Source organism: Uranotaenia lowii, chromosome 3, assembly GCF_029784155.1.
Source record: "Uranotaenia lowii strain MFRU-FL chromosome 3, ASM2978415v1, whole genome shotgun sequence".
NCBI classification, from domain to species: Eukaryota; Metazoa; Arthropoda; class Insecta; order Diptera; family Culicidae; genus Uranotaenia; species Uranotaenia lowii.
In genome coordinates, this window is record NC_073693.1 from 337,571,844 (window position 1) to 337,696,620 (window position 124,777).

The 124,777-nt window shown below is 38.3% G+C and overlaps 8 protein-coding genes across 17 annotated transcripts; 3 read left to right on the forward strand and 5 right to left on the reverse strand.

The window, feature by feature from the left end:
- Positions 1-2,156: 2,156 nt before the first annotated feature.
- On the reverse strand, positions 2,157-24,579 carry LOC129758091 (pro-resilin). 2 transcript variants are annotated; one of them, XM_055755535.1, is made up of 5 exons: positions 24,414-24,579; positions 24,076-24,189; positions 20,672-21,931; positions 19,405-19,547; positions 2,157-2,701 (listed from the first exon to the last, which is right to left on the reverse strand). In XM_055755535.1, the coding sequence occupies exons 2-5, from the start codon at positions 24,153-24,155 to the stop codon at positions 2,670-2,672; spliced, it is 1,515 nt and encodes a 504-aa protein (XP_055611510.1). In that variant the 5' UTR covers positions 24,156-24,189; positions 24,414-24,579; the 3' UTR covers positions 2,157-2,669. The 2 variants fall into 2 exon arrangements, with proteins under 2 accessions (XP_055611510.1, XP_055611509.1); XM_055755534.1 differs by lacking the exon at positions 2,157-2,701 and adding an exon at positions 18,337-19,118.
- Positions 24,580-33,706: 9,127 nt separating this feature from the next.
- LOC129758631 (neurofibromin) lies at positions 33,707-52,947 on the reverse strand. 6 transcript variants are annotated; one of them, XM_055756170.1, is made up of 11 exons: positions 52,791-52,947; positions 52,203-52,346; positions 51,968-52,139; positions 44,976-51,905; positions 44,666-44,913; positions 43,003-43,698; positions 40,500-40,595; positions 39,692-39,894; positions 39,433-39,619; positions 35,472-35,637; positions 33,707-34,583 (listed from the first exon to the last, which is right to left on the reverse strand). In XM_055756170.1, the coding sequence occupies exons 1-11, from the start codon at positions 52,848-52,850 to the stop codon at positions 34,456-34,458; spliced, it is 9,030 nt and encodes a 3,009-aa protein (XP_055612145.1). In that variant the 5' UTR covers positions 52,851-52,947; the 3' UTR covers positions 33,707-34,455. The 6 variants fall into 6 exon arrangements, with proteins under 6 accessions (XP_055612145.1, XP_055612144.1, XP_055612143.1 ...); XM_055756169.1 differs by having other exon boundaries at positions 33,707-34,571; positions 51,968-52,154; XM_055756168.1 differs by having other exon boundaries at positions 51,968-52,154.
- Positions 52,948-54,395: 1,448 nt separating this feature from the next.
- Positions 54,396-82,540, forward strand: LOC129755170 (serine protease inhibitor 88Ea-like). 2 transcript variants are annotated; one of them, XM_055751532.1, is made up of 4 exons: positions 54,396-54,552; positions 80,911-81,525; positions 81,592-81,706; positions 81,776-82,540. In XM_055751532.1, exons 2-4 carry the CDS (start codon positions 80,911-80,913, stop codon positions 82,300-82,302), a joined length of 1,257 nt encoding a protein of 418 aa, XP_055607507.1. In that variant the 5' UTR covers positions 54,396-54,552; the 3' UTR covers positions 82,303-82,540. The 2 variants fall into 2 exon arrangements, with proteins under 2 accessions (XP_055607507.1, XP_055607506.1); XM_055751531.1 differs by lacking the exon at positions 54,396-54,552 and adding an exon at positions 54,992-55,103.
- Positions 82,541-85,721: 3,181 nt separating this feature from the next.
- On the reverse strand, positions 85,722-109,222 carry LOC129755867 (dipeptidyl peptidase 9). Its single transcript, XM_055752555.1, has 7 exons — positions 107,270-109,222; positions 88,894-89,548; positions 88,627-88,821; positions 88,247-88,561; positions 87,955-88,177; positions 87,698-87,890; positions 85,722-86,978 (listed from the first exon to the last, which is right to left on the reverse strand). Exons 1-7 carry the CDS (start codon positions 108,439-108,441, stop codon positions 86,774-86,776), a joined length of 2,958 nt encoding a protein of 985 aa, XP_055608530.1. The 5' UTR covers positions 108,442-109,222; the 3' UTR covers positions 85,722-86,773.
- Positions 109,223-110,266: 1,044 nt separating this feature from the next.
- LOC129756853 (acylphosphatase-2) lies at positions 110,267-112,900 on the forward strand. Its single transcript, XM_055753884.1, has 4 exons — positions 110,267-110,554; positions 110,620-110,636; positions 110,697-110,806; positions 112,194-112,900. Exons 1-4 carry the CDS (start codon positions 110,308-110,310, stop codon positions 112,306-112,308), a joined length of 489 nt encoding a protein of 162 aa, XP_055609859.1. The 5' UTR covers positions 110,267-110,307; the 3' UTR covers positions 112,309-112,900.
- LOC129756852 (2-oxoisovalerate dehydrogenase subunit alpha, mitochondrial) lies at positions 112,878-114,941 on the reverse strand. The gene is made up of 2 exons (XM_055753882.1): positions 114,629-114,941; positions 112,878-114,561 (listed from the first exon to the last, which is right to left on the reverse strand). The coding sequence occupies exons 1-2, from the start codon at positions 114,692-114,694 to the stop codon at positions 113,320-113,322; spliced, it is 1,308 nt and encodes a 435-aa protein (XP_055609857.1). The 5' UTR covers positions 114,695-114,941; the 3' UTR covers positions 112,878-113,319.
- Positions 114,942-119,065: 4,124 nt separating this feature from the next.
- Positions 119,066-120,412, forward strand: LOC129758353 (transcription initiation factor TFIID subunit 12). Of its 3 annotated transcripts, none has more exons than XM_055755859.1 (4): positions 119,066-119,231; positions 119,471-119,812; positions 119,873-120,065; positions 120,134-120,412. In XM_055755859.1, the coding sequence occupies exons 2-4, from the start codon at positions 119,606-119,608 to the stop codon at positions 120,259-120,261; spliced, it is 528 nt and encodes a 175-aa protein (XP_055611834.1). In that variant the 5' UTR covers positions 119,066-119,231; positions 119,471-119,605; the 3' UTR covers positions 120,262-120,412. The 3 variants fall into 3 exon arrangements, with proteins under 3 accessions (XP_055611834.1, XP_055611836.1, XP_055611835.1); XM_055755861.1 differs by having other exon boundaries at positions 119,068-119,226; positions 119,637-119,812; positions 120,134-120,411; XM_055755860.1 differs by having other exon boundaries at positions 119,070-119,231; positions 119,639-119,812; positions 120,134-120,411.
- Positions 120,382-121,068, reverse strand: LOC129758354 (peptidyl-prolyl cis-trans isomerase FKBP2). The gene is made up of 2 exons (XM_055755862.1): positions 120,800-121,068; positions 120,382-120,730 (listed from the first exon to the last, which is right to left on the reverse strand). Exons 1-2 carry the CDS (start codon positions 120,971-120,973, stop codon positions 120,473-120,475), a joined length of 432 nt encoding a protein of 143 aa, XP_055611837.1. The 5' UTR covers positions 120,974-121,068; the 3' UTR covers positions 120,382-120,472.
- Between the last annotated feature and the right edge of the window lie 3,709 nt (positions 121,069-124,777).

Genomic DNA, 124,777 nt, shown 5'->3' on the forward strand with positions numbered 1-124,777 from the left:
TTCGAAATTATAGCGACTGGTATCAAAGGCAAAAAACGAATTTCTAAAACATATCCGAAATTACAATCGTGGTATCTTGGTTTCAAATATTCTAAAACGACCTAGTTTTGAAGAGACGTACAAGTATTGATAATCTTGTTTTAAAAACGAATTTCTAAAACATATCCGAAATCATGGTGTATGGTATCTTTTTTAACGACCGACCTTTGAAGAGACGTACCATATTTGCTGACACAAAAGAAGTCGGCTGATGGTCAACAGTGGAGATCTTTTAATAGGATAAACTATAGAATTTCTTCGAAATTATAGCGACTGGTATCAAAGACAAAAAACGAATTTCTAAAACATATCCGAAATTACAATCGTGGTATCTTCGTTTCAAATATTCTAAAACGACCTAGTTTTGAAGAGACGTACAAATATTGATAATCTTGTTTTCAAAAACGAATTTCTAAAACATATCCGAAATCATGGTGTATGGTATCTTTTTTAACGACCGACCTTTGAAGAGACGTACCATATTTGCTGACACAAAAGAAGTCGGCTGATGGTCAACAGTGGAGATCTTTTAATAGGATAAACTATAGAATTTCTTCGAAATTATAGCGACTGGTATCAAAGACAAAAAACGAATTTCTAAAACATATCCGAAATTACAATCGTGGTATCTTGGTTTCAAATATTCTAAAACGACCTAGTTTTGAAGAGACGTACAAATATTGATTATCTTGTTCAAAAAACGAATTTCTTAAACATATCCGAAATCATGGTGTATGGTATCTTTTTTAACGACCGACCTTTGAAGAGACGTACCATTTTTGCTGACACAAAAGAAGTCGGCTGATGGTCAACAGTGGAGATCTTTTAATAGGATAAACTATAGAATTTCTTCGAAATTATAGCGACTGGTATCAAAGACAAAAAACGAATTTCTAAAACATATCCGAAATTACTATAGTGGTATCTAGGTTTCAAATATTCTAAAACGACCTAGTTTTGAAGAGACGTACAAATATTGATACTGTTGTTTTAAAAAACGAATTTCTAAAACATATCCGAAATTACAATCGTGGTATGTAGGTTTCAAATATTCTAAAACGACCTAGTTTTGAAGAGACGTACAAATATTGATAATCTTGTTTTAAAAAACGAATTTCTAAAACATATCCGAAATCATGGTGTATGGTATATTTTTTAACGACCGACCTTTGAAGAGACGTACCATATTTGCTGACACAAAAGAAGTCGGCTGATGGTCAACAGTGGAGATCTTTTAATAGGATAAACTATAGAATTTCTTCGAAATTATAGCGACTGGTATCAAAGACAAAAAACGAATTTCTAAAACATATCCGAAATTACAATCGTGGTATCTTGGTTTCAAATATTCTAAAACGACCTAGTTTTGAAGAGACGTACAAATATTGATACTGTTGTTTTAAAAAACGAATTTCTAAAACATATCCGAAATTACAATCGTGGTATCTTGGTTGCAAATATTCTAAAACGACCTAGTTTTGAAGAGACGTACAAATATTGATAATCTTGTTTTCAAAAACGAATTTCTAAAACATATCCGAAATCATGGTGTATGGTATCTTTTTTAACGACCGACCTTTGAAGAGACGTACCATATTTGCTGACACAAAAGAAGTCGGCTGATGGTCAACAGTGGAGGTCTTTTAATAGGATAAACTATAGAATTTCTTCGAAATTATAGCGACTGGTATCAAAGGCAAAAAACGAATTTCTAAAACATATCCGAAATTACAATCGTGGTATCTTGGTTTCAAATATTCTAAAACGACCTAGTTTTGAAGAGACGTACAAGTATTGATAATCTTGTTTTAAAAAACGAATTTCTAAAACATATCCGAAATTACAATCGTGGTATCTTGGTTGCAAATATTCTAAAACGACCTAGTTTTTAAGAGACGTACAAATATTGATAATCTTGTTTTCAAAAACGAATTTCTAAAACATATCCGAAATTACAATTGTGGTATCTTGGTTGCAAATATTCTAAAACGACCTAGTTTTGAAGAGACGTACAAATATTGATAATCTTGTTCAAAAACGAATTTCTAAAACATATCCGAAATTACAATCATGGTATCTTGGTTGCAAATATTCTAAAACGACCTAGTTTTGAAGAGACGTACAAATATTGATAATCTTGTTTAAAAAACGAATTTCTAAAACATATCCGAAATTACAATCGTGGTATCTTGGTTGCTAATATTCTAAAACGACCTAGTTTTGAAGAGACGTACAACTGTTGTACGACTTGTCTTAAACATATCTGTATCTATTGCAGACCGAAGCAAAGCAGAACGATTCTGTTTACCTGATTGAACACGTGCTAGCGTTGTGTATTACTTTTTGATATTTCCTTAACATATTCCGAGTCTTCGACGTTGGTTAGACTTTCATCCGAGACGAGTTGAAGAAGCACTTCTTGTGAATAATTTGTCTTCTTCATTTTGATAGCTGGACTTCCAATTTTGATGTGTAGCATAGCAGCGTTAAATACTTTTCCATTGAGTAGAAAGCTCAACTTTACACTTCGTCACAATTGCCACTCTAGGTTGTCCTGTATCCGGGATGCGTGAAAGTAAATGTGATTATTTTAGCGTCGTTTACCATTTTAGCACCATTTGTGACACATTTTACCCTGCCGGTGCACAGTTCGGGACCACAGCTGCAATGACGAAAAAAACAATATTAACAATCTTGCGATGTGGGATACTTGTAAAATAATCACTTTTTTCGCTGAGTAAATTCTTGTCAAGCTAAGTTTTTTCAACGCGGAGACAGATTTAAAAATGGCTGACACTTTTCTATTTCAATCAAGATTTTTTTATATTGATGTGAAAATTTTACATTATTTCTGTGAAATTTAACTGGTTTCAGGCTATTACCTCACAACAACTGAATTATGTTCTTGAATAACGTGTTCTGACAGACTAGTATTGGATGGCAATTTCCACGATGGCGACCGGCAGCCATTTTTGCAATCGATTGCCGGCTGAGCTGTTCCACTTTCATAGAAAATCTTTAGGATGCCATGCTTTTCTGATTGTTGGGCCAATCAGAATAATTCACTTGTTCAAATGATGGCGTTCATGTTCACTTCTATCGCGACTATTTTTCGATTGATTGGCTAACTTTCCTACGGCCAATAAATGTTCCGGCACCTCTAGCTGAACTGTCAAACTTTTTATATAACATGCGTTTTTCCCATCCACAATCACTGAACTGATGCTACCAGAGTCGTTGCTCTCACTAGGGCGATGTTTTACACTGCACTGTCTGTTGCCGAATGATGCTGAATACGAACACCAACAGACTATTTAAGGCGGCGATGAGTAGCCATTCAGCAGCCATTTCACCTACCGGCAATTGTTGTACCGGTAGGTAAACCGAACAGATACAAACGAACTGCTGAAGCCGGTTTGGCTTTACCTAACAAATGTTCTAGATGCAGGCATACAAATCATACACATATGGATACCTGATCACGAAACTTACTGCTACAAGGCAACGGAAGATAATTTTTTTTAACAAAACTCAGAAAAAAATTCCGGGAGGACTGAAATTTCAATTATAAGCACTGACTTTTTCGTAAATGATTCACTTTCAAAAGAGCCGATCGATTCCCTGCTCCTACGTGCATGAGTATTGGTGAAACAACCGGACTACTAGTCCGCATTTTCTTAACGAAAGATGAGTGACGTGTGCTGTCACAAATTGCTTTTTCTTTTCGCGCCAATTTTTCTTCTGACGTTTGAGGCCGTTTGAATTAAATATTTATTTATAGCGTGGTTGTTTATTAGCAGCGGCAATGTCGGTTTGTATTCACGTACAGTTCTTCCCTTTATTCCAGTTGCAGCTCGGCACTGAGCCAGTGTAATATAGTTTAAATTCATGAAAATGCATAGATTGTCAGCCATTTTAGCGGGTAAAACATATTTTACCAGACGTTTAGTTTCGAGATTTTGTATTTTTTTTATTCCTCCATCGGAATTTATTGTGTTTTCTTTTTTGAGAGCTGGAATTTATCTCGAAGGATCACTCCATTTGGAGGTATCTATGTGATTCGACTAGGCTTTTTAGACTGATTTATACATAAAAAATATAATTGTAAACAATCGATAATTCAAGCTCCCAAAATATGTAATTAAACGATAATGTAGTAGTTTTCTCAGCTATATTTACCTTTTTTGCACAATTACTTTCGACAATTGGATCATTCCCACATTCCTTTTTCAATGCTTCAACTTGGACTTTGTTAGCTGTTCACTGTTATAAAAGTGTACGTATTGTTTGCTTATTGCACTCGATAGGCTTACCATAGTTTTATTCAATTCGCTCGTTTACTTTTTCTTCTTCAAGGTGGCTAGCATATTTTCACTTATTATTTCATGATTTTCCCCGATGATTGAAACGATAGTTTTCTTTGGTTTTCTTTGATTTTAGGTCGAATACACACAACACCAATGCTTGTTATTTCCCACGTTCCACTATACACAAAGTTTCTCATGATTCTATACATTCAATAACTATTTCAAAGTTTCACCTTATTTTGATTAACTCAAATTTTTACCTTTTTGGGTACCAAATTAGTATAAAATGTTTACAATAAATCGAATTGATGTATCTATCCATTTCCCGTCTTAATGATACGTCGCTTCTGAACGCTGAATCTTAATCAAGAAGTAATTTCGAATTTGCGTTTTACTTCCCATGTCTGAATCCGATTTTCTTAATATTCAATGCTAAATCTCGGAACTTCCAATCCGAATATGCATTTTGAAAATTCTCAAATCCATATCAATATTCGAAAACATATCAGCAGCAACATGTGAAAAGGGTATAAAAGACAAAGTAAACAAAACCGGTTTTCAGTGGATTCAAATAGCCCAATATAAGCTCTACTTAATACAAAAACCGTTTTTAGTTTTTCAGTTTTCGTAAGATTTATAATGCAGTTTGAGTAAAGGATCTAAAAAATTTAGAGCCATAAAATGACATTATTCTCACACAGATTGTTTTATACACCCTTTACTCCACAACAAAGCAAACGGTCTAGATGCAAAACATTAAAAGGGGAAGAATGCGGAAAGCTATTCACTCACTCCTATAGCGAGAACCATAAGCCTTTGTCAAAAAATAGGGGAAATTTTATCTCCATCTCACTCACACATATGAGACATACAGTATAAAGCGAAGGGTGTATAAAACATTTAGACGAATTTCATACTCCAGCTAGGGTCTATAAACAATTGCGGGCTATTTTTCCATGATAACACCGTCGTATCGATAAAAACATATTTAAAATGATCCTACGCACCGTTTTGACCATAAAGACTTGGGAGATTCCTCGTGAATTTTAATAAGCGATTTAAAAAAGATTGCAAAATTTTCAAACGCGTTTTTCTCGAAACGTCATGAATGAACATAGACCCTTTTCACGTGTTGCTGCTGATATGTATAAATGGATCTAGCTTAAATTTCAATTATGAATCTCAATTCGAATTCGATATCTAATTTTCCGACTCAAAATTCCTTTGCGATTAAGGGTATATATGACCCGAACTGTACTTTTTCGAAGCGTTATCTCAAGAACGGTTAATGCTAGATACATTAAATTTTCCTGACTTTTCCTTAAACGAGGAGCTCTACAATTTCTCATTTTTAGATTTTTGAATAGGGTTACAAGAGTCACCCAGCGAAAAAAGGACACAAAAGGGCCATAAACACCCGGAATATTGTTTTGGTTGTAAAATCAAAACTACTGAACCGATTTTCATAAACTATACAATTTCGCATCAAAGATAACTCATTTTGTTGAAGTTGTATTGAAAAACTCTTGATTGATATGAATTCAGATAGATTCGAGAACTCATACTGGAATAATAAAAGTGCTTGGTTTTACAGACCACAACTGGTTATTTAAAAAGATCATAAACAAATTGTCAATAAATTTATTACTATAATTTCATGAGAATCCTGGCAGTTTGATTGAAAAAGTCGTTAATTTACATTCAATTTCAACCGATAGTAAAAAATTAATAGTAATAAGTCTGATAGGGTGACCAATTCTAGTATTAAATAATAGAATTTCAACATATTGCGGACCGAATCTGATGTATGTCGACTTTTACTTCACGCCTTTTGTTACCCTGAGCACAACTACTCTGAAATATTCAATTTAATTTTTAAATATTATTTTAAGAAATCAAATACGATACTTCAATTAACTCAAGAATTTGAAATATGCACATTCTATCCATTTTATGTTGAAATACGGCTCAGCGAATTTCTGAAATCTCTTGTTTCATGTTTTCGCGGTTCTTAATGTGATAAAGATATCACGAAAATATAAACTTAAGTTAGTTTCCATTGGTTAATTTCAGATTTTTATAAAATAAATAATTTATCAGCCCTAATATGTGTTGTGAGCCTACTTGGTTGAATAATTCTACTGAATCAAAGCAATCGAAAGATTCCCTTCTATTCAACCACGGTAAAAGTGAAGTTCAGATAACGGTATTTCGATAGCAACTTACTATCTTCATCATCTTCAATCGAAAACGCTCACTGAAGATAGTAAGTTGCCATTGAAATACCGGTATCTGAACTTCTGTTTTACCGTGGTTGAATTGAAGGGAATCTTTCGATTGCTTTGATTCTATTTATCAGCCCAGATTTATAAATATAGGCTATTAACTAAAGAAACAATGGTTTTCAAGAAGAAACTTAATGATTTTTCATTTTTTTTTTCTTATATTTTCATTCATGGCATATGACATCGGAAACCAAAAACTTTTATTACTTTAAATGATTCTTTAAATAAACCAAAGTTTAGCTGACATAGAAAAAATCATTATTTCAACCCGGATGGTCACGATCTTTGTTCAATAACGCCATCTTTTTCGACCATTTTATCTTTCGGCTCAATTTTCAGACACCAAAAAAATTATAATATTTTTTTCCTAATAGATAGTGAACATATAGACGATTCTAAAATGGTATAATTTATGAAAATCGTTTCAGAGCTTTGAAGATACAGCCAAAATAGTAATCCGGGTCTATATGACTCTAACCGGCTAATTGTCCTTTTTTCATCCTGTTCATTCTAAAATAATTAAAGCTAGTAGGGAAAATCGAAGACTTGAAAATAAACATTTGAGTGTTTATGAGGTATTACAAAAATAATTTTTCGCTTGGGTGGCAGTATAGTTTCTACTAGGGCAGTGCTTAAAATAATCAAATCGAAAAGTCAGAGTAGAAAACTGGGCTTAACAAAATTTGATTAATACCACACATTTAAAGAATAAAAACACCAATCAAGCAAGAGCTCAAATTGAAGATGCCCTATAAACATTCAAATGGCTTAACATGTGGTTCAAAACCAGTTGTGATTTATTTGACAAGTAAAATTTTAGATATTCACCAAGAGTACTGGAAAAGTTTTACACATTATAAAGCCATTTGGCATCGGAAAAAACATATTCTTATTTCGCTAACTGTAGCATTTAAGTTTTCAAATGCCATAAAGATTGTAAAACTACTATAATCGAAACAAAAAGCATAAAATGGTCGCTTGTTTTTTTTTTTAAATTTTTAAACATACATTCATTGACACCCCAGTATACAGTAGGACTTCCAGTTCTGAATCTGAAAACTAATATTCGAGTTCAGAATCTTAATTTAGAATTATAGTTCGGAATCGCATAATGAATGTTTATTTAAAATTTGAAATCTGAATTTTTAATCAGAATACTGAATTCGCCAATCGATATCCGAATCTGAAGCTAGCTAACATTTAAATCTGAACTGTGAATCAGTAATCTTTATTTTTTTTTTTGTTTTATAGTCGTTTTACGATCTCTAAGGCATTCGCGACTTTCAAAAACATCGTTGAATAGTACCACTAAGTGTTTTGCTTGTTAAAATATGAATGATTGAAAATCATCACAATTTTCTTCTACAGTTTGTTTTGAATTGTTAAACGGATAAATCAAGCATAAGTTTACTTTTTTTAGACGTAGATATTGGCGTTGAGGGCCAAACATATGAAAAAAGGGTGCGAAATAAGAATAGCACCACTTGTGTTTTCAACAAAAACAAGATTATTTCTTAAAATTTACTGTGTAAAAGTGAATATTAATGCTTCCACGAATTATTTGAATAGAAAACTACATTTTAAAGAGTTTTCTAGAATTCCAAAGGTTTTAACAAGCAAAACACATAGAGGTACTGTTCTTATTTCGGTCACTGTATGCCTGAATGCTGAAATGGATTGGATTCTGGTCCTTGGCACTGAAAGTGAACGTAGAGGTTCGTTTTTTTTTTTTTTTTAATTTTCGTTATGAATTTTGAATTCGATGTTTTGAACCTTGAATCAATATTTGAAAACTCGATGAATTTATTTTTTAATTTGTGTAAGAAAAAAAATCAGAAGAGCATATTAAAATCGTTATTTAAACTTATTTCGACGAGATATTTATATTTGATTCAGTATTAGTTTCGATATAACATTTGTTGTTTAGGTTTTTTCAGAAACAGAATTTTATCTACTTTTGATAAAACAATTTTAACGATTAACCCAAAGGTAAGCCTTAAACCGAGGTTTAATAGATTGGACCTGAGTCGGGATTTTATTCGTTTTTTCCCGTCTCATGTCCAATCATTGTTCCTTAGACGCGATACTCTATCGTTTTGATATTGCTGGCAGGAATTTGTGTGGTTGCGGCCAAGGTTATCATGACATCGAGCATATTGTATGGTCGTGCGAGGTCCATCTTGTCGCTAGAACGAATTTTATAGAATCCCTTAGGGCCCGAGGAAAACCACCCTATGTTCTAATCTTCGTCTATAATTCTTTTTATTTTCATATTTCCCTATCTATTTGCTTTTCTATTCTAATAAAAAGTGATGAACTAGATTTAAGCACACAATTGTAAACAAACAAAACGAGTTTGGCTCCTAGAAGCCTAAAGGTATCAGCCGTTTCAAAAAAAGAATTTACAAAAAAAAGCAATTTTATCAAACGCACTTTTGAGAGCTAATTGATTATAACCTAAATGAATGAAAATAATAATTTTTAAGACATGGTTTCATTTATATCGTCAATCTGTATAGGTATAGTATACTTTATTGGACTGAAGTATGAGTCGAAAGAAAAAGGCTGGGGAGTACTGTTATTTTTCTCTGTTTTGATCTGCCTGCTTTATCGGATTTTGGAAGCCTTTAATTTCTAGTCTTCCTTCTTAAATACCAATAGGTAATCCTATTCTTATTCATTCTAATTTCAATGCATCAGGTAAACCTTTTCCGATCAGAAGAGCTCAAACCTACATATCTATTCAGTTATAGCTTTGATATGAGATTTGTTTTTTTATGTTTTTTGTCGCGTGGATTATTAAAATCAATGTTAGAGAGTTCTAGTTACTAGTAAAAGTTACCAGCACTTGTAACGAAACTATGAAATAGTAAAATTTAACAATATACACTGTATCAAAAAATTGTCCGTACAGCACGTACCTTGAAATCCAAACAATCAAAAAGTGCACTTTTTCAGTCAATAAAAATACTACAATTACATCATTCGCTGCAGAAAATAGTCCTTTTTGTAGATCAGTATTAAAAATGTTTATGAATTAAACCTTAAAAATAATCCAATTCATTTTGTACAGAAAGTCCCAAAAACGACGTCAAAAAATTGTCCGTACACCGAGGCCTTTGTCAAATATTAGTCAAGTAATCAGTGATGTGTCAGTCTGTCAAACGCAGAAACGTGAATTGAATCTCAGCAAAGACAATTTCCAGTGGTCTGAGTGATAAATACGGTAAAATGAACTTTATTTAGCATAAATCAGTAGATTTCAACAATTTATGGATTAAATTAACAGGAAAATGTCTGCTCCTCACAAAAAAAAAAAAATACACGTTGACATCCGGAAACTGATTGTTGACCTGAAGAATGACGGTAAAAGCTTGTAAGAAATTTATTAATTTACTTGTCTACGAATTACGCATAGAATAGTAAAACGGTCATGATCGTCGGTTTAGTATGTCCTTCAGAACTTTAAGAACACTAACTCCCTGGAGACTAATCGTATAAGCTGATGGTTGGTTTGATCGTATTTTTGGGTCAGAACCAAACAATCATATTTAAATTCCTGTAGACGCGTAATATGACTGATAAATCTATTTATTTTTCTCCGTGAATTAATGTCATGCTTCCGGTGCCATTTGCGCTGAAAGCATACCACACCATTACATGGCCAACACCATGCTTAACTGTCGGTCACAAATTTTTCGGATCCAATTCAGTATTTGGATTACGCCATACTCTTACATGTCCGTCAGACCCAAAAATATTAATTTAGCTTTCGTCAGTGAATATGACGTTCTGCCAGAACTCTTCCGGTTCCAGGACATACTTTTGAACGTATTCCAGCCGCTTTTTCTTATTTTTAGCAGATATAAACGGCTTCTTCAGAGCAACACGACCTCGGTATTTTTTCTCATGCAGTATGTTCCGTACCGTTTGAGGATTAACCTGTATGTTTTCAAAATTCTTCAGGCTGTCTGCTAGATTCGGGGCACTGATTTTAGGAATCTGACTGATTTTCCTGACAATGATGCGATGGTGACGATCCATAAGCTTCAGTTTGCGGCTTCTTCCTGGAGTAGTCTCCAGGGAGTAAGTCTTCTTAAAGTTCTGAAGGACATACTGAACCGACGAACGTGGCCGTTTTACTATACCTGCAATTTCGGACAAGCTTTTATCGTCATTCTTCAGGTCAGCAATCAGTTTCCGGATGCCAACGAATATTTTTTTGTAAGCAGCAGACATTTTCTTATAAATTTTTGTGGATTTAATTAAGGGAAAATGTTAGCTTTTCACAAAAAAAAACCCGTTGATATCCGGAAACACGAAAATCTACTGATTTATGCTAGATAAAGTTCATTTTATCGTATTTTTCGCTCAGACCACTGGAAATTGTCTTTGCTGAGATTCAACTCACGTTTCTGCGTTTGACAGACTGACATATAACTGTTTACTTGACTAATATTTGACAAAGGCCTCAGTGTACGGACAATTTTTTGACGTTGTTTTTGGGACTTTCTATACAAAATGAATTTTATCATTTTTAAGGTTTAATCCATAAACATTTTTAATACTGATCTACAAACAGGACTAGTTTCTGCAGCGAATGATGTAATTGTAGTATTTTTATTGACTGAAAAAGTGCACTTTTTGATTGTTTGGATTTCAAGGCACGTGCTGTACGGACAATTTTTTGATACAGTGTAACATCCCACATCGAACCGGTCGCTTGCATTTTGTTGGTTTCCTAGATGAGAGTGTTCTAACAATTACAGAATTTTTATCATTACCATTCTTGAATAAGTTTTCCAACAAGGTCAGGTAACATCTATTAGATTTTTTAACTTTGATTGTGATCTGCTCACAGGTACAATTAGTTTGTATCGGCTGTAGTTTTACAGGTATAATTTTCGAAACAAAATACCTATGCGATCAATAATTTTACCTATCATTGAGCGCAACAGTGAGGTTGTAGCATTTTCTGTTGTTTGTTTTATTTATATTATAGTTGTTTTTGTACTGAAAGTTGTATCGGCATTTTTCTCTGTCTCAATCTAACTCGCCCAGCAAGTGTGCGTAAGAAATGTCAAAAAACAACTCTAAACGGCTTAAGGTGCCCGATGTGTCCCACCTAAAGGTGCCCATATGGCTCCAGTCATTTAGTTAAAGTGAGAACATTTGATTACATTAATTATATCAAAAAATCAAAACTTAGATGGAGAGAACGTGCTACTAGACTGAATCGATTTGAGGTCATTTTGGAATTTCTCAACCCGTCGTAAAGACTTCGTTTAGGTTCAAAACCCATCAATGATTTTTTGCAGAATTTTTATGTAACTTTTGCATGAATAATTTTCAACTTTATATTTTTATGGGAAAATTGAATATTTTGTTCTGAAAAATCAACATCATTTTTATTCCATTTTGGATCAAATGACATTTTCCGTCGAACAACTTTGTCGAAGACCGTAGCTCCGTATCATATTAGGCAATACAGTTATAAGGTGAATAGGGGTACGTCTTTTGGCATTGAAAAACAATCGATTCAACTGACATCATTGCTTGTGCCTAACGTAGTAGTCGTCTTCCTGGCCAGCCTTCCGGTGAAAATTGGCTTTAAATTTATGAATTGGCACAAAAGCCACAGTTACACAGAGGAATAAAAAATGATGTTGATTTTTCGGAACACAATATTCCACTTCTCCATACAAACATAAAAGTTTGAATTCACTCATGTAAACGTTAAGTACTTAAAAATTCTGCAAAAAAAAAATCATGCATACGATTTGAATCAAAACTAATCTTTTCAGACCCCAGGGTTTGAAAATTGAAAAAAGACCCCAAATCGGCTCGGTCTAACGTGCTAAACATTTGTCAAATGAAAATCTTCTTGTTCCCGGTCACTTTTGAAAAAGAAGTACATAGTGGATTTTAATGCTTTGAAAAATGACCTACAAAACATACTCATATGTCATATCATGTAAATATCACAATCTACCTGTAGAGTTAGATATTTGACGAATGCCTATGTGGCCATCAGTGTATATTCCGCTTTGATTTCTTCGCGGCCCTTAATATGTTAACCCTCATCCGCATTAGAGTGTCATTTTGACACTATTGCAAGTTTGAAGGCTTGTAACTTTTTTCAGAAGCTTTAAAAAACAAAAATTTCTTCGGGTACCCTAAATGAATTCAAAAGTTCTTTAATGTTGCATCTTTACTTTATTTATGGACGAACCCTGGAAGCCTGGACATAAAAACTCCATTTTCCCACTTAGAGTGTCATTTTGACACCGCATCTTTTTGTGTGATGTCATTCATGAAAATACAGCCGTAATCTACTATCGATCGGATACAAGTTTTAAAGATGGTTATCATGGATGAAGGATGCGCTCCCCAATATTGCCCAGAAATGCTTCATAGAAAGTTCAAATATGGGGTAACTCGTTTCTTGATTTCTTGAATGTGGCAGGACCATGACATGTTTCTTGTGAAATGCATGCCGAGAAGTTTCAAGGATCTGACGTATTGTACTGTGCTTCTTTCAATACGAATTTCAGGTGGCAGTTCATTCTGGTTTCTCGAAATAAGTAGGCATTTACACTTTGCAGGAGATAACTCCAAACCCAAACCTTCAATTTGGACAGCAAAAGAATCAACAGCTGTTTGCAGTCTTCCACAGCTTTGATTGAGTGATGATCCTCGGACAGCTAGCGTTGTATCATCAGCGTAATTAATTTTGATTACTCCAGCAGGAACAGATTGTATTGCGCGGCTAATCACAACGTTAAAACATATTGGGCTGAGTGAGGAGCCTTGAGGCAAACCATTCCATGTTGTTCGAGAGATGGTTTGAGAATCAGTACAAGCATGAAGAATTCTTTCCTCAAACAGAAAGAAAATGCTACTCACAATGCATTCTGACAAGGTCATGGCTCTAAGTTCACTTATAAGAATATCGATTTCCACATTGTCATAGGCACTTTTTATGTCTAAGCTGCACAAGACAATATGTTCCATTTTCGTCAAAGCATCGGAAGCATTGTTGACCAATGGTAGAAGGGCATTCATCGTTCCACGACCCTTTCTAAAACCATTGATTTGGTCTGGGAATAACAAATTGCTTTCTATTATAATCCTCAAGTCTATCTTTTACAATCAATTCGTAGATTTTGCGAAAACACGACGCTAGTGCAATCGGACGATTGTTATTAACCGAATTAGGTTGTTGTCCAGACTTGGGAATAGCTACTATTTTGAAGGTTTTCCAAATAGTAGGAATACAACCAGTGTTGAAAATATAATTGTATATTAAAAGAAGTTGACGCTCAGCTATTACAGGTAAATTCGCAATTACGGAATATGGAATACCATCTACGCCAGGACTAGAATCCTTCCCAGTCTTCGAAACTGCTTTCATGTCATTTAACGAGATACGAGTTGTTGATGGATCGCAACATACACAGCTTTGAAATACCGGGGTTAGTTTCCTAGCTGTTGCAGGCGCTAATTTCTCCATAAGTTGATTAATGAGATTTTCGGGTATGCACTGATTACTGTTCGAACTACTGCGACCAGTAAATCTCTTGGCCGTTCTCCAAAGCGTGGTTAAAGTAGTGGCGCTGTCACAGGAATCACAAAACGTTTTCCAACTTTTAGACTTTTTTCCTTTACCATAGTTCTAAAATCACGTTCAGCTTTTGCATACATTTCATACGCTTCAGCTGAAAGCACACGTTTCCATATACGAAAGGCATTTTCCTCACACGTTTTGCCCCTGACAGCTCATCGTCCCAGTAAAGCTGTGGGATTCTGTTCTCCAGCAGAGGTCTGCTTTCAGGTGTAGATTGAAGAAGAGCTCGCCAGATTTTGTCGAAAAAAATGTCAAACGATGGTGGTGTTGGCATATCGATCATCGCGGATTCAACAAATTCGGCAAAATTCTCCCAATTGTTTTTCGTATGTTGATTCCCGTATGCGATTCTGATGATCCTGTTGCGTTCCATTGGACCACCATTGGGATGATCGCTTCCGTTTGGATCGTCTAAAACTTGCCAGTCAAAGCACAAACTAAGATCTGATGAAACAAGCGTGATATCGATAGCGCCCCACGACCTGTTAACATCATACCTAGTTGGCTGACCGTTGTTAAGAACCACTAGATTTGCTGCTTCAATTGCCTGGTACAACCGATGTCCACGTGTATTCTCGCTTTCACCTCCCCAGAGGTGATGCTTGGCGTTGAAATCTCCTCCGATGATACAGGGTTTTGGGACCGATAGCAAAAACTGTTCCAGATGCTCCGCCGAAACATCAGATTGAGGGTGAATGTAAATGGATACAACAGTTAAAATTCCTATGCTACTCCGAAGCTGGTATGCAACGTGTTGCAATGTTCTACGTGGTGAGAGTTCATAAGCGATTGGTCGGAAATCAGATCGAATTGCAAGTGCAACGCCCATAGCATTTCGTGTGTAATCTTTACGGAAAATGGAATAGTGTGGAAGATTGAAGTGTAAGGAGCGATCGAGGTGTGTTTCGCTGAGTAATATGATGTTACTCTCGTGGGTGTTAATCAAATTTACTGACGTTTATCGTTGACTAATTAAACCTCTGCAGTTCCATTGTAGACATCGAAGCTGTGTGGTGTTTTGTGCATTGCTCTATGTGAGAGTTATCATAAATGCAATTCACCCAAGTAGTTGCGTATTTTTCCGTTTAAAATACCCCAATTTGTGGAAGAACCTTATCCTGAATGTTTGCGATTTGTTCCAAATCTGCTTCGTCAATTTCCATAGCCTTCAAAACGATCTCGATGACCTCTTCAGATTTGATGTTTGATTGGATCGATTCGCAAACCCCTTCCGAAATATTTACCTCGAGTTAGGGAAGCTCCTCGTCCGAATCAATTCCCAGGCGACGTTTACTCGGCGGTCCATTGACGTGTTGAGTGGTTTGGCAGGAAATATCAATCGTTGATTTAGGTTGTGATGTGAGGGGTGTAGGTGAGTTGGAATATTCAACATTTTGAATGTTATTTATTGTTGTTGTAGTAGTTGTTGTTTGTATAAGTTTCATTGTAATTGATTAGATATAAAAAGAGTTATGACGATTTTAGCTTGGAGTGTCAAATTGACACTCCTAGTGCTGATTAGGGTAATAAAATCTAATGCGGAAGAGGGTTAAGAAGCAAAATTTAGGAACATGTTTAAGATTTTAGATGCTCCAACTGAAATTTCAGGTGTTGGTCGTAGCTTTACATTTTAAATTCATTTTTATTTACCGTCTTTTAGTCATTATTGCTCTTTCTAATACTTTTATAGCACCTTTATTCTTAACATTCCCATGGAATTTGTCTTTCAACTAACGCATCAGTATCATTTTTTTATGAAACTACTCATTTTTAGAGTACTATCGAATCTTCGGATGGCTTTCTCTTCCGAATTTTCATTTATTTTTCAAGTTAAAACCGAAGAGGCATTCAAAGTTATTTTTTTTTTTTCAAACATGATCACAAAAAGACCGTTTGAGATCTGAATTGCTCGCTTTTTCATTCTACGTATAGGTTTCGATTGTCTTTGTCCGTTATTGTTGACCGTATCTGTCACCTGTCTTTGATAACATTATGTTTTCGGAAATCAAGAAGAAATATCAAATGGTTTATCGTTTAAAGATGGCCAGTTCAATTTAACGAGATTTTGATCGTTGTTTTTAACAGCCTAATAAATTTTGTCCTTATTCTGGAATATCCTTGCGAAATAAGTTTGAGGAGCCTTGATTTGACTAATCTTTTGTTTTTATCTTGCAACGTTCTTATTTTTCATCAAGGGGATTTAGATTTTCTTGAAAAAAAAAATGGTTGTTCTTAAGCCTAGTCACACCAGGCAACTTGCGCTACGATTTTTGTTTTGAGACGAACTTTGTTGTCTATTGTTGTTGTTGGAAACATGAGAGTCTCAGTGTCTCCCGAAAAAAATAGGAGACATTGAGACCAACTATCTCCTAGTGTGGACTAGCCTTTACGTTTTCTATAGGATTAAATATAGCGTTTCTTATTTGTGAAACCATCTATGAGTAATGCAGCTTTCTATTCATCCTTTTTCATATCTTATTGTCAACAGCAATCCATGAAAACCACATTAAATCAAGAGATTGCATTCATGTATGTTTCTTATTTTCCGTTTGGGGTTTATGGCTTTGCTTAAAAATGTCGTTAGCAGCTAAATTGGCACTGACTGACAATCATGAAGTGTCTAAATAACATTAATTTTATTGTTGATTTGCAATGAATATTACTATTACTTTTAATATAACGTTGATTAGCAGTTTGATACTTATACACTACCAACAAATGAAGTCGGATATTTAACTACCTTTTTTGGAGAAAAGTCAGGTAAAATAACTTTGTTAATATTTTCCGACAAATCACCACTCAGTGGTATTTTTACTTAAAACTAGGTATTTCAATTTGTCTAGTTATCGTTTCATAATTCACACGCCTTTTCCGGAAGAGATTTTCATTTACTAAGCTATTTCGTATGTTAAATTCATTATTTTCCAATTGCAAATTAAAAACGACGTGATTGTTATTTGGAAGTCTATTGAATTGAATCATCATTCCCAATTAAATTGATTAAATTAATATGTTTTCCGATCTCGCATTATCTTATAAGCCTTACGTGTCACACATGTTTATATGGCAGTCAAACCTATAAACGATCTCAACTACCTATTCTAAGTTTATATTTTTCAGTACCTATTTCGATTTTTTTTACCAGCTCTTTGCTTGCATAAATTTTAGTCTGCTGGTTAAGTGATAACCAGATCCTTGAAGATCAACTCTCAGATCAAATTGGGTTACTTATTGCATAATGAATGTTTTCCATTTGATAAATTAGGATAAGCTTTCTCAGTTAGGTTCGTTCAACCAGAACGTTATTCTTCAAATATTTTCATTGTGTTTGTGCGTTCGAAAAGAATTTCGTAATGTTTTTTCTGAGCATATATATTCTAACGCTTATATTGAATCTCGAATCAAAGCGTCGTTTTTTTTCGTCATGAATTTAGGACCATTAGGTTTTGTGATCAGCATTTTTCTTTTCAATTCCCGTCGATCAGTCTGCATGTCAATATCAGAAAATTTTCTGATATGATTATCCCGTTGATGTCTGTTACAAGTCATTAATCTCAGAACCTTTATTCTTCACTTACTTATCTTTCATCAACACTTTTCAGGTAATAACACCTTATTTTGGATTGCATGCGCCATTACTTTAACGTACATATTTTGCTATAGATTACAGAAGATAATCCCTCAGTTGAATGAGAATGTCAAATGATTTCCTTTTGATAATTGTGTTATCAATGATCAACAGGAAGGAAATACTAAAACCTTTTCCGGAAACGGCTTTCATGATTGAATGCCTTTTGTTTCGAAATGAATAAGTAATTGCCGCGAACCTATATCAACCGTCGTTGGTTTTGTTTACTGTTTTCCTATTTTTCAAGTTCTCATCAGAGTTATGGGTGCCAAATTCACTAGTTCGTTTTTTTTAGTTTTCTTTTTCGATAGTATCTGTTATCAGTACAAAAGCATATTCTTTGGTGGTTATTTTTATTCGAATTGAACACTTTGTTTTTTTTTTACACAAGACGATAAACGTAAGACAATTTCAGGGGCGTTCTCTTTTGAAAAGATAGTACACTCTTACTTAATGCTATGAGAAACCAACTGGATCGCTAGTGGAATAGTAAACATCCAAAGTTATTCTTTATTGGGGTGCAAGATAATTTATTTTATGTTGTTTTTACGCAATCTTTTAATTTTTTTGTTGACACCTAATGCTAGTAAGTATTACATTTTCGAATAAACTGTATTTTTTGTTCACTGTATTTCAAGACTCATAATTCTGCATTATTATGGTACAACTTGATAAAACTGGATAAGAACTGTAGAGTAAAGCACTACCATTTATGGATGCAATACCGTTAAGAATTTAAAATAAAATAAACAAAATAATGGAAAGAAGTAACTTAAAGACTACGATTTTGACTGGTGTGGACAACTAATCCGAGATACCGTTGTTGGGTAAGTTTTGTTTGCTCTCGTTTGCTTATTTTTGCAGATCCAGCATGGTACTGAATGCAGTTTTGTAGTTTATCTTTTGCACCGGCGAGATCTTTGCAATAACTTTGCTGCTCCTAGCGGAAGCTGATAGTAGACGTTTTTCCTTCCGATCTGATGATTTGTCTCACTTGAGAAAACCGTTTCTGTTATATTTGTCTGTTGTGTGATCCAATTTGGCTGCATAATATGTTTTCTGTTAAGTTGATGTTTTCTTTTTTTTTGCGTTTTTAATCATACATCACTTTTTTTGTTTGATAGATTGTTTTTTTTTTGTGTTTTGTTTATCATCTCTTGCTTTGTCTTAGTAATAACCACCATGCGCGTACTGATCAGTTTTTGCATAGCCTTGTGAATAGGCTTGTGCGTCTATAAGGATAATTTGAAATAGGAAGAATATAGGTTATGTCAGTGTTTTTTCCATTTGCTTATACCTTAACAGGAAAATAAATAATAATATATTCTAACTAATAAGGAACTCGAATAAAACAGTGTACTTAGTACATTTTGCCATTTTTCTTGTTTTCTTTTGGCTTTGGTTTTTTTGTTTGTATACTTTGTTGTTTGGCTTCAAGAACATAACTTAAATATTGTAAAAAATAGAAAAGAAACGAAAACAACATATCAAAGATAGTAAATTATGATCGGTACTTACCATAACCTGCGTACGCTGTTCGTTCATCGTATTGCTGGGTAGGGTATGCTTCCGTCGTAGCGGTGTAATCAGCGGTGGTACCATAAGATTGACTGTAATCTTGGGTATACCCCGTCTGATACCTGCTGTCATAGGTACCCGTGCTGAAACGAAAAAGAAAATCGAATGAAATGTAGTAAACGATATTATTTTTCAAACTGGTGGAAGAATATACTTCGCCTTGTATGAGCGAGGAAGAATAAGGATCGATTATGAACTACCATCAAGACGCCATTCACCGCCCAGTTAAGCGGTTTTTCAACTTCAAACATGTGTAATAAAAAAACGATGGCAGATTTTTATTCGCTTTCTTTTCCAATACATCCCAAAACTGCTCTTCTTCAAATAAAAAATTTAGTGGAATGCGAAAAATGTACGCTTTTCAAAATAATTAACTAAACTTTGGGGTGTTCAACTGGCCCTATTACCGCCCACTCGACTTTTTCGGGTATCGATAATGTTTTCTCAAGGAAAAACTATCTAAACAACACGGAAACTGTTCATTTTAGTATTTTCTATACAACGAGCTGTCAAAACCATATTTTGGCTCTTTAGAGAATACATTTTGTGAATTTTTTTCTGCAAATTTAGTACAAATTTTAACAAAGTGCGTTGACTGACAAAATGATGATTCCCGGCAAACAACCTCAAGTAACCGGTTACTTTCAGCGATAAAACATTATTTTCTAACATAATCAAACTAAATGCTTCTTACAAATTACACATTTGACACAATACATGCGTTAAAAACAAAGAAATTGTGCGTGACCGGTCATTAGGAACCCACACTTTTTTTATACACCAATTACCGCCCATCACTAAACGCTTCAAAACACAACAACTATTGAAAAAATCGAAAATTTTTTGATGCAAATCTATTCTACAAAAATAAAACTATCGTTTCAAGTCAATTTTAGGTCCAATAGGTACTATCTAGTAAACAAAAACCTTTTTTGCCCTAGGAGTACAGTAATGGTTAGTTCGCTAACAGGCGTCGAATTCAATAATTTGACCGGAAACGAAAAACCAAATATTTTATTTCTCGCTATAGTTAGCATAATTAAGTGATGTTTTTTCAGTGAAATTTTCGAACAATGATGCCAACACAGAACACAGGTCTTATATTTGGAGAAAACATCCCAGTTTTTTCAAAATACACACAAAAGGGTGATTTTGGGCGGTAAATGGTGTCTGGGCGGTGAATGGCGTCTTGATGGTACTATGTTACCTGTAGTCGTAATGACTGGCGTCGTATTCTGTGCCGGTGGCGTAGCCGGTTGCTGGTACTGCTGCTGCGGCGTAGCCTGTCTGACCGTAGCCATTGGTTGCGTAACCGGCTTGTGGTGCAGCAGCAGTAGCACCATAGGCTGTCGCAGCAGCCGCACCTTGTGCGCCATACTGATCCATTCCGGTAGCAGCTTGGTGGCTGTGATCCGGATAACCGCCATGTACGCCCATAGACGGTGGGGCACCATACGAAGGAACAGGCGCAGGTGCACCATGGTGTGGAGGCATACTTTTCGGTGGGAAGGACCGACTCGGAGGCCCTGAATCATACCGACCTCGTTTAGGTCCAGGGGGTCCACCGGGCATTCCACCCCGTTTAATTGGTGTAACCGTAGTTGTGTTGGATGGCTGACGGGTATCGAACTGTTGCCGAGGTGGGCCTTGATTGTAACCACCGGAAGGAGGATACGCTGACATGTGTCCACCGTACGATGGTGGAGGACCACTGTTATATCCGCCTCCATAGGGTTGTCCATATCCACTTGGACCCCCTCCTCCGTGTCCTCCGTGTCCACCGTAACCTCCTCGCCCACGACCACCCATACCGCGTGGTGGCCTTGGACCATCGTATCTGTCGTAACCCCCATATCCACCTCGACCACGGCTAGATCCACGAGGAGGATAACCTCCGCGACTTCCACGAGGTGGTCCATCGTATCGCCGGGAATGATATGATCCACCGGTCGACTGAATTGATGAATCGTGTGAATCTCTTGAGTGGGAGTGAGAATGAGATAAGCTACTAGAATCTGCCGTCTTAATCGGCTGTGGGGGGGTCGTTCTTCCAGATTCTGAACCGGGTACTGATGCAGATGACGATTTAGGAGCAGACGAGGATGCAGCAGAGTTCGAAGTGGAAGTAGGAGTGCTACCACTTGTACTTGCTGCAGCTGGTTTTGTCGTAGTAGTGTCCGCTGATTTAAGATCTCCTGAGGTACCGTTTTCTGTTGTTGATGAAGCTGGTGGTCCTGAGCCATTGCTGACGGATGATCCGTAGCTGCTGCGTGGTGGTCCACTACCCATCGGTGGTCTACTGCTGTACGGACCACCACCGCGAGACATTGGCGGTCCTCGTGGAGGGCCTCCTAAACCTCGGGGAGGTCCTCGAAGCAACCCTCGTCCTCGCATCATTGGAGGGCTTCCAAATCCACCGGGACGTCCCATTCCGAATCCTCCTGGACCACCCCGTCCACCACGGCCGCTGTAACAAGAAAAGGAAACTTCATGGTTCCGTGTTTCTATTCAACTTCGTATAATTTCTTCAGCTTGACAATAAATATGTTAACTAAATAAATATCAGTTACTAGCTGATTTTACCCGGCCTTGCTCGGGTTCACAAAAGATACTAATCAAAATGAGTCGTTTGATTTTTCGAAATATTGGAAGCTTTATATTCATCATTTTAAGAAATTGGGCCTATGTTTGGCCACGTAAGTTTTGTAAGTCTTTTAAAAGTTTTTATTGAGATCATTCACTGTATTTATCGATTTCATTTTTTTAGAAGAAGCTTATAGTTTTAAGGATTATGAATTGAATTTCAAAATAATTTCCTTCTTCTCTATCACAAAAAACTTTAATCTCTTTTGGAGACTATCCCACTTTTCAAGATGGATGATCTCCCTGTACAATGGTATATTTAAGTTTTATTTAATTAAAAAATTCTAAAAACACTTCCGAGCCTTGTTGAACCATGTTTAAGACTCATTTGGCATGTTTTCAATTGTATGTTTGCTTTTTTCGCTTTTTTAATTTAACACTGTTTTCATAAATGTTGAAAGTTGCACTAAAAGTTTCTTGGAGTTATCGAAAAGAAATTATCTCTGAACCGAAATAACCATTTAAATGTTATGGAAATGGTCTTATTTGAGTTCCATAAATTATTTTGAAGAGTGATCAATGTTAAAATTCTTTGAAACCATTTGTTTGAACTCGCAGTACACAACGGTTTTTTTTCAAAATTGGATGGTAGAATTGAACATATTGATGACCAAACATAAATCAAAAAGTATAAATAAATTGACCAATGAAATAGGACTGTATAAAACTAAAAACCTCAGATTGTATATCTAATCAATTTTCTAATCACCCATTTAGATTCCCCAGCGGCTATCAAAGCGTTGAAATTGCAGCCTTCAACATATATGTAACTCTGAATCTAATGATTTTTTCTTTCTCTATAAGGAATCCTAAAAATTTGAAAATGGTTGGTTGAAAGCTGGAGTTTATGAAAATCGGTTCATTAGTTTTTCAGCATTCAGTCCAAATAGTTTTTCAGCTGAAGAAGCCAATTCACTGTTGACTGTTCAGTCCAGGTGTTTTGAACAGTAGAAGAAAAAAACACCCGCCAAAATTTTACCTTTCAAATCTTTGATGCTCAGCAAGCTTTGATTTGCTTTCCAGTTCACGTGAACTCTTGATGGTCGTTTCTAATGCCCGGCCCATGGTGATGGTGAAAACAACCCCGCCAAAGGGAAAAAATTGGTTCTGAAAAATGGGTGCCATGACTTTTGGTTTGTGGGAAAAAAAACGAAAGTTCTATGGGAGGGTCCCTTTTCTCAGGTGGGAGGGGCTCGAAACTATTACTAAAACCTTCCCATGGTCCAAACACATAACTGTACCAAATTTCAGGCTGATCGGTTAAGCGGTGTGGATTTGTATAAGGTGCATACAAACATATATAGTCCAACTCATCTTTATATATTAGATTATGAGGTGAAACCCCATGATGCAAAATAATGCATTTACATATTATAATTATCCTACTTTTTCCATCAAACAAGTCGTTCAAGGTAAGGTGAGCAGTCAAAACCGCAATTCTTTAAACCCTCCCAATGTATAAAAAGATATTTTTCGTTCAATGTTCACAAATGTTTTTTTTCTTTTCTATCATAAGAGATATAAAAAATTTTGTTTAAAGATACTATTATCCATTGTTGTTAAACTGCTGCATCAACGAATTTCCTGACTTTACTAACGTTATTAAACATGGTTCTTCTTGATTTTTCTGAAAATTTTTTTCGGGGTTCAATTTTGATCAAGAAATTATTTGGACCTGTCCAGGTACGGACGCTACTGCACTGCCTGAAAGCTTTGATTTAAGTTGTATCACCCCTCGAAAGGATTCATTTCAAAACTCCATTCATGCCTTGCGGATGGCAGCTCTCTCGCTCTCTTTAAATTTCGTTTCCGAGGGAGGAACCTTTCCACAAAAATGCATATGGGTGGTGTGGTTTGGTGGTGGTGTGGTTTGGTGGTGGTGTGGTTTGGTGGTGGTGTGGTTTGGTGGTGGTGTGGTTTGGTGGTGGTGTATGAGTGAAGGTGAGGCGGATAGAAATGAACACTTACCGGCCACGTTCTCCGAAGCTGCTTCTCGGTGGACCACCGCGTCCGCCGCGGAATCCACCTCTAGGAGGTCCCATATCCATATTGATTTATGATTTTTTTTGCTGTAGGTGGAACCTAAAAACAAAAATTGCAAGTTTATAACTTTTAATTCAATAAAAATTAAACTTCAAGACATATGCCATCTTCGGCAGATCTGAAGCATCAATGCGTCAACTTGTACGGTTTTATTTACAGCGCTAGAACACCAGTGAGAAAAATCCAAAATGTCGGCAACTGATTCCGAAATAAAACGCCGAATGAAAATTTCCAGAAAATACCGTAAAAAGGACACAACTTACCTGAAATTCACTTCCGGCTGCTTTACCGGACGGTTGTACACCGAACAATTACACTTAAGTAAACTAAAAATTCCAGATGCTAGATAAAAATGGAACAATTTGTTGGAACCAAACGCTCCGACGAACAGCGGCGATCAGACTTGGGTGAATTTTCCTTATGACATTTGTGCGCAGCCGGGACGTACGAGGAAGCAAAATGGCTACCTAGCTCCAGGTCGATTTAAAAGCTTTAAAAGTGCTAGAGCGAGATGTGCACAGCTTTGGATGGTTTGGATTTCAAGCTAGACGAGCGAGAGAGGCTAGTGGCTCGAGTTCATTTCAGGTAAACCCGCCTCGCATGAATCTTGCACGACTATAGCAATATAGCAAAATGAGCCAAATTTACTCAACAATAGACCAGTTCAAGATTGTTTGGTTGTTTTTTTTTATACGGAAATGAAAAAATGTAAATGCTTTCATATATAAATATATATTAAATAGAATGAGATGTTTCTTTAGAAAAATCGATTTAGGAGTGAACGAATGTTTATGGTTTGAGTTAAGAATGGAAAAGTAATTATAAAGAAGAAACCAATGAAAATATTTAATATTTTTTCAACAGACCCAGGCGACCAGCCGCCATTTTTATACACGATTTACTGAAAAAGTACTCTGAAAATTTCGTGATGTGGAATGGGCCAATAAATTATATTAGGAAAATTTGTGACAGCAATCTATAATTCTTTGGATATTTTTATACTATAAGTTTTTATGTCAAACTAGAAGTTCATTCGAATTTTGGGATACAATATGATGAATATTTTTTCATTAAGAAATATGAAATATTTAATACCCGATATTCTATACCTCAACAATAAATTTTATTCATTTGTTATAAAAATAAAAATGTTCTTTTTAAATCATATAAATATATTTATAATTTATGGAACACCCTGTGTGTGGCTGGTAAATGGTGGATAATGTGCAACACGAGACCCCATAGTGGTTGTGGTACCTCGGATATAAGAAATAAGTTATTTCACTCTGTTAGCACTAAACCATCTTACAGCAGACGCTCTTCTACACCCCACATTCTTCGCTTCTAGAACCACGGTGTATTCATCTTGTCAACTCGTGTACACAGTTAAGTATAAACCAATAACCAAGTTCATCAATGTAGATGTGGCCGGTATCACATCCCCTCTTTTCTATAAGATTGTAGAACTATAACTTTCCAATAAATAATTCTATGACTCAAAGTTGTTCACAAGAACTGTCATTAGTAGTTTCCGGAAACTAGCTAATATGATTGAATAAAACATCATCTTTTGAAACATTAAATCCGTTCATCAAGTTCTGTATGATCTATTCTTTGCACTACCATTTCAAGCGTTCATCCGTATACGTAAACATTGAACTTAATGAGAGTTACTAAGCAAACACTAGGACACCATGTCCTCCATAGAAAAGTTTCGATTAGTTAGGGGCCTTTTGATACGGCCTTGCATTTGTCCTAACTACAAAACGTCAAACATTTACCTGGCATCGCGGATTCAGTTATCTCTAATTTCCGCCATAGTTCTCATCTTCTTTTCTTTCTCTCTTTATTTTACTTTTTTTTTTTTTTTTACTTTTCAATAAGGTTGTTGAGAACCATTTTATACCGCAGCGGAGCGTCATCTGCTCAAACAAACACTATACTTAAAATTGCAGAAATAACAAAAAAACAGATTTTGTTTACCTTTTTCAATTTGCTAAAACAACGTTTAAAACAAATACAAAACAGTTCTGCGGTTTTCTAGAAACTCTCCTATTAATAGCTTTAAATTGATATTTTTATTTTTTTTTTTATATATATGTAACAAGTAACGACCTTCACTAACTTAATATTTTCCAATTTTTTATTATGATATTAACTTAGCAACTAAGTCATTATATTCTTTGACTGATTACCAATCATGAAACCATTTTATAAATAGCCTTAAAAATCTCACAAACCATGAGAATACCTTCATGAAGATGTTGAATGAAGAATACTTTATTTCTTAAACATCAATACAATATTAATTTTCCTATAATCATTTCATAGACTTCTTCCACAGCAGATTTTTTTTTTTTTTTTTAAGATCTAATAAATTATTTGATTAATATAGAACTAAAACATTAATGATATAAATACTCCCCATCTCTGTGCTAACGATCTTATTTTTTTTCAAAGCGATGTTATATCAACTATTGTTGAAACAACTGAAGATCAAATAATCTGTCAATTCGGTTAGATCTGAAAACCGTGTTTACCTTAATTCAAACTCCATCTCGCAAAGGCAAATTTGTTCCTTGGAATTCTTCAGATTAGGATAAGATAAATTTCCACGCTTTTTACGAAATATGATTTACATGAACAATAATTTGTAAGCTCCAAATAAACACTTTTAACTCTTCGAATCGCGGATCAACGCTGCAGAACGTGTATCGAAACATTGGAATGTTTCGAATTAGACCTTAATCTGAACTCCAACACTACCTTCGAACTCCATAAGATCTTCTTATCAAATTAGATCATTTCAGTGTACTTTCCGCATCGATATTTGAAGATTTCATAAATATAACGAAATCAAGCAACCGACCTGTTTGCGATTGCTTCCATTTCTTTTTCAAAACAGAAATCAATTGTTCTTAATAAATTTCTTGATGCATGCATGCATACGAAAGTACACAATTTTTTGAAATACTTCTAGTTTTACATGAAGATTCAACTCTTCAAATCAGTCGTTGAAAGATATTTCCAAGTGCCAATTTAACGGTGCAGAGGTCCAACGTGACTATTGTCCTACCTTCCAAAACACTTCACTAAGCAAACAAACACACAAGAAATTCCATTGAAACCTGATATTGACCTGAAGGAATCCTCATCATTGCCCATAAGGCTATCGCATATTTCAAATGTCAATACTTACGATACACTGGCCAAATATCTATTAAAGCTTGCAAATTTCTTAACGATGCACGCGTTCAATATATTTTTTTTTTCCAATCACTATGATGTCAGCTCAAAGTTGTGTGCTCAGAGATACAAACTTGATGAATATTATTATTATTATTTTAATTTTTTCAATAGTATGAACGTTTGCATTACTGTATTAATTCTAAAATATTCATCCACGAACTCCATCACAAGTTTAAGTTTGTTATCTTATTATTTTTCCAAGTTTATACCATTTCGCTCAAGTTAAAATAGAACTTTGAGAAATGCTTTACACATTCGTTCAACTTGAAGCAATGTTTATTAAATACATTTTTATTTTACTTCAGCATATGCGTATTCGCATGTACCACAACGTATTATAATTTTCAACCATAACATGGTCCGTGTTTCTACGCAACACATAAATATAGCGATTCCTTGAAGAACCCGTGCCTGACAGAAAAGCACATTTAACTCAACCATTAGAATGGTCCGTATTTCTTTGAAATACATTAAGCGGTTTTAAACCCGTGTAGCAAACTACACCTTCAACTCAACCAAATAGGTCCGTGTTTAATATATAACACATTTAGCGGTTCCTTTAAGAACCCGTGCCTGACAGAACAGCACATTCATCCCGACCACAGTGTGGTCCGTGTTTCACTAATGAACACATTAAGCGGACTCCTATGGTCCCGTGCCTGACAAAACAGCACATTCATCCCGACCGATTAGGCCCGTGTTGGTTCTGCATTCGATACTCAGTCATAAAGACCCGTGCCAAGCACATTAAAATCAACCTTCAATAAGGTCCACGTTCATCAACATATACCAACACATTTATAGATTAAGCCAAAGCTATCCATAGCTTCCAATTTCCAGTCACATTGACCCGTGCCAAGCACATTCAAATAAACCTTCAGTAAGGTCAATTTTCTCTACATATTCCAATGCCTGTAATGATCGATTAATAACTTTCATGTGTTTGAAAATTCTAATTTATGAACTTATGCCTTTTCAAATTATAAAATGGAAACCACACTTTTACTGCAGACATTTTTTCTTGCCATTTTTGTTTACGAAACCTAGATTGGTTGATAGTGAACGTTAATAAGTTGTTAAATGCATAAGGATTAAAATTTAGAAATAATCAATTAAACTCCTTTTAATACCTTCGATATTTGAGTCTGTTTTCATTCGATCAATCAACATTCAAGCACATATAAATAATGTATTTATATTTTATTTTGTTTATTTGTAGAGGTCATTTGTCCTCTACACACGTAGTCACTGTAATTTTTTTTTTTTAAATTTAAAACTATGTATCTCTAATTGATTTCAGGTGTACATGATCAACTAAGGTATGTTTATGATTGTGATGCTAGAAATTCGCCTGGCTATAATGCATTTCTACTGAATAAAAGCCAGTTTACTAAAAAATATTGACAAAATCTAATTCTTTTAGCAAGAATGCTTTAGTCATTATGATCTTAATAGCACCTCTATACCGGCATTTACCAAACAGTCCCAGTTCCTCTACAGCACTATCAATCTGTCGCTCATAAAAGCCAATACTGATCCACTATCGTGGAAAGTAATAAAACCGCTGAAACTATATTCCGCAGGCATATGAAAACCTTCATGTCATCTACAGGCCTTCTCCTTCTTTTTCACCGCTTTTTCTTTCAAATTCTTCCGATCGTAATTTTATTGAGTAACGATAGCACTCTCAATTATCTCTTGTGTGATAAATACATGAACCGTAGAAAGTGTTCATTTTTCTTAACAATATTTTTGTTGTTGTTGTTAAATTTCGAATTATAATTTGAAGGTTAAAATCGCACATCAAATTAAATTTGATTTTGTGGAGAGTTGGACCATATTGGTCTTAGCCGTCCCATTGCGGACAAGCAAAGAAAGAAAAAAAATTGATTTGCATCTCAGAAGAATACATTTTTCTGAACAGCTACGTGGTAACAACATAATCTTCTTTACCTTAAATTTGGATCCCATCCTCGTCGCCAGTTTGTGGTACCTCGGATATAAGAAATAAGTTATTTCACTCTGTTAGCACTAAACCATCTTACAGCAGACGCTCTTCTACACCCCACATTCTTCGCTTCTAGAACCACGGTGTATTCATCTTGTCAACTCGTGTACACAGTTAAGTATAAACCAATAACCAAGTTCATCAATGTAGATGTGGCCGGTATCACAGTGGTCATATCACCTCTTATTCACAACTCCTATCTCTACCTCCCCGCGGTGCCGGCTGGGGTGCGAGTAACCTAAGCGGAGATCGAGTACCCAACCCCGGTGGATGCTTTGGTCGCATGCAGACTGAGAAGGTGGCCGCACGCGTCTGTTCCCCAGGTCAGGGGCGGCGTGCAACAACAACCGAGCGTCTGTTCTCCAGGTCAGGGGCGGCTCAAGCAGCGTCTGTCTCGCAGCGAGCGGCTGAATCTATGAAATGCGGCTCCCGCCAGCTAAGGCCAAGATGGCAGCCCCATCGCGGGATAGGGACTTTAGGCTAACAACCTACTGTTCCCGACTTGAAATTGTTACGGAATCCGAAAGAAATGACCGACCTGGAACTTTGGCAACGACTTTTAGCATGAAAACACGGACACGAATTGGAACTTGGAACGTTTTAACCCTTGCCCAACAAGGCAAACTGGAACAACTTGCTAGAGAGGCTAGCCGCCTCAAGCTTGAAATTCTGGGACTGAGCGAAGTCCGTTGGCCTAATACTGGAGAACACAAGACACAATCCGGGCAAGTCCTGCTTTACTCTGGCATACGAGGAGAACACGCTACTCGGGAACGAGGAGTTGGTTTCCTGTTAAGCCCGCAGGCCTACGCGGCCCTCATTAGATGGGAACCAATAAACGAAAGAATAATCGTAGCCAGATTCAGAACACGGGTTAGAAACCTTACAATGGTCCAGTGTTATGCGCCAACTGACGTTGCCGACTTGCAGGAGAAAGAGCAGTTTTACAGTCAACTGAACAGCGTGGTAGAGAAAATTCCGAAGGGTGACATTCAAATCCATTTGGGCGACTTCAACGCAAAGATTGGCTCCGACAATCAGGACCTTGAGCGCATCATGGGGCGCCATGGTCTAGGACAGATGAGCGAAAACGGAGAGCTGTTTGTAGAATTTTGTGGCAACAACAACATGGTGATCGGTGGATCGCTCTTCCCCCATCGACCAGCACATAAGGTCACTTGGGTATCCCGAGATGGCCGAACAGAAAATCAAATTGACCACATCTGCATCAGCCGAAAATGGAGAAGGAGCCTTCTTGATGTCCGCAACAAACGAAGCGCAGACATTGCATCTGACCATCACCTCGTCCTTGGCGAAATACGACTGAGAGTTGCGCGTGTCCAACGGCGCGAGGAGAAAGTCGGGTGTCGATACGACGTCCGCCGGTTGGAGAATCCAGAGGTGAAAAGGGCATACGTTGAACAGCTAGAATCCCGAGCCTCGGAATTGCCAACAGACGGAACAGTCGAAGAACAGTGGTGTGGAATCAAGAATGCTTTTATCACGACGAGCCATGGTACTCTTGGTAAAGTGTGTGGAAGAAGAAGTGAATGGATGTCGGATGAAACTTGGAGGATGGTCGATGATCGGAGAAAGGCGAAAGTCGGAATTGAGCAGGCATGTACCGGGTCAGCCAAAGCAGCCGCCCGCTTACGATATGCGGAGCTGGAAAAGGCAGTTAAACGAGCTTGTAGACGAGACAAGAGAGCCTGGACAAACTCCCTAGCCGAAGAGGGAGAAAGAGCCGCCGCCAATGGAGATATCCGATTACTTTATGACATTTCTCGCCGCCTCAGTGGTGCAAGGACAAATGCAAGAATGCCGCTGAAAGACCGAGCAGGTCAGTTATTGACCGATCGAACAGATCAGCTCAAACGATGGACTGAGCACTTCGAACAACTCTTCCGAGTCACGAATAGCGATGGCCAACAGAATCCGCAGCTCGAAGCGCCAACAGTAAGTCGCATAAATGGCGTCAACTCGGAAGCGCCTTCGCTGGCTGAAATAGAAGCGGTAATCAAGAACATGAAATCCAACAAAGCACCTGGGATCGATTGCATCCCTGCTGAAATGCTGAAAGCCGACCCTGCCCTGTCAGCACAAATGTTGCACCGTCTCTTCGCCGACATCTGGGATACTGCAACATTCCCGGCCGACTGGATGCAGGGTATCCTCGTAAAGGTCCCGAAGAAAGGAGACCTGACAGAGTGCGGTAACTGGCGAGGCATAACGTTGATCTGTACAACCCTCAAAGTACTCTGCAAAGTGATCCTGAACAGGATCCAGGAGAAAATTGACGCTACACTCCGACGGCAACAAGCTGGATTCCGATCCGGAAGATCATGTGTGGACCACATCACAACGCTACGAATCATACTGGAACAAATCAACGAATTCCAGGACTCTCTTCTGCTGGTGTTCGTTGATTTCGAAAAAGCATTCGACCGACTTAACCATGAAAACATCTGGGCGGCTCTAAGGCGACGAGGGGTCCCAGAGAAACTAGTCCATCTCATCGAAGCACAATACGAGGCATTTTCATGCAAGGTCTTGCACGATGGTGTCTTGTCCGAACCAATCCCGGTAACTGCTGGAGTGAGACAAGGATGTATTTTATCACCGCTACTTTTTCTCATCGTAATGGATGAGATTCTGACTGGATCGATCGACTGTGCACCGAACCGAGGATTGCCGTGGAATCCTACAACAATGGAGCAACTGAACGACCTTGACCTGGCTGACGATATTGTTTTGCTCGCCCAAACACAACCGGATATGCAGAGCAAACTCGACGACCTCACCGAAAGTTCCAAGGCAGCAGGTCTCAAAGTCAATGTCGGAAAGACCAACCCCCTTATTCTGCGCCGCGCGTGAGGTGACGATAGTCGAGTCACCCTAGTCACCCGATTCCAGTAGTCGCTTCAGGTGAGAAACGTCTTATAGAATAAATTTTTGAGCTCTTATCCTAATCTAGTAGTCAGCTGGGCATGAACCTCTGTCACATCAGCTTCGAGAATAAGGTGACAAGACTCACGTGACTCCGACTCGACTCGACTATCGTCACCTCACGCGCGGCGCAGAATAAGGGGGCAAGTCTATGGAGATCAACACAGCAAATCCCTCCAGTTTCATGGTAGCTGGGCAACAAGTGGAGAAAGTGGAGTGCTTCCAGTATCTTGGTAGCCAGATAACGCCTGATGGTGGTACCAGGAAAGACATCGAAACCCGGATCAGAAAGGCCCGATTTGCGTTTGCGAGTCTCCGAAACATCTGGCGGTCACGCCAGATCTCTCTACGAACAAAAATCCGAATCTTCAACTCAAACGTCAAATCCGTATTGCTGTACGGGTGCGAAACTTGGTGCACATATGCGGTGACGACGCGAAAACTGCAAGTATTTGTAAACCGCTGCCTGCGGAATATCATCCGCGCTTGGTGGCCTGGCAACTGGATCTCGAATGAGGAACTACATCGCCGGTGTCATCAAAGGGCGCTAGAAATCGAGATTCGGGAACGTAAGTGGAGATGGATTGGGCACACACTGCGAAAAGATGAAAACGAGATTTGCAGAGAAGCGCTAGATTGGAATCCAGAAGGTCATCGAAGAAGAGGCAGACCCAGAAACTCGTGGCGGCGAAGCCTAGCCGCTGAAATCCGAACTGTCGACGAGAATCTTGACTGGGACCAGGTGAAGACGCTGGCTCCGGATCGTCAACAGTGGAGGTCTTTTACAACGGCCCTATGCACCGGTGGATCGGCGCGGGATCATTAAGTAAGTAAGTAAGAACACCCTGTGTCCTTCGAAGCTCAAGTTTAAAGAGAGCATGGGAGAAACCCAATGTGGTGGAAAGCGTTGAATTTCAAGTGAAGAAAAGTGTGTAAAAGATGTGTTAAAAATTTGAAGGAAAATATGGAGCTTCTCATGCTAGATGTGATTGATCACGACAGGTACGTTATATTATTTTAAATTTATTAATCAATCGACTTTTTAAAAGTGGTGTGATAGATTTTAATTATCTGGCAAAAACGACCTGAAACGAAGTAGAAGAAGCATTGAATCTGAGCTTTTGTTCTAAGCGTTTTTCAAAGCTTTCTTCAGGAAGAACATTCGTTATATCTATCCAACATACAGTAGTTCATAACTTGCGGTAGATTCCACTATAAAATTTTGAAGGGCTTTTAAAATATTCATTATTTCATTTAAAGCTCTAGTTTCCAAAAAAAATTTTCGCGAGTACTCCAACCTTTTTCAACTCAAGACTATTTCGGATCATATGTAAGTACGACTTTTACACTCAAAATATTTATTTCTCTTTGTATGTACTTTCCCTAGCCTATTTTCATAAACTTTCCTTTTGGCAACATAAATTTCGCTGAAAATTAAACCACAGAAGAATATTATTATTTCTGTAAATTATCTAAAAATGCATGATAACAATTTCAATAAAAAATTTTTTTGGCACCGGCTGACATTGTTAGATAAAATTTAACATAAACTGAAAATAGTTTAACATTCACTTCTCTCGTTACCAGTATTTTCTATGTACCGAATAATGCTAATTTGTTGGCTAAGCACGCACTCAATCCACCACTTGGTCTCTTCTTTTGTTCGATGAGTTTAGCCTTTCTAACTTCCGGTTTGATTAGCTAGCACAAAGCGCTTTTCTTGAAGCATGTAGTTTATATGTTATGATACATTAGAAATGAACATGCACCATTTAGATCCTTTTTATTCATGATTTAGTATCGTTAAAAGTACACATCTATTTGGTGATAGTTTTTTTTTCAGTAAACAACACGAACATATCTAAAGGATCACCTCGAACAGTGAATAGTATTAAAATTTGATAAATTTCTGCTGCGAAATTTGTGCTTATCTTAATTTGGCGGTTCTAAACCACCCAACAGCGCTGGATTACATACATTTCTGTGACTGATTAATACTTGTACCTTCAACAATTAGTACTCCTTCCTTTCACCATGCCACTGCTAAGCAGAAATTAGAAATGTTACCAGTGCATTGTCGAATTGCGTGCTCCAGAACGTGTTTAAATATTGTGGGTTGGGCTATCTATGAAACGATGCTTCGCGCTGCGCACCTTGCTGCACGAAGCCCGGCGCAAGGAACTTACACTACCGCTAAATCCATCGTGATCTAGAGATTCTGATGAAAAGGCTTCGTGTTAGACGTTATCAGATTTTCGGTAAGGATAAGTTACAGTTTGCAGAATAGATGAAGCACAAAATAATGTAAAATTTAAAAACCATTGCAAATTGAAATTAAAATAGGAGAGTAAAGAGAGAAAAAGAGAAGAATAGGTGAATTAGAGCATATTTGTTCTTTTAGGTTAGAAAAACAGTTTTTAACATGATATTGAAACTTTAAAGTACATGCTTCAAATTAAAACGAAAGTATTAACCTTTATTTAAACAATCACTTACTAAGCGTTATGAAATTTACATTTGTTATTATATAACTACGGTTAATTTTAGCTTATTTCCTGGCTAAATTATTAGGATCGATTTTGGAAACAACTCATAAACTTGTCATCTACAATCATTTTTCACAACATTTCATGAAACCTTTCTTTCGATGATGGCAACACACTTAGAAACGCAACATATCATGTAAATCCTTTTGTAGAGATTGTCATTAAGCGTAACAGTAATAAATAATACAATAGAAACATGCAACACAGTCGTGACATTTCTATCCTTTAAGCTTACATTTACTATATCATCTAGCATTGTTACGGTAGAATTTGATCCTGCGTTTATATTCAAAAGGCACAAGAGTAAGAGTCGTGGAATCTTTCAAACTAACACTGATTTCAAAACCTACAGTAATCGAAATAAATGGCTTGGAAGTGAAACCAAAATCACATTCATTAGTTCTTTCCGCGCAATAAATGGAAAACCGTGACACATTTGTAAAGCCAATCTGACTGAAGTGACCATTTACCACACGGAAAATAGTAATCGTTAACGTAACAAACGCTGGTATACACGACATGTCAGAGGAGATAAACACATAGAAGGTGAGATCGTTAGTTTGAGGAAGAACCTTTATCCGTTGGTGACCCGAGCGTCAGGCTACTCAGACTGGAGCTAAGATTGTAGGGTCGTGGCGACGGTGGCATCGGAGTGTTCTCCTCCACAGGAAGGCAAGTCTCCACCATCGCCTCCAGGCAATTGACGAAGAGTTCCGAGGATTCTACCATCATATTGTACTGTTGGTGAATAGAGAAAATTGTATGTTGTTAGTTTTTTTTAATTAAAGGGCATAAAGTACTGTTACTAACTGTTTAGTTACCTACGCTAAAAATCTAATCAAGTCAATAGTAATAGTTGGTGCTCGTTGAAAAAACTAACACGTTTCAGACCAGATTAGATCGAAAAACGAAGATCGAAGATCTTTGTAAAAACAAAAGACATCAATTTTAAGTGAAATGTTCACTAGGGCTAGGGCACGACCGTGAGGTTTTGCCACCATTTCTACCTCAAAACACCTACACAAAACTCTTTCTTCTACGGAACATCGCATTTGGCAGGATCGGCAATGTCGCGACCTATCGACGATTCTGTCTAGGCTGACTCTTGTTCTGAAAAAACCTTTCGTTAGGAGGTGGCCAGGAGATCTCCCTTCATGTCATCACCAAAAACACCGAGATGAGCATACCTTCCGCTATGTTTCGCTTGCCGACTCCGACGAAACGGTGCTGAATGCAGCTAATTCATTAGCGCAAGATCCGACTGTCATCCTGCCTGTATGTAGTGAAATCAGCTTTGTTATCCGGACCATATCAATTTTTTTTTGGAATGTACGTTCAGCGCTACTATTGCACAGAAGCAGTTCCTACGTCTTAGCCAGCCGAACTGTTTGTTTAAAAGTCCGCCTTTGCCCTAGATGAACCACTTGTTTGGATAGCCAATGCCGTATTGTGGCGAGCTGTCGGCAAGCTTCGTTTATGACGTTCGCTGTTGCACCTTACTTAATGTTCCCGCGCCGATCCTCCTGTGCATAGGGCCGTGATAAAAAATTTCCACTGTTGACGATCCGGAGCCAGCGTCTTCACTTGGTCCCAGTCAAGACTTCGACAGTTCGTATTTCGGCGGCTAGGCTTCGCCGCCACGAGTGAGATAGAGAGGCTGGGTCATTCGGCCGATGGACGTTAGGCCGAATGGGTGATCTGGCCGAATAGGTTATTCAGCCGAAGGCTGTTAGGCCGAAAAGACGCAAGGCCGAAATGATGTTCGGCCGAATGGTCACTAGGCCGAATGGTCATTAGGCCGATGAGATACAGTGAGCAAAATAAGAATAGCACCACTATGTGTTTTGCTTGTTAAAATATGAATATTTAAAAATCACCAAAATTTTCTTCTATAAGTTGTTTTGAATTGTTTAACGGATAAATCAAGCATAAGTTTACTTTTTTTGGACGTTGCAATTGGCGTTGAGGACCAAAACTATGGAAAAAGGGTGCGAAATAAGAATAGCACCACTTATGTTTTTTTAACAAAAACAAGATTATTTCTAAAAATTTACTGTGTAAAAGTGAATAATAATGCTTCTACGAATTATTTGAATAGATAACTGTATTTTGAGGAGTTTTCTAGAATTTCAAAGATTTTCAAAGGTTTTAAAAGGGGGTTTTAAGAAATGCTCCTCTACCGTTTAGGAATTTGATACTTCAGCTATAATACTTTATCAAACTGCTTTATTTCTTCATTATCATTCACAAGTATGATGCAAATTGACAAAACATAGATTTGATGCTGAATTTGAATAAAAAAAACAGGCTTCAAATTCAAAAATACTAATGTTTTTAAATAGTCAAACGCTATTTCTTTAGTTTCAAGTCATAGATGGCAGCACTATCTTGCAATTAAACCGAATTGATGCTTATTTTCGAATATCTCGGATTAATTCAAGTGTGCTGGATGATTTTGGTCAAAAAATAAGTACTTGGTACCGTGTGACCGCCTTGGAAATTCTAAGATCACAATATCAAAAAATAAGAATTTCATCAAGGACCCATAAAAGTGAATTTTTTGGACCGATAATCAGAATAACTTTGTACCTTCTGATGGAGCTTGATGAATCAGATAATTAGCAGTATTATTTGTATGAATCGGAAGTTGAGCTGAGCAGGAATTTTGGCGGTGTTATATTCTTGTGCTGGTGTTTTTTTTTCAAATCCGCCAAAGAGTTCTGCAGCGTGAACTCCAACAAAACTTTGTTGGAAAACTACCTCGAAATGATGAATATGGGCCTAAATAAACCAGAAAAATCAATTTTAAAACTTAATTTGATTTTAACGGCAAGATAGTGCTGCCATCTATGACTTGAAACTGGAAAAAGTGATGTTTATTGAAAAAAAAATCTAAGTTCATGAATTCCAACCTGTTTTTTTCTGATTTAAAATAAACCGAAAATGTTTGATTCTTCATTTCACGTCATTTTAATGAAGAAAGTAAGTAGTTTGGTAAAGAATTACAGCTCAAATATCAAATTCCTTAGTTCTAGAGGAGCATCTCTTAAAACCTCCTTTTAAAACCTTTGAAAATCTTTGGAGTTCTAGAAAACTCCTTAAAATGCAGTTATCTATTCAAATAATTCGTAGAAGCATTATTATTCACTTTTACATAGTAAATTTTTAGAAATAATCTTGTTTTTGTTAAAAAAACATAAGTGGTGCTATTCTTATTTCGCACCCTTTTTCCATAGTTTTGGTCCTCAACGCCAATTGCAACGTCCAAATAAAGTAAACTTATGCTTGATTTATCCGTGAAACCATTCAAAACAATTTATAGAAGAAATTTTGGTGATTTTCAAACATTCATATTTTAACAAGCAAAACACATAGTGGTGCTATTCTTATTTCGCTCACTGTATATCAACTCTTTTTGCATGTTGGGGCGAATGGTAGTTAGGCCAAATGGTCGTAAGGCCGAATGGTCATAAGGCTGAATGATCGTAATGAATGGTTGCTAGGTCAACAAGAAATCTTTAGCACTTGTCTGCATGTTAGGCCGATTGGCTGTTAGGCCGAATGGTCATTAGGCCGAATGGATGATATGCCGAATGGTCATAAGGCCGATCGTCGGCCTTACGAACATTAGGCCTAACGCCCGTTCGGCCTGATGACCATTCGGCCAAATAACCTTCGGCCTAATGTCCCAATCGGCCGAACATCCGTCACCCTTTAAACCCATTCGGTCTAGCGACCTTCGGTCTAACATCTTTCGGCCTTCGGCCGAATGTTTGAGCCCCGTTTCTGAATCTGCCTCTTCTTCGCTGTCCTTCTGGATTCCATTCAAGCGCCTCTCAGAACATCTTGTTCTCATCTTTTCGCAGCGTGTGCAAAATCCATCTCCCTTTACGTCCCCGAATCTTGATTTCTAGCGCCCATTGATGACACCGGCGATGTAGTTCCTCGTTTGAGATCCAGTTGCCAGGTCACCATGCGCGGATGATGTTCCGCAGGCAGCGGTTTACAGATACTTGAAGTATTCGCCTCGTTACTGTATTTGTGCACCAAGTTTCGCCCCCGTACAGCAATACGGATTTGACGTTAGAGTTAAAGAGTCGGATTTTCGTTCGGAGGGATATCTGACTTGAGCGCCAGATTCGCTGTTGCACCTACGGTCATCAAATGGCCTAGTGGTCGCTGGAAAGAAATTTTAAAAAGATATTCGAATCAAACATAAGATATTTTAGCATTCACTTGGAGCAAGTTTACTCGTGTTGGGAAAAGTTGTAGAAATGTTTACACTTGTAGCAAATTTTGCCATGCGATAATGTTTTCAAGATCTTTGACCGTTGATTTTTTTTGCATCACAGCATGCGAAAATAGAATATGGTAAAGTTTTCAAAATGTGCTACAAGTGTCAAAATTTCTACCACTTTTTCCCAACACGGGTGAACTTGTTCTTAGGCTACGTTTACTCTAACACAGGTAAAAAAAATACGCTTTCATACGCAAAACCCGCAAAAATTCGATGAATTAAGGATAACACAGTACCTTGGTGAATGGTCCAGCAAATCGCCACAGGCCACCGAATCCACAGCTCTGCAGGAAGTGCAACGGTTGTTGGGAAGCATCCTCGCTGGCCAGCATGTTTTGGATGATGCTTTGCACCGAGGCCAGCACGATTTGATCGTTGGATACCGAGAGCACATTGTTGACCTTTTGATCGAGCAGCGAATGACTGTAATAACGGTAAGGCTGGATCAGTATTCTGCACTTTTACTACCTACATATGTATTTTGCAAGGCCTTACATTACGGGGAAAACCTTCGGGAAAACGACGGAACCCTCCGCCAGGTATTGATACAGGACACGCGTTTCCGCCTCATCGGTGGTATATTTGACCAGTGTTGCCAGTACAGTGAGAACCAACGCTTGTGTAGATGAATCAGGAAGCACCTCCGGATCGAGAAGCACGTTAGATTCATTGGACACGGATGATCGTGAGCCTCGTTCCTGTTTACGTGCGTTTTTGTATTACATAAAAAAGATTTACAGAAAGAAAAAAAATAGGAAAAACATGATTACTGGTTAGAAGATTTTGCGAACAATCTTTACTGCTGGTTCTACATGTGACAAGACAGCAGCAGTGAATCTCTTTAACGACTGTCGATTGTGCTATCAGAGCTTAGAATACTACTGTTTTGTATAGTTTAGCTGTAATAAACGAATTGTGTTCATTGACTTCCGCCCAATACCACGGCACATGTACACTGAACACAACACATAACAGACAGGTGCAATGTTTTGCTTAATGTAGCTCTACAAAAGCGAGTGTGGCACATCAAAATCTGTGTAGTTTTGGTCAGTACAACCAAACCTAAAGTGATTGTGATAAAGCAGCTGGATAAAAGTTGTGTATCGAAAGAGCAAAGTACAAATCACAACATAAAGAAGAAACGCAACCTCGGTGTATAAGAATTCAAAGATTTGTGATAGTAGGTATACAATATTTTCTTCAGTGGTGAGAAACAACACAAAGCAACAGACTGAAACATTTGCAGGAAGGTTTTCCGATATCAATAGTAAAATAGATTTATAAGAAACGGGATGACTGATACCTTCTGTCGATCGGTAGACTTGCCCTGGCGTTCTCTTGGCGTCGGCACGGAGAAAGATCGTTGCGTTTTGAACAGCATACGGGCTGTCTTGGAACACTTGAGGTCGAAAACCGGATGGCAGATCACCGGATTTTGATTTTAACCATTAAAACAAAGGTGTGTACAGAGGGGTGGTTTAGCCAATTGTTAAGTGTTACAACAAACCAGTTGGCATAACAATAGAACGAATATCGAAAAAAAAAACCATTGGGAAACCAAAGCCAACACATAAAAACGGATAGCAGAGGAGCACAATATGTGGTGTGAGTCGGTGAGCGTAACATCCAAGATGAGGCCGGTGATTTCACGGCGGACATGTTCAGTTTGATGTGATTTTTAAGACCAATAACAAATGGCATATGCATGCAGTATCGAAAATTAAGGCAAAAAAATAATTATCCAAAGTCAGAAACAAAGAACAGTGATTTATTTATCGTTTTTTTTTTTAAATTCAATAGTTTGTTACAGTGTGATTAATTTTGATTGTATTTGTGAGGAAGAATATTTTGCAAACAATGCAGTAGTGAAAAAAAAGGAAAAAAATTGAATGATTTCGGTGGCAAGATATGATGGATTGGTAGGAGATGGTTGATCCAAATACACAAGCATCGTTTTGTTGGAATCAGGCGCAATGAAGGGGGAAAAAGAGAAGGGGTGACAGTTAGCATTCATATTCGAGTATTGGCATGAAAACAATGTGTATTATAAAGTTTCGAAAAAAAAGGATTTGATGCTCAAGACGAAACGACCAAAGGGTGATTTCTTTGAGTGAAGGTTTGTGAACCCCGTTAATGTAAAATAAGTAAGAATACAAAATTAGAATAATATGAACGGGCTCCTTTAGCTATTCTTAAAATAGTCATTGTTTTTATGTTTCTTTTATTCCTAAACATTATGACCTTTTCATATCATGCGGAACTTGTGGTCGAAGTTACTTTATGACTTGAGCCGCTGTACATCAGCTCAGAGGACTAGCGTTCTATCGACAGTACTATGGCAGTAGTCCAGCAAGCTACTAAATGAAATTCAAGAAAAGCTGAGAGCTACGTGAAATTCCGTTGAAAAATCACCTGGAATTCCAAAGTTGATCGATGAATGTTAAAAAAAAACTAACACAAACACTTATAACATCTCAATAGAGCTTAATGTTACCTCGATAAGATTTCAATAACTTAACACTAAGCGTACATCTTTCGAGAGTAAACCACCAACTTACAGAAAGAGTACTGTGTCGTGGCCGGGATTCGATCTCAGGGCCGTTGGCTCGGAAGAAATGACCGCTTACTCAATCACAAACTTAAGCAGTGAAAAATTCCGTAGAATAAAGTTTAAAGTCGCGAAAAAAATTTCAAATGGATTTTACGTATTTTTATGTAATGTATTAAAAAAGATAACCTTAAACGTAGAAAACGTAGAAACGAACTTTTTCAATTAAAAAAGCACACATTAAGTATTGCAAATAGAGAGAAAAACAAGATGAAACTAGCAAATTGTTTTAAAGTATCTTAACGTTTTTTTTATTTCAAGAAAATATTTTTTATTATTTTATTTAAAGAAAACATGAGAAGAGTCAGCCTTTTAACAGCTTCAAACATACAAGTGTTAGGGAGACTTCAAAAGCATTGTGAAGTGAAAATTGCGAGTAGAAACAGAAAATACTTTCTTTAGATAGTTTTTTTTAAAGAAAATTGTAACCCTTTGGATCTCGGCTGCCCAAGGAAAAGACCAACAGTGTGATAAATAACCGTAACCAAACATACAGAACGGAACAAACCTTACAGGTTTTCTTTGTGGCGATCTTCGTAGTTTTTCTTCAATTTGTACATTTTCGTCGTACAAAGAACAACCGAAACGTTTAAAAAGAGTAAATCAACATTAAAGAAAATGAGGAAAATACTCCAAACGATAGACGAGAAGATGTCGGAAACCTATACGAATGCCGTTTTCCTGCTGCCAATTCTATATTGAACCGCACACATTTGAAACCATTCTAAGAGGAAACAATTTACTAGTACGAGTTTATCGGGAAAACGACAGACGACAATAATTTGGCTTAGTCGAGGAATCGTAAAAAAACACACACACACCCAATAACGTAAAATGTAAAGAAGATAAACTTTTAAAGAGTTTTTCTAACGAAAGTGAGATTATGTTTGAAGAAGTGGAAGCCAAAAATGATTGAGAGTGGAACTCTTGCAGAACGAATTGTAACGCTTTGAAACGTAAAAACCAGTCTAAATTCAGAAGTAGTAGTTAGATTAGAAGAAGTAGGTAGTAGATGTAGAAAAGAAAATAGTTATGAAGAAGAAGTTGCGAGAAGAGAGAGAAGTTGTGAGTATTGATTCGCTGATGCATTCCAGAAGAATTTTGGGTTGCAGGGATGCTCAAGATCTGGTTTTGATGGGTGTTTAATTATTTTTGTTGTAGGGAGGGAGGTTTTTGGCTTTTCGCCGGTTATCCTTACTTTGATTGCCGCAATGTCTTGCAGGCATTCGACGACGGCTGTAAAATCGCTCGATTCTTCTTCTTGAGCAACATCTTCGATTGATTGGGCCGGGCTAGTGCTGTTAGTGGCACTACTATTAGCGGTATTGATCGTCAGCGTACTGTTATTGGTATTTGTGGAAGTCGTGGTGATACTGGTAGTAGTAGTGATCGTAAGGTTGGTGGTGATAGTTGCTGTATTGGTATTGGTTGTGATGATAGTACTAGCGATGATTGTATTGAGAGTATTGTTAACATTGGCGCTCGGCACGGCGGAAGGCGGGGCGGAATAGATGTGGCCCTGTTTAAGAGCCAACAGCTTGGCAATGTTGGGATTTGTTAGGACCATCTGGTGATTGACCGGTTCGGACGAGGAACGCCGATTGCGGAAATCGCTCCGTTGATACGCTCCTCCAGCTATCTGACCCGCCGTCGAGTTACCAGTGATAGCATTCCCGACACTAACGGTCGTATTACTGTTATTATTTGTGATAATTGTAGTAGTGGTGTTACTGTTCTGGTTGTTGGTATTGTTGTTATACGCGGAAGAAGTGTTAGATGTGGTATTTGAATTAGTACAAGCATGTAACACAAACGAGGAATGACCGATCATTCCCAGGTGCGGATTATGACTAAGGTCTAAACTTCGCCAGGATTTTCCTTTGATAGCCGGGTCCTAGATGAGGAAAACGTTGGGATGCATACAAAATGGGTCTTTGTAAATTACATCTTATATGGAAGATCGTACTATAGTAGATAACTAAAAGTATTATGTTTCGAAAAAAAGATGCGCTTGATTGGTTTCAAAGTTTTATTCTAGCGAGAAATTTAAGAAACCATTCCCGTTATCTGAGATCCTGGCTTCTATTGTAATAAAATTTAGTTGGTATATGCAGACCTATCCTCATTCTATCAACTTTCAAACCAACCACTGATAGCTTCGGAAAAGAATTTGTACAGAATGCTATAGAAATTTGTGATTCCAGGTACAGATCTGTACAGACATTGTTGTAAAAACGAAACTCAGATGGACAGATGTGGTAGTTCAAGAGATATATGATCGAAATGGGGGGAAAATATCAACCTAATCTAATCAAAGGATAGTACTAATGCAAACTCCCAATAGATAACGGTATATAGTTCAACAACGATCACATTTGAAATTTTTGTACGAAAAAAAATCGGAACAAAATCAATTTAACCATTAATTTAACAAATTATTCAAAAATAAGTATACAACAACACAGCTGGTGGTGGGAAACCGATCGATGAAATATGGAATGGAAAATAAGAACTGGATGATAGCTGATCGCCCAAAAAACAAACAACATTTTCTTTTCTACGGGTTTCCGAAAATAATGATTTCCATCACTAAATACAGAACGTCAAATTGGTTATAATATCTACACAAAAATATCGAATCAACATATCTGGTGATACAATATAGAGCTTGCTACTTCCAAAAACAATTCGAAGCCGACAAGCTTCGTAGCAAACAAGTTTCCAGGAGCCGCAGGAATTGCTTGTTTGAACTGTTATTACCATATGTGTGATCGCTGAGTTTAATCGATAGGTTTTAATGGACAACGGAAAACTGACATCTGGTTTGATTTACCTCTCATTTAGCAAACGCATGTACTTACCGGATGTGGTTGAACTTTGTGCGACTGCCGGGCAAATTGAATGGCCGATTGGTCCAGCATATCCCAGGACTTTTGGCGGCGCACGTTTTGACCACCAGAACCGGCCTGTCCAGCAGTAATAGCAGCAACAACCGATGGATCGCCGGTCGAACCCGGTTCCAAGATAACACCACTCTCAATGGGCCATCGGGGAAGAGTATGCTTTATATGGCAACGGGATCGAACTTCCTCCGAAAAGCAAACAAGGGCTGAAGACAAACACAAAACCGAATGAATACACAATTTCCTAATGCAACAATTCGTAACCAACCTGTTAAATAGGCTACACTGTCCGGTGTAACTTCAAATTTATCCCTGCGATGAGGTTTGGCTATTATTCCCAACAGCATGGTTAACACCCGAGATGTTCGGGAAACCGTCGTTGGCGTCGGATGTCGGAAGCCTTTGAGCAAATGACCGACCAGGGCGAAATGGAAATTCGATTTAAACGACAAACCTACAGCATGATCCAGCTGTTTGAAGTGCCATTCCAGCGGTTCTCGAGTTGCCATCATGACATCGGCAATGTTCTGTTTGTCGAAAAGTTGTTGCGAATTGAGTGTGTGCAAGTTTTGTTCCAGTAAAGCCAGTCCGGCTGCGTAGAGAGTCGATTCGTCCAGCTGCAGCACGCTAACTGCTACCCAAAACAGCGCTCTATGGATTGGAGATTCCGGCCGTAGCAATGGCTGTAACCTTGTTAGACACATGACCAAGGCTTCGAGCAGTATAATGTCATTGAACGATTCCAGGGCCTTCACAAGTATACGTAGTAGTTGTTTCACATCCTGATCAGTTATACTTTTCGAAATGCAGCCAAACACAATTAGGGCTCGTGGTTGCAATGCTGGATTGAAACAAAATGCGAAGCTTTTGGCCAAAGATGTCCAGGTTTGTAACCAATCGCAATCAGGAATGTCTCGCATGCATGCCTCCATTATTTCCAACAGTGCATCGGTTATAACTTCGAGAGACGGAAGAGCTAGGCGTTCGCGATCGGCCGGAGGTGTTTGGGAAACACGTTCATTGCCTAGCCATCGATCGTTGGGATGCCGGCAGGAAGAGCGGAAAGCAGTCACTGCAGCAGATTTAACCTTGCTTATACCGAAAAGTAGGTAAAACTTTGGCAAGGAGAATTCGTCCAGCGAGAGACGCAAAACACGTTGGGTTTCTTCCGAAAAGGACGGTTTTGTACAGGTACATAGTGAGTGAATTATATTTATGACTAGACCATGCGTTGAAGCTCGCATCGAAAGGGATCCGCTACAAACTAGGAAAGTAACCGTATGGAACAGGTAGGGCAGATGTCGCGCAACATCAAGACAGTTATTGAAGGACAACATAAGCAGATAACGTGCTAGTATGGCAATATCGTCCCACATCATGTGTTGTTCCAAATACTGAGTTGGCGAGTGGCACGTTTTGTCCATTACGCGACAGAGCCGTCCGATAACCTTCTTGGCCACAAGTTGAACATTTGCTGAAGCGAGCGCCACTGCAGTATCTGCCATAATTTCAACTTGTGGTGATCCTAATCCAGAACTTACAGACTTATGAATAAAGTTGTCCAGAACCATATCGATCAACTCTGGAATCTGCCCAATAGAACCCCAAATCTTAGCTTGAATCGATGGATACATCTCTTTCTGATCGATGGTTAAATTGATTAACTTCTCCAGGATCATGGCTACTTGTTTCTGTCGTTTTCCTTCATCGGAAGGCTTGCAAAAACGCACCAAATTGGCAAGCCATGGGGTCATGTACTCTAAACATAAATGTTTAAGCTCGATTGTGCTCCTCTGGAATCCTTGGATACATTCTTCCAAAAATTCCAACGTCAGGTGAGGTTCATTCGTCGCTAATGTTTCGCTAACCGATTTGATGAAGATAGTATTGTTCGAAGGAATACATAATCCTTGAGTTTCCAAAAGTTGACCTTCAATTTTAAGATCGAAAGTCGCTGTCAGTGCGCACAGTTGGTTATAGGCAGCCGTGCGTAGATTGGGATCGGAAGATCCAAGATTAAGCAGAGCCATGTTCAGTAACGTGCCCGGCACATCCTTAGGTCGTATTTTCTGATGTACCGTTACAGAGTCCGGTTGACTCAATTCCCAACGATTTCGGATGTGTATGATCGCCTGTACTATGTTGTCGCAATCATTGTGGATGAAACTTAACTGCGAACTTTCGTTAGCAATAGATAGCGTAAATTGGTTATCGTCAACCAAGCAAACTTCCTCAATTTCTGACGCATAGTACACGTCGTTCAGTAGCACAGAATGAGCCAATACTTTTGTCTTTTCAGCAGATGTAATTTGTAGCGCGGTGGGACCAACCTTGATAGCAACTTTTGTATCTTTATGACTTAGTTTTAGTGCGTTGCTGAATACTTTCAAATCTTCGTCTAATGACAGCGTCGCCCCTGGAAGTTTCTGGTTCTCTGGATCAATCACATCGTTCAACTTTGCCGGTGAATCGAGGAAAATCAGCTTCCTGCAGCCTTTCAATGGTGCCAGTATACGATCGTGAAATTTGGTGTACTCACGAACCCATGAGTTGCAGTTGTAAATATACACCGAATGAAGATTTTCGTAAGCAACTTCTGGCAACACATAGAACCATTTCTGTAAAAATTCCGTCCGGAATCGATTGTCGGAACAGGTGTGGGTAAAATCGATTACCACTTCGAATGGCGAATGACAAAAGGGCTTCAGTGTTAAAATGACATGATAAATCAGCAGATCTCCATTTGTTTCCCCGATCTTATAACGACGAGCGATGTAATAAAAAACAGGATTACCAGCTTTGCTCGTTCCTGCCTGGTAGAAAATGTTCATCGATTTCAGTGTTTTGAATTCTTCCTTTTCGTGCATCTGGTGCTTGACCATAATCTCTTCGAAATTTGTTGATGACATATCGATCGAACTCCAACGAGCGTAACTCGAAAATAGTAAATGGGAATCGACAGGTTTGTGCTCCGGAGGACCCAAGTAGGCCAGTAACGTGGCCATCTTATCAAATGGTCGTCGTCCAACGGCTTTATGATCGCGACTACTCGATAGGTAATCTCCAATTCGCTCCTGGTGCGACCACAATAACCGATGAAGCGCCAAAACATTGGCATCCGATATGAAACTCATGCTGTGAGAGGTCTGATCTACGGTTTCGCAGTCGGAAGCTATCTGTATGAAGAATCTTCTACCACCTTCAAAGTGTGAACGCAAAAAGTCGTTGAAACACAGCATGTGCTGTTCTTTCGAAAATTCCACATGATTTGCAATGTTTTGTAGAATTTTTGACATCAACATCAGACCGCGTTTGATTTGAGTGGGAACCTGTTTGCCAACGATGCCCAGTTCCTGTGGTGAAACAATAGCTGGGTTGATAAAACGCAGGAAAATAACAGTTCCTACGGCTCCGATGTTGTTCTGCAGTAAATTAGGGAAGCGCTTGCTAAGAACCTGGTACAAGCAGTGGCACATGGATCTTAACTGCGGTGGAAAACGATCAGCAGAGTTGACAATAGCGTCAAATACTTTCTGGGTTAGAGCAATCAGGTTCTTCCGGTTGACTTCGATGTCTTCGGTTGATTCTAAGCGCGCTGGATCGACTTCAAAGCTGGTCATCGGATCGTCCAGTAGTGGTCGGATTAACGGCTCTAGCAATCCTTGCAGATAACTGGCTCCGTATATTTTGAAACAGAAAGCCATAATCTTACTTCCAAGAGAATTGCCCCGAAACAAGGTCTGCATGCAGTCGGATACTTCAACTTCTCGATAGAACATATTCCACAGCAATGGGGAAAGCAAATGTTTGGCATCAAACAGTGTTACCAGTACCCGGGCTAATTCATCCATCTGCGAAGTTGTAACAACAGAAGCCAAGGCCATGGCTATTGGCAGCTCTCCCTTATCGCTGATCATGGTGACAAGTTGCACTAATTGTTCGAAGCGATCTGCCATTACCGATTCTGCAAGGGTGTCAAACTCTGTGCCTTGTTGAAGAATTTGTGTTAGTACTTCCATAAAAGCTGCTCGGGTTTGTAGATCGGGATTGTAACCCAAATCAATTGAATGCATTAGACCAGAATCAATATTGGCGCTGAGAAGATTCGACATTGCTTGAATTGTAGCATTCCGAAGTGCAGTCAGCTTTCCGGCCGCTACACGTGGACGTGGCGGAAGCAATGGAGGATTGTTGGTATCCTTATCCGCTTCTGAACCATCGACGCAATCGTTAAGAAGATTCATAAACAGAGTAAAATATTTAAGAAACAGTGCACTCTTTGCGTCCATTAGATCACCGCGATCTGATTCTTCTGGTTGCAACGGCAATCCGCGTAACAAAGCAGCCACAGCTTCCATACAGGCTTGATCCAAATCGCGTGTGATGAGCGTAACATCTCCCGAGCTAGGCGGAGCAATCTGATGCGATGTTCCCATCACCCAATCAGTGAGATACTCAACCAGCTTGTTGCGGAACTTCATTTCTTGGCGGAATGCCAAATCATCTCTTCTTTTCATCATGACCTCAACCAACTGACACAGTTTCGTTTTAATGTGGATTGCATGGACGGTCATGTCCAGATGACGAACGTATCGCACAATAGCGAGCATCAAATTTTCAATACTCGTAACCCCAAGGTGTTCAGCGTTTGCAGGTTGATCATTTTGATCTTTGCTTTGACGACCGTCTAGAACAGATTTCATGATGTAAATTGTATGTTCTATAAATTGCGTGTTAATATCCGTCACCACAACCTGGCCCTGCTGGTCGAAAAACTTCTCCACAATCGACCGTATTTGATCGAAAAGAATTGGATATAGTTGAGCGGACATTTCCTGACCGACTAATTCTTTTACATTTTTTTGAATCTGAGGCCCAAACTTTTCATTGTTACACACTAATAATCTCAGAAGTTGTCCGATAAATTGTGTGACTGGACAGTATTGCACATCTTGACTTCCACCTCCCATACCCATTGACGTAACTAACGAGCCCATTATTGGGTGCATTGATCCGCGTCCAGAGCTCGAACTCGAGAGGGATGTAGTGGATTGCATTAGGGATGGTCCACTGATCCCAATAGGAAGTATTTGAGTCTGAGCAAGCCGTTGGTTACGAGGTTTCTGCAAACAAACGCCTCCGAGTGCCAACAGGAACCATGTCATGTTAGCCCATTCTGTAATTTGTTCTTCCAAATCATGCTCCGAGCTCTGGTGGCTTGCTCGTCGTTTTCCCATACTTCGATGAAACACTTCCGCCTGACCTTCTTCCGGTTTCCCTTTAGGATAATTTTGAAGAACTTTTGATGTTACCTCCCAGTTGCGAAAAGTCTCTTCCCAAGCAGGTTGGACGCCATTGACGCAGTGCTCAATTTTTCTCATTAATGACATAATATTTTTCTGTAACGTTGCACGACCTTGTGTGTGTTCGAAAAAGTTATACCGCGATTCAACGTTCTGGGTAGTCAGGGTACTCGATGTGTGCGATAATTCCTGGTACAGATGATAGTTGGGAAGAATGAAACCAACAGTTAGCTCATCTGATCCGGAACGAATTTCAGCCTCCTCGCAAAGCAATCCAAAGCATGAAAGTGAAACCATTACGGCATCCAGATCGACCGACCATAGGTACATGAAAAATACCACTTCCAGTTTGATGTGAGCTTGTCTACAAATGGCAATTTGAGATCCAACATTGGCATAGTCCTTGTGCCTTTGGAGGAAAGTGTTCCGACATATGAGAATTTCTCTCAGCCATTTCAACACGTCCGTGTAATTAGCGATCTGGTGTTGAATCAGTTTTTGGGAGATTGAAAATAGAACTTGCGAACTTACATCCCAGAATGTATTTATTGGAGCCTCTGGATTCCACACTTCAATTTTATCCGGCGAATGAAGTGCTAGAAGTGCTTCCATAGCTTCCTGTGCGACATCCGGCATAGTCGGTGTGTGGACCAACGATACCAGTCCGTTGATCAGCTCCAGTGTTGAACTTTGCACCTCATGTCCAGCTTTTCCAAGACTGTTGAGAAGCAACATTGGATCCGCGTGAATAAGCCGTACCATTAACAACAGTAGCGCTTTGTGGGCCGGACCTTCATCGGGTCGAGTGAGTCTGCTTTGAGCGTCTTTGGATTTCAGCGTAAGCGATGTAATCATTCTGAGCGGTGTATGAGCTATGTAACCCTGGGTTGCTTTATTCAAAGTATCTGTGAAAAGTGCTCTCAGTTCCCCTGACCTTGCGTAGACCAAATCAATTTGTGGCCACCAGGGTAGTCGAGCTTGTGTAACAATTTTCAACAATGAGCTCACTATTACAAAATGATATGCAGGCGGAGAATTCAGACTGAGGCACACTTTCAACGCTTCGTTGTTGTGCGGTTTAATTCTAAAACAGGAGACCCAGCAGTCGATCATCAGATCTATGTCTTGGAAATTATATCCCTGTCCTCGGGAAAACGGCTTAGCAGGATTGAAGAGCAACGCCTTCAAATCGTTGATGACACTTTGTACTAGCTGAAATGTTACGTTATTTGAATCATTTATGTTGATATAGGTGGATGCTTTGCACAGTTTAACACACGCAATAGCTGCCGATTCGGTGGATTGTTTGGACGAAGCGTGCGCTCCTAGCCCCTTTTTTATTCCCTCCATAAAATGTTTCTTTTTAAGATGCCTCGGTGAACAAGGAGCTCCTGAGTCGGCATTGACAATTTCCTCCAAGACCTTCGGACTCAATACTAGCAGCATAATCTGAAGCGGCCAGACAGCTGATCGCGCTTTCTTGTTTTCGGCATACGAATCCAGAATATCGAAAAAGGTCTCACAGCCTTTGGATAACTCATCGTTTGGGTTGCGTTGTAAATCTTCAAATTCTTTGGGATGGAACTCGATCCAGTTCCAGAGCGCTTTTTCCAGCGAGTTCAGTAAAATAAAATGGGCTGATTTTTTCAGCGACTTGAATTTCTGTATGGTTTCCGTCAGTAATTTTGTCAAACGGTTAACATCCAGATCGATGTGCTGTATCAACTCGATGTCACTGTAGTCCGGATTTTCTTCTGAGCAGGTGCTTAGCTCTTGTAACCGCGCTGAAATACGATTAAACACAGCTCCGAAATGATTTTGTGACAGAGCGTATAGAACTTTGGAAGCCAACGCTTTAAGAGATGTTGCGTTTTGGTTGTTTTCATTTTGGATGTCTGAAAAATACATGGAATAACAATTAATTTGTTGTCGGAAAACAATCACATCAATTTAGTACCAATGAACTGGCAAATTTCTCTGAGAAGCAATTTTACATTCATAGCTTCTTCGAAGCGCGCAGTATCTTTCGATTGTCCCGACAGGCATCGTTCCAGGGTTTCCAGTATGATGATCAACGAATCGTATACACAACGTTCCGGTTCGTGACCACGACAAGCCGGTGGCTGAAACTGCAAAATAATAAACTAGGATCAAATGTTGAGGACACTGCCGTTTCAAATCGTAAGACGTACAATCTCATTGACGCGTTGCAGCATTTTGGTCAAACCGGAAATCACCAAGGAAAACCGATAACGCGATATTTGTATCAAGCACGTCATCGTTTGGTCGATGCTGAGTCTCGCCTGTGTTCCATGTGGTCCAGTGCGATACGGTAGCTGAGGACAAAGAGAAATGAGTTATTATAAAGATAATATGTATAGAAATAATTCGGTATCGATTTTAGATTTGGGCAAATTGGTGTAGATTCATTGATGAAAACCGTTTTCATTGATACCAGCACATATAACATTGCGCGTGTCAAATTCGAAAAAACCCCATTCATTCATAGAACGGGCGCACGTGAGTTTACTATCTTGTTTATAAACAAACTCACCCATCCACCCCCCACTTAACGGAGCCGGCATAAATGTAAACATAAACATTCCACCCACGCCACAAATCGATCCAGCCCACTCCGACTCCGACAAGGCCACGGCCCACCCACCCACGGACGATTATCGATCGATGGAGAAAAATCTTTTTCCCGGATGGCTGAGGCCGAACCCCGATTGGGGCTATGCACTCTGGGCTGAAACAAATTGCTCGGAAAATTCACTCACCTGCTCCTCGAAACGATTTAACAGTGAGTTAGCCCACTCGCCTGGCTTTTGGGTGGCCATTTTATGCTCGATTCGATGCTAGCGGGGTCACTTTTCACTTCATTTTCCAAAAATTTAAACCGAGCACTGTTTCAGGTTCTGCGACCAGCAAGCAAAATTTTCTCCTTTTGACAGATGAATGTGCGCCAGGGTGGAATCCTCGTCCAAGGTACGATTTTTGTCGGAGTGGGGGTGAAAAATCAGTGCTGCCCAACTCCAAAACCGATTATATAGATGATTAAACGGTTTGGGATCATCACCAAAGAATTAATTGTGTTTCCCTTCTAAATATGGCTAGGAAGTACAATAACGGTCTTAATTCGGATGCGTCCATAAAACATCTCCAAGGAAACATTTTCAGCCAATACTAAAATACTAAAATTTGACAAGTTATGAAACGAGAAGGAGATAAAAACATTGAAAAGAATTTCAATTTGGCTTCGAACACAGCTTCAGAGTAATTAAAAATGTTTTTCTGTTTTTGTTAATGTTTTCTTTTGTTTCTTCGTCGTTTGATATCTCTTTTCGTATCTTATTTTAATTTTTTTTATCTGTTTTGTCTTTTGTTTTCGTTCTTCCTAGTTATTATTTTTATGTTTTATATTTCTTTTGTCGTGATTTGTTTCTTTAATGTCTTTTTTTCTTTTGTGTCTTTTGGTCTTTTTTGTCTTTTTGGTCTTTTTTGTTTTTTTTTGTCTTTTTTGTCTTGTTTGTTTTTTCGTCATTATTGTCCTGTTTGTTTTATTTTCATTTTGGTTTTTTTTTCGTCTTCTTTGTCTGTTTGTTTTTTTGTCATTTTAGTATTTTTTAATTTTTTGTCTGTTTTGGCTTTTTTATCCTTTTTTGTCCTTTTTGTTTTTTTTTGTCTGTTTTGTCTTTTTTTTTCTTATTTGTCTTTTTTGTCTGTATTGTTTTGATTTTTTGTCGATTGATTTTTTCTCTTTTATGTCTTTGTAGTCTTTTCATTGTTTTAGTCTTTTTTGTCTTTTTCTTTTGTTTTTGTCTTTCTTGTAATGAAGGCGATGACTTTTTCTTTGTTTTTATTCTCTCTTTTCTGTCTTTTTGTGTTTGTTGTGTTTTTGACAGAGTTTTTGTGAAGCACTTCTTCCTTGGGACCCATCTTATTAACGACTCACTTTACTGAAAATTTCATTAAAAAAATTACGCATACAATAGTGGTAACAAACAAAAAAAGTGTTGCATTTTTTCAGCTACATCCTTTATAGAAATACTTTACAGTAGATGGTAACCTTATGGTACGACACTAGAATCTAGACCGGCAAGTCTTCGGCATCGGTTCATTTGGGTAATCATGCGGGGGCGCCGAAATGCTTGTCGACGTCGATTTACTCCTGCGGCGCCTACCGTGCCATCCATAGCCCATCGGCGTCGCCGTCGTAACGTTCCCATTCGATTTATGAACGGATAAGCTTTTTCCAAGCATTGCCTGCATTTGATATTTATAAAGTGATTCACTCGTCGTACGTGGATGCTAGTGTTAGTTGATTGAAGATTGAAACAACCCAAACAACCGACCTCCACACAATTTCATAAGCTCCACACACCGACGACGAACGTTAGTTAACAGCGACGTTAAGGTGGCGACGTTGACTTGAGTGATCTTCAGTTGTTTGGTGAACCTCGTGGCGTTTGGATCAGTTTCGTTTCGTCGAGTATCGTTGTTGACGCGCGCTCCCCCTTGAAGTTGTGTTTTGGAAGTGAGGTGAGATTAAGTAGAGGTGCTATAACAGAGCTCGTTGAAGAATAAGTAAAACTCCTCATAACGACAAAGAAATCTACGTGATTTGCATATGGCGATTGGGTAGAACGGAATCTTGTGTTGGAACTCGTACGGAATTCTGGGATTCCCAGAATATTGGATGATTATGATAGGAAAACAAGAAGCATCGTCCAAACCCGTCTCTTGTCTGATCTTACGGAAGTCTATCGAGACGAAGTTGTTGGGATTGCGTGATCAACGTTTATAATTGATGCAAGTTGAGTTGATACGGAGGGGGACTTTCCTATAGTCAGTGGGCAGGCGAGAACTAACAATAGGTCCATAATATTTGTTCCCAAACAATAGATCACTTTCTAGCTGGACTTGAGGCGTTTTGTTGAGATGTAACTCTATATTTAAAATTCATGTGAAAACTTTGTTGCTTCTAAAATCACTATCACTATCTCAGTGCTTTTAAAATTCGTAAATATATTAGTTTTCTTGAATACAGTTTTAATTTTATGTTCAATATTGCTCGATGGAAAATTGATTTGGTAAGTCTCATCTATCCTATTTTATATCTAAAAAAATGTCATGAAAATCAATCTTTTATTCTTATTCGGAGCAGCAATTACGAAAAATAATTTCTGAATTTTAGATCAAAATTCTGAACCTAAATCTCATTTCCAAAACTGAATTCTTAAACAACTCAATCTGAACTCTAACTTGGATTTTCAATCGAAAAAATGAATCGAAATTCCTAATTTTAATTTTAATATCGAATTCTGAACCAAAATTCTAAGTCTGGAATTTTGAACCTGAGTTTGAATTCGTAATCTAAATTATGAACTAGATTTCTTGGACTGGATTCTGGACCTGAGTTCTGATTCGAAATTTTGGATAAAACATTCAGATTTGATACATACATATTTGATTTTTGAATCTGAACTCAGTGGTTCGAATCTGAGTTCTGTTTTTTGAAACTTAATTCAATTAAAAATAACTTAATAGGTATATGAATCTGAATTCGGAATCTTAAGTTCGAATCTAAATACCGAATCTGAATACAGAATCTGAATGCTCAATCTAAATTTTGAATTCTGAATCCGAATTTTGAATTCGAATTCTGAATCTGAATTTTAATTCTGGAACTGAATCTGAATCGGAATTTTGAATCTAAAACTGAATTCTGAATCTTAATTCTGAATTCTGAATCTGAATTCTGAATCTGAATTCTGAATCTGAATTCTGAATCTGAATTCTAAATCTGAATTCTGAATCTAAATTCTGAATCTGAATTCTGAATTTTGAATCTGAATTCTGAATCTGAATCTGAATTCTGAATCTGAATTCTGAATCTGAATTCTGAATCAGAATTCTGAATCTGAATTCTGAATCTGAATTCAGAATCTGAATTCTGAATCTGAATTCTGAATCTGAATTCTGAATCTGAATTCTGAATCTGAATTCTGAATCTGAATTCTGAATCTGAATTCTGAATCTGAATTCTGAATCTGAATTCTGAATCTGAATTCTGAATCTGAATTCTGAATCTGAATTCTGAATCTGAATTCTGAATCTGAATTCTGAATCTGAATTCTGAATCTGAATTCTGAATCTGAATTCTGAATCTGAATTCTGAATCTGAATTCTGAATCTGAATTCTGAATCTGAATTCTGAATCTGAATTCTGAATCTGAATTCTGAATCTGAATTCTGAATCTGAATGCTGAATATGAATCGTGAATTCTGAAACTGAATTCTGAATATGAATTCAGAATTCTGAATATGAATTTTGAATCTGAATTCTGAATCTGAATTCTGAATCTGAATTCTGAATTTGGATCTGAATTCTGGATTCCGAATCTGGAATTGAATTCTGAATCTGAATTCTAAATCTGAATTCTGAATCTGAATTCTGAATCTGAATTCTGAATCTGAATTCTGAATCTGAATTCTGAATCTGAATTCTGAATCTGAATTCTGAATCTGAATTCTGAGTCTAAATTCTGAATTCTGAATCTGAATCTGAATCTGAATTCTGAATCTGAATTCTGAATCTGAATTCTGAATCTAATTCTGAATCTGAATTCTGAGTCTGAATTCTGAATCTGAATTCTGAATTCTGAATCTGAATTCTGAATTCTGAATTCTGAATTCTGAATTCTGAATTCTGAATTCTGAATCTGAATTCTGAATTCTGAATCTGAATTCTGAATCTGAATTCTGAATTTGGATCTGAATTCTGAATTTGGATCTGAATTCTGGATTCCGAATCTGAATTCTAAATCTGAATTCTGAATCTGAATTCTGAATTCTGAATCTGAATTCTGAATCTGAATTCTGAATCTGAATTCTGAGTCTAAATTCTGAATTCTGAATCTGAATCTGAATCTGAATTCTGAATCTGAATTCTGAATCTGAATTCTGAATCTAATTCTGAATCTGAATTCTGAGTCTGAATTCTGAATCTGAATTCTGAATTCTGAATCTGAATTCTGAATTCTGAATTCTGAATTCTGAATTCTGAATTCTGAATTCTGAATCTGAATTCTGAATTCTGAATCTGAATTCTGAATTCTGAATTCTGAATTCTGAATTCTGAATTCTGAATCTGAATTTTGAATTCTGAATTCTGAATTCTGAATCTGAATTCTGAATCTGAATTCTGAATCTGAATTCTGAATTCTGAATTCTATATAAATTCAGGATCTGAATCTGAATTTTTAAATATGAATTCGGAATGTGAAACAAAATTGTAGATCTGAATTTTCAATCGGAATTGAGAATCTGAATCGTGAATGGAATTCTGACTCTAAATCTGAGTTATCGTTTTCGGGCTACTTTTTACTACGAGGGGTTGATTTTCGGCTTTCATGAATACTGATTCTGAAATCGAATTTTTAACTTCCAGGGATGAATCATCCTAAGGGATGAAAATCCCGGAAAAAAAGGATTTTTACTTCTGATTCCAGACTCTGATATTTGAGTTTGTAATCTGGTGTCTTGTTCCAGACTCTGATTTCTAATTCCTTTCTGATTCCTGTTCTTCTAATTCTTCTGAGCTTCAATAAAACAGCTTAACTTTAATCATCGATGAAATCGTTTAAATTGAAATCAAATTAAATTTCTTTTTCAAGTTTAATTAGTATAAAATTCAGGAAAATTATTCAGTTAGGCTTCCGCTTTTCCAAATCCGAATTGCCGCTCAACCCCTGCCATCAGATTTTGTACAGCCACCTTGTCCACCTTCTTCGCCACAGAAAGCCAGTTTGCCTTGAACTGCTGCTCGTCCTTAGCAGTTTTTTGGTCTTCTTTAGGTTCCGCTTGACAATAGCCCAGTATTTCACAATTGGGCGGAGCTTCTTGTCCTTGGGAACCACCTGCACGTTGTCGGCGGCGTACCACTCCATAGCCTTTTTATCGTTATGGCAAGATGCCAAATCCGGCCAAACAGTACGGAACAACCGTGTTTCTTCAGGAAAGGCAGCAGACGTTGATTCAAACACTCTTTCACGTAAATTTCTTGGTTGGCAGTCCCGGAAGCTATGAAAATGCTGCTTTTCAAGCCACAGGTACGGATGGCTTGCCAAACCAGATATTTCTTCGCAACTTTGACAGTTTCATGTGCTTGAAAATATCTGCTACCTTTCCCCTTCCTTTTGCCGAATAAAATTCTGTCCCGGAAGCTGCTTGTAGTCGGCTTTGACGTTGGTTTCGTCGTCCATTACCACGCAGTCAAACTTCGTCAGCAATGTCGTGTAAAGCTTCCGGGATCGCGCTTTGGCCGTCGTATTTTGTTTATCATCGCGATTTGGAGTCACTACCTTCTTGTAAGTCGATAGTCCGGCTCGTTTTTTGGCAAAGAAAATTCGGAAAATCGATGTTGTTTCGAAAAAAAATTTGGTCAAAAATCAACTTTTAGGGATTTAGTCGTTTTAAAAAAAACCGATCGTATAAATAAGTGAGAACTTTCGAACTTTCGACAGCATCCTATTTTTTTCGTGAGTTTATTTTCGAGAAAAAATTATGTCAAGGTATCTTAAATAACAATAACAGTTAGAAGAAAAGCTGAGTTCCCGAAATCTATACAAAAAAAATGCCAAAACTCGACGCTGAGACGAGATGAAACAAGGTTTGTTCTGTTGTGTTGTGGCTGCCGGCAAAAAATTTGAACTCGAACTTCGAGGTCGAGCTTCGAGCCTGCTGATAGCATCTCGCAAGGTAGCAGTCAAGACAAAAAAAAACAAACGATCAGCTTAAGAGTGGATCCTAGTCGAGCGTAGGCAGAGAGTTGATGCGAGGATGGTTCCGCCGGCAGCTGAATGGTATTCGACCGGCGACAAGGACATCCACGCTCAACGCAGCGACCAACAATAATAATAATTAATCTGCACACATTTAGTGAAGTCACCTTACTTAAAAATATAGCAGCGAAATAAAAAAAAAGTAGGTAATAATAAAAACCTTCACACGATCGTGTGTGCCGATGAAATTCAGCTTTGCTTTTTTTTTCTTCTCCACCTCACGATACGGCGGCGAAGCGTTACGTAAGAAAAGTGCGAGTTACTCTGACAACAGCTCCAAAGTTGGAGTAAAGTCAGACACAGCACCGCACAACAGTGAAATATGGTAGGGTAGCCCCCAGTAGTTAGCTGTTTGCTGCAGGCACAGGTATGATTCAATTTCGAGTTACTCAACACAAACCAGAGAATCGACCACGGCGTGAATGCAGTCAACGGGCGGCTCTTGCTTGAGAGATGGCGGATGATGGAAGCAGAAAATGAAACATCAACCAAATATGACGATGATCGATCGAGTGGCGGGCTAAACTCGGAAGCTGTGCAACATCACCAAAGAGCATCCGGCTTTGCCAGGTGGGAAATTGGTTTGCAATTTTCCTCAAACGCTGGTGCCAGGTAACTGCCATTTGTTGCAAATAATAAATAGTTCCTATCCTACATATTGGGAAAAATTGATCTGTGCAGATGCCTGGAATAGAATTCTCCAACTTTTTCGCGCTCATTCAATCAGTTCAATACACGATGCAAATCGTATTCACAGTGACCAAATTTCATAGAATTTTTGGTTGTTGTTTTTTTGCAGAAATTATTCGTAGCATCTGATCAATTTTTGCCTGAATTCATCGCACTACTCATGTTCTGGCATAGATTGTGCTTCCACCCGGAATGATGAACGTCAAAACTATCATGGACGGGAAAATATCATGTGGTTGAGGGCAAATTTAGACCCACAGAGGTAAAGCTGACCTCATCGATTGGTAGATACTGATTGGGGTCAGTTTTGCTAGCCAGTACCAGTCTTCCGAAAATCATTCAAAACAAACACTCAGGATGCGTTTCCTGTTAGAAACATTCAGATTGTATAATGGGATAGCGCCTCTCGCAACTGCTTCGCCTGGCTGGTATGCAATCTCGATCAGCGCTCCTATCAGCTATGCAAACCGAGTCGCATCATTCAGAATTATCGGTTTAGCAAACATCGCATATCGGAGATGAGTGAGATACAAACTGATCCATTCTGAATGTAGCTCACTCAGTATCTGCCTGAATTATATGAAATTCAAAATTATTTTTTGCAGGACGAGAAAAATCAAACAGTTGTGCGGGACACCATAAATTCTCAGTAGTTTTAACGTGACGGACGACAGTTTAATAAGAGAACTTGTAAAATTTGAAAAACATGGCGAAAGTGAACATCTTTCTCTCACAAACACAACTTCAATTTGATTTTGATCATACTGATGTTAAAAAACGTTATAACAACAAATAAATTTATTAATTTGCTATATATCAAATCAAACAAAATACGCTAATGATCGGCTTCATGTATCACTCACTCACTGCCTGATCCATTCACTCCTGATCGAAGACCAACAAGATTCGCCATATGCATTGCGCATTGGTGAGATTCCAATTTGATGATGGTGCTGCACTGTTTTGACAGCAAGCATCGTACGAGGTGATCTGTATTTTAGCGATGAATTGAACGATCGATGATCGGGTAGGTCCAGTAGCAATCAATAACGAAACCCGACCGTTGTACGTTCAGTTGCGAAGTGCAATCAGAAACATTCATTGAAAATGAGTGATATTCGGAACACTGGCCAGTACTTCAACTAAGGTGATCTCACTAATCGTACTTTAAGCTAGAACTTATGGCTGAGTCCCAAAGAATAATAAAAGTGTCTTATAACTCATAACTAAATTTTTTTATGAGGGTCAAGGAATTTTGATGAAAAAAATTGCCGTTCTGTTCAATTACATTCAAATTTAACAGATAGTGATTAATCAATAGTGAAGAGACTGATAGGGTGATCATTATTAGTCTGAAATCATAGAATTTCTACATATTGAGGACCAAATCTGCGCTTTACGCTTTCTGCTATCCCGAGCATATCTACACTGAAATGTGAAATTTATTTTTAATTCATATTAGAAGAAATAGGACACTTAAATTAACTCAAGAATTCGATATATGCACATTTAGACCATTTTCTGTTGACAACGATCAACGAATTTCTGGAATCTCTCGTTGTATGGATTTTCACAGTTCTGAATGTGATAAAAATATCACAAAAAAAATTAGTCATTTTCCATTGGTTTTTATGTTTTTATAGATAAAATAATATATCGACCCAGTTTCATAAATATAAGCTAATTTTTCAGTAAAAATTACAATGGTTTTCAAAAAGAAAATCAATGATTTTTAATTTTTTTCTTATATTTCCATTCATGACATATGACATAAGAAACCCAAAATTTTCATTGCTTTCAATGAATCTTTAAATCAACCAAAATTTATCTGACATAAAGAAATTTCATTATTCGAACCAGGATGGTCACGATGTTCATCTTTTTTTGTCTTTCGGCTTAATTTTCAGACGCCATAAAAATTATAATGAATTCGTTAATAGATAGAGAACATGTAGACGATCCCAAAATGGTATAATTTATGGGAATCGGTTCGGTAGTTTTGAAGCTACAGTCAAAATAGTAATCCGGGTCTAAATGACCCTGAACTCTGATGATTGCCATCCGTCCCACAAAAGCGGGACATGTCCCGCTTTTCTAGAAAATGTCCCGACTTTTGTGGTAGACTCAACCCTCTCTGATTCTACCACTTCCAAATAGTTGCTCCGTGCTTGATGAAAACCCTTCTTATAAATTCTCTCCTCGATCATTTTCAACTCCTGTCATTTTTTTTTCTAATCTACTTTTATCCATTTATGATTTTGAAAACAAGAAATGTTCTAACTTAAAGAAGATGGCATTCACCGATAACGCTGTAAAAATTGAATAGGTAACACCTTTTATGAAATTCTACTGACTTACACTGGAAAAACCTAAATTTAGCCTCAGTTTAAATTTATTGGTTCAACACAGAAAATCATTCAAATATGATGTTCTTTTATGTTTTTTTTCTCAAAATTAGCACCACTTTTTCAAAGTTTACATAAGACTAGATTAAATAACTCGTTTTGTTCTTAACATTTTAGGTTGCCAGAATATTTACCAGGCATATCCGACACATTTAGACAATTTTATCTAAAAACTTGGTAAAATCTGGATATCTGTTTAAAAAAAATTGACGCAAAATCCTGGCCAAATGTGCGTGAATTTGGTCAAAACACGGAATTATTCAGTTAAAAATCGAAAAGAATACATTTCAAAATATATTTTTACATCAACACACATCAGCTGATTTTAAATCGAATTTAGGCTTCCTTAAAACTGTTCTTGATTATTTAGATTAAACTTGCTAAAAAAATCGTTCTTGGTCGTAAAAGTTAAAATTTTTAAGTGTTTTTTGTTCAGTTTTGAAAATAAAGTAAATAAATCTGTGCAAAATCCATGCTTTTTACTACTACATATACAAATCCGGGCAACCGAGCCGCACTGAATTCGTCTAAATTTGTGTCAAATATTCGGGCAAGTCTGGGTAAAACTAGGCAATCTGGCAAGCTTTTTTTAGCATCAGCATAACAATCTGGTTCAGTTAAGCGTTCTTTGAGCACGTTTTAGCGATGTGTGTATTTTTCGATTGAAGAAAATATTCTTAAAGTTGCTTCCAAAGGATGATGGCTCCAGATGGTTCTCCGGAATCCTCGCAGACTCCCTGGAATGTAAAGCTTAAAAAAATGCCAATTCCGAATGAAATAGAACAGGTCTATCGAGCAAAAAAAACTATTTTCAATCAAACAATGAAGGAATGGACGAGTTAAATTAAATAAACTTGGTACATCATAAAAAATTTCTTCAAATTTCGGATTTTAAATTACTCTAAGTTACAACATTTTCGACTGAAGTGTTCGCAGTTTCTATACAAAGAAGGTCTCTTGTCTCAGGTCTCAAGTCTCATGTCTAAGATCTCAAGTCTCAGGTCTCAAGTCTCATGTCTCAGGTCTCAAGTCTCATGTCTCAGGTCTCAAGTCTCAGGTCTCAGGTCTCAAGTCTCAGGTCTCAAGTCTCAGGTCTCATGGCTTAAGCCTAGTCCACACTCGGCAACTTGAACTACGATTTCGGTTGCTGAGACTTGTTTATGTTTACATCTTGGTTGCTGAAGGTCTCCCATACTTGAGACGTGCATCTCATCAAATGTAAACATAAACAAGTCTCAGCAACCGAAATCGCAATCCAAGTTGCCTAGTGTGGACTAGGCTTTAGGTCTCACTGTCATTATCATGTCAATGTCATGTCATTGTCAATGTCATTTCATGTCATTCATGTCAGGTCCTCCCTGTCCCAGCTTCATGTTTTTTATCCGCAACTAGCACGGATTTTTACGCGGTTTCAGGAAATTAACGCAGTTTTTTTACGCGGTACGTACCGCGTAAAAAAACCTTACTGTACTTTACAAAAATATCGTCAATACAGTTGAAATCCGAAGTTTTCGCGCTGGTGATTGGCAATCTTCACAACCAGCGACGATGAAAAATTCATGAAACACTTCGGCAATCGGTAACCTTTCTTTTGGTAGCTGATCTACTCTAGATCATCTATAGTTTTTTTTCGAAGCATGTTTTGGTTTGTTTTTCTAAGACGTTGAACAACGTAAAAATGAATAGTTGTAGCTGAACATTGTGTGAAAAATTATTTGAGTTACATTCCGAGGTTTCTAAGACTATAAATAAAATCTGGTACGGATTGGCGTTGAATTGCTTTTACTTACCAAATCTAAAGCACGTAATTTTTGATGATTTTTAATCGCTGATCGCTTACGTTAATATAAATTTTAACGGGGTTTTCTGAACATTTCAAAGAAATCAGACTTATCAAAGGAAATGCGAAGTGAGTTGTTGGTTTTTTTTTTCAAAATAATTACAAAATAAAAATTAAAAAAACTGAAATTAAAAAAAAGTTAAATTCAAAATAAATTCTATTCAAAGTTTTTGGGTTGGAAAGTCACTATATGTAAATTAAAAAAAAAATTCAAATCACTAAAAAATAATAATACTTCAAGTAGTTAAAAAATGTAAAGTTTGTGAAAATTGATTCAGTATTTAGTTCCTATTTGAGCAAGATGTGAGGTTCCTCCACTACTTGAACCTTTGGTCTTGGATATACCCTTAGAAAATCCTACACAAAAGTAAGTGAAAAGAAGCCAGAACAACCCGTAAGAGCAAGTTCACTGGTGTTGGGAAATAGTGGTAGAAATTTTAACATTCTGAAAATTTTACCATGCGAAAATGTTTTCAAGATCTTTAGGCGTTGTATTTTTTTACAGCATTGTTTCTATTTCAACCGTATGTGATGGAAATATTGCTATTTTTGCATCACAGCATGCGAAAATACAACACGTGTTGTAAAAAAACTTGAAGGCCTCAGCTCTTGAAAATGTTTTTGCATGGCAAAATTTTCAAAATGTGCAAAAAGTGACAAAATTTCTACCACTTTTTCCCAACACCAGTGAACTTGCTCTAAGAGCTGGAAGCCACTAGTATTTAAAAATGATGGTACAAAATAGTATGTAGCAAAGGCTTGTACATACCAGTATGTAGAAAGTACGCAAAACAACGTAGAGCTCTGAGAACGGAAAAGTATATCAAATCACCTCAAGTATGAAAAAATCAAAATTAGGAATTAATAAGCAGGTATAATTTGGACACAAGTCGAAAAATTGTATTGCGATTTTCATAAAAATTGATTCTCAAAGTACGAAAAAGTGAAGGATGTGTAGTAGAGTGCCCCAAATGACCCGACTTTTGAAAAAGTTATGTGCTGCAAACTAAAATAAATCCTAAGCCTAGTGCAAGATCTCATGCCAAACTTGGGCTGGATCGAATCACGGGAAGGGGTGCCTCAACGAGCCTGAAGTTTGTGTGAAAAACAAGTTTTTCATGGATAACTTTGGTTTCCTTCAGCGGTTTTCTTTTGAAAACTGACAAATATTTTATCCGGAGACTGCAAATCGATTCGAGTTAAAATAAAAAAGTTATAGTGTTTTCGTTTATTAGCAGTGGTAACCTAGCTATCCACGAGTTTTGCCCTTACTGCTGTTTTTGTGTTCGTTAAGAAGTCCACTAGTAGTGCCCTAGGTTTGAACCTCAAGCAGGCGGTTGCAATCCGTAGAAGTTGTCAGTGTTGGGGGTAAGCATAAGGGTGAGTATAGCAACCATATATTTGCATCGTCCCGGGCGACGATTCTGTTTGTTTATTCAGAGAAAGTTTTGCCCCTTGCCAGTAGAGAAAAACGAAAACGGTATAGAGTTGTTTTTGACATTTCTTACGCACACTTGCTGAGCGTGTACAGATGAGACGGGACAATTAACCTCAAAAAATCTCGGTACAAAAACCGGGCAGCTGGTCGACACACATGGTCGTTTTTGAGGTTGATTGTCCCAAAAATGAAACGTGTTGGTGAAACAACCAGCACTCTATCACGAAGACTACCAGCGGCAAATAGGACTATTACTAGGCTTCAAAAATGGGCTAACTTTTTTAAGGGTGGTATTCATCACGGTTGATGCTGCGTCGAAATGTTCGAACAATGAAGTTAAATATTTATAACGTTTTATTTATTTAAAGGTGAAACGAAGTTTACCGGTTCAGCTAGTCTTTAATAGATAAAAAACTAAAATATCAAGATGAAATTCAAAATTAATTATCGATTTTTTTTTCTAAATTTTGGTGTTACACTTGACTGGGTTGCATGATTCAATCAACAGCTAATTAAAAAAAATATTACCAGAACCCTGAACAATGATATTGAAAGGTAAAAATTCATTTTTTCAAAGGAAAAACGAAGCCCACGTGTAAGTAAAATATCGATATTAACAACAATATTGATTGCCCACTTTATAATAATGTTTACTTTTCTAACTAAATACAATTTCAAAGATAAACAACAATGATGAAAATTTCCACCAAAGGTAAACCAATGAAAATCATCGAACCGTGCGACAGTTAGGAGAAAAAAAACGGATGGAGATAAAAACTAGTTTGCAACCGTACCTTCCACACAACTCTTCAAACTACTTAAGGGGGGGGGTAGGGTCTAACGGGTATAAAAAAAACACCATTTTCACGATTTTTTCTGGAGCTATCGTTCAAACAAATGTATTCAAATTTTTTGCATTATACAAAGCATTGTTAAAAGAACATTTAGAAATTTTTTCGTAGAAAAAGATTGAAAAATGAGCCGGTGACGAAGCATTTTCGAGGATGCCTTTTAGAAAACAGGATTTGCGGTGGACACTGTATCTCAGCACAGGATCATCTGAAGTCAAAAAATCAGAGCAAAATATTTTTAATAGATGTTTTTCTGGACCCAAACGTTTTTATTTAACTTAAAAATATTTTTATGAAATTTTTGTGGCTGTTTGAAGTAAAAACAACGGTTTTTCACTTAAAAATCCGCCATTTTTCACCTGTAAAATCTCCCCAAATTAAAAAAATCAAAAAAGAAAAACGTTGGGGTCTGGTATTATATATATAGAAAATATGTTCCAAATTTGAAAAGAATCGGATAAGTAGTTTTCAAATGACGATGTCCACGGACTTTAAAAATGTGCTTTCGAGAAAAACGCGTTTGAAGTTTCTGCTCTTGCTTTCTTGCAGTATTACATAGGAGGAGATAAAGGCCTATAACTTCTACAGTTTTGCTTCAATTGACTTGAAAATTTGACACAACATTCTTGAAATGTTTTACAATAAGAAAATAAAAAAATAAAAAAATCGATTTTTTGAAAATGTTAGACCCTACCCCCCCCCCCCCCCCCCCCCTTAAGCTAAATGATGTGATCATTATTTCAGTCAGAGTGATTTGTGTAGACTAACAAAAGTCGGAAAACAATTCCAACTTATCATTTGTTAAATAGGTGGTTGCACCAATATAAATGAGAATTGAGAGCTTTACAGCACATTAAAAGGAGATTTTAATTTATTTTAAAATCCATTTCCACAATTAGTTTCATGGAAACAAATTTCATGGAAATATTAAAAGCCAGTTAAGACTATTTACGAATAACTTCCTGGTATTACTATCAGTTAAAAACGATCGTTATCAATCGGTTTTCTTTATGTTGTGTTCTTTGGAAACGCTAAACGTAAATTATACAGCCAATAAATCATCAATGATCTATTGTCCCCCTTGGAAAATGGGAATATTTTCAGCCGAATGCCTCTTAATCATCGTCATCATCATCGATGAATAGGTAATATGTATCTCACGTCGGCCATAAGTTGTTGCTAATTAAGTTTAAGTGTAAAAAAATAGAGTAGGTACTAACTCATCGCGCACGTTTAAGCGTCCTCGCAATTGTTGTTTGATGATGGCTTTGGGATTTTCCCGCAGTTCCCCCCGTTCGATTGAGAGTTTTGTAATATTTGCTGGCGGTTGTTCTGGCGCAGAAACAGTTGTGCTTGCCGCAAGGTGCGCACATTTTATTGCCTTTCTAAAGAAAACCGGTGCTGGAATTTCCCGAGACGTTAAGAATGTAAATAGAGCTGAGGTGTGTTTTAGTGTTCGGTAGTTTAGAAGGAATAAATAGGTTCCTATTAAAAGCATGAAAAATTATAAATTTCGTTATGGCTGTGGAATAATTAACTTAAAATGTTTTAACGATGAATAATTAGCTTAATTGAATTATTAGTTTTGTTTTTCTAACGAGCTTAATTTTTATAGGCATGGCCAATTTTCTTCTTATATGAAATGATTAAATGTTTTTATTCTTTGCACGAGCTTACACAAATTTTGTTGTTTATTTAGCATTGCTCATTGTTTAATTATAGCGCACGTGTCTTGCAAAAAAATGAAAATTACCAAACCAACACAATGATTTTCAGAGTGATGCTAATCGATTATTGTTTCAGTTTCGAACAAGTGAACCTTATAAAAAGCCCCAAAATTGATACTAGCCTCAAAATGAAATCGGAAATCATATCAAGACTGAAAAAATTAAACTCACATCTTCGTGTTGAATTAAAATCATAACAAGAAATTTGAGGGATAAATCATCCTTAAGGATGGAAATCCTGGAGAAAAATAAACAGACCAATAGAGAGAAGCTCAAGAAATATTATCAATCTTAGCATTTATCATCTTAGCACTCAGAATGACTTGGCCAAAAAGGTCACTTTCATAATTTGACCATTTTTTGATGCCAAATGACTTAACCCTTTTAATAAGTACCAAGCAAAAACAGCATACATATCCAAGAATGAGGATACTTGATCCCTGGGGATACCTGATTCCTTCGCTATATCTCGAAACAGGAATGTCTTACAAATATCATATGTTCTAGAAAAATGTGCCAAACAGAACAAAACAACAACGCTATTATCTCAACAAATTTTAGAAACTTTTATTTTCGAGTTATTGAACTTCGTTTGAAAAATTTTACAAAATGTGATTTGAAGATCTTTTTTTATCACTTTCAAATGTTTTTCACATGAAGAAATTATTTAAAAAATATTTATTCCAATTTGTCAATCGTTAGAGTATAATATGAACTTCATAATGTCATATTTTCAAAGCAATAGTAAACTCTCAATTTTATAAGAAGTTTTCCGAAATGTATGTCATGGGTATAATTGATCCCTAGAGTCCAAAAAGATGTATTTTTCACCTGAATGGATCGTGATCATTGATATCTGACCAATAACTAATGTTTATCGAGTAATCTGTTAAAAAGGACTAAAAATACTGTATTTATCTAAAAACCAGAACATTGCGCCTAAAAGTATGCAATGACTGAAGGGTAGAAGACAAACTTTTAAAATTATCTTTGTCTGATACTTACAAACTGTGAAATGAGAAGTATCCAAGTAACCATAAGCATTAAGCCATAACCCTCAATCAGCATTAAATCAACATTTCTAATGCAAGTTAGCATTATATCCATATTCATAATGCTTTTAAGTTTTATGGAACAATTAATTATTAATGTATAGAGGCAAAAAAATAGCACTAATAATGATAGCACGATATGCTCTTATAGAGCTACTTTATAAAGTTAACAAGCATTAGAACAGTAGCACTAAATTTCCTGTTAATGCTTATATAAAGCTTTAAATCTTATGTGTGACCCAAACAGTATTTGAAGAATAATTTCCCATTTTAAATTTCCGTTTCACATCAATCATGATCAATCAATTAAATAATTAGAAGGTGTTCTAAGTATGCATTGTTAATGCTTTTATACGGCTGGCGAAAAATGACGTTTTGATGGTGCTCTATTTCAGCATTTGTAGGCTATGTTGTGATAGCATTTATTCAGCCCGCTTGTTCGCCTTTTTAGCATTAATTATGCATTATATACGCATATAGTGCAAAACAAGCAATAATTCAGAATTATATACAGTGAGCTAAATAAGAATAGCACCACTATGTGTTTTGCTTGTTAAAATATGAATGATTGAAAATTACGAAAATTTTCTTCCACAGTTTGTTCTGAATTGCTTAACGGATAAATCAAGCATAAGTTTACTTTTTTTGGACGTAGCAATTGGCGTTGAGGACCAAAAATGTGAAAAAAGGGTGCGAAATAAGATTAGCACCACTTGAATTTTTCAACAAAAACAAGTCAAAATTTACAGTGTAAAAGTGAATAATAAAGCTTCTACAAATTATTTGAATAGATAACTGCATTTTAGGAGTTTTCCAGAATTCCAAAGGTTTTCAAAGGTATTAAAAGGGGGTTTTAAGAGATGCTCCTCTAGCGTTAAGGAATTTTATAATTGAGCTATAAAACTTTATTAAACTGCTTGATTTCTTCATTAACATTCAGTATGATGCAAAATTATGAAACATAGATTTTAAGCTGAGTATGAATCCAAAAAGGTTGGAATTCAAAAATACTAATGTTTTTAATAGTCAAACATTATTTCTCTAGTTTTAAGTCATAGATGGCAGCACTATCTTGCCATTTAACCAAATTCATGCCCATTTTCGAATATCCGGGATTAATAAAGGAGTGCTGGATGATTTTGGTCAAGAAATAAATACATGTATCGTGTGAACGCTTTAAAAATTCTAAGATCACTAAATCCAAAAAAAAAAATAGAATTGCTTCAAAGTCACTAAAAGTGAATGTTTTGGACCGATTATCAGAATAAAGTTATACTTTGCGATGGAGCTTGATGGACCAGACGGCTAGCAGTATTATTGGTACGATTTGCAATTGAATCGGAAGTTGAGATGAGCAGGAATTTTGGCGGTTGTACATTTTTGTGCTGGTGATTCTTTTGCAAATCCGGAAAAGCTTTCTGCAGCGTGAACATCCACAAAACTGTGATGGGAAAATACCTCAAAATTCATCATTTTGGGCCATGGGCCTAAATAAACCTGAAAAATCAATATAGAGTTGTTTTTGACATTTCTTACGCAAACTTGCTGAGCGTGTACAGATGAGACGGGACAATTAACCTCAAAAACTCACGGTACAAAAAACGGGCAGCCGGCCGACGCACATGGTCGTTTTTGAGGTTGATTGTCCCAAAACTTAAAAGTGTTGGTGAAACAACCAGCATAATATCACGAACACTACCAGCGGCAAATAGGACTATTGAGACTAAATTTGGCTTCAACTGCAAGATAGTGCTGCCATCTACGACTTGAAACTGTAAAAAGTGTGGTTTACTGAACAAAATCAAAGGTTTTGATTTCCAACCTTATTTTTTTTATCAAAATTAATCCTAAATGTTTGTTTCATCATTTTACGTCATTTTAATGAAGAAAGTAAGTAGTTTTGTAAAGAATTACAGCTCAAATATCAAATTGCTTAACGCTAGTTAGAGGAGCATCTCTTATAACCCCATTTTAAAACCTTTGAAAATCTTTGGAATTCTGGAAAACTCCTTAAAATGCAGTTATCTATTCAAATAATTCGTAGAAGCATTATTATTCACTTTTACACAGTAAATTTTTAAAAATAGGTAACCTTAATAATTTTAGTCTCACGAAAATTTTTCTAGCTCATCTAAGAGCTCATATATTGTTCTAACTTTTGGATCATATAAACTTGAAATTACACGCTGTCTGAAAATGCAAAAGACGGCGAGTTGCTAAATATTCCCAAAAAGATATGATGAAAATAAGAAAAGGGGATCAAGTATCCCCATCCTTCCCTAATCCTTAATCTAAAAGAACACTTGCTCGATGCGGTTAGCATGGACGTCACAGTATTCTAACAACGGTCCAAACCAGAGAGTTGAACAGCGTTTTCAAACAATAGATATCCGTAAAATCTTTCGTATTAAACCGAATCAATCCTAGTGCATCAGACACCTTTGCTGTGATTGCACCAATGTGCGTTGTGAACTTCAGCTTACAGTCAAAAATGACTCCTAACTAAATTCTTTAACTCACTCTTCCGTTGAAGCGTAGTTTGTGCCATTCCATAATCCAATAAGATGGGATTTCGTGCTCTAGTAAATGATACAGTATTGAATTTCCCTGCATTTGCTTGCATTCCGTTTGTGTTGCACCCTTTGAACAAAGTGTCGATATAGTTTTGCAGTACATAACAGTCTAACGGATATGTTATCGTTCTGAAAATTTTCAGGTCGTCAGCGTATAGCAGTTTTTTTTTTAAACGAACACCAACACATACAGGATCTCAATGAAACTTTATGTTTCCTCGGAGAGATTCCTTTTTTCCTAACTCTAAGCGTACATCTTTCGAGGATATGATGGCTAGCATCTTACAAATGCTAAAACCAAAACCACCAACCCACAGAAAGTGTACTATGTATGCCGTGACCGGGATTCGATCTCATGCCCGCTGGCTTAGAAAATTTGAAGGCTATCCTCTACGCCACGTGTTGAGGCAGTTTCCATGAGTGTATTAGAGAGTATAAGTCATTTATAAAGAGAACAAACAATAAGAGGCCAAGATGACTTCCTCGTGGCACGCCTGAGGATGTCTGAAAATCTTCGATTTTCTCAAGCTCATGCGCGTCAGCGTCAGGTCAAAATGTTAAGCATTCTCTGTACATTGGTAACATTTCTAAGCACATTAAAAACTTACGTGCCATCCCAAGTATCCATCTGGTTCAAGGACAACGTATGTCCTATCAAGTAAACTCAAATTAATCTCGGTCAATCGGGTTCGGTTTTCCCATATTGGAAGGCCACATCGGTTATAATCAATTCCATGTCCAAGGACATGTTGCTACTTTTCTAAAAATAACCATCTGATTGATGTCAAACATCAACTGATAGAGATCAACATGGAAGAAGCTACAAAAACAAGCAATCATACACAGTACAAAAAAAAAACAAACGACCAATTAGGCGGTCAGTCGATTCGAAGGTGAAGGACGACGAAGTACATATGTATGACAGCTTTGACGTGAAGGACGCAAACATTTACTTGATGAACTGCACTATCATCCAATTGTAAAACGGAACAATTCCCATAATTATAGGCATTATGACGGGCAGGGGGAAGTCATCACGAAAAAGGGAATTCCCCCACTAGGTAACTACTCTCCCATAATGGTTGCATGAATTTTTCATTGATATTCCTGCTCAGGGACGTGCAACCGTTTGGATTATAAACAGACGAAAGTGCCATCGTGAGGTAAAGTTGGGCAAATCGTTGTTCTTAATCCGGATTTCTTGTTTTGCTTTCAAAAGACTATCATATGCTTAACGGTTTGATTGCTCGGTTGTTTTCCTCATTCAATCGATGCACTGCATATACAAACACGTTTGATTCCTTGTAAAAAATCTTCCGACATTCTTCAGCATAAATTCAGGCGTTTTCTTCAAACATGCAACTAAAAATAAATATCTTGGCATTCGATTAGCATAACAGCGATGTGATTTTTATAAAACACGCGAGAGTGAGTGATTAAGTATAAAAATATGGGTGTAATGATGTTTAGATAGAATTTCAAATCAAATTTAAGAGTACGAATGCCGGTTCAAAATATTGCACCCCATTACTCTGCGGCCAGCTTTTTACTCCATGAATGGGTCTTTCCAACTCTGATTTCAATCGTAGCCAGACGACAGCAAAATGAACAAAAAGGCGGTCACTACAAGATGTGAACCATGAAGGTGCGCGCGGAGTAGTGTCCGCCTGTAGTATGACCATGTGCCAACAACGTAGTAGGTAACACAAAGTTGTAGGAGGAAAAAAGAATTGCATGGCACAACAACAACATGACCACAAACAAAAATGATTGAATAAAACCGGACAGCTAGTGGCTAGGCTAGGTAGCTGACAACGACATGCACCGGGCTGGCCGAGGAAACTCCACGCGGTTATGAGGTAACCGGTTAGGATGGTCCATTAGCGGGAACCTAATTGATTGATTTTTAACCCATTTAGGTAGTTTTAAAGTCAAAAGATAAAAACAAAAACGTGATACTCACCACGATGATCCAGACGATTCAGAACGAAAATCCAATTTTCGAGTGCTAACCTCAAGTTAGGTTACTTTTGCACGGAACCAACCTAAAGTGGCCAGCCCCAGCTGATGACGAAGTCTGCGTATTTTTATAGTGTATACAAATACGGATCCCCAGGTTACCTCCAGCGGCTTTACCGGTTGCGTTTTTTTTCTGCTTCGGTCTCTCTCTCGGCTTGCATTTCCAGTAAATGTGGCGGAATTTGAATAATTATCGAGGTTGTGCGGCTGTCGATCAACTGCGACGACGACGTCACAACACAACAACGCACATTTGCTCCGGGTTTGGGTCTGGGGCTGTCGGAAGATGAGTAAACAACATCACCTATTCGCACTGTTTGTGACTCATTACGCTCTGCCCGTTGTAGGAAATCTGCGAAAGAAAGGGGGAAAAAAGCATTATGCAAACAGCCTCCTCAACGTATTCAGTAGAAAGACTCGAGAGTATTCTTGACAATATCGCAGAGAACTCGTTAAGGTGTCCCAAGTCTCATGGAAAAATAAATAAATCACACTGCCGCCACGAATGCGTTGAACTCGTACCTTTGTGTGTTTGGGGCGGAAACTTCCTGTTGAATATTTATCGCCATTTTAATTGTTGGTTTCTATTGTAATCCGCGGACAACAACAAAAAAAAAACCGGTCATAAGAATATGGCAAACGTGTTTGCAAATCTGTTTAGCTGTGGCGTTGCAAAATTGTCACTCAAAAGCAAAGTTGCGTTTTTGATTACTGTCAAACCATGTTAACGCTTGGAATTTACCTGACGGTTAACTCCTGCAGTTTATGCAAGCTGGTAGGAAATGGAAATTCAAGCCTACCTTCAGGACAAACGATCTTCAAAATTGAAATCTCCACCTTCGAAGCGACGAACCCAAAGGTTTGCATTCTTTTAGCATTCGAGGTGAAGTTAATGTTTCTTGAAGAATGCTTTCTTCCAACCATTCTTGTTTGTAAATTATGGTCTATGGTTTTTAATTTGTCACAAAATTGCGGGATTTTTTTTGAAACAGCAAATAAATTGACAGAACAAACCACTTGTTGCTAAGTTATCGGCAAAATAAAATTGAAATTATCCAGAACATCCCGGACAAGTCTTTGGAGACTATATTAACCGAACTTAACTGAATTCTGAAAAAAACAGCTTTATTCTTTTATTAATTTTTTTTAGACCCCTTCCTATCTTTATTTTGGATTCTAACGGGTGGCAACGTGAAACGCGTTTTTACTTTAACTCGTTGACTCGGGGCGTATGGACCACAATTGATCGGGGCACGATGAGCATTTTTCGTAGAAACTAGCAGCAAATTCAATTCGATGAAGTCAACTGAATTATAGAGCCACAGCTTGACTATTCAAAATCTGACGATTTGGCCTGTTGGTTAGGATAGGTAATCAAAAGACTCGAGTTCCTGAACGAGGTGATTTTTTTTTATTTACCATTTATGATCGATGCATTTTGCACTAAACGGTAAGTCGTATATCCATCAAACAAAACAATAACAAAATAATGTATGTCTGTTGAAAATGCCCATCGTTCCCCGATTAAAGGTGCTTTTACTGCTCCAGGGGGGGGGGGGGGGGGGGGTTCTTATTTTGCCCCTAAAGTAACTGATTTTCAGCTTTTGGCAAAAAAAAAATTCAAAAGCATTTTTAAACGTTTTTATCTACTTTTTCAAGTTCTAGCCCGTTAGAACAATAGATTTTTTAGTGTCTGAACACGAAACAATGAAGATACTCACAAATTATAGTTGTTTTCTATGGTTAAATTAGCGTCCTTCTTAAGGTAGCCATTATGCCCTTATCTCCCATACCTCTCTCGGAAATGGCGATGTACAGCATCACTTTCTGTTCAAACTTATGTTTGAACTTGTATCTAATGTACGAAGATGTAGTAGAACTATCCTTGGAATAGTATCGATCGTTTCCGGGGATGTGCGTCTACGAAAGAGGGAAGTAACTTTCGTCGTCCAAAACAAAACATTTTCCGGAATAATTTTTTACCATCCAGCGGCATTGGGATTTAAGAGTCGAAATCTGATTCCCAGTGTACTCTGGGGCTCTTGTCTTCTTTCTTCATCTAATTCCAAATTTTTTCAATGTCTTACCAATGTTCTGGTGAGAACAGTTGAACTTTTTGGCGGTATCCCGTTGACTAAGTGAATCCTTGTTGTTGAAGGCACAAGAAAGAAAACGAAGTCATTTTGCGACCATAATTTTCGCTGCTCTGCTACTAAAGGGTGATACGGTTAAAATTTGGTCAAGGGAAAACGCGTGTAAATCGGTGAAATCGTTTATTTAAAAAATCAAATTAAATTTCTTTTTCAAGTTTAATTAGTATAAAATTCAGGAAAAATATTCAGTTAGGCTTCCGCTTTTCCAAATCCGAATTACGCTTAACCCCTGCCATCAGATTTTGTACAGCCACCTTGTCCACCTTCTTCGCCGCAGAAAGCCAGTTTGCCTTGAACTGCTGCTCGTCCTTAGCAGTTTTTTTTGGTCTTCTTTAGGTTCCGCTTGACAATAGCCCAGTATTTCTCAATTGGGCGGAGCTCTGGCGTGTTGGGAGGGTTCTTGTCCTTGGGAACCACCTGCACGTTGTTGGCGGCGTACCACTTCATGGCCTTTTTACTGTAATGGCAAGATGCCAAATCCGGCCAAAACAGTACGGAACAACCGTGTTTCTTCAGGAAAGGCAGCAGACGTTTATTCAAACACTCTTTCACGTAAATTTCTTGGTTGACAGTCCCGGAAGCTATGAAAATGCTGCTTTTCAAGCCACAGGTACAGGTACAGATGGCTTGCCAAACCAGATATTGGCCCTTATTCTGCGCCGCGCGTGACGTGATGATTGTCACCTCACCTCGGAGTCACCGTGAGATTTGTCACCTTATTCCCGAAGTCGTTGCGGGTAAAGTGACAGAGGTTCATTCTAGGTGAGTGACCGAATGAACACTTCTGTCAAAATGGAAGAATTTAGCTGGTGCTGTTTTGATTTTGCTCTCGCTTCGGATTTTCCGTTTTATTTTTTTGTGTAACGGGTTAGAATTTCGGTTCGAAAATGGCCATCATCGGATTGTACGGTCACAGCAAGCTGCCTGATGATGATAAACGGACGATTTGTGCGACATAAGTGAAATTTCGCTAATCAAAGCTGAGTTCAGATCTGGGTCATACTGCCGAAAAAACAAAAGCAGATGCCGACGGCAAGGTTTATCAGGTATGTAAAATAACTTGTGTTTTGTACCTGAAACTGTTCTAAACAGAATGGTTTTAATAAATTTTCATCATCCAAGAGAAAATAAGTTTTTTTTTTCGTTTTCAGTCATGGCGTATGCTGCCGATTTATATATTTCCCCCAAACGAGCCTACCCCCGTGGCATGCCGGAAATTGTTCGTTTACCAGATAGAACATTAAGGAATGCCGAGAACGTATCGAAACCAACAAAATAGCAGCAGCAGCATCAGATTCAAATTTCAGATTTCGGTTAAATAAATCTGAATCCGATTTTTAATTTACCTTAAAAATGGATTCCAGATTTGAATTCGAAAACTACACTTAAAATTGTGCTTCGGCTTTAGCGTCGAATCCATATTTCAATTTGATTTTCTAAAAGCTATTTTAAAAAGCATTGAACTAACTGAAAAAATGCGAATTCAATTGATTTTTATAAACGGCTTATTTTTCTTTGGAACCTCCAAGGAATTTCATTTTTCTTTAAATGTTCTGACTTATCGCTTATTGATACCGATAATCCTCACTTTAAAAGGTATTTTTTAGCATGGAATATTAACATTAAAATATGAAAATAAAATGAAAAGTACTAATATTTGATTTTCAAAGTTTTTGCCATTTCATGGTTTAAACGTTTCGCAAATCAAATAACATATTTTAGATAGCAATGAAAAAGTTTTAAATATATTAAAAAATTATATTTGCAAATAAATTTGTTTAATTTTGTTTCCAAAACTATCATTCATTAGTATAATTAACTATTTAGGGCCTAATATTTTGATTTACATAAATTTTCGATTAAATTTCTATCTCGTCGCCACCTGAAAAGGTACCGACAATTCTCACCTAAAATCGTCACCTGAATGCGACGATTCTCACCCACGGTGACTACGAGAATAGGGTAAGAACTCACAAAGTTCATCCGCAGTGACGTTCCTCACCTAAACCGACTGCTGGAATAGAGTGACTTGGGTGACTCTACTATCGTCACGTCACGCGAGGCGCAGAATAAGGGCCATTTCTTCGCGACTTTGACAGTTTCATGTGCTTGAAAATATCTGCTACCTTTCCCCTTCCTTTGCCGTATAAAACTCCTGTCCCGGAAGCTGCTTGTAGTCGGCTTTGACGTAGGTTTCGTCGTCCATCACCACGCAGTCAAACTTCGTCAGCATCGTCGTGTACAGCCTCCGGTATCGCGCTTTGACCGTCGTATTTTGTTTATCATCGCGATTTGGAGTCACTACCTTCTTGTAAGTCGATAGTCCGGCTCGTTTTTTGGCTCAATGCACGGTTGTAAACGATATACCCAGCTTATTTGCGGGATCTCGGAGAGAGAGGTTAGGGTTTCGCTTGAAACTACCGGCAACTCTGCGCGAGCAAAATTTTGATACGCTGCTCTTCTTCCTTGGACGGCATATTGACAACTGAAGAGTGAATTCCAAAATCAAAATAGGAGCAATATTCTACACACACACCTTCAAAATGAGGGGTGTTCAGGTTTTTTAAATGCAAAGTTGAAAGAAATACGTCGAATTGATATTGACCAAATTTTGACCCACCCTTTACCTTGCTTGCGAGTAGCTGTTAGAGATTTTAGGATATGGTAAACAGTGGAAGCCGCCTCATTTTCACTTTTAAAATGTTGTACCTACTGTATACTTTTTGCCGAGATTAATTTGCAGTTCGTAGAACTCGAAATTCTTATTCTGGATTCTTTTCCCGTGCACTGATCCTTATCCTGGATGTTCTAAATCATGATCCCGAGTACTGATCCAGATCCTGATTTAAGACTCCACCCACATACTGGATCCTTGTCCAGGATTCAGAATCCTGGATGACGATCTCGGTACCTAACTGATCCACACGTCGGACCTTATGCTTATTCTCATCCCGGATTCTGATCCTTATTTATCTTTGATGTCAGCCTGGTTAACTGTTGGGCTATTCCAAGATTTCATACTCCTTCGCAATGATAGACACAAATAGATGTTCGTGTTGGGAAAAACTGTAAGAAGGCTAACCACCTTCTTCGTTGCGTTGCTCGTCTCGTTCCTACCGAATTCGTAGCGAACACCTGTTTTGCAGGACAGTCGTTCAACATTCTCGCAACATATCCTGCTCGCCACCTTCCGGATACTGAGTTCACCGTAGAGCTCGTGATTCATCCTCCGCCTCTACACTCCGTTCTCCTGCACGCCACCGAAAATGATTTTGAACACTCGTCGCTCGAATACCCCGAGTGTGCGCAGGTCCTTTTCGAGCAATATCCACGTCTCGTTCCCGTAGAGGACAACCGTCATATACAGGTTACACTTCGTGCGAGGGTTAAGTCTTCTCGAACGCAGTTGCTTATGGAGTCCATAATAGGAAGGCACGACTTCCGCTGATCATCATCATGCGGTCACCAGTGAGCCGAGATAGAAAAAATCTTCGACTATCTCCAGCTCGTGGCCGTCGATCGTGACTTTGTTATTGCCAGACAAGTAGGTACTAGGCTTGGTCGGTCTCGAACCTGCAGGCCAGCAAATACTTCGTCTTGCACCTATCTATCACCACTCCTATTCTTCCTGCATCCCGTTCAGCGATTCGAATGAACTCGGAAATTCACCCGAAATCCGCACACAGCACAGCGATCCATCCATCGTCGCCATGATCAGTCTGGTCAGCTTCCCGGAAAAGCCGTTTTCGTCCATGATTTCCCAAAGCCTGTCACGGTCAATCGTGTTGTTCGCAGCTTTGAAATCGGTTTGAGCATTTTTGGGGGATTTGCCGTAGTTTGAAGATCTGGTCCGTATTTGACCGTCCCTCCATGAAGCCGGCCTGATGACTTCCCATGAATCTGTTTGCTTGTGGCGTTAGGTTGCTGAGTAGGATACAGGACAGCACTTTGAAGGCAGCATTTATGACAGTGATCGCTTGGTAGTTCTCACAGGCCAGTTTGTCGCCCTTCTTGTAGATGGGGCATATTACCCCCTTTTTCCATTCCTCCGGTAGCTGTCCCAGTTCCCGACCATCAACCGGTGTAGGCAATCGGCCAACTTGTCTGGGCCCATTTCGATAAATTCAGCTGCGATGCTATCCTTCCCAGCCAATTTGTTGCCATTCAGCTGATGAATGGCTTCCTTAAATTCGCTCATCGTTGGGGGTGTCTCTTCTACGTCGTTTGCTACGCCGCACACAGGGGAAAACGATGTAAAAAGGTGATCAAAATTGTTTACGCCAAAACGGAGCGTTTTAGACCCATAGTGTCTTCGGGACATTTCACCTACATTTAAAGCACTTTAAAATGAGCTTTTGATAGAAATGATTAAATCACCTAGCAGTGACATAGAAAAATTATTTTTTGTATTTTTCATTTTAGAGCACTTATGTCTTTGGCAAGTTTTTAGATTGTAAAAAATATAGCAATTTTGTTGAAGACGTCAACATCGTAGAAGTTAACCCAAAAAAGTTAGAAGGGTTCAAAATAAAAAAATATTTTTTTATCAAAATTTTTAGTATTTTAACGATATCTTTGCAGGCCGAGCTTATTCAAGCAAGATGTGTTTGAAAGAGTTTTGAGTCACTTAAAATCGAACAGTTTTGTAGAACACACTAAACAAAAATATTCAGACTTAAACGAGTTAGATCGGAAAAACTAAGAAAAAATAGCTGTTTTCGAACACCTGTATCGTTCTAGTTCGGTTGAGTTCGGTTCATTTTTTGGTTGCATTTGAATCAGGCAGGTTTCAACGTTGTCAAAACATGGAAATGGCAATGTTAAGTTGATTATTTAGTAGCCGGCGATTTATCTTTCCCCATCGTCTTTTGATCCCCATCACCTATTGATCACCTCACGATTGTCCGTCAAGATGCCTCCGTCCTTATCCCGGCACATTTCGGCTTGCGGCACGAAGCCTTTGCGGTATGCGTTGAGCTTCTGAGAGAACTTTCGTGTTTCCTGGGAACGATGCAGCTGCTCCAGTTCTTCGAGCTCCTCCCCCTTCTGCGACGTTGCCGACATAATGACGTGTAGCGGAGTTGATAGAAAAAAATGCTATGAATCGATAGAAAATTAGTATAAGTTTGCAGTACGATAGGTAGGATGCCATATGCTAAATCACGTACGATGTGGAAAATGGTCTTACCAGACACGGGTGAGATGATATGTATTCGGCTCTCCCAATGATTTCTTGATTCGGCCACCTGACAAATTTATGCTGGATAATGCTGAACCTTCTCGTTTTTTTTCCTTCTAATTCACAGATGAAATCCCTCCTGTTGCTCTCGGTCGTAGTGGCCGCAGCTTCGGCACAATGCCTTGCCCCCAACGACAACATCCAGCACAGCAAAGCGGACAATCCGCTGGCCCGGAATCGGCTCTACAAAGGGCAGTCGATATTCACGCTGAAGCTGCTGGAGGCCATCAATTCGGCTACCCCGAATGAGAACATCTTCTTTTCACCGTACAGTCTGTACCACGTGCTGCTGTTGATGTACTTCGGTGCCCAATCGGATACGGAGATGACCCTACGTAAGGGGCTCGAGTTGCACTGGACCGAGGACAAACCGGTGGTCTGGCAGGCATACACCACCGGGAAAAAATCGATGGTTTCACGCTTCAACCAGGACAAGGCGATCCAGTTCGACTCGGTCGACAAACTTTTCTTCGGCCAGCAGATACCGGTGGAGGAATGCATGGAGGACAAATTCTATGACGAAATTGAAAAGCTAGACTACGAGAACGACCCGGAAGCCCAGCGACTGTACATCAACGCCTGGGTGCAGAATGTGACCCATGGCGAGATCAAGGACCTGCTGATTCCTGGATCGATCACCCGCAATACCAAGCTAGCGGTTGCGAATGCGGCATTTTTCAAGGTGAGATATGGGAATTCCACTGCACTGGATGAACTCACATACTAATTTCTCGTGTTTTTATTTCAGGGCACATGGCAAAGCAAATTCAAACCGGAGCTAACCAAACCGGACGTTTTCTACGTCGACAATGGTCCAGCAGTTTTCGTGGACATGATGAACGTCGAAGGCACCTTCAGTCATGGTAGTTTTTTGTATTATCTTTCAATGTTTCACCGCAACTGATTAATTCCGTCTTTCTTCTTTCCAACAGCTGCCAATGAAAAACTTGGTTGCCACATTCTCGAACTACCCTACCAAGGCCAGGATGAGGCTAGCCGCATTTCGATGTTCGTCTTTTTGCCTCCGGTGGAACCGAACGCCCTGGAGAAATTGCTCGCACGACTAACCTCTCAGAACGACATTCTAAGCGAAATCGTCAACGAAGGCATCTCCCGCCGAGTGGACGTCAAGTTGCCAAAGTTCAGCATCGAAAAAACCGTTGAAATGAAGCCGGTCCTCGAACGGCTCGGTATGGGCAAAATCTTTGAGAATTCGGCCAACTTCAGAGGTTTCGCCCGGAATGATACCATTGGTTTCGATGAGGTTCTGCAGAAGTCCAAGATCACCGTCAACGAGGAGGGTTCAACGGCCGCCTCGAGTACGATCGCGTTCAGCTTCCGATCGTCGCGTCCCGCTGATCCAGCCATGTTCCACTGTAACCATCCGTTCATATTCCTCATCTACGACTACGCCACACAGGCTGTGCTGTTCAACGGCGTCTACCGTCGACCAGAGTAAATACATATGTATAATAATAAGCGTCGCAATACAACGTGCTTTTAATATTGTGTTAAGAAGTGTTTTGTAAACAATTTCATCTCAGATTTAGCTCGAATGACTTAAAAAATAAGCAAACCCCCGTTTGCACTAGTGACTATTTATTCAATTTGGAAACCTTGATACAACATTCAAATCTCAGTGTCCGTTATGTACAAGCTAAATGATAAGAATTTATTAAAGTTGAAAAGAGAAACGAGTTGGATATTTTTTAGATAAACTTCTTGATGACATCCCTAACTTATTATTTTTTTCAAACAATGGAGTTGAACTGAGTTCAAGCGCAAAATTACTTTCAAGCTCTGTTTAACTAGCGCTTCGGGTGGTCGGATTTGGAACTTTTCGACAGCATTTATTGAGTTCTTCAAACCAGATATGATGAAAGTGTTTTCGCAGGTCATCGGACCGAAGCCATTTGGAAGTTGTCGGCCTTGAACCAAGGAAGGTAGTCTGATCCGGGACTTCCCTGTCTCGTCATACTGGATGCTTTGGAAGGTCGTCGGACCAGAGGCTGAAGAGGATCGTCCGACTGGGAGCCAATCGAGGTTTTCGTGGAAAAGCTACTGAACCCATAGAATTTCGTCGAGCTAGAGTCATGGAAGGTTGTCGGACCAGAGCCATAGAACGTCGTTGGGTCGGAAACTAAAATCTGTCAGTGTTGTAGAGCGGTGTGAGTGAGTGAGGTAGCAATACTCTGACGAGGATTTGTGTTCGTTTTTATGAGGTTGAAAGCAAAACTGAGTGAGTGGAGATCGTCGCCAGTGTATTGCTTTCTTTCACTCACACGCGCATCCGTAACACTGACAAAATATTCAGTGTGCCAACGGCCAAGCTCAGTTCAAAACTAGGGCACCACACCCGTACAAAACATAGCGCATAAAGGACAAAAAGATAGAAAAAAGTGCAAAAAAAAGTACCTGATGCAGAACTGACCATAAACAAGTAGCATGTTACTTTGCTATAAGAGTGTAAAAGAGAGTGAAGCTCAACAGAAGCAAAGTTAACAATCGCTAGTACAACTAATCTCTCCAGTATTCCCGTATCAAAGGCTAAGAAAATTTCCTTAAAGAATTTATTAATTGGCACAAAAACCATAAGCAGGCTTGTTTCATACCTACCTACCTAAGTGTCCGGCGCCGATTGACCGACGCATAGGCAGCGTTACCACATATACAGATTTTTCAGTGAACATACAGATTTTTTGAAATTTTCAAACCAAGAATCTGTATTTACAGATTACAGATAATTGGAAATTTATACAGATTTTATACAGATTTTCAGCAAATGAAAAAAATTCTATGATATTTTGATTATGCTTTGAGTTAATCGAGAATAATCTCCTTTGATGATCCAACGTTCAAGCCATCAATTGCCATGCTCACAAATGAGAAAAATCTTCCAGATTATAGTTCGGAACTGCATCAATGCAACGGTAAGACAACAGTTTTCAAACCTGTGTCCGAAAATCATATACCAAGATCAGACATTGCATTACACGAAATGTAACTTTTAATGGTACCTAGTTAAATATCATTGAGTTACTTCAGCTGCTGTGAATATTTTTCTTGCAGTATACAGCGATTACAACTAAATACAGAAACTGATCAGAGACAATTGACACAATTTAAAACTTCCATCTGATTGTTGAACCCCGGATGGACAAAGATCGTTGCATTTTACGAAACATATCCACTTTAAAGTTGGCGTGACCTTATTTTTTACATGTAGCGGTAGCGGAATTGTATTTTGTTCGTTGTACAGGAAATTGGATTTCGTGCAATGTTTCGAAGTCACATTTTTTTGTACAAACAAACCAAAAAGCGGATTGCATGTAGCAAAATCACTGAATTAACACTGATTTGAAAGATCGCACAAATGTCGCAGTTCGCAATAATGAAGAGGGCAACTAGATTAGTGCGCCACGCATTTGAAAAAAGGTCACCGTAGTGCAATGTTAGTATCCGGAATCAAAATTTTGAATACAGATTTTAATACAGATTTTTGAGATTTTATACAGATTGAAAAGATTTTTTGCCTCGAAAATACAGATTTAAATGTGGCAACGCTGCGCATAGGGCTGAGATAAAAGATCTACACTGCTGGTGATCCGGAGCCAGCGTCTTCACTTGCTGCCAGCCAAGGTTCTCGTTAACTGTGGGGATTTCAGCGGCTAGACAACGCCGCCACGAGCTTCTGGGCCTGTCTCTTCTTCGATGCCCATCTGGATTCTAGTCAAACGCCTCTCTGCAAATCTCGTTTTCATCTCTTCACAGCGTGTGCCCAATCCATCTCCACGTTCCCGAATCTCGATCTCCAGCGCCTTTTGATGACACCGGCGATGAAGTCCAACGTTTGAGATCCAATTTCCAGGCCACCAGTGTTGTATGTATGTATGTATGTATGTATGGTTCCCCCATCGGTAGCAAGGTCCAGCCTATGTCTGTGTGGCTTTGCCTTCGAATTGCTTCTCAGGCTTCCACGGCCGATGGTTCGTCGAGGGAAGTCATCCAACCTTCAGAGACCTACAATGGTTGGCAATCCACTCCGCTTGCAATAGTCTCTTCAGATTAACCCCAGATGCATTCCCTCTGAAATATATATTTATTTTATACAATGAAACACATCTTACCTGTCGGCAACTTATGGGATTCGAACCCAAAAGTTTTTCTTGCCGATACCGGGAATCGAACCCAGCACGCCTGGGTTACCAGACTCGCGCCAGCCTATCCACTAGACCACATCAGCGCTATACTAATTTCCAGGCCACTGAGGCCACCCACAAAATGTTCAATTTTCCCATACAAACATTAAAGTTCAAATTTACTCAGGTAATCGTTACTTCAAAATTCTGCAAAAAATTGTGGATACCTTTTGAACCAAAACGGAGCTTTTTAGACCCCGGGGGTTTAGAAATTTCCAAAATGATCCCAAACCGACTCAATCTCGTGCTAAATCCATCTCCCAGATGATTTCATGGTTCAGGCAGTCAAATGCTTTTTCGACATCAACGAACAGATCTTCGGGATCGTTTGCTGATACTTTTTGAGAATTGTGTAAATCAACCTATATAACATAATCAAATAAGAAAAACATCACTTACCAGATAGATCCTCCTTCGATGTCATCTAATGCAGAATGATTGGCGTGCCGATGTTGGTGGCATATATGTCCCGCGTCTATTAACATCACTTGAGCTGCTGAGTTCTTGATTTCATTTCTGTACAGCAAACAGTTAGGTTACAATCTTTCAAATTTAATGAATACCAATCTATCACACAATTGATTGCTAGCCAGATAAAATCATTGCACACTTACAAAATGATTTTTTTTTTCATTAGAAATTGTTGTTCGGCATGAAAAAAATACTCTTAATATCGGCTTAAATATACGTTTGTGCATAATAAATATATTTTTTCGTTCTGTTCTGCCCTACGCTTCTACAGCACATCAGACGATGAATGATAGCTATATCAATCCGTTAATGTTCAAAGCACTTTCAAAACGAGCTTCATGAGAACCCACATAAGTGTGTACGTAAGTATTCGAGACATTGGTCAAACCTCGAAGCCCGTTTGATCTTTCAATTTTAAAAATAGAGGTTCACACATGTTGATAGTCGATTTGAGTGCACGCGTGGGTTTCCATCATGTCCTCTTCACTATTGCAATTACGCTGGTAGGACTACTGATTCAAAATAAAACTTTAACTCAAAACAATCCACACTGTCTGCAGTAATGCGCGCTCTCTCTCTCTAAGCTAATAGATATTATTTGTCATAAAAGGAGTTCTATTTTCATTTCATTACGCGCGCGAACGAGCTTAATTCGAACAATTTTATTATCGCCTATTATATGCATCCGCTTACTGTCCTAACAACCGTACAAGCGTGTTTTTTTGTGATGGCTTAAGCTAAAACATAAAATATACACAATTACGCGCGTGAACAAAAAGTAACAAACACGACACGAATCGATAAGTTATTGCCTAAATTACATGTTTGAGTAAAACTTGTGACAGTTGCTAATGATTTTGTGTGGGGATATTTTCGTCGCGTTCTATCTATAGAAAAATGATGGTAATATGAGTGTTTTCTCTTCCAAAAATAGTTAGCTAACTTTAGCTCCACCCAACGAACTTCTGGCAAAGCTTTCTGCTATCATATATCAGCGGCGCTCCGATTGTTAGCGTAATTTCGTAAACCTAATGACTCTTACATAGTTTTGTTTCCGGCTAATATGACAGACATACAGACATGGTGGAGCAAGAATTCTTTCCGCGAACTTTACGTTTACAGCTGACTAAAAAAGGGGGTTTCATCCGCGAGTAAAGGGCAAAACGAAACGAAAATTTATAAGGAACAACTACACGAGGAGGAAACGGCGGAAGGGAGTAGGATCTAAAATTTGTACAATCACACCTAGAGCTTAGCAGCTTACAGATGATTCTGGAGAAAGGACAATAGCTTGGTTTCGTAGTGTTTGCTGGCTTCCAGGTTTCGTAACGAATGGCGTTCGTTCGGGTAGACTTGCAGCTGGTAAGGTTTGTTGGCCTTAATCAAACCGTTGATCAGTTGTGATGTATGGAAGAAGTGCACATTTTCATCGATCAGTCCGTGGATGATCAGCAATCGGTTGTCCCTGTGGGAAGAAAAAATGAAAAAAATAGAAGATATTTTTACAAAGTTATTATCTACATACAATTTTAGTTAACTAAAGAATGTTTTGAATATATTTTGAAAAGTAAGAAAAGATCTGTTCGATTTCAGAAATAGTCTACAGTATTCTTTGTTCGTGAGCAAATTTGCTGTTTTTACATAGATGACGTTTACTCATGAAGATTTTTGTTTCTTTATTTAACAATGCCGCCACCCGTTTCATAGAGGGTAGCCTTCAAATCTTCTAAGCCAGCGGTCAAAAGATCGAATCTCGGTCACGGCATACATAGTACACTTTCTGTGGTTTGGTGGTTTTAGCCATTTGTAAGATGCTAGCCACCATATCCTCGGAAGATGTACCTACATTTAGTGTTAAGTTAATGGTATCTCTTCGAGGAAAGATCAAGTTTCATTGAGATCGTAATATGTGTTTGTGTTTGTTAAAAAAAAACACTTCTAAAAAATGTCTCCTCAAATGAATTGTGACGCTGTCCATGATCCAATAGCGGGTTGTTTTGTATTAAGTTTATCAATTAAGAAAACCTTGGAAAGAGCTCTATTGAAAGAATTATAAAAATAAATACTGACTTCTACGAATGAATTTAGAAGAACACAATGCGTATATCGTTGTGCTTCTTACTTAGCTGGCAGAACCCTAAATTTACATCTTTTAAGTTCTATTGAAACTAGCTAATTACTTACTCGTCAGGGAATTTGTCTATGTAGCTAAGTACCGAGCCGGCCGAATAGCCCGAACGGTTATTTATCGGAAGATCCATATACCGCTCAGTGTAACCGGTATCGTAGTACTCCCACTTGGTGACAGGAGCTCCGGCAATCGATAGTTTGAAAATCTCCGGATACTGAATTAGCCCCATTAGGCTGAGGTAACCTCCTAAGAAGAAAATGTCAGCATTAGTAATAGGTTTTTTAATATATTCCTTTTGATTTGTTCCCACCATAAGACCATCCATGAATTGCTACCCTATCCATGTCGATGTAACCCAGTTGATCGGCCAAAATGTTCAGCACTTCAACTTGATCAGCCAGCTCAACCGTTCCCATTCGACAGCGGATGTGACTTTCGAAGCGTACCCCGCGATGTCGGGACCCTCTTGAATCTACACAAATCACGCAATATCCTTGCGCTGCAAGCATGTGCATCCGAAGCTGTCGCATTCCCTGTAAGGGTGAGAAAACAAAAATTAAAAAAAAAAATCGACAATTCTCAATGCAAGGTGTTAAACTAACCTTGAAGGTGTTGTTCACAGTTTGCACCTCCGGACCACCGTACACGTTCAGCACGGTCGGATACTTAACGCCGAGAGTAAAATTGTGCGGCTTAAAAACCATGGCATAGATAACTTCCCCGGATGCCAGCCGGGGGCTGTAGATTGTCGGATTATACTGAGTATTTTCCGAAGGGCCACCCTCGAACAGGTAGCCCATCGATATGAGATCGAGACCGGAAACGTTTCCAGCGAGGCAAGTTTGCTTGACCCGTACCAGTTCCCACGATGGAAGCGTCTGCAGGTTACAGTAGGTCTGTAGAAACATTGTGCACTCCTGAAAAAGGGAAATGAGTCATAAATCGCTTGACTATTGAGGTAACCACCCATGGGCGACAGTACATCGTTGAACTCTATTGTGAAAGAATATCCTGCAACGGTGAGCAGCCTGAGCCAGTTGGGTTTCATCAAACTGACCGCGTACAGATGTTTCTCCATTGGCGTCTCCCGAAGTCCCATGAAGTACACAAGTTTGTTTTTCTTGTCCACCCAGACATTTCGACCCAGAACTTCCCACTCGCCCGAAGTCAGCGCCACCTGAAAGGTGAAGTAAAACGAAAAAAACTGAAGTTATAACAAGAAAATTAGGAAAAAAAATCAAGGCCAAACCTTGTTGATGATTCGTGGGGCCAAACTTCCGCCGCTTTCGAGAAAGTCTGTTTCAGTCACGTGTTCCGTGCCGCTGTCAATCCCGACCATGGCTAGCGGATCAGTCATTTCCTCGTGGGGATGGCGATGGTTGGCAAACTCGCTATTATCAACGTTGTTACTTTTGCTGCCGCTTAGATTACTTCTATTGCTACTGTTTAGAGTACTATTATGGCTGCTGTTGCTACTGCTACTAACATTGTTGCTACCGTCCGTGGCAAGACTAGAAGTTACCCAGTACAGATGTCGAAAGCCCGTCTCCTCCGATGCCCAGAGGAACGTGATTTTGTCGTCGGTGATTTCGAGAAAGTGCAAAATATCGTGAACGTTTATCCAGCTGCTGGAGTTTTCCGCATAGATCACCTGGATTGGTTGTACCGATCGGTCATCCAGGGGTGATTTCCAGCAGTCACTACTGTTGGCGCCAACGGAAGACACAGACGGTTTGTTGGCTCCACCACCTCCACTAGTGAGACCGCCCACGCTCGCGGTGCTATTGCTGATTCCATCGCCGGGCGAAGGTGATGAACTGCTGTACAGCTCACAGAAATTGTCAACCGGTATTAGTACCAATTCCAGACGTTGCTGGATGCGGTCCAGAAGCTGGGCCCAAACACTGAAATTAATAAAACGATGACATCTTGTTAGAAACAGTTTTAAGTTTAAATAGATTTATAATCTCTTAATCTGCGCGATGGAACAATATACAACAAACACGGCAACAAACACGGCAACAAACGCTAGCTTGGAAAAGCTTTAAAGTGATGGGAAGATGCAGAAGTGCACGATCGACCAACGGATGTGCCGGTTGAGGATCCAGGGCCGATTCTTCAACACCAGTATCATTAACGTGCACAGCCCACACCTCTAAAATAACGGTGACGACAAAGACGAATTCTTGAATTGTCACCACGAGTGCTTTTTTTGCTCCGTAAAAGTTTTGCTAAAAAATAAAGTAAAATAAGTTTTAGCAAGTGAATAATTGCCAAAATTATCGAGAACGAGCCTTTCGTGCCTAGCAGTTAGAACCATCCGGTTATTGTGCACCGCCAGGACGGCTAGGAAGGAACTGGACATCCGATATATACGGGATTGTTTCCCGCGACCGGGTGACCGAGGAATTTTCTCGAGGCGACTACTGAATAAGGACAACCGAAGCTGGACAACAATTACCAGGACAGTCCAAAAAATCGGCGCATTTTTTCCCTGGAAGGGTTTTTTTTTTGCCAAATTCTACCGTGCCAGTTTGCTTACCCCGGGAAGGTCCGAAGGAAGGAAGACGGCCCAGTTACTTTTGCTCTACGAGCCAGTAAAGACTCCGCAAGCCAGTGAGGAGCTACTCATTCGAGACCCAGCCAATAGAAAAAGTGAGTCAAAATCAGTTTTCCGGTTGATTTCATTTGAATTAAGAAATACTATTGTACTTTTCCTTTTCTCTCTTAACTTACCATCATTTTCTTCATTTTTAAATTATTATTTATGCACTCTCACTTTCATAGTAAATTATGGACAAAGGGGTTGAGCCAGATCCTTTCAAATTGTTTGAATCTCCTGGAACCGTTAAAGTTCCAAATTTACCAGTAGAAAATATGAGTTCTGAAGAGGATCCAGGCCCTTCTGGTTCTTCTTTGCGTAGTTTAGTGCCTCCCCGCATAAAAGTTTATCCGGAAAACACATCTTCTACCGGCCCATGGGTTGTTTTTTTTAGGCCAAAGCCGAACGGCAAATCATTGAATGTCGTTCAGATAACAAAGACTCTCGCCAAATGGACCTCCGTAACCGAAATCACAAAAGTGAGGCCCAACAAACTACGTGTCGTTGTTGGTAGTCTGAAAGCAGCAAATGAGATTGTTGCTAGCCAGCATTTCACCTTAGAGTATAGGGTGTACGTTCCGTCTCGAGACGTAGAGATAGAGGGCGTTATAACCGAAATGAGTATGACGGCGGAGTATGTCAAGGAACATGGGGTTGGTATGTTTAAGAATTTGGATTCAACGCATGTTAAAATTTTGGACTGTTGCCAGCTTATGACCGCATCTTTGGTGAGTGATGGTAAAAAAACATACTCTCCGTCATCCTCATTTCGCGTTACTTTTGAAGGAACTGCCCTCCCTCACTACGTCTTGATTGACGGAATGTTGAGGCTTCCTGTGCGGCTGTTTGTTCCACGTCCAATGAACTGTTCGAACTGCAAAAAGATGGGACACACGACACCTTTTTGCAACAATAAACATCGTTGCACTCACTGCGGAGATAATCATGAGGATGGTGCGTGCCAAGCAATTGAGCAAAAATGTGTGTATTGTGGACGCTCTCCTCATGATATTTCTTTCTGTGAGGCTTTCAAAAGTCAATGGGAAAAACAAAGGCGAACCTTAAAGGAACGATCCAAACGTTCCTATGCCAATATTTTAAAAAGCGCAGCTCCCCCGGTCCAACAACAAAACGAGAACATTTTTTCTGTCCTGCCAGCTGACGATACGGACACGGATACATTTGATGAAGAACGTCCGTTTATAGCATTAGAAAATTCTAGGAAACGTAAAAAAGTGACATCTCCCGAGATTCGCAGAAAAACCTCACCAATAACCTCTTCTCTGAGCCGCCGTAAAATGCAGTCCATTGTTGAAAAACCGATCCCCCCTGGCTTCTTGAGAACATTCAATGCAACTAACAATCCACCAGTTGAGGGGACATCAAACGCTCCAAATCCTGACAGATCTCCATCAGTTTCAGCTTCTCAAAAAGGATTTTTTAAATTAACCGATGTTTTAAATAGTCTTTGTAAATATTTTAATTTTCCCGACTCAATTAGTAGCATTGTAAATGCTTTGTTACCTGCACTAAAGACACTTTTTCAGCAATTGATGCAAACTTGGCCCCTCCTTTCAGTGTTTATCTCTCTTGATGGCTAATTTAAGCCGAGAGGTCGGAGATATCACTGTTCTACAGTGGAATTGTCGTAGCTTAATCCCTAAATTGGATCAGTTCAAATTCCTTCTTCATAAAATTAATTGCGATATTTTTGCTCTGTCCGAAACATGGCTTTCTTCTCAAAATGATCTCTCATTCCACGACTTTAATATTATTCGTTTAGATCGCGACGACGCATATGGAGGGGTGCTTTTGGGGATCAAAAAGCACCACTCATTTCATAGAATTCACCTTCCTTTATCAGGAGGAATTGAAGCTGTTGCATGTCATACAACTATAAAAGGTAAGGACTTATGCGTTGTCAGTTTGTACTGGCCTCATAGAGTTGCAGTGGATCGAAGTCTACTAGAGGACCTGTGCTCAGTGCTTCCTGAGCCAAGGTTGATCCTGGGTGACTTCAATTCACATGGAACTGTCTGGGGAGAACAAATTGACGATAGTCGTTCTACTCTGTATGTATGTGTCTAACTGGTTGGCAGAGAGTTTAGTACTCTATATCACCACTACATTTTTGGCATTTGTTGTTTCCGATGAGATTTTAGGGGTGTTCCTTAATCCTTGTTTTTCGATTAGTTGTTAAACTCTAAACTTTTATTCGAGCTTTCTCCAGAAAACTGAGAATTTCTCTCAGTTTTGTTTCATCGAAGTTTTGAACCATTTCGAGGAGGTTTGTATATCGATCCCAATCATAATGATTTCTCACATGGTTGAATTGAATGCACTTTAGAAGTGCATGTTCCGTGGTAAAATTGGCGTTACATAGTTCACACAGTGTTGTGTCTCTTATTTTCATTAATCCTAAATAATAAGGCGAGTAGTCATGGCCGCTAAGTATTCGATTAAGAGTGCGGATTTGTATATTGTTGAGCTCTACATTCCAGTACCAAGGTTTGTACGAGAAGTTTGACTGTATTTCATAGAACTTTATCCCTTTTCTATCATTATGTACCAGGTTTCTGTACCATGCTTTCGTAGATTCGAGTGACTCTAGTTTGAAACGTCTATTTGTGTCATCCAGTCGCAGTTTGTTTTCCAACATTACTGGTCCATCTAGTCCGAGTTTTGCGAGTGCATCAGCATGTTCATTTCCCTCAATTCCAACATGTGAGGGTATCCATTGTATTTTAACTTTTTTTGTCGTAGCTAGGGTGCAAATGTCGTGGGTTATTTGGTCAAACTTTTTGTTAACAATGTCTTTCTTGATAATTTTACAGGCAGCCTGTGAGTCGGTAAATATCACAGTACCAGCTATTGTTTCGATGTCTATTTGTTCTAAAGCAACTCTTATCGCTAGAAGTTCAGCAGTTGCTATATTAACGTTGTTAACTAAGGAAATACTGATCTTTTTGTCCGTTGAAGCATCATATATTCCTATGCCACATTTGTCTAAACTTTTAGAAGCATCGGTGTACCACTTATCACAGTGACTATAATGATTTTGTATCATCTCCTGGGCCAACATTTTTAGTATGGTTGGTGATGTTTCCTTTTTCCTAATTCTTGAACCTATCATTTGGTCCTCGATTTCAACTTTCAGGCTTATATTTGGTTTTGTTTCCGTGTATATCTTTTGGAATTCTTGTACGTTTTTTATGTAGATTCTTTCTAAGAATGTGTATTTTATTTCACTTTGGATGTTTGACAAGTCTAATGCGTGTAATTGTTGTGCGATTGAATCATTTCGGTAGATATGTAAGGCTATTCTTTTTTTGGCTAAATAGATCCGTTTGTGTGTGAGTGGTTCTTCGCCAGCTAAAGCTGCTAAAGTGTTTACTGGGGTGGTTTTTGTACATCCTGTAGCAATACGTAAACATTGTCTGTTAGTAACCTCCAGCATATCGCAATATTTTTTTGCTGTCGCTCCATAGATGATCGCTCCGTAATTTAAAAAGTTCCCATATAGAGCTTTATGGTATAGCATCATTACTCTTGGCGTACCGCCATGTCTGATTCCACTTATGATTTTTAGCATATTTTGTTTGTCCAATATATTCTGTTTTAAATTTTTAATGTGTATGCCGTATCTTAGAGTCTGATCAAGTGTTATGCCTAAGTATTTATAACTTCTTACTGTTTCTAATACTTCTCTTCCCATTCTCAAGTAGAGTTGTTTATCACAATCTTTGAATAGCATCGCCTTTGTTTTTGTGCTATTAAGACGTAATCCTAACTCTGTAGCTTTTGCCATGAATTGATTTATTTCTGTTTGCATCTTTCTTATGGCTAGTTCTAATGATTTTGCTTTGACGATTTTTAGAAAATCGTCTGCAAACTGTAGAGTTGTAATATCTGGGTCAAGGTTTGTATTGTGTAACGAGGCTGTGTATATGTTGAATAAAACAGGTGACATAACATCCCCTTGTGGTACTCCAGTACAGATTGTCTGACTTACAATTTCTTGTTCGGTGTATAACAAAGTTTTCCTGTTTTTTAAGAAATTGTACACCCAAGCGCAAGTATCTTTGTTAAACCCGTTTTGTGTCATTATGTGATGAAGTTTTTCGATGTTAACTGTATTGAAAGCGTTAGAGAAATCAAAGAAAACACCTATTATTGTGAAATTAGACCTTCGAGCTGCTTTTATTAGATTTGTTGCGTAGGTGATACAGTGTTCAGTGGACATTCCTTTACGGAATCCAAAAGAGAGGTCCGGAATGATGTTGTTTCTTTCACATGTTTGCTGAATATCTTCTAGAACAGCCGCGTTCAATATTTTGACCACAGTTGGAAGAAGAGCTATTGGCCTACTAGAACTCACTTCATTTGGTGGTTTATTCGGTTTTAAGATTGGTATAATTTTGATTTCCTTTAAGTGGCTGTCTAATGTTGCTTTGCGCCACATTCCGTTAAGCAAATCTATTATTTTGGTAACAGAATGCAGATCTAAGTCTTTCAAAGCACCATAATTAATCCTATCTGTACCTGGTGATGAAGTAGGGGACTTGTTTCTTAGGAAATTTTTCCAGTGTCGGTAATTTAAAATGGAAGATCTTGTATTATTATCAGGAAGTAGAGGTTCTATATAATTTGATGGTCCAAAGTTGTCGACAAGAAACTGTGAAGCCATCTCTTTGTTGTTGATGATGGGATTGTTTTTGGGGTTGGTTACAGGGAGAAATTTGAGTCTTCTTACAAGTTTCCAGTTCTCTTGTGTGTTCCTAGGATCTATAGATCTTGATAGTTCTATCATTTTGTCTTTTATATGTTTTAGTTTGGATTTCATGAATATAGCTGAGCATCTTTTCCATTGAATTAGATTTACGCTGCTGCTACATCGGTTGTACTCTCTTAAAGCGTTTTGTTTTTGTTCATATAGCTGTGATAATTCCGGGCTCCAGTAGTATTTAGGTGTTAGTGTACTAATTTTTTTGTTTTTTTTTGCTATATTTTGAGAAAGTTTGGATAAGTCTTGTAAATTATTGAAATCGCTGTGGTGAATTTGTGCAATTTCTTCAGATATTTTTTGTTTGTCAAAGTAGTATTTTTGTTTACGTTTAACTCTCAAGTCAATGGAGGTTTCAATAATGAGATGTCCGCTTCCGCCAAAGTTTTTTTCTAGGACCTTCCATTCAACTATATTAAATAGATTAGGAGAGCATAGTGTTAAGTCTAAAGCACTAGATCTTTGGTTAGCATTAGAAGGGAGGTAAGTAATTGCACCAGTATTGAGTAGCAATAAGTTAGCACCCACTATGGCATCATGAACTGTTTTTCCCTTATTGTTTGATTCGTGACATCCCCATATCACATTGTGACTGTTGAAGTCTCCTCCTATCAAAACTTTTCCAAATCTAGTCGTTTCGTTGAAAAGAGTTGTGACTGCTGTTTCTAAATTATCGTTAGAAATTCTTGGATTAACGTATACTACTATTAAAGCCAAATCTATTTTTGAAATAAAAATTCCAATTGTTTCAAATTCATCAGAAGTTGATAGTTGAATATTATCAAACTTAAATTCATCTTTTAAAAAGATACCGACTCCTCCAAAACCATCGGCACGCGGTGCTAGATGTCGGTGATATCCTTGTATGTTCCATCTCAATGTAGGGATCTGTTCTGGTTTTACCCAGATTTCTGAGAGAATAGCTGCATCGTAATTGTGGGTGTAAAGTTCGTGTGTTAATTCATTTTTATTTCTAAAAAGACTTTGTATGTTAGCTTGTAACACCTTGAAATCGCCAGTGAAAATTATTTTCCTCCCGGAGATCCTACCATTTTGTTGAGCTCACCCATGATACAAGCTGATATTTCACCTCCCATTTGGCCATGGGGTTTCATAATTGACTCTAATTTCATGCTTATTGTTGATATAATTTGTTTCCATTCATCTTGTGATTGTTTTTTAATTGAATCTTCTATTTCTTTTTTAAATCTCTCCAACTCATCTGTTTTGTATTTATTGAACAACCCTATACTCGCTAACTTTCAGCTACTCAGTTCAGAGTGACGGTTACTCAGTTGTCGCCAAAACCGCACCTACTCAGTTCTGACTAAACGGCTTTTACTCAGAACTGACTAACAGCCCTTTTCGCGACAACTGAGTCATGGTTACTCAGAATGCGCGAAGGATTCCGTAGCGGTTTTCGGCCGGTTTCTCCATAGCAGTATGTTCAAACGGTTCAAACCCAGTATGATTATCAATAAAAAGGATAGAATTTCATTCTGTATTAGTAAACAAGTCAAAATGTTGCACACAATATTTTATTTTTTAAAACTTTGCCATCGTTTATTTGAAATGTTTTCACTTTTCGTTCGCCCCGAGCCGGGGTTGTTATGTCTCCCTGCATGCAATATGCCACTCCGGGTTGAGCTGGAACACCCGTACTGTTGGACGATCACCAACATCATTCCTGGTCTAATCCGCCGTTGCATTGGCGAAAAAGTTTCATTGATGTTTCCCGGGGACATCCACCTGCCTCCGAGTTTTTTTTACTCCACCCTGCAATAAGATGAAAAATGTGCTAATAATCATGAATCAGCAATAAAAATCAATATTTACCATAATAATTTCCCAATTTGTGGCTGACGAAACAACGTCGAATGTCTTGAGCAAACCGAGCAAACTGATCCAAATTTACTCAGTTGTCGCCTTCAAGCACTCGAATTCGCTGAGTGCCAATTTTCATGTCGTCTGAGTAGCCGTTACTCGGAAAACTGAGTCGTTTTAGATCAAGCGACGGCTGCGTCATACAAAAGGCGATGTCTGAGTAAAATGGAGCCGTGCTCTGAGTATTTCAAAATTAGCGAGTACCTCTAGTTTCTTCTTTTTCTTCTTCCATTTTTCTTTTTTTTGCGAATTCTTTTTGATTCAACCCTAATATACTAGCTACTCCAGGTACAGTGTCTGTATCTGCATTGGATCTATGTTGTTCATTGTTTTCTTTTCTAGGTCTATTTCTTTTTTCGTTGAAATTCCACTCGTTACGTTTTTGTTGAAGGTGTTGAGGAAAATTGTGTCCATTACCTGCTACTTTGGAATATGCTTCTGCTGGTGTTGAACATATTTTCGGTCGGAATCTCATAATACTGTTTAGCCTCCTGATAGGTCATGCTTTTTTTTGCCATAATTGCCTGTATGTTGTTTTCTTTTTTCCATCTTGGACATTCTTTGTCAGTCGTCTTATGATTGGCATTTACACAATACAAACACTTTAAAATATTACAAGGAGTTTCTGGGGAATGTTCTGCGGCACAACTCATACACTTTTCTTTTGACTCTTTACAGTTTTTGGACAAGTGGTTATAACGTAAACATTTAAAACAGATAATTGGTTTTCTGATGTACGGTTGCACCCTATGGATAACAGAATATATGCTTATGTCAGTTGGTAAAATGTTAGTACGGAAAACTATACCCATTTTAAATGTAGGCTCTTTTTTTTGTCTTTTATGCGATGCATTCGAAAAACGGAATCTATTTATACCTTTGCCTTAATATGATTCTTCACTTCTTCATCTTTTAGTTCTAGCGGTATACCGGAAATTACTCCTGTCACCGTGACAAATTGTTTCGGAACATATGATTTGTATCCTTGCAGATTTAGATTCTGGCAATTTGCTAATCTATTGGCGTCTTTAATATTTCCTACGTACACTGTAAGTTTGTTTTTTCCTGTCTTCCCTATATCGTCTATATGCATTTATCGAAACCATTTTGATGTAACAAAATCCCAACTTGCAACCTGTTTACAACTTTCCTTTTTTCCGTGTCAGTATTTTCTACTATTACCCGATATGGTCGACAGTCACCGCTCTGGTAGTTGTAGTTTTTGAAGATCTTTGCGCTCGTTGAATCAGTACCGACATTTCCTCTTCTAGCTTGACCTCTCTCCATATCCTCGTCTTCTATGGTTTCCAGTTGTGCTGAGCTCTGAAGCGGTTGATTGAGGTTAGATGTCGATGCTACTCCATCAGGAGCAGCATCCTTGCCACTCATCGTAGTACGGTCACTAGATTATCACAGTTGGTTTCACTTGTGAACTTATCGCTAGGAATATCACAGATCTTCTTAAAATTATTGACAAAACACCAGTTTAAAATCTCAAATTCAATAAAAAATACGGATTAAAAAATGAACATCCACACGCTTTCAATGTAAACATCGAATCTCCCCTCGCCCGATATGATAATGAATGAGTCGTTCTACTCTTATTTATGACATTTGTGACAGTTTCAATTTAACTATTTTGAACACGGGTGAAAAAACACGAGTACCTAAACCTGCTGCAAGACCAAGTGCAATTGACCTCTCACTATGCTCAAATTCACTATCATTGGATTGCCAGTGGAAGGTAATCCCTGATCCCAATGGTAGTGATCATTTGCCTATCGAAATTACAATCACCAATGGGGTCAATTCTTCAAATCCTACAACTTTGACATACGATCTCACAAAACACATTGACTGGAAAAAATATTCAGACGCAATCGTAACAGCGATTAATTCTGTAGATGATCTACCTCCATTAGAGGAATATAATTTTCTGTCAGGCTTGATTTACGATTGTGCTACTCGCTCTCAAACGAAACCCATTCCAACGTCATCCATTAATCGAAGGCCTCCTAACCCTTGGTGGGACAGCCAATGTTCTGAACTGTATGCGGATAAATCCAAAGCGTTCAAAGCATTTCGAAAGCATGGAACCATCGGAAATTTTCAGGTGTATGTATCCCTGGAAAACCAATTTAAAAAATTGATCAAAGGCAAAAAGCAGGCTTACTGGCGTAATTTTGTGGGTGGGCTGTCACGCGAAACGTCCATGAATACTTTGTGGAAAGTGGCACGCAGTATGCGCAATAGATCTCGGTCGAACGAAAGCGAAGAGCATTCTCACAAATGGATCTTTAACTTTGCACGTAAAATATGCCCTGATTTCACACCTGTGCAAAAAATTATTCGTGATGTGCCACCACATAGGAGTGATTTGGATTCTAACTTTTCGATAGTTGAATTCTCACTTGCTCTCCTCTCTTGCAACAATTCAGCTCCGGGAGTTGATAAAATAAAATTTAACTTGTTGAAAAACCTTCCGGATGCCGCAAAAATTCGCTTGTTAAATTTATTTAATCAATTCTTGGAGCATAACATTGTTCCCGAAGATTGGAGACAAGTGAGAGTTATAGCTATCCAAAAGCCCGGAAAACCTGCGTCCGATTTCAATTCCTATCGTCCTATAGCGATGTTGTCTTGTATACGGAAGTTGATGGAGAAAATGATCCTGTTTCGTTTGGATAAGTGGGTAGAAACAAATGGCCTCCTTTCAGATACTCAGTTTGGATTTCGCAGGGGCAAAGGAACAAACGATTGTCTTGGTTTGCTATCTTCAGAGATACAAATGGCATATGCAAAACGGGAGCAAATGGCTTCAGTGTTTCTAGACATAAAGGGGGCTTTTGATGCAGTTTCAATCGAGATGTTGTCAGACAAATTGCATTCCCGTGGTCTGCCTCCTCTGTTAAACAACATCTTATACAGCTTACTTTGTGAGAAACATCTGAACTTTGCTCACGGAGATATTGCGATAAGGAGGATTTCGTATATGGGCCTACCCCAGGGTTCATGTTTGAGTCCTCTTTTGTACAATTTTTACGTGAGTGACATCGATAGTTGTCTCTCTGAAGGCTGCACTCTAAGACAACTTGCAGATGACAGCGTAGTATCTGTAACAGGTTCTACAGAGTCTCATCTGCACAGGCCTTTACAAGATACTTTAGACAGATTATCTTCCTGGGCGTTGGGGCTTGGGATTGAGTTCTCTTCAGAGAAATCGGAGCTGGTGGTTTTTTCTAAGAAACATCGACCTGCTCAACCTAAGCTTCAACTCCTAGGTAGAACGATCACTCAATCGAGGTGTTTCAAGTATCTTGGGGTTTGGTTTGATTCCAAGTGCACCTGGAAAGCTCACATTGAGTATCTGAAAGGAAAATGTCAAAAAAGGATTAATTTTCTCCGAACAATTACCGGCACCTGGTGGGGAGCCCATCCAGAAGATCTAATTAAGTTGTATCGAACTACTATCCTTTCAGTGATGGAGTATGGTAGTTTCTGTTTTAAATCAGCTGCCAAAACACACCTCATCAAACTCGAACGGATTCAATATCGTTGTCTTCGCATCGCTTTGGGTTGTATGCCTTCAACGCATAACATGAGTCTTGAAGTTTTGGCAGGCATACTCCCACTGAAAGATCGATTCAATTTACTATCTCTGCGGTTCCTCATCAGGTGTGAGGTCATGAACCCATTGGTGATTGCAAATTTTGAACAGCTGCTTGAGCAAAATCTTCAAACAAGATATATGACTATATATCATGAATTCATGTCTTTGCAATTAAATCCTTCTTCGTATTCCCCTACTCGTGTTTTTTCCCCTGACTATGACAATTTCTCTGTCCAGTTTGATTTGTCCATGCAGCAGGAAATTCATGAAATTCCGGATCAACTTCGTCCGATTGTTGTTCCTAGAATTTTCAGTGCTAAGTATGGACACATCAACTCTGAAAAAGTGTACTTTACTGATGGATCATTGATGAATGACTCTACAGGATTTGGAGTGTTCAATGAAATTTCGAAAGCATCTTATAGTCTTCAGTCTCCGTGCTCAGTGTATATTGCGGAATTAGGGGCAATTCATTGGGCACTGGAGAACGTCGCTCTACGTCCCATTGAACATTACTATATTGTAACAGACAGCCTCAGTTCTGTTGAAGCCATTCGTTCTTTAAGACCAGGGAAACACTCTCCTTTCTTTCTAGGAAAAATACAAAATTGTTTGAGTAATTTATGTAGACGCGGCTTTTACATCACCTTTGTTTGGGTCCCTTCACATTGTTTCATAATTGGAAATGAGAAAGCTGACGCTTTGGCGAAGATAGGCGCGCTTGAGGGTGAAGTTTATCAACGTGAAATTGCCTTCGATGAATTTTTCTCTTTAGTCCGCATAAATGTTCTCGCCAACTGGCAGCGCAAATGGAGAGAAGGTGAGTTGGGTCGGTGGCTCCACTCAATTATCCCACAGGTAAGCCTTAAACCATGGTTCAAGTGTTTGAACTTGAGTCGTGATTTTATACGAACATTTTCACGACTCATGTCCAATCACTGTTCCTTGAACGCTTTACTCTATCGTGTAAATCTGGCTAGCAGCAATCTCTGTAACTGTGGCCAAGGTTACGAAGACATCGAACATGTGGTTTGGTCATGTGAGATTCATATTATTGCCAGAACGAGTTTAATTGATTCCCTTAAGGCCCGGGAAAAACAACCTTATGTACCGGTAAGAGATGTGTTGGCCGCGATGGACTTAGTATATATGTCTGAACTTTATTTATTCTTTAAATCTATCGATCTACGTCTTTAATACTTTTACTTTTCTATCTGCTATGTACAATAGTATTTACTAGAGAATAACTATAAAACGCAATAAAAACTGATTTTGGCTCCTTTAAACCCAGTGTATGAGCCGTTTGAAATAAATACATTGTAAAAAAAAAAAAAAAAAAGACGAATTCTACGCGCAGCTGGAGCGGAATACGAACGCTGCCCAAAACATGATATCAAGATCGTCATCAGGGATTTTAACGCTCAGATCAGCCAGGAAGAATAATTCAAACCGACAATTGGAAAGTTCAGCACGCACCAGCTGACCAAAGAAAACGACCTCAAACTTATTGATTTTGCCGATTTTTCCAGCACCGCCTCCCACACAAGTACACCTGCAGATCACCGTATCAAATGCAATCACAGATAGACCACGTTTTGATAGACAGCCGCCACTTTTCGGACACATTCGACGTCAGATCCTGTCGAGGCGCCAAAATCGAGTCAGACCACTTTCTGGTGATTCGCCCGAAACTCTCCGTAGTGAACAACATACGAAACCGACGCCCGCCTCGGTTAAATATCGCACGACTGAAGCAACCTGAGGTCGCGACAGACTATACGCGTTATCGCTCGAAACAGCGCTGCCGGCAGAGGGCGAGCTTGACGAAGCCCCTCTCGAGTACTGTTGGGATATTGCGGTTACTGGGAAAATTTCTAACCGTGCGACGGTAGCCTTCCGTGCGGTAGGCTAGCCGGAGCAGTAAACACAGTTAAAAAAATCACTCTTACTCACTAAATTCATTGAAAAGTTTAGAACAACAATAATGAATAACAAATCATTATTTTGCAAGAGAGGGCAAAACATGAAGTCATCGAAATGAAATATTATTATTCTTAGTATTCATTAAGATTGAAATAATTACGAGATACACACAGATTTTTGTATTTACCTGTTTCATTTCATTCAAGGTTATTCGTTATCTTCATTCATAACCACACAAATGCGTTTTTTAAAGAAGTTATCTCCTCTTCTGGGAGCGAGGATGGAAGCTTCTACATTATTAACAGAGAAGAATAACGTGAGAGCGTTGAAATCTCAGACAAAACAAAAAACAGTAAAAACAATCTACATTATTGACAACACATTTTTCCTGAGAATTAACGAATTTGGCATGACGCAGATTTTTGATGCGATAAATGCGTCCTTGATACTTATCTTGATTATGTTGTCGTTAAAATGTAACAAATCGTATATGAGAAGTTAAAAAAAGGAGTTTTGATCGGTGAATATCTATTATAAGAAATAATACCATTCGCATCGCAAAAAATCGGACTGCGCACTCATAACTGCGAAATTTGTGTGATCTGTCTAATCAGTATAAAATCTGACGGTTTTTTACACGCTCACCGCTTTTCAGTTAAACTTTATACGGATAACTGCGACTGCAAAACATAGCACGAAATCCAACTTTCAATGAAATGGACAATATTCTTGAATATTTTGAACCGACTCGTGTTCAGCAGACACTTTAATTTGCAATTGATGTGGTGAATGAAAAAGAAACATAATAAATTTTACCACTTATTGCATTTGATCGCTACCGTGTCGTCGAAATCTAAACTTAACTAAACAACTACAGGTTTTCATTTTTTTTCGTGGTTTTTTCCGCTGATTGACCCCATCGCAAACAAATTTTTTTATTATTATTCATTTTTCCCGTGATTTTGACCGCTGATTGACCAATCTCAAGGCAAACACAATTTTTTTTATAAACAATTGATAATCCGAAAATATATTTGGTATACATGTTTCTTTTGACAACTTTTTATTAAATCATCTTTCAATGTTTTTCGCTATAGTTCATCCGATTTAATTTCAGTCGATAAATAATCCTTATGAAGAACAATGCTCATTTTTTTCTTGAATACTGTAATTTTTTTTACAGTGGTACCCTACGGGAGCCCAAATCAGCTATCGCAGAAATAGAAAAAAAGATTGGATCAGCAATACCATCAAGACAGCCATCTGCGGAGAACGTCATCGGGCATGTGGAGGGTGATGGACGAAAAGAACGCCGCGTGGGCAGCAGTAAACCGTAGAAGCACCCGTCGAAACGTGGAAAATCACCAACAGCGGTAGAGGCAGCGAGTCCAAATTTTTCAGGAGAAAAAGCGCCGCCTTGAGGAGAAATAGCTCGAGGAGCTGGAGCAGCTACATCGTTGTTCCCACCCAGGAAATACGAAAGTTCTGTCAGAAGCTCAACGCATCCCGCAAAGGATAAGGACGGAGGCATCCTGATGGACTATCGTGCGGTGATCGAAAGGTGGAAGCATATCTTCGATAAACACCTGAACGACGCACATGCAGGAGACCAGGAAGGAACATCGCCAGCGTAGCCAACGACGTAGAGGAGCTACTTCCAACGATGAGCGCAGTTAAGGAAGCCATTCGCCAACCGAACAGCAACAAGTCGGCTGGCAAAGATGGCAAAGCAGCTGAACTTATCAAAATGGACCCGGACAAGTTGGCCGATTGCCTACAACGGTTGATGATCCGAATCTGGGACAGCTACCGAAGGAGTGAAAGGAGGGGGTAATATGCCCTATCTACAAGAAGACAGATAAATGAGACAGACTGTGAGAACTACCGAGCGATCACGGTCCTCAATGTCTCCTACAAAGTGTTGTCCAGAATCCTACTCCGCCGGCTAACGTAACAAGCAAACAGATTCGTGGGAAGTCATCAGGTCGGCTTCATGGAGGAACGGTCTACGACGAACCAGATCTTCACACTACGGCAAATCCTCCAAAAATGCCGTGAACACCAAGTCGCACCATCTATTCATCGACTTCAAAGCCGCATACTACACGATCGACCGTGACGAGCTAAGCTATGGAAAATCATGGACCCAGAACGGCTTCTCCGGAAACCTGGCCAGACTGATCAAGGCGACAACGGAACGCAGTGCTTTATGCGGATTTCGGGTGAATTGTCGAGTTCATTAGAATCACGCAGGGGGGCTTCGACAGGGAGATGGTCTATCCTTCATAATGTTCAACGTAGCGCTAGAAGGTGTTATTCGACGAGCGGTTGATGCAATACGGGGCATGGTTTTCAACAGATCCAGTCAACTTATGTGCTTTACCGTCTTGCTAGTCGACATTGACATAGTCGGCAGATCATCTGCGGCAATGGAGGAAATCTACCTTAAACTGAAACACGAAGCAGGAAGAGTAGGATTGATGATAAATACGTCCAAAGCGAAGTATATGCTGGTCTGCGGGTCCGAGACCGACCGAACCCCCTTGTCCAGTAATAACAAGGTCATGATCGACGTCGACAAGCTGGAGATAGTCGAAGACTTTGTCTATCTCGGCTCACTGGTGATCGCACTTACTATGGACTCCACAAGCAACTACGGTCGAGAAAACTTAGCCTTCACACGAAGTGTAACCTGTACACTACGCTCATTAGATCGGTTGTCCTCTACGGGCACGAGACATGGATGTTGCTCGAGGAGGACCTGCGCATATTCGGAGTATTCGAGCAACGAGTGGTAAAAACCATCTTTGGCGGCGTGCAGGAGAACGGAGTGTGGAGGCGAAGGATGAATCACGAGCTCGCGCGACTTTACGGCGAATCTAGTATCCAGAAGGTGCGTGACGGCTAGACGGATACGTTGAGCAGAACATGTTGCGAGAATGTCGGACGAATTTCTAGCAAAACAGATGTTCGCTGCTAATCCGGTAGGAACGAGACTAGCAGTGGCGCAACGAGCGAGGTGGTTAGTCCAAATGGAAAGTGATCTGGGGAATGTGGGATGCCCGAGAAATTGGAGAGCTGTTGGACCGATGGATTGGAGGAATATGGTTCATCAGGTTATGTGCAACGTAATCCACAAAATTTTTAATAATTTCATGCCAGAAAAGCTTGATTTTCACATGGAATTCCATTCTATCAATTTTCTTTTTGGCTAACCGATCAGCTGAAGATCACATTTTCACATATACAAGAATTGTGGAGGAGTAGCCTCTGGAGTCGGTGTAGGATGTCGTCATCGTTAGAAAACATCCATTGTGTAGCGTAAAAATACCCGAACGTATGCTGTGACAAGTGTGAGTCTAGGATAAGCTAAACGCACGACGGGCAGATGAAGCTGCGGGTCCAAAATCCTGGGGTTGCCAGCCAAAGAACACCGGACAACGGTCGAATAAACTAACCTAATCGGCGGGGGTCAAGTAGTATGCGTCAGACCTCGTGGTTTGAAGCTACAAAGATAAGACTACAATTTCTGCGTAGTGAATGTCGTAAAGATGCCGCTTTCGTGACTAGGATAACACCATTATCGGTGAGTATTTGAGTAGTGCGTTTCTCAACGATGGAAGCTGTGTGGATAAAACATGACCTTCCTCGCAGTGGAGTGGCTGAGAAAGGGTTCATTGGTGGAGAATACTCGCGTAGCGTAGTCAAGTCGCCCGAAGTCGGGCGAGCTATTCTAATCGGTGTAACACTTTCGTCGGGAATCTAACAAGTCGTTACGTTAAGTCCCGCACGTATGTTGTTATAGGCGTGAGTCCAGGATAAGCTGTTCTCGAAAGACACACGACGGGCAAAAGGTGACGAACCTAAAACCGTTAGAGGAGCGGTCAGGCCTTGAGTTTCCAAGAGAAGAGGTTTGTATGTTCAACCCCGTGACTTAAAAAGACATACACCGTCTTGGCCAATTTAGGCTTTACAGACTGAATAAACGTGGACAACTTAATATTAACATTTAACACCCAGTACCGAGATGGGAATCGAACCCATGCCGTCGGTGAACCCAATGATTACCGTTTTACCACGATTTTATGATGAGAGGTCGGATCTAGATTCGAAAGACGAGAAATCAACAAGAGGAGGGGTATGCGTGTTAATCTCAAGTCGTTACGAAGAGAGGTCAAATCTCGAGCCGTTATAGACAGGACTCGAGTCGTATATAGGAGAGGTATATGCACGTAACCTCGAGTTATTGCGAGGAGAGTTCGGATCTCGAGTGGTCAGGAGGTTTTGGCGGGAACTTCGAGTCATTACGATGAGATGTGGGTTCTCGAATCATTAGAGAACAGTTCAGGCCTCGTCTATGAATATGCCTTGAAGTGCACCAGCGCGAGTATGACCTTACATCATTAAAGTATAGTTTAACGACAGGTCGAGGTGGTAATCAAGGTCAGAAGTCCCAGATGGAGTTTAGGGAGTAGGAGATAAAAAGAGAACAAGAAACGAAAAAATACTCAAAACACACCACCAAAACTGAAAGTGCCCATTTCACCTTATGTGACCATCATTTCTTAGATTCAGAATACTTGATTGTTTGGAATGCAATCCACAAACTGGGTTTCAAACTCTAAAGGTTTATGCGTTCAATGGGACTCGATTATTTTTAGTATTTTTTGTTTTTTTTTAAATAGTTTATGATCAATCTGTCCTTTGCTGTAGAAAACACTTTTTAATTAGCGTATATTAGTAAGATTAACAGTTGTTCAGAATTGTTCCCAATTCTTTGACTCTGTCTATAGCTAGATATAACAACTAGGACTGGTACTTACTATTTTGAGTCCGGTGTCCAGCCAACGCGTACGATGTACTCGAGCCAGGGAAACGCGTACGTCAGCGGGCACGGCAGCTCCTTGATGCAGGCATCGGTTATCTTGAGCGCCTCGGAGAGCCGAAATTGGACCAACTTAAGCTTGGATTTAGCATTGGCCGAACCAGCCCGGGGGAAGCGGTACTCCTCATAATCACCTCCCACCGATTGGGACGTGGGAAACGTGTACAGACTAACGTCGCTTTCGTCCACCTCTTCGTAAACGATGCGGTAGATTTTATCGCCACTGCTGGGCTGCCACCAAAATCCCTGATACCGGTTGAACTCCTCCTGCATCACATACGAAGGAACTCCAGCCGTCAATGGGTCTTCCGCGAACGATCGACGTCCGTCGTGGGCGAAAGTCAGCCGCTCGGTGTGGCCACTTAACGTGTGCACCACCCAAATATCTCCGTTGCAAACGTAAGCAACTAGGTCCGAATTTTGTGGACATATTTGGGGATCTATGGCGGCCGATCTTTGCAGAATCCTCAGCTCCGATGGGAATAGCGTACCCTCTCTATAGCCAGTATCCAAACATTGATACAAGGTGTTGCATGCGGGGAAAACAATTTTTCCACTTGGTTTATGAATTTCGTACGAAGTAATACCCCAAATCGAGAGTCGTTTTCTTTCGAGCAGTAATTGAACTTCCCTCGAGTTGTTCGTCGCCAGATGCGACACGATAGGTTCCAGAACCGGATTCCACTCCAGCCGCATTGGGGTGCGACCGTCAGTTTCACTGGCAGGAACGTCAGCATAGAACAGTACCGTATCCCACCCATTCGAAATCGGAGGGCTCAGAAAGTAAACTCGCGTTCGACCGTCCGACAAGGTTCTAAAGTTCACATTCATGGGAAACATACTTGCCAACGAAGACATCTGCCGTCGCATATCGTTGACGATGGTCTTCAGTTCAGACCAAGATTTTTTCTTAACAGCACCGGGTATTGATGAGCCGGAACCTGCTGCTCGTGGCACTTCAACGAATCTCGAGTATCCACCATTGGTTCCGAGGGCATTCTCTTCGCTGGTATCCTCGCCATCGCGAATGTTACGCAAACCACTTCCGGAAGCTGCCGAGCCTCCGCCATTGGCCCCGCCGCCTCCACTCCCCACACTATTTCCATCCATCCTCTTACGAATTTTGGCCCAAATTCTGCTAGCTTCCTCCAAGTTGGCAAACAGCGCTAACAAAATCGGCAGCACCTGACCTAGATTTAACTCACCCAGCTCGAAGGCCGTTTTTCTTTCGCAATTGCGTTTTGCGAAATTCTACAACTTGGCAAGAAAAACTCAATGTCGAATTCTATCCACCTGATTGAGCCCGTCTGGCTACGCTATCAGCGCGTTTCAACGTAGGCCGTCGTTTTTGCTGATCTGTAACCTCTCTCAGACCACCAATGGTATCATATCGTCCTCGACTGCTTTCGGAGCTACTCGTTATCAAAAATCTTTCTTGGAGCTGGGAAACTTTTATTATTCGTTTTGGGATGCACACGCCCCTTCTCCAACCAGATAAAACTGACTGATCCGCACTGTTCGCTTCTTGCTTGCTTGCTTTTAGGACGTGGTAAAGAACAATGGTGGTTCACGACGAGGACATCCTCCGCTCCACCAGCCAGCACTTAACACACTTCAACAACGATAGGAGGGTGCGATTGGGAAATTTCCGATTCGAAATGACACACCTATCTAGTGGCAAAGAACCAGAACCATTTCACTTTCGTTCGATAGGCGATTCTGTTACCGTACCTAGACGCAGACACTAGACAAATCGTCAAAATATACGATGAGATGTAAAAGTTATGCGAGAGATTTTTTTGATGCTGCAATAGTTGCTGTCACTTTCTCTTTTAGTAGCAAGGACTTTTTCTTCAATGCATTTTCGTATCAATCATCGTCCGACGTTTTGGTGCGTTTTCGACTATTTCGTTCGTCTTTATGTGTTTTTGACTTTCCTTCCTCTACTGTCAGACTATACGGGACGGAAAATGACTCGAAAAGAAGGCGGCCATCAGTGGGTTGTAGTGAGTGGGGGGTTTTGAAAACTGCATTTCAGGTTCGATAATTTCTACGCAGTTTTCTTTATACATTTTTGATTATTTTAATGAACATTCTATCATTCAGGTTAGGACAACAAACAAATGCGCTGGACATTTATGCTGAGATATTTTTAACATTCGTAACGGTGCTCACACATCGTTTCAAACCAATTTTATTATAAGTCAACAAAAAATATGTAGGTTTATTATAATAAAATTCATTTCAGAAATTTACGATTTTTAATATAAGTAAAAAATCATAAATGTCAGCAATAATTTTTTAACAACCAAAAATTATAAAATTTCGTATTATTCTCATGACAAATAAAATTGACAGAAATCTTATAAATCACATAAATTTCCAAAATTACATATAAAGATCTTAAAAACAACAACGAAAATGGCGAAAATCACCAATGCCAAGAATGAAAAAAAAAGTAATAAGATGGTTTAAAATTTCAAAATTATCAAAAATAATTAAAATAACAATTAACGTAAGAATTTATCCTATTAACCCCAGTACAATCATTCCTAAAATAGTATTACCGTATGACCACTAAAAAGGATATTGTTGTGTCCTTTTAAAGGTTTGCCAACTTGTTTGTGTTCAATTGATTCAGTCTAAGTTTCTACTGTTAGCAAATCCGTCATGCTTCATGCAGGAACATCTGATGTCCAGTACGTTTGGTTTTAAATTTTGGTTTTCAGTTTTGGTGAAAACATTTGGACAAAAGAGTCTTATAAAATTTAAAACCGAAAAAAAAAATCACAATCTCATAAATTACACAAATTAACATGACAAAAATAAAAGAAATAAAATCAAAAAAAATGCCCAGAATGTACATATTTAAATAAATTAATGATTTTCTTTCTCACATTCTACGTACGAACTCTTACCCCTTCCTACCCCACAAATTACGATTCAGGCGCCCCGCCGAATCATTTGCCCATTTCAATGATGGTTACTTGGATTAAATTTCCCCTATTTTTATTTCTAATACCGTCGCTACTAGAAACAACAACCACAGTAACCACCTGCGAAACGACGACACAACAACCAAACGCAAACATCGGTCGTTGCTCGGGAACAGCTGATGCGCTACAAGCAGCAACAGAAGTAACATCAATTTCCGGCGAGCGACTCCCGAAAATGGCCACAAAATTGGTCGCCTGCGATTTCGAAGTTTTCGGCATTGTCCAAGGTATGTACCTTTGGTTCTAAATAATTGTAAAAAGTTATATAAATAAAGTGAGCCCTTTTTTGCAGGAGTGTTCTTTAGAAAGGTATAAAATTAGCACATATTGGCAGCAGTGAAATTAAACCTAATTGGTATATGATTTTAGCACACGCAAAAACAAGCGGTTGCCCTAGGTTTGCGTGGATGGTGCATGAATACTCGGGATGGTACCGTGAAAGGGCAAATCGAGGGAGATGAGAAACCCGTTGAAGAAATGTGAGTGCCCATATCAACTAACGGCGTGTTCGTAAATTGATTTTTTCTATCGAAGTGATTTTTTTTATCGATGCTGGCGTTCGTAAATTCCAAACAAACGTATGCAAAAGCATATGGAAAGTGATTTGACATCTACCAAACAAATCAATCGACTGATGCATCACCCAAAAAAATCAATTTACGAACGCGCCGTAAGTAGTTTACTGCCGCTGCCGGCAAGTCTGTCCCATATGCAAAAACAACGAACCGAGAAAAACGGCTTTAAAGATTTTTATAAACTTTCGTGGATTTCTCGGTTGAAACTTTACCTTTTCTATTTCTTTCTTCACAGATATTAAGATAATTGTTGTATAATTTCGTCCAATGTAGTTTTGCTTTGGAAGTTGTTGATGCAGAGGAGAAAATAATGATGGGACAGCCTTGCGAGTATATTCCGCATGCGAATTAAATGTACCCGCAAGGCTGTCCCATATTTGGCTTTTCTTTTGTCAGTCGATCATTTGATTCTCTCTATCTACGGTGTATTATTCACTTTACTGATAAAAATAAGTTTGAAATCATGCTTCTGACATATTTAGATAAAGATAAAGTAAGTTTATCGTAAGAATTGAGAAGGTCTAAAAAACAATGAATAACAACGTTCCATGTAAAAACAACCTTTACCTTCATCTTTTGGAAAGTTTTTCGGTCAATATTCTTTTTAGAAACACAATCTACAATAAAAGCGAAGCATCTTGGCTGCAAATATTTAATGAGAAAAATCAATACAACACGACCTACGCGTGTGCTACCAGGTACGCGTATTTTGGTTCATAGATTTTATGAAAGTTCAAGCAGCAAATAACAGCATGACAAAAACCCAAAAAAATATGGCTTTGTATCTGAATATTTTCCATGTTTTACAACGAAGAATTCAATAAGCCTCATGCGAAACTGAAAAACAGTTTGGTGGAATTTACCCATTAGGCTAAATTTAGCTTGTAAAAACTATGGAAATTGTTATTTTTGACTTCACTGTACTGATTTATCTAGTTTAACTTTCGCAATTTCAATGAATGTTGATTTTGTTGCACACATTGCATGAATATTTGTAAAATTAACGTAAATTAGAGGGACAAATTTAAAGCATTCTGTAAAAATATACATATGGGACAGCTTTGCGGGTATATTTCATATGGGACAGGCATGACTTGGTATTTTTTTCACATATGTTGAGAACAAAGTTATGAAAGTTTTTAGTCTAAATTGAAGAACTAACTGTATTTGAACGATTTTTGAGATAAACTGAAAAATGACGAAAATGCATATGGGACAGTCTTGCGAATAGCGGCAGTTTAAGTAATTGTTTAAATTGTTTATTTTTCTGAATTCTTCTATATCCTTGCAGGAAACATTGGCTGAAGACCAAGGGTAGCCCAACGAGTCGAATCGACAAGGCTGTTTTTGGACCTAGCAAAGAAATAACCAAGTATAGTTTTAACGATTTTGCCATAAAACGTTAGATATCGATTGCAACCTATATTTTCCCAAGAAGGTGAAACATTGGATTAACAGATACTTTAGATTCTAATATTTATTACAGATTCAAAGAAACATTATATTTGAATAGCAATTCTTTAGAAACTCATGAAGACACAATTAAATTGCTTCATATTGTGTTTCTCCTTGTAATTTATAGAAAAAAAAATGGAGCAACTACACATGCTCCTTAAATTAGCTGAGAACGGTGAAATCTAGAAGTGGTACAAACCCAGTTGAACTTTTTCTGATGGGAATCGGGTGTCGTGACCACCTTATTAGTCCCTAGTGAACAGTCTTAGCTGGTTGAAGGATAATTGAATCTACTATTCGAATCAACTATGGAATGACTCGCGACAACTAAAAATTTAGAACAAATTCTTAATTATACAAAGTCCATGTCTTTCATCGACACATTTCTAAGTTCGTTTGATTTTGTTTAGGTTACAAAATACAATACATAAAAATCAGCAGTGCCGTTTTTTCTCTTCTTAGAGTTAATCATTATAAAAGTTTGCTTGTGTAAATTTTTAGAAACACAAATTTCTTTCTAATAAATACAACTTTTTTACTGTATGTGTATAGTATAATTTTTGTTCGTTTGAGAAAACTTAATGCTGTTTTACAACATTATTGTTTTATTTATCTCTTTTCGGAAGACATCATGAATCGAGAACTGTTCTCTGTTATGTGCTAAAAGATAATAAATGCATTTTGTTTTGTACCAGAAGAGTGTACGGATAACGTGCTTACTTTGGCGTTATGGCAACTTCCTTTAGAAATACAAAAAAGCAAAATTCATTTCAAATCGTATCGAATTATGAAGTAGAATGCATTGTATGTAGAATGTATCACAAATTTAAAATATTTAGTTACATTTAACTCTTGAAAAAACACAGTCTGAGTTCTAAAATTGTTTGAAAAAAAAAACACAAGTTTCGCACGTGACCCGTACACGATCCTTCCAAATAACAAGTGTTTAAAGTTCGGTAAAATTAGTTTTTAAAATCCTTCAAGGGGTAGTGTTCCTTGTGTTTTTCGACATGGTCCTCCATCTGCTTCAGCTGTTCCTTCAGATGTTGCGGCATTTCATGGTACACATCCTGGAAGCACTCGCGCCAATCCGGCTTCGGAATCTTTTCCGATTGGTTAATCTGGGCCAGCACCTGTTTCCGCACGGCTTTCACGTACTTCTCCTCCTCTTCCTCGTTGAACCATTCACGGTTCTTCATGTAGTTCTTCAATTTGTTCAGCGGATGCTCAACCGTGTTCCAGATTTCAAGCTCTTCGGCCGGTCTGTATGCGGTACTATCATCGGAGGTCGAATGATGGCCAATGCGATAAGCCATCGCTTCCATAACGATTGGTTTGTTATTCTTGAGTACGTATTCACGCGCCAGTTTTGTGGCATTGTAAACGGCAAACACATCCGTTCCGTCGAAACGAATTGCTGCAATTCCATAGCCAGCTGCTCGACCCGCAATTCCGTCACCTCGATATTGTTCTTTGGAGGGCGTCGAAATTGCGAAACCATTGTTACGACAGAACAAGATCACCGGGCAATCCAGAGTGGCGGCAAAATTAAAAGCTGCATGGGCATCGCCTTCGGATGCCGCACCTTCCCCGAAGTATGTTACCACACAACGGTCGTTTTTCGGCTCTCTCTTAAAGGCATACGCTGCACCGACGGCCTGCGGGATTTGTGTGGCCAAGGGCGAAGAAATTGTTACGAAATTCAATTTCCTAGACCCATAGTGCACCGGCATCTGACGACCTTTGCCGAGGTCCTCTTGATTGCCGTAGCACTGGTTGATGAAGTCCGATATGGTGAATCCACGCCAGACAAGGACTCCAGCCTCCCGGTATTGACCGTATACCCAGTCTTCGGGACTCAAGGCAGCAGCCGACCCAATGTGGCTGGCTTCCTCACCGAAGTTGGTCATATAGAATGAGATACGACCCTGCCGTTGGGATTCATACAAAATCTTGTCCATTGTGTTCAGCAGAACCATATCCCGGAACATCTTCTGCACGGTTTCCCGACTAAGATTGGGATCTTGGCTGGAATCTTCCACGATCCCTTCGGCATTCATGGCCCTGTAGATGGGGATCGATTCTACATGTTCTGGCAATGAAAGCGACGGTTTAGATACAAACGCAGCTCGTGCGCCCGGGAATTTGGCAAAGTCACCACCGGAAGTATTCGAAGATTCAGGCTTTATACTGGTTGTCAAGCACTGCGTGTAAGAAAAAAAAACAACTTTACACCCTATCAATTATCCGCAACCCATTAGGTATACTTACTCGCGTGGCCAAATTCTTTCTTGCGATAAATCGGGTTAATTGACTTACAGAACGTAAAAGCGACATATTCGTCTATCAAGTTTAGGACCAGAAAATTAGAAAAATTTAGAATAACTTGTTTCTTGATTGTTACGTCAATGATCCGATCAATTATCACCACCTGTTGACAACACTCTGCTGATGAACTGCGTTGAACGAATTTACTCGCGAATAAGTCGCTCTGTCATGTATTCGATGCGCACATGATAAGAAAGACGCATGCACGATGTTAAGAAGAAGAAATTTTAACCAATCGAATTAGCTTTAACAGTGACGATAGTGGAGACATCTGAGTAAATTCTGAAAAACTTCTTTGAACGGTTCGGGAGTTTGTTTTCATGCCTTAACAGCTTTTAACGGTCCCATACAAAAACGATTGGAATTTTGAAATCTAGGATGGAATGATGTTGAATGAGGATGTCAAAATTATAGGTATTTTTCATTTTTGTGCTTTTAGAGTTTTGTGATTCTTGACATTTTTATCATTGCTGTAAAAAATTTACGTCATTTGGTTAATTTTGTCATTGTTTTTAGTTGATTTTTTTCATTTTGTAGATTCTGTCAACTTTGTTGGTTTCATTATTTCAGTCTTCTGAATCATTTCTTTGTATTTTTTTTTTAATTTAGATCCTTTAGTCAATTATCACAAGTAATAATTGCTGTCATTTTTGGCATTTTCATCTTTCTTTTTAAATTTTTATTTTTTTTGTCATTTTTTGTAATTTCTGTTTTTTTTTTTTGTAATTTTGATTTAAATTTCAATTTCGTGATGTCATTTTAAATTTTATTATTATTTTTTTTCGTTTTTTTTATCTTTTTTATCATTTTTTTTTTTGCAATTTAATTTTGATTTAAATTTCAATTTCGTGATGTCATTTTAAATTTTATTATTATTTTTTTTCGTTTTTTTTATCTTTTTTATCATTTTTTTGGAAGTTTTAGTTAGGTATTTTGGTAGGTAACAGTTTTGTTAATTTCGGTGTTTTTGTCAATTTTATAATTTTTGTTAATAATAATAGAATTATTCTATTATTTTCACCGTTTTTGTTAGTTTTGGAATGTTGATCATTTTTGTCAATTTTATTATTTTGTTATATATGTCATTGCCATAATATTTTTTCTTTCTTTGTGATTATCATCCAGCACATTTTCTTTATTTTATAAATTTGATTTCGTCATTTTATCATTATTTGTTTTTTTTTTTAATTTTATTAGTGACACTTTACTACCCAAGCAACCGAAAGTCGCGTACTTTTTTAAACATGACGCTCCTAAGTTCCCATTTGGCTGAAAAAACGACTTCTATGTACCTATATTCCGTAAAAGTTACTCTGGAACTTCCAGCGCCTTTTGAAAGGTAGAAATACTGAATACGGAACTTCAAAGCGCTTCCCATGCGACATTTTTCAAGAAGGATTCAAAAGTTCGCTGAGCTCCTTCTAATGAACTATTTCAGAACCACCAAGTAGCGCAAAGCACTTGTTTGCAACTTTTAAGAGATATGTCAGAAATTTCTTCCAAATATCTGTCAATTTTTTTGTTGATTGTTGCCATGGGAGAAAAATCTAAAAAATCAACATTCAATAATAACGAAAACAACTGACTTCAGTTTTTATTTGATGGATGGATGGAGATGGAACAGGAGGAAATTTTCGGAGAACAACATCACTTGGTTTTTGGCGCGTGAAGGGGTTTTAGATGTTTCCTTAAAGGCTGTATAGCATTCTTTACAGACACCGTAACGAACTTTTTGTAATTTTTTGTCTTTTTTTTTTAATTTATAAAAACCTATTGTTCTAATTTTTTTATTGTTTATATATTTTTTTGTTATTTTTCCCTTTTTTGTAGTTTTTACTCTTTTTGCAACTTCGGAAATTCTTATTATTATTATTTATTTAGTAACTTATTATTTTGAATTTCATTCTTTTTATCATTTTTTGTCAAAAATTCCAATTAAGTAAATTTCAATCCTTTTATTTTATAACCTTCAATTTTTATGTCTCTTTTGTCGTAATTGTCATTTTTTTTTATTTTGCAATTTTTGAATTTTCGTTTTTTTTATTTGAACATTTTTGTGTTTTCTTTTATCATTCATATTTTTTTTATTTATGCTATTTTTATGTTTTGTGATTTCTTTGTAATTTTGTTATTAATTTTTTTTTTGACAAAATTTATGTCATTTTTTCTGTTACACTAGTTTACAGCATTTTTGAACTCAGTAAACTGAAGGTCATTTCTAATGTGAAATCGGGCGCTGAATCTGAAAATGATATTCAAAAAAATCTCAGTAGAACCGTTTTTGAGTTATGCTCCAAATATGAAATTTCGAAAAAATTAAAAAAGTTCTTGTACTTAGATTAAAATATCTCGGACGGCATAACAGTAATTTGAAATCCCTCTTTTGCATATTGAAGGTGAACAAATTTTCTATCGATCATCTGAACACTGTTTTTGAGTTTGACCAACAGTATTGTTGATATTAGTGACTTTATGAGAGAAAAAATTATGAAAAACGCATTTTTTAAGAGAAAATTTTGTTTCAACGAAAGTTTTAGACTCAATGGTAGCATTTAAAAAATCTGATTTTCTTTTGCGCTTGAAAATTTATTCAAAACAAAGATTTTAAGTGGTTATAAATCGAAATCGGTTGAAAATTGAAGAAGTTATGGCTACTTTACCATAATAGTATTTTTTGTAGTTTTTCATAATTTAACGAACCGCAGTACACTCTTCATAGTATAGGAAGAATGAAACATGATAAATCTCACTCGCTCCAAGTCAAAATTATTTATTAGCTTACCAGAAGGTCACATGCCAAGTTTCAGGAAGATCTGACCATAGGGAGGGGTTGCTTGAGTCTCAGACGTGAATAAAATTTTGAGGTATTTTGCCCGGAAGGAACGAAAAATACTGGTTTTTCATCAATAACTTCTCTCATCACTAGCTGATTGTTTTTTATGATTGATTTTATTAAAGCCTAAGTTGAGACAAATATTTCACCCGAAGACTGTAACTCGATTGGATTTGAAACAGAAAAGTTATTGCGGTTCAAAGATTGTATTTTGGTCGAAAATTCTCGTATAAAACGCAATGAGTAAAAAGTACTCATTGCGTGTTGGACAAAATTTACAGCCTTTGAACTGCAATAACTTTTTTAGTTCAAGTCCAATCGTGTTGCAGTCTTCGGGTGAAATATTTGTCTTAACTTAGGCTTTAAGAAAATCAACCATAAAAAACAATCGGCTAGTGATGAAAAAAAGTTATTGATGAAAAACCAGTACTTTTTGTTCCTCCCGGGCAGAAAACATTAAAAATTTATTCACGTCTGAGACTCAAGCAACCCCTCCCTATGGTCAGATCTTCCTGAAACTTGGCATGTGACCTTCTGGTAAGCTTATAAATAATTTTGACTTGGAGCGAGTGAGATTTACCATGTGTTATTCTTCCTATACTATAATAAGTGTACTGTGGTTCGTTAAATTATTAAAAACTGCAAAAATTACAGTTATAGTAAAGTAGCCATAACTTCTTCAATTTTTAACCGATTTCGATAAATAACCACTTGAAATCTTTGTTTTGAATAAATTTTCAAGCGCAAAAGAAAATCAGATTTTTTAAATGCTACCATTGAGTCTAAAACTTTCGTTGAAACAAAATTTTCTCTTAAAAAATGAGTTTTTTATAATTTTTTCTCTCATAAAGTCACTAATATCAACAATACTGTTGGTCAAACTCAAAAACAGTGTTCAGATGATCGAAAGAAAATTCATTCACCTTCAATATGCAAAAGAGGGATTTCAAATTGCTGTTATGCCGTCCGAGATATTTTAATCTAAGTACAAAAACTTTTTTAATTTTTCCAAAATTTCATAATTGGAGCATAACTCAAAAACGGTTCTACTGAGATTTTTTTGAATTTCATTTTCGGATTCAGCGCCCGATTTTACATTAAAAATGTTGGTCAGTTAATCAAGTTCACGATTTTTTTTAAATTTTGTAAACTAGTGTTATTAGTATCGTTATTTGTCACTCATGTTATTTGTTGTATTTTTCGTATGTTTTGTGATTTTTGCAATTTTATCTTTTATTTTGAAGGAGTTAGTTTTTAGATTTGAAAAATTGTAATTTAAGTTTTTTCCCATCATTTTTTTTTCAATTTCTATTGTTGTGATTTATGTCATTCATTCAATCATTTAACATAGAAATTTGAATTTCAGGGATATTCATTATATAGAATATTTTTTAATTAAGAATTTCTTGAAGATTTAACAGATGCAGCAGCGCTTCAAATATTACCTGATGAAAAGCATTTAATTGGTGCGGATGCCCTCAATTTAGGTAAACATTAAATAAAAAAACAAGCGAAAATTGTGGAAAAACACCAGAGCTGGCCACACTGCTGATAGCATTATTTTGAAGGAAAAGAAAAAGTAAACTTAACATTTCGATCCGTAAACACACGACGGTTTCCGAGATCGGATTGAAAGTGGAACGTACTTCCTCCGGTGGTATCGTATAACACAGTGACGCTACGGAACGCGACCTCATTGGATCAGAATAGGAGGTTTAGTGAAATTTTGCTTTTTTTTGTGTGTCTTTCTGTGTTTTTTTCCTAGGGGATATGTTTTCCCTGTTTTAATCCTGTTGCGATTGTCAGATTTTAGTATTTTCTTTTTCTCCTCGGCCATTCCGGATTGCTCATTTTGGGCTTCCATTGACGAAATTATTCGTTAGTTTTTTTTGTCAAATGTTACCCTTAACATAAGCACAATCTTCTAACATCTTTTTTTCTTGACTATCTAGGATTATAATTTGCACCATCATTCGCTTATTTCCTCCCACACTTGGTCCAATACTGAGGGCTGCAATATTTAACATTTATTTCCCACCACATTACCAAAACCAAATTAAACAATTCCTTAAAAACCAAACCATAAAATGTCCGTAACTGGCAATAATATTGATTATCAGAATACGGACTTCGGATCGGAGATGGCATCACCTTCGCAGGCTAGTCCACTGGCCGGAACTACGGGTGGCACCGGAGCAGCCATTCCCGGCGGGGCGACAGCCAGCTCTAACAGCTCCAAGTCATCAGCAGCTGCCGGGGCCAGCAGCAGTTCTGCTCCCGATTTGGCCACCCAGGTGAGAACTCGCTTTCAAATTTCTATTTTGAACAGGTATTAAATGAGTTTTTTTTTCTAGATTCTCACAAAACCCCGGCTCCAAGAGTTGGTCCGAGAAATCGACCCCACCGAACAACTAGACGAAGAAGTAGAGGAGCTATTACTGCAGATTGCCGACGATTTCGTCGAGAATACAGTCAACTCGGCGTGCGCTTTGGCCAAGCACCGAAAAGTCGCTAAAGTTGAGGTTCGCGATGTTCAACTACATTTAGGTATATTTAAATATATCTTTTAGATATGATTTAGAGAAAAAAAATTAATATTTTTCTTTTTCTTGCAGAACGCAATTGGAACATGTGGATACCCGGCTTCGGAACAGACGAACTGCGACCCTATAAGCGAGCGACTGTCACGGAAGCCCACAAGCAGCGTCTGGCCCTTATCAGGAAGGCTATCAAAAAGTATTAACTTCTCCATAATTCGTATCAAACAAATCAAGTCCAATTGAATTTGTCCCCCAAACTGATTTTTCTACCAATAAAATACAGAACGTTCACAATAGTTGACAGAGTACCAACAACAAACCGATTTGTGATTCCGACGATTTGAAATATATTTATTTTCGATTAGCGAAATGATGGCAACTTTACTTACTGCTTACTTATGGGTAATACGATTCTCACAGTTCCGTCTTGCGCTCGATCTTGACCAGCTCGACCTCGAAGATGAGGACCGAGTTGGGGGGAATCTTTTCTCCGGCTCCACGCTCTCCGTAGCCCAGTTCCGGGGGGATCACAAGCTTGCGTTTCTCTCCTTCGCACATGTTTAACAGTCCCTGGTCCCATCCCTTAATTACCTGGCCCATGCCCAAGGTGAAAGTCAGCGGATCTCCCCGCGGGATACTACTATCAAATTCGGTTCCATCTTCAAGGGTTCCCTAATAAAAGAAAAATTCAAACCAAACGTAAACTTCAGATTAAACTCCCGGTACCAACCAAAAGCTTACCGTGTAGTGCATGTGCACCAGATCGCCCTTCTTGGTGCGGACGGTACAATTTTCCACCCTCTTTTTAACCCCAATTTTGAGCTTTTTCTCTTCGGCGGAAACCAAACTAACACACAAAACCGTCAGAGCCAACAGAAGCAAAGCTGACCACGACTTTCCGGTAGTGAATTTCATTTTCCTTTTGGAAAAAAAATCGAATTAAAGGACACGTAATTAATGCCGGAACGCGAGCGAAGCCTTTTTTTACCGAACACGAAAAAACTTTGAGGTTGATACACTGAGTAAAACTAACCAAGTTAAAACTGATTGATTTTTTTCGTAATTTCGCCTGGAGTAACCTAACGAAGGGGCATAACAAGAAAAACGTGTTGATGGTAAAAAATCCAAACTATAAATGAAAAGTATTGATTTTTGAAAGAAACATATTTGTACCACTATAAAAATATGTAATTCTGCTACTTGAGTAAAAAAGTCAAAAAAAGGCCAACATTAAAAAATAAAAATAAGATCACAAACTTTGAAATATCCTAACAACGAAATGAAAAAAATAATCAGAAAAATGAAAGAAAAAATAAAATTCCAAAAATCTAATGATATATAAATTTATCTTCCTCACTCAGAAATGTTATTTTTTCAAATCGTAAATTAACGTCATTTCTGTAATTTTAGTCATTTTTGTCGGTTTTGTCTTGGCATATTTTGATTTTTTTTTTCATTTTTGTTTTTCTGAAATTTCATAATTTATGTCCTTTTTGGAATTTCTTTTTGTCATTTTTGTTATTTTGTTATTTTTTTGTCATTGTAACAATCATTATTTTTTAAAGTTTTATCAATTACATATATTTCCAAAATTACAAAAATGATAAAACATTTTTGTAATTTTTAAAATTTATGTTTAATTTTTTGTAAATTTTGTAATTTTTTTAATTTGTGTAATAATTGTGTAATTATCTTAATTAATGTAATTGCAAATTTTGTTTTGAATTTAGTTTCGACATTTCTGTCATTTTTTTTTAAATTTTTTGTTTGGTAATTTTTGTCATCTTTAGATTTTTTGTTATTTTTAAGGGGCCGTCCACATACCACGTGGACAACTTAGGGGGGGGGGGAGGGGGTATGGAAATGTCCACGCTTGTCCACGGAGAGGGGGGTAGGGGTTTGGGTCATGTCCACGTGGACATACTTACTTTCAAAATATTTTCTAAAGATGAATAAATATTAAGATGTTTAAATCACTTTTAATCAATTACAAAGCTTTCCATTTTAAGTTTTAACAATTAGTAGCTACAAGTGATAAATATGATAAATTTAAAATTTTTAATTTTTTTTTATATCAGGAAATTATTATTCAGTTTCTTCCAAATCAGCCATGTCAATAACAAAAAGGCAAAAAGTGGTGTTTTCTAACTGTCAAATTCTAGGTATTTAAAAAAAATTATTTCAAATCTGTCCACGTGGACATCCGGGGAGGGAGGTAGGGGTTTGCCAAATGTCCACGCTTGTCCACGGAGGGGGAGGAGGGGGTCAAAAATCTCATTTTTCTGTCCACGTGGTATCTGAACGGCCCCTTATCCATTTTTGGCCTTTCTCTCAATTTTTGTATTTTCAATTTTGTTTAAAAAAATAATTTTTGTCATTTTTATTATTATTGTCATTTTTGTAACTATTGTCATTATTTTGACTTTATTTCATTTTTAATGTTTTCTACCATGCATCACTGTTGTGATTCCAGTTAATTTATTAATGTAAGTTGTTTTGTGAAAGTTGTTGGAACTTCAAAAATTTAATGTTAAACGCGAGAAACACAGTGGCCTGAGTGCGTCTCTGGTCATTTTTTTCCGTTATAAAGTTTTTTTCAGTGTAGAATGACAAAAAAATAACAACGAACGCACACACTCTCGCGCAAAGTAAACAAAACATAAACAAAGGAAAACGTTGCCTTTTTCTCGCAAGGAGTGGAACGAAAATTACACGCACTTCTATCCGCCATTTGTAACGCGACGGTCGCGTGTTATTTTTCTGAAGTGTTTTTTCGACAATATTACCACATCTAAGAGAGTATCAGACTCCGTCTACGACTATTAGTCAATAAAACGTTCAAATTTTGAAGATATATAGTTGAAACAGCCCCCGAGTGTGAATTAGAGTATTTTTTCCTTGAAAAAGATCCCCACCGCCATTTTGGCGAGTGGAAGATGGACGCCGAAAACATGAACACCGATCCACCGGATATTGCAACCGGAACAGCTAGCACCAGCACAGGCGCTATAAAGAAGACAACTTTGCAACAAAAAGAACGAGCCAAAAAATCTCCACAAAATTACGACTACCGAGCCGAAGACCCCGCTCCTTACAGAGTTTATATTGAAATCGATAAGGACAAACAGGAGAAGGAGAAACAGGATAAGGAGAAACAGGATAAGGAGAAATCTCAATCGATAGTTCGATCAATCAATCGAATCGGAGTTGGACGTATGTTAAAAAGAATCTTTTCCACTGAACAATGTCTTACGGAGATCAAAATTGCTGGCAAAACCAAGGTTGTTGCCTATTTTAACAGCCACATAGCAGCCAACCGTGTTATCCGTAGCGAATATCCAGGATCACAGGGTTACAAATGTTATATACCACGCCATCTTGTTTCGGTAACTGGAGTAATCACCGATATACCAGTAGATGTTACGGACGACGAAATCAAACAGGAACTTTATTGCCCAGTACCAATAATGAACATATATCGCTTAAACCGTTTTGTAAACAACGCTGCAGTACCAACAACAACGGTGAGTATCACTTTCCGGACAAACACACTACCGCCTACAGTCAAGCTATACGCTTGTGCAATGAAGGTTAAGCCGTACGTACGTAGAGCCATACTATGCCTAAACTGCCTACGATACAATCACAAAACAGGTGATTGCCGAAGCTCCCGCAGATGTGTACGTTGTGGAACCCAACACAGTAACGACACTGAATTCGATCAATGCAACCTGGCAGTTAAATGCGTGTATTGCAAAACTGATCATGGAACTGACGACACCAGCTGCCCGGAACGTAATAGACAAAACGCAATTAAGACCGCTATGGCCAAGAATGGATTAACGTATGGAGAAGCCCGTGAAAAATTTTCCGTTGGTACCTCCAATCGCTTCGACGCCCTTTCATCTTTTGCTGATGAACCGACCCCGGCCATAAGTTTCGCCAACGCCCTTAAAAGAAACACAGAACCAAAACCCAGCTACACCATCCGTCGCAGACCAGCCAGCCCACAAGCTACCCAGGAAACCAGAGAAACCTACAGGAAACGACCAAAAAGCACTTGCGACACTGAGGCTACTGGAACGGCCCTGAACAACTCACACAAGGTAAGCGAATCAGATAAATGGAAAAACAAACTAGAAGAAATCGAGAAAAGAAATAAAATTACCACCGAAACAACCATTAATCGCGCAGTACAAGATGCAATAACACGATACTACACGAAAATCCTCGAAGAGTGCAGCCTAAAAGGTAAACCTCGTGATAATTTTATCGAAATAAGCAAACAGTTTATAAGCTTTGATTCAATACACTCCAATCAGTCACAATAATATCATCAAGCTCTCTTTCCCACACACACCAACCCTAAAAAATATGGATAATTTAAATATAGTTCAAATTAACATCCAAAGCATTTCTAAACATAAACAGGAGCTTCAACGTACGTTGATGTCACGTTCATACACAGTTGCGATATTAACAGAAACATGGACAAAAGAAGAGCTAGAAAGCACAAATATTTATCATATTAGCGGATACAACAAAATTCTACAATCTAGGGATGACGGATATGGAGGCGCGGCTATCTATATCCGAAACAACTTCGGATTTCGAAAAATTCCATATAACACTACATGTGATACGATCCAATGCGCAGCGCTAAAAATCTTATTCAATAATGTAGTTATCATTTCGATATATATAAGTCCTTCCACGAAC

Coding starts and splice junctions, on each gene's coding strand:
- LOC129758091 (XM_055755534.1), bottom strand. CDS start 24,155: ATGGATATGGGACCTCCTAGAGGTGGATTCCGCGGCGGACGCGGTGGT. Junction 21,932..24,075: donor AGCTTCGGAGAACGTGGCCG/GTAAGTGTTCAT, acceptor TTCTTGTTACAG/CGGCCGTGGTGGACGGGGTG. Junction 19,548..20,671: donor GCCAGTCATTACGACTACAG/GTAACATAGTAC, acceptor TTTTCGTTTCAG/CACGGGTACCTATGACAGCA.
- LOC129758631 (XM_055756168.1), bottom strand. CDS start 52,850: ATGGCCACCCAAAAGCCAGGCGAGTGGGCTAACTCACTGTTAAATCGT. Junction 52,155..52,202: donor TGCAACGCGTCAATGAGATT/GTACGTCTTACG, acceptor ATTTGATCCTAG/TTTATTATTTTGCAGTTTCA. Junction 39,895..40,499: donor AGTCTACCGATCGACAGAAG/GTATCAGTCATC, acceptor GCACGTAAACAG/GAACGAGGCTCACGATCATC.
- LOC129755170 (XM_055751531.1), top strand. CDS start 55,071: ATGTTCAATATTGCTCGATGGAAAATTGATTTG. Junction 55,104..80,910: donor CTCGATGGAAAATTGATTTG/GTAAGTCTCATC, acceptor TCTAATTCACAG/ATGAAATCCCTCCTGTTGCT. Junction 81,707..81,775: donor CGAAGGCACCTTCAGTCATG/GTAGTTTTTTGT, acceptor TCTTTCCAACAG/CTGCCAATGAAAAACTTGGT.
- LOC129755867 (XM_055752555.1), bottom strand. CDS start 108,441: ATGGATGGAAATAGTGTGGGGAGTGGAGGCGGCGGGGCCAATGGCGGA. Junction 88,822..88,893: donor CCCCACGAATCATCAACAAG/GTTTGGCCTTGA, acceptor TTCACCTTTCAG/GTGGCGCTGACTTCGGGCGA. Junction 88,562..88,626: donor TCACAATAGAGTTCAACGAT/GTACTGTCGCCC, acceptor TCCCTTTTTCAG/GAGTGCACAATGTTTCTACA.
- LOC129756853 (XM_055753884.1), top strand. CDS start 110,308: ATGATGGTTACTTGGATTAAATTTCCCCTATTTTTATTTCTAATACCG. Junction 110,807..112,193: donor GAGAAACCCGTTGAAGAAAT/GTGAGTGCCCAT, acceptor ATATCCTTGCAG/GAAACATTGGCTGAAGACCA.
- LOC129756852 (XM_055753882.1), bottom strand. CDS start 114,694: ATGTCGCTTTTACGTTCTGTAAGTCAATTAACCCGATTTATCGCAAGA. Junction 114,562..114,628: donor GAAAGAATTTGGCCACGCGA/GTAAGTATACCT, acceptor TCTTACACGCAG/TGCTTGACAACCAGTATAAA.
- LOC129758353 (XM_055755859.1), top strand. CDS start 119,606: ATGTCCGTAACTGGCAATAATATTGATTATCAGAATACGGACTTCGGA. Junction 119,813..119,872: donor CTCCCGATTTGGCCACCCAG/GTGAGAACTCGC, acceptor TTTTTTTTCTAG/ATTCTCACAAAACCCCGGCT. Junction 120,066..120,133: donor CGATGTTCAACTACATTTAG/GTATATTTAAAT, acceptor TTTTTCTTGCAG/AACGCAATTGGAACATGTGG.
- LOC129758354 (XM_055755862.1), bottom strand. CDS start 120,973: ATGAAATTCACTACCGGAAAGTCGTGGTCAGCTTTGCTTCTGTTGGCT. Junction 120,731..120,799: donor TGGTGCACATGCACTACACG/GTAAGCTTTTGG, acceptor TTCTTTTATTAG/GGAACCCTTGAAGATGGAAC.